General features: G+C 39.5%; 9 protein-coding genes across 15 annotated transcripts; 6 read left to right on the top strand and 3 right to left on the bottom strand.

The window, feature by feature from the left end:
- The first annotated feature begins 273 nt into the window (after nucleotides 1-273).
- LOC134618756 (proteolipid protein 2-like) lies at nucleotides 274-14,663 on the top strand. Its single transcript, XM_063464313.1, has 5 exons — nucleotides 274-674; nucleotides 11,716-11,871; nucleotides 11,968-12,066; nucleotides 13,831-13,927; nucleotides 14,031-14,663. The coding sequence occupies exons 1-5, from the start codon at nucleotides 579-581 to the stop codon at nucleotides 14,042-14,044; spliced, it is 462 nt and encodes a 153-aa protein (XP_063320383.1). The 5' UTR covers nucleotides 274-578; the 3' UTR covers nucleotides 14,045-14,663.
- A 2,670-nt stretch (nucleotides 14,664-17,333) lies between these two features.
- On the top strand, nucleotides 17,334-24,855 carry plp2b (proteolipid protein 2b). The gene is made up of 5 exons (XM_063465310.1): nucleotides 17,334-17,691; nucleotides 21,782-21,937; nucleotides 22,034-22,132; nucleotides 23,325-23,421; nucleotides 23,525-24,855. Exons 1-5 carry the CDS (start codon nucleotides 17,596-17,598, stop codon nucleotides 23,536-23,538), a joined length of 462 nt encoding a protein of 153 aa, XP_063321380.1. The 5' UTR covers nucleotides 17,334-17,595; the 3' UTR covers nucleotides 23,539-24,855.
- A 2,384-nt stretch (nucleotides 24,856-27,239) lies between these two features.
- On the top strand, nucleotides 27,240-52,761 carry prickle3 (prickle homolog 3). Of its 4 annotated transcripts, none has more exons than XM_063463831.1 (11): nucleotides 27,240-27,444; nucleotides 36,270-36,349; nucleotides 44,841-45,024; nucleotides 45,201-45,314; nucleotides 45,873-46,010; nucleotides 46,293-46,496; nucleotides 48,486-48,672; nucleotides 49,417-49,758; nucleotides 49,850-50,155; nucleotides 50,258-50,650; nucleotides 50,737-52,761. In XM_063463831.1, exons 1-11 carry the CDS (start codon nucleotides 27,403-27,405, stop codon nucleotides 51,195-51,197), a joined length of 2,451 nt encoding a protein of 816 aa, XP_063319901.1. In that variant the 5' UTR covers nucleotides 27,240-27,402; the 3' UTR covers nucleotides 51,198-52,761. The 4 variants fall into 4 exon arrangements, with proteins under 4 accessions (XP_063319901.1, XP_063319900.1, XP_063319902.1 ...); XM_063463830.1 differs by having other exon boundaries at nucleotides 36,267-36,349; XM_063463832.1 differs by lacking the exons at nucleotides 27,240-27,444; nucleotides 36,270-36,349 and adding exons at nucleotides 41,028-41,194; nucleotides 41,476-41,580.
- A 375-nt stretch (nucleotides 52,762-53,136) lies between these two features.
- On the top strand, nucleotides 53,137-56,138 carry fam110a (family with sequence similarity 110 member A). Its single transcript, XM_063464645.1, has 2 exons — nucleotides 53,137-53,258; nucleotides 54,304-56,138. The coding sequence occupies exon 2, from the start codon at nucleotides 54,490-54,492 to the stop codon at nucleotides 55,768-55,770; it is 1,281 nt and encodes a 426-aa protein (XP_063320715.1). The 5' UTR covers nucleotides 53,137-53,258; nucleotides 54,304-54,489; the 3' UTR covers nucleotides 55,771-56,138.
- A 100-nt stretch (nucleotides 56,139-56,238) lies between these two features.
- On the top strand, nucleotides 56,239-68,546 carry mfsd2al2 (major facilitator superfamily domain containing 2a-like 2). The gene is made up of 14 exons (XM_063464991.1): nucleotides 56,239-56,244; nucleotides 58,487-58,606; nucleotides 58,688-58,812; nucleotides 58,909-59,041; nucleotides 60,303-60,381; nucleotides 60,472-60,617; nucleotides 62,825-62,915; nucleotides 63,376-63,497; nucleotides 63,619-63,702; nucleotides 63,825-63,908; nucleotides 63,979-64,091; nucleotides 64,330-64,473; nucleotides 64,565-64,732; nucleotides 68,174-68,546. The coding sequence occupies exons 1-14, from the start codon at nucleotides 56,239-56,241 to the stop codon at nucleotides 68,544-68,546; spliced, it is 1,788 nt and encodes a 595-aa protein (XP_063321061.1).
- Nucleotides 68,547-72,471: 3,925 nt separating this feature from the next.
- On the top strand, nucleotides 72,472-76,969 carry fkbp1aa (FKBP prolyl isomerase 1Aa). Its single transcript, XM_063464896.1, has 5 exons — nucleotides 72,472-72,587; nucleotides 72,691-72,738; nucleotides 73,263-73,375; nucleotides 76,085-76,256; nucleotides 76,519-76,969. Exons 1-4 carry the CDS (start codon nucleotides 72,551-72,553, stop codon nucleotides 76,214-76,216), a joined length of 330 nt encoding a protein of 109 aa, XP_063320966.1. The 5' UTR covers nucleotides 72,472-72,550; the 3' UTR covers nucleotides 76,217-76,256; nucleotides 76,519-76,969.
- A 1,558-nt stretch (nucleotides 76,970-78,527) lies between these two features.
- On the bottom strand, nucleotides 78,528-86,273 carry LOC134619045 (syntaphilin). 4 transcript variants are annotated; one of them, XM_063464747.1, is made up of 5 exons: nucleotides 86,135-86,273; nucleotides 82,856-82,972; nucleotides 82,281-82,412; nucleotides 81,651-81,800; nucleotides 78,528-81,494 (listed from the first exon to the last, which is right to left on the bottom strand). In XM_063464747.1, exons 2-5 carry the CDS (start codon nucleotides 82,897-82,899, stop codon nucleotides 80,183-80,185), a joined length of 1,638 nt encoding a protein of 545 aa, XP_063320817.1. In that variant the 5' UTR covers nucleotides 82,900-82,972; nucleotides 86,135-86,273; the 3' UTR covers nucleotides 78,528-80,182. The 4 variants fall into 4 exon arrangements, with proteins under 4 accessions (XP_063320817.1, XP_063320816.1, XP_063320813.1 ...); XM_063464746.1 differs by having other exon boundaries at nucleotides 86,153-86,273; XM_063464743.1 differs by lacking the exon at nucleotides 82,856-82,972.
- A 1,175-nt stretch (nucleotides 86,274-87,448) lies between these two features.
- Nucleotides 87,449-95,448, bottom strand: rad21l1 (RAD21 cohesin complex component like 1). Its single transcript, XM_063464990.1, has 13 exons — nucleotides 95,302-95,448; nucleotides 94,521-94,650; nucleotides 93,405-93,504; nucleotides 93,038-93,141; nucleotides 92,809-92,916; nucleotides 91,385-91,499; nucleotides 91,118-91,212; nucleotides 90,785-91,014; nucleotides 89,866-89,947; nucleotides 89,351-89,493; nucleotides 89,137-89,247; nucleotides 88,810-88,884; nucleotides 87,449-87,634 (listed from the first exon to the last, which is right to left on the bottom strand). Exons 1-13 carry the CDS (start codon nucleotides 95,446-95,448, stop codon nucleotides 87,449-87,451), a joined length of 1,626 nt encoding a protein of 541 aa, XP_063321060.1.
- Nucleotides 95,449-101,093: 5,645 nt separating this feature from the next.
- Nucleotides 101,094-115,572, bottom strand: opn7d (opsin 7, group member d). Its single transcript, XM_063465084.1, has 6 exons — nucleotides 115,211-115,572; nucleotides 107,807-107,897; nucleotides 107,550-107,712; nucleotides 105,275-105,402; nucleotides 104,820-105,154; nucleotides 101,094-104,505 (listed from the first exon to the last, which is right to left on the bottom strand). The coding sequence occupies exons 2-6, from the start codon at nucleotides 107,895-107,897 to the stop codon at nucleotides 104,026-104,028; spliced, it is 1,197 nt and encodes a 398-aa protein (XP_063321154.1). The 5' UTR covers nucleotides 115,211-115,572; the 3' UTR covers nucleotides 101,094-104,025.
- Nucleotides 115,573-121,313: the final 5,741 nt, after the last annotated feature.

The raw sequence follows: 121,313 nt of genomic DNA, 5'->3' as shown, positions 1-121,313 counted from the left end.
GTTGAACTGAAGCTCTAGTCTTTTGTTTAGCTTCCTGTCAGCGTTCTTGTTTTCACTTTTTAAGGGAGACGGGGAAAGTATGTAATAAAGCAACATATTTGTAAGTAAACGTGTAACTTGCATGGCTTCTTTTGCTCTCTAGCAACCCATTCTCTTCGTCCTACATACACTTTTTAAGGATTTGAGCGCTCTGTGCAAATATTAATAAAGCACAAGCACCATCACAACAATCTAGTTGTTTATTTGCAGTTAAATAATCCCCGGCAGCGCCACGGTATAAAGCAAATTTTAACAACCTAAAATGACATAACAAAACATTAAAATAACTTCGGGTAATTGCAGAGAAACAGCTCCCCTTGAGGAAAGCGGTAGCGAGCCAACGCCCGCCGCTGGTTCCTTGTCCCTCCTTCTTTTAGAGTTTCCGCAGAGCTTCTGTGGTCGTGTTGGAGTCCAATCACTGCATTTCATCTAGACCTCTTCTCGGAGAAGTTGATTCATCCGCCTGAGGGGAAAATAACGACTCGCCAGTTTATATACGCAGCACACTGTCTGTTTAGTGAACTTCGGTAAAGTACAGAATGGCCGATACAACTGCTTCCGGCTCTCCCAGCTGCGTGGAGAGGCTGAAAAGCTACGTGAAGACCCCGAAAGGGCTCACCCTGGCAGCAGAAATAGTAAGTTTGTTCTCACTGTGATATTTGTGTGCAGCTCTGCTGTGATGATTCATGGTTAACGGCTCACAGATATGGCTTTAATATACTAAGTGTAAAGCTCAATGCAGTTTAACATATGGTAATTCCGGTGGGGAAACTCCTGTAGGGCGCTTCGTTTCCGGTGTGATATTCGCTCCTTGTTTACTGTCGCTTTTTCCAAAACAAGTCAACCAAATGGATGAATCAAGGGGCGATTTACATTTCTCGAGATGTCTTGGGCATTTACGGAATATATATGATTGTAAGCATTCTGCCGAAGAGTCAGAATGCTTACAATCTTTACAAAATCAACTAGATGAGGTGTACTTGATTAAGGCTAAAGGAGCATATGTAAGGTCTAAAGCCAAGTGGATTAAACATGGGGAAAAAATTTCATCTTATTTCTATAGTCTAGAGAAGCGTAGACAAACAAAGAAAAAAAATAACTAAACTGAGTAAGGATGGCACTATGATAGAGGAACCAAACCAAATTAGTGAGGAAATTAACATATTCTATAGTAATCTGTATAAACCAAGAACCGAAAAAGAGAATGCAGACATCTTTTTTGATATGATTAAAGACCAGGTAAAAAAATTGGAAGAGGAAGATAAAATATGGTTAGAAGAAGATTTGAATATATCCGAATTAAAAACAGCTCTAAAACAAATGAAAAATGGAAAATCGCCTGGAATTGACGGCCTAACGATTGAATTTTATAAAACCTTTTGGCAAGACATTAAAGATTTGTTGTTTAATGCCTTTTTGGATTGTTTAAAAAATGAAGAACTATCCCCAGCAGTGAAAACAAGATTAATAACCTTATTGCCCAAACCTAACAAAAATTTACAAGTGCTAGACAATTGGAGACCCATAACACTTTTATGTAATGATTACAAATTATTAGCCTTAGCATATGCAAATAGGATTAAGAGCGTCTTAACCAAACTAATTCATGAGTGTCAATCAGCGTTTATTAAAGGAAGGCAGATTCATAATAACAGAAGATTAATATTAAATATGATTGACTACCGATCCTTTATTAATTCAGAAAGTTTAATATTATTTATTGACTTTTTTAAAGCATTTGATTCAATAGACCATAATTTTTTATTTAGATCTTTAGAACTTTTTGGATTTGGAAACAAATTTTGCAAAGTGATAAAACTGTTCTACAAGCAGATTTATAGTTATGTTTCGCTCAATCCAGGCATAACTCCTAGGATAGACGTATTCCGTGGAATTCGACAGGGTTGCCCAATTTCTCCAAAATTATTTATTCTTTGCACTCAATTAATGGCCTACCTCATTGTGAACCATTCAGACATCGAAGGAATAAATATTTTTGATACTGAACTGAAAATAAGTCAGTTTGCAGATGACACAGTAATATTTTTAAAGGATAAATTAATACTTGAGAAAGCATTGAATGTAATTTCAATTTTTTCTAAAGCTTAAGGCTTGTGTCTGAATCTACAGAAATATGAACTTTTGCCACTTTATGATTGTTTGGAAAATAACATGAGGACGATTCCAGTGAAAAATGAAGTCAAATATCTAGGCGTTTATTTAAATAAAGACATCAAGACTAGAGAGTCAAAAAACCTAAAAGACAAAATTGATGGTATGTCCAAAACATTAAATCATTGGTTAACGAGAGATATCACAATTTTTGGACGCAATCTATTATCCAAATCAGAGGGCGTCTCAAAGATGGTTTATCCAGCTTACTCATTATACATTACCCCGAAAAGTATTAAAAAGATTAACTCCATAATCTATCAATTCATTTGGCGCAATAAAACACATTACATTAAAAAATCACAACTCGTCAAAGATTACACCAAAGGTGGTATAAAGACAATTGATTTTCAATCAATGGTTGGAGTATTTAAAGTAAACTGGATAAAAGCCTTCCTCTTGAAACCTGACTGCATATGGTTCCATATCCCTAAAAATATTTTCAAAAAGGTGAAATGTGACTTTGATATATTGAAGTTGCCTGTGAAACTATCAGAATATCATAAGCAGGTCTTGTCTTATTGGAGGATGGTTTTTGCCCATAACTTTACGCCACATTGCTCCACCTTGTGGAATAACAGGACCATTACAATTAATAGGAAGTCGTTCATTAAAGAGTGGTATGAAAAAAACATCATCTTTATAACAGACTTACTTGATGAAAAGGGGCAGTTTCTCCCAGTGGGTGTTTTCAATGCAAAGTTTAACATTCAGTGTTCCCTTAGAGAATATGACAAGGTTTGTAAGGCGATCCCCTTACCTCTGTTAAGTTTGATACAAGGCTATTTAAATTACTCTAAGGGGCAAATTAGTTTACCTTCTTTACAGCTAAATCAGATTCCTTTAACTAATAGAAAGTGTAATAATAAAATCATAAATAAAATATTTAAAACTGAATTATTTCACAATTTTAACAGTAACACAAAATTAAAAGGGAGTAACGTTAAAATAACGAACAAATATACACAATTTTTAAAATGGCCTATCCCCCCCAAAGTCAAAGAAATGCAATTTAAAATAATTAATGGATATTACCCAGCAGCTGAAATGCTTAAAAAAAGGTTTGGGTTTGAGGTGGAGCCATGTGGATTTTGTTTACAAAATGAAGAAAGTATTGATCATTTGTTTTTTTCCTGCCCAGTAACGACTGACTTTTGGCAAGATTTGGTAGACTGGTTGAGTGTAAGAATAGATGGGATGACCCCACTGACTCTAACACAGGTCTTATACAATAATGGTGATCCATCTAAGGAACTTTCCATGTTCCACAATATGGTAATAGTTATGGGCAAGTACCACATCCATAAGTGTAAATGGCAAAACAAAAGACCTTCCCTAAGTGCATTGAAGATTGAATTGAAGTCTTTTTGTCATCTTTAGAATTACTGAAGGATTCATGTAAAGATGCTGCTTTGATATGTGAAAATGGGACCCAGTTTCTATCCTTTTAATGAATGTGTTTCGTTTGGTGTACCAAGTAAGCCGCACGTATGTTAACGTGTTCACAGAAAGGAAATTGTTAAATGTCATAAGAATGGCCTTCACATATTTATATTGTTTTTGTTTTTTTCTGTTAGTTTTCTCCTATTTCGTTTGTTTTCTTACTCAACATTTCAAGATGTTGTTGCACCAATGTTGTCTCCCAATGAGAGATTGTAAATGTGTGCAAAAAATAAATAAATTAAAAAATATATATATTACGAAAGCCAAAGGGTTGTCACATGATTTGGAAGGCATTGTGGGCATTGTAGGCTCAGCCAATCAGAGCCAGCGGAAGTTCCGTTACACGGGCATTTTGTCGTAACACGGGCAGAAATATTGCCGTTCAGTGCCTTCGTAACTCGAATTTTTCGTTAAATGGGGTATTCGTAAGTCGGGGTTCCACTGTATGTGCTTTCTCGGAGGTTAAGGGATTCCACCTGTCACTGCTGCTCCACTGTTCTTGCTTTTGGCATCAAGGAGCTGAGATGCTGATAATTAAAGATCACATAGGTTAACTCAGCCCACCGTCTCATGTGCTCACTTATAGGCTGGATATTGTCTGTAGCCAGAATAGCAAAATGCAAAGTATATCACATTATTGGTAGTATAAAGGCTCATAAAAGGATTTTCCATCCCACATTAAAGGTTTGCTTATCTGGCTCTGATTAACAGGACTGCATGCACCCCGCAACGGCAGGAATAAAAGTATAAATGCAAACAACCTACAGATCATAATAATAAACTGTCGTAGTGGCAAAGTAAAATGACTTCCTATCTGGGAATACTGTCGTACTTTACTGTCCTTGACCACAGATTGACAGACCACGTGACTTTCGCGCATTGCATTGTGGGTACAAGTGGCAACAAAATCAAAACACTGCATCAAGCGCTAGCATTTCCAGCACCGGTAATCATTAATTCTGCGGTTTTAATCCCTACTTGCATTTTATTTGCCCCAAAAACAGTTACGTACAAAACGACGGAGAACACGGCACGTCCGTACGAAGACAGACTTGACGAAAAGGCCAAAAAAAAAAAAAGTCCAAGGAAAAAATCAAAGGAGTGAAAGGGTTAGACCCATACGAGCATACAGAGTGGAGTAAGGACGTTAGCGTGCTGCCCAACTTTCATCACGCACATATTTATTATTATATGGTCCTAAGTGTGAGTGCATACACTCACAAAATGTTCAGTAACTTCAGATCCCTGCAACAAGCCCAGGTCCAGTTTACTTTGGTGATTTGGACTATTCCATTTCACAGCTGTTGTTACATTTTTTTTTCCTTTATTTATTGTACAGACCAACGCAATCTATTTGTCATTTCAGGTTGTAGTATTACACAACATTTTCAGATCTAATAGAAATAAAATAAGTGTTTCGTAATTCATTCAATTTATTGTTTTTATTTATAACTGGCATTATTAGTTCATTCTATTATAGAATCTTACAAGAAAGAGGCAAAATTGTATTCCATCATGCTTTATTAGCTGCTTCGGTGAAAAACAAATCAACAATGCAAAAAAAAAAACCGCACTGCAAAACAACATACTGGCAAACAGTTATTCACCATTTGGGCACATATATGCGTGACTTTTCGTGGCTGTTTGATATCGCTTTCTCTCTTAACCGATCAAATCTCACTGTGGTAGCAGCTTTAAACTCGGTATGACCCAGGTTGATAGAGGGCGCCCAGTCTGGATCGCATTCCTGCATTTTGTAGGCTGGTTTTCCTACAAAACACAACAAACATTAGCCCGCAAAGCCACAGTGAACAAAGCAGCAAAGCGCATCGAATTCAATTCAAATCAATATAAGACTTATTTGTAACCTACATCAACAATTATGTTATGATAAATTACGTAATAACTACAACAGAAGACTTACTGCACCTTTGTGGAAATGCTTGGAGCAGACTAACATGTGAGCTGGAGTGTTCTGGAAAGTTATATTTGGTCTTCGAATGGCTGCAATCCAGGCCATCCGTCGGCTCTTTGTTACTTCGGAAACATGGCTTGAACAATTTCTCTTCCACAACGTAATCCGATAAAAAACGATCTCTTTACCCGTCGGCTTCCTGTGGCTGTCGTGCGACCGGTTTTACCCCGGAAATGACGTCACATTTTCAATCTCTATTTTCACATTAACGCCTTTGTTTGCATTTCACAGCGGTGTGATCTCTTAACACATGAGTCACGTTAAGCTTAAATACTTTGCATAAGTTCTGTATTGTCAGTGGATCAGTATCTAAGTAAATTTACTTAAGTACTGTACTTAATGTCATTGCACTTCCACTGCTTTTCTTCTATATGTTGCAATTTACAAACTAAGATTTTTGTTATATAATCTAGTCAGATGGTGAAATATAACGCAATGTATGAGAATGCAAAACAATCAGCACCACTTCGAAACGCATAATAACTTCCATATGCATAGTAATAAGACAACAGTACGAATTGAGTAATATGATTACAGAAGCTTAGGAATATAGGACTTTTACTTGTAGTTGATTTATGTTTCCTTCAGGCAGAGACTGAATACCTTTTAAAGTGTTTGTCAGCTTCACATTAAGCTCATGCGTCGAGGTTTTATCAGATCACCCTACATGACTCGAGGGAAATGACTTGTGTTAAAACAACCAAACATTAAACTGTACAAATTGCCAGATATTTGTCTATTGTCTTGTGTAGTCTGGAAGATAAGTGGATCTACTTGAGGCGACTTTTGTTGTGATTTTGCGCTATATAAATAAAATTGAATTGAATTGGATGATAGGGTGCAGGTTTAAAAATCTAGCCCCGCCCTTCAGCGGGGCTGAGATAGATTTTGGTCGATTTTGGTCGCCCGACCGAAGATATCGCTAGCCCCGGGACGTCGGGCTAGCGATTTTGCGAGCCCTGGGGTGGGTGCAGTTTTCTCTGTGGTGAGGTCGGGTGGGCTGTCCCGGGCTCTGTGGGGCCGGGTGGCGCTGCTGAACTGGGCCCCGGTCCGGATGGGCCTGGATATTGAGGGCTATCAGGAGGGGCTATGCGCTTACCTGCTGCTCTCTGGCAGGTAGCTCCATGCCCTCCTGGGTTTTAAATGCACCTTAGTACACACATGCATCAACACTACATATGAGCAGGCGGAGGGAGGTTTGGAGTCTTCACACACCCCCGTTCTCTGTTGCCTGTTGGGGCGGGGGGGCTGGGAGGAGGAGTTGGCCGTCCGATTGGGGCCTGGAATGTGGGGCCTCCCTGCTGCTGCGGAGTCGGGGCGGTCTGCTTCTCTCCACCCCAGAGAAAAGGGTAACACTACCTGGGTCTGGGTGCAGTTTCCCCCTCCAGGGGCAAGGGTACCTAGACCTGGGGTGTAGAGTACGCTTGGGGAGTGTGATTGTGTGTACAGTGTCTATTTATGTCTGTCTCCACGTTGGGTGAGTGCTGAGTAATTGCATATGAAAGCATGAGGGTGGGAATGGATGTTTGTATCTGTGTGTGCCCTCTAGCAGATCATTACATGAAGGAACCTGTTAAATACAAGCGCGCTCATGCTCACAGGCGTACACGCGGGTGCTCACACACACAAACCACCCTTTTTGGCTCCTACCTCAAAGCACACTGTGCGCTGTCGATCTTACGTGCTGCACAATAATATTCAGTATTTAGTATTTACTGTTATATTCACATAGATCATCACGATGATGTTGTTTATTATATTGCTCTCTTTTTTTCTTGTTTTCTCTTTTTTCTTTCTCAACAGGTGATCCAGGTGATTGATATCTGTATTTTTTTTGTCTGTTTGTTTTGTCAGTTTTTGTTTTTTGCCCTTTATCACTGTTCCTCTTCCCCGCTGTTTTTCTTTCCCTCTTTCTTTCTCCCTTTCTTTTCCCCAGTGAAGTCTGTCCCGTATTTAGCAAGTGAAAATAAAATAAAAATAAACAATAAAAGCAAAGGTGAATCAAATAGACCAATACGGCAAGGCTGGGATGGTCCATTTGGTAAAGTAAATCCGTTGGGCATCTTTCTTTGCCTTTAGACAATAATTCTGATGGCAAAAGAACCAAACGCGACAGGCAAAAAGAAAAAAAAAACAACTAATTGCCAGATATTTCCTGTGTGTTTTTGCTTTAATAGGTTCACTGTTAACATAGATCCCAAATTTTGATATCACTTATCCACCCGATAAAGGATAAATTGAACATGAATGTATTAATGTGTTCCCGCTGAGTAAAACGGAGAATGCGCTTTTTTTCGCCGATCAAACTTTTTGCTCTCATAGCTCAACAAGCTCATTATAAAGCAGCCCCTCAGATGTTGGTGGTCAGTAGTCTGCCTGCTGTAAAAAAACAAAAAAACCCGCTTTGCCAGGTAATGGAAATTCCAAGCTGGTGTGAAGTTTTACCCTGGGAACAAAGAATGCGTGGAATGTTTAACACACACGTCTGCTCTCAGAGCAGCCGCCTTGAGCCCGAATAGAGCTTTTTTTGTGTAGGGCAGGGGTCAGCAACCTTTAACACCCAAAGAGCCACTTGGACCCAGTTTGAAAACGATGCGTTTTCAAACGAAAACGCATTACTGTGGACGTAGCCTAAAATGAAGATAACACTTTATATATTGGTTTTTTACCTTCATGCTTTGTGTGAACAACTAAAGTGTGTTGCTTATAAAATCCATGAAGTGCTACAGAGAAAATTACATTTTATTTATGTAATTAACACATTTTGAACTCTTAAAGAAATATAACAAAAGGAAAGACACCCAGCTGAACTAAAATGATCCATGTAGCAAACAAAAACTGTTGTGAGCCGCCACCCTTATATCGCCTTTGGAGCCTTGACCTGACTTTTAAAAAATATTTGGAAAAAAAGCACTATGCTGCTAAAAAATGAAAAATAGATATTTGCAAAATTCTGCCTAAATATGTATTTTATCTGGTTAATGTGTGGCGGGGTCTGCAGTGCTGCTGCATGGGAGTCAGACGCACCTGAGCGACACCCGCAATCACGCCTCGCCGCCTTAAAGTCTGTGCTCTCTCTGCTGTTGTGTTGCGGGCTGTGAGCTGAAAAGCTACAGCCGGCTGTATGCGTACAGCAACCGTGTGTGAAAAGTGGTCTTTATAAAGACATGCTGAAAAGCATGTTCATGGAAACATCGCCGGGTCTGCCGTGGTGTTTACTATGGATCTTCTGCTCCTGAACCTCTGCGCACAGCGTCTGCAAATCAGGGCTGTACGAAGACACTTTCATCTTTACACAGGACTGTAAGCTGTCGTCTGTGAGGCGTGAGCGGTGTTTGTTTTTAACATTGTTCACGGTAGAGAATAGCTGCTGACGTGGATCCGAGGATCCATAATTGGCCTATCTGGGGTTGAAAGTCTCGATAAATGCACGGCGTTTTGTGGGTATACCGGCTTCTGCGAGTGTGACGCTTATTTTGAGCAATGAAAAATAATAAAATATAATTTTATTTTTATATTTCAATATCACAATAATCTTCCAATTTAGAACTACATGTTAAAAAAGAACTAAACACAAATAAAATACACTTCAGCTAAATACTTCGAATTTATTTTCCCAAACCACCCGGAGCCGCAGTACAAGGACAAAAGAGCCGCATGCGGCTCTGTAGCCGCAGGTTGCCGACCCCTGGTGTAGGGCCTTGGCCTCAGCCTCCTGACTGCACTACAGAGGCAGCCTGTGCCAGTCTCAGGAACACACGAACTGGCCCAACCGGCTCTTCAGCTTGTTTTGTTGCTTTAATTAATTTATTATGAACAACAATATAAAATTATGCACAAAACACTGTGGTTTTATTTATATATGTTTATATATAAATATATCCGATGGCCCCCAGAGACAAAGCACGTATAACTGAACTTCCAAAACAGAGCTACCTAGATCACTTAAATTACACAATTGAAAGCATATGTGTATTGTTTGTGTATTTATACACAAGCACTCATATATATTCAAATAATTCAAAAAAATGTCCATTTACCTGTTACTACCACACACCAAATCCGGTCGTTGGTACTTCCTGGCTTGTGTAGCCACTAGGTAACAAAAGCTCAACACTGCGCGTTTTGGAGTTTGTATGTGCTTTGTCTCTAGCGGGCACCGTAAATATACTTTTATTTATTCACTCCACATAAAATGTAATAAATAAATCATATAATACAAAAACCAACTATTTACATTTCAACTTTTAACTATTTACATTTTCAGCTTTTTCCTTTTAAAAAATTTTAAAGTGAAACAATACAAAACACCTCAAACCACAACACAATTAAATATAAATTACAATATGAAAACAAAAAGAAGATGCACGTTCTCTGTCATATGGGCCTGCGTGAATAAACTTTCTGAATCCTTTATTATCCGCAACTGAAAATAGTTGTGGATGAGCAGTTGCGGATGAGCACTATACCTTTCTAATGTGACGTTGTTGTCCCTGGCTCTCTTTCTCTCTCTTTCCCTCCGGCTCTGTTCCTGTGCTACTGAGAGTGTAACTACCGCCCCTCCCCCCTCTTCCCAGCGCAAAGCAAAAGGCTCGCGTGTGTAGTGAAGCGGAAAAAAAGTTGTCTCACTCTAATAGTATTTTGTCTAGAAAATAATTTGTTAGCATGAATAGTTGTTGTCATGTGAATGTTGACTTGGAAGTAGTCAAGTGGCTGCTGTAAACAGAATAATGATGGCATACACTCAGAAAAATAAAGGTGCCAACTGGAACCAAAAGTGGTTCTTTAGAGTGATGCCATAGAAGAACCTTTTTTGGTGCCACAAAGAACCTTTCAAACAATGGTTCTTTGAAGAAGCATTTCTTTCAGTGGTTCATTGAAGAACCTTTAAAGGTATCATATCAAATATATGTCATATCAAAACAACCCCACACCTGCAGTTGTTTCAGTTTTTCACAGATGTTTCCTGTCAGCTGGTCAACCTCACTCAGGGGACATCCATATCAGCCAACCAAACGACAAGCTCCTCCCTTTGTGCTTCAAATCCCTCCCACTCTGAGACAAGGATCTGAGAGAGAGAGAAAAGAGTCAATTATAAAGAAGAGAGAAAAGTGAAACCCTTCTCAGAAGGTCTGACTCGCATACCTGCAGTCGACCTGCGATGGACTCCAGTTTGCCGTTCACGTCATCCCAGCAGCCGCCGCACTCCCTCGCCAATGTCAGCAGCAGAGTCTTCAGGGTGCCCTGGAAGAGCAGAGTTAATGTTCGATTCCTCCTGGTCAGGCTGTCCAGCTTAGATTATTGTAACAGTCTTTTTCTTTGTTTGAGCAAAATGAATCTTGACTGTCTCCAGTTAGTCCAGAATGCTGCTGCAAGTCTTTTATCTAAGACACGAAAAAGAGAGCACATTACACCAGTGTTACATTCATTACACTGGCTTCCAGTACATTTTAGAATTCATTTTAAAATCTTGGTACTGACTTTTAAAGCTTTGAATTGTGATGCCCCTGCCTACATTTCTGATCTTTTAGAACCCCACGCTCCCTCTCGCAGCCTGAGATCATCTAATCAAAGGCTGTTGGTAGTCCCACAAACTTGTTTTAAGACCAGAGGTGATAGATCTTTTAGAGCGGTGGCCCCCAGGTTGTAGAATGCTCTCCCTCCATCATTGCGTTGCCTTGATTGTATTTATTCTTTTAAAAAGCAGCTTAAGACTCATTTATTTAGATTGGCTTTTAATTAGATTTGTGCTGTATGTTTGATTATTAATGTATTTTATGTATTTCTGTTTTATATTACTGTGAAGCACTTTGTGGTTTTTATCCTGTGAAAAGTGCTATATAAATAAATTGATTTGATTCATTTACTGTCCAGCTGGACGTGACAGCTCTATAGACACAGATTATTTTCTGTTGCTGTGTGACGCTACAAAAATGTGCAGTCCTATCTCAGAGAAATTGCAGCTGATTTTTATACCTGGAAATTCTAACAGGGTAGAGGAATTTACGCAGTGTGGGTGTTAGTTTCCTGTGAAATTTACACTGATATCAAGTCTTATCTTCTATTTTCTCTCATCACTGTCTTAGCTTGTCAGTTTTATCATCATCATCTGCTATGCTTCTTCCTGGTGTGGAGGCTACACTACGTTGCCCATATGTGAGATGACCTTCTCCACGATCTTCTTCGTCATCTTCATGATGGACTTGGACAAGCAGTTCTTAGGGATCAACTGGGTCTGGACTGTGAGTCCACACACACATAACTACATGCACACACTCTGACACATTTCTGTGCTAAATTGCATAATACTTCATCTTTTGCTTCCCTCTTTTGTGCAGGATCTGTTCCGTGCTGCGGTTGGTGCCGTCCTCTACATCATCACCTCTCTGATCAGTCTCATTAGAGGATCTGGGGATGGAGCTTGTATCGCAGGCGCGGTTAGTTAAGCCAGAATGACTCAGCCTGAGTTCTTAGCTGCATACTGAATCTGCTCATATTTATTTCTCTGTTTATTTTGACAACTGATGGCTGTTACCCCTGACTAGTTTCGGTGCTGCCAGTTATACATGTGAAAACTGAATGCCTGGTGGGTTTTTTTTGTCACTTTTTTTGTGTTGAATATGAAACACCCAGACTTTCTGAAAAAGCAGGCACTCAACATTGAGTAATGTTCATACTGCAATACTTCCTTTTTGACTACAACTGTAGACTGTGACTTATTACCTTACTTTACATTCAAAAATTTCTAAGACAAAAAAAAAAATCCCGATATAACACTGAATCCACATTTCATTTAGTTTGAATGTTAGTTTATTGTTGCCAAAAAGAGGACACGGTGATGACTGGAAATCAGTCTGAAACAGCTAACGAGCAGCATTAGAGTGCGTTGGGAGTCAGAGGAGGAAAGGCGTAGCTGCACACAAAATTGGTGCCTACAGCCACTAATTATATTAACAATGTAACGGCGTTATTAAAAGGCTTCGCAATGAACAGAGAACAGAGTACACCAGTTGCCAGTCTGGGTTCAAAAACTCATTTGATATCGGACTCTGTGGTGTCATAACTGTATACACACTGTAGAGAAACATATTTTTACAAAAATGTAAAAAAGAAACAATAACCCCATTTTAAAGTTGCTTTATCATTAGTTTTTGCCTTTGAGCAGGATACACCTGTAACCTTTAAAAACTTTGCATGCAAGTTGCAGATATGTGGTGTCCTGTCCAGTATGATGTCATGCTTATATCATATGTCACAAGCATGATAGGGACCCAGGGAATTTGATAAACCTTTAAGAAGATGGGAGTTAATGTAGTTTTTTGCCATATACTACTGGATGTACTGACAACTGTCACTGTATTACTTTGGTCATGAGGTCTGGCTGAACATACTGCTGCTCTCACTGAAAACACTCAGTGCAGATTCACAAATCCTCAGATGAACAATGAGCAATTTTGACAAGTCCCTTTGAGTGAGAGAAGTTGATCATTCACTTATATAAAAGATGGACACAGCTTGTGGGTCGGAAAAGTGAAGCCAAAGCAGAAGTGTCTCAAACCTGCATTCTTTGTAATGACCAGCAGGTGGCAGTTCTTTTTGGTTATAGAGATATCAGGCTATATGGATGATCTCAGTAAACACTTTGATGAGATGGAAAGGGCAGTGCAGCTTATAGTATGTGGAAGTGTTAATACAGTTAATTTCTTACTGGAAAACTGAAAATAATGCATGAACAAAATGGTAAGAGTGAGCCTATAACTGCATCACAATCTCTGTTTCCTTTACACTGAATCAGAGGACATTAAATATTATTTTGTCGGTTTTTGAAAGATTTTGTTTACTATTTATCAGTTTACTTTTTAAAAAATGAACTAAGTGGGCTTGTTATGCTCCTAATGACAGTAGATTTTATGTATTTTAAAGATACATTTCACATCTCATTTCCCCACCACAACCATCCTCGTGGTATGCTATGTCTACACGTAGTCTTTTGTATTAATCACATGTTTAGTCCCAAACGTGCTGTGCAGCTATATATCAGGCACAAGCCTGTCCCCACATTGGCTTTTTCATGAACCAAAATGTCTAATGGTGTGAAGAGCACAAAGTCTTCTGGCACTTAACTTTAACAAAATACTGCTAATTTATTTAGATTGTATTTGTGTTAGTTGTGATTCTGATTGTCAGTTCTTGCTTCTTAGGTGTTTGGCTTGATCGCTGGGCTGATATTTGCATACGACACCTACACAATCTACCTCCAAATCCAAAGTAAAAGACAGAACTCAGCTGCTCCAACTGGTGAGAAAAACACAGTTTTTATTAATGCATTCAAAACGTGTTCTTGGCTTTATTTGATATGTGCAATTTTCTCTAATGTCTTGACTGTTTTTGTTTTTAACAGATGACAGAGTTTAAATGTTCTCAGACAGAAATACTTCTGTCAAGAACACAGAAGAACCAAAAGCAGTCATTTGGGCAAAGGTTAACAGAGGAGCGGGTCAGAGAGGAGGATGGACAGTAAAATGAGCAAGTCACAGTTTAATAAATGCTGCTGCATGGCCTGAACAGATGAAATGTATCTTAAAGAATGAAGCCAGAGAAGAAGATGGCATAGCCTTAATGAGGGGTGCTGGCATCTGTCTGTATGTCTCCTCCATGAGGGATTCCCCTCTCAAACTTTTATTCCAACCAGAGTAAAACGGGAAAGATTATGAAAGAGCGACCTAGCACTCACAGAATCCTCAACCGATGCTTCTGAGATAATTCCATAACAGCAAAGATGCTGGTAAAGTATAACCTCCTGGGTGATAAAAAGCTTTTTAAAACATTATTTTGGGGGCAGCAAACTCATAAAGCACTCTTTTTTCCAGGTGTCCCCTACATCACAAGTTTTACAGTGCCTTAAAAGTCTCATTCAGAGTAACCAGTTCCCTCACCTTCTTCCGTTTCATCTTTTGTTTCTAAGTACTAAAACATTTGATTTCATTTTTATTAATCAGCAATCTTTGGCCGTTTTTCTTCTAGAGGTTTGGAATTTAGGACCCATAGATAGCTCATTAACTAAACAAACACACTTTTATTATTTAAAATTACATCATCATCCTCAAGTTTTGCCTACAGCTCGTGGATTCTTGCTCAGGTTATGCATTTTTCTTACATTTGTAACACATTTTTAAGGTGCTACAATATTTTTCTGTAGACTGTATACTGCTCAGTAGCACAGTGCATTGTTTATTTTTTAACATGCTATGTTAACATTAGGATATGTACTGCGAGTGTTTCTTCAACCCCTTTGGTGTTTTGTTTTGTTTTTTTTCTTCATTTTAATATGCTTTACAAGAGTCTGTAATTCAAAAGTTCAGAGGGAAACAAAAGCCATTTTACCACAAAGAAAAACAGTTTTCTGGCTTGCTCTGTACACTCATGTGTCCTGCTAAATTATCTTAAAGTGCTTCATTTACAAGTGTATACAGTCATGATAAAAAGTACACTATCTATTCCAAGGTATTACATATCAGGACACCTGGTCCTTGTCAGGTCTATAAAAATTGGGTAAATACAGCACGAGATAAACAAAAAGACAACGTGAAATTATTCGAGAGCTAAATTTTTAAAGGATAAAATACAGTTTCAAAGCAAAGGAATTCAATTTCAAAATATAAAATTCAATTTCAATTTAGTGATGATCATTTTCAAACCAATAAATTGAATTTCAAATTAGACTAATTCAAATTCAGTTTTTAAAAGCATTTATTCAAGTTACAATTCAGATTCAATCCGAGCAATTCAAATTCGAATTTAACTTATTCAAATTCAGTTTCTGATGGCACAGATTTCTGCCCATAACAAGGTCCCAAATCGATTCGATCCACGATTCGATTCGATTTGAATCAGGGGAATTTTGCCTCAGACAGTCAGAAATATTATAATTCAGATCATGCATCAGTACATTTCCATATTTTTATATCTACAAAAAGAAAGGTGACACTTGCGAGACTTTATCAAAGGTGTAAGCATCACAGCAGATGCCTTTGTGTCAAAGTAACTGAGAATAAAACACAGAAAAACACGAAGGAGATTTTCCGGCCCTGGGATTTTATAAAAATATTCTGCAGTAGATCAAAAAAGAAAGAAAACCATTAATCAACATATGAACATTACCTGATGCTGCTGAAGTGAATCAGAGCAAAGTTACAGAGGTTTTATTAGAGACACAGCTAAGCGTTTTGCAATTTTGCATAATTTTAAAAGGGTTAAATTTGTTCAGAAGCCTATTCAACAGCAGAAATGAGGTTTTATTTTCGGAAGTAAGTAAAAGGAAAAGACAGCGGCCGACAGCGCTGTAAAAAACGGTAGACTTGTGCGTAACAAGCAAGCGAATAATGCAGAGAACAGATTTTTAGACGGGAAACTTTTCTTGAAGTATACTGAGAGACAGAGAGAGAGAGAGAGCTGTCCATGAAGTGTGATTTTATCGTGGTGGAAGCAAAACAGCAAAAGTCAGAGGTATTTCACGACAATGTTTATGTGAAGCTTAGTTTGGATCTTCTTTTGCTGCTGGTTCAGTCAGTATTGTTTGGCGAGAGATAAAAGCTGCAGCTCAGAATCTAGCGCAAAAAAGGCGTAAACACAAAGCAGGGACCCGCCGAAACATCAGAATCAGCGAGCTGTCGGCTTTCAGCCCCGACCGTGTCCGTGCCGTCGGGTGAGAAAGGCGACATGTCACTGATTCTGATCGGTTGGCGGTCCGCGCTTTGTTTTTATGTCTTTGTGCAGAATCCGTGCACCTGCTCTAATTTACTGTTTTAGCTGTTTGGTGGTTGTTGAAATTTTGTGAGGTTTAACCTGAGATTCTGGTATTTGGGGCAAAATAAATTTATATAAAAAAATCGATTCAGGATTTTAATGAATCGATATCACGTTATCCAAGCTAGAATCGATTTTAATCGATAAATCGATAATCAAAACCCACCCCTACTACTAACCACAAAACAAGTTTTCCCATTTCTCATAATACAATCTGCATCAAGACTCCACACAAGGGTGAAAATGTTTTACACACCAGTTTTCTACATTGGGTTTATTTCTGATCAAATATCCTGCACTCCTCATGCCTCGTGCTCGTCATCGCTCCATGCCATTTGCCACCCCATTAGAAAAAAACCTGGAAACGCCCCTGTACACGTGCAAGCTGGCATGTCGCACTTTTTTTTTCTTTTTTTGCTCTGCGTGTGCACAAAGTCAGCGAATATGTTGCAAGGAAAACAATGAAAAGAAAAAAGCTACCGTTGTACTGAAGCTCTAGTCTTTTGTTTAGCTTCCTGTCAGCCTTCTTGTTTTCACTTTTTAAGGGAGACGGGGAAAGTATGTAATAAAGCAACATATTTGTAAACGTGTAACTTGCATGGTTTCTTTTGCTCTCTAGCAGCCCATTCTCTTCGTCCTACATACACTTTTTAAGGATTTGAGCGCTCTGTGCAAATATTAATAAAGCACAAGCACCATCACAACAATCTAGTTGTTTATTTGCAGTTAAATAATCCCCGGCAGCGCCACGGTATAAAGCAAATTTTAACAACCTAACATTAAAACATAACTTCGGGTAATTGCAGAGAAACAGCTCCCCTTGAGGAAAGCGGTAGCGAGCCAACGCCCGGCAGTGAACTCCTCCGCTGGTTCCTTGTCCCTCCCTCTTTTAGAGTTTCCGCAGAGCTTCTGTGGTCGTGTTGGAGTCCAATCACCGCATTTCATCTAGACCTCTGCTCGGAGAAGTTGATTCATCCGCCTGAGGGGAAAATAACGACTCGCCAGTTTAAGGAAGAGCAACGATAAACCGCACCAGGGCAGCACTCTCTAAACTTTCCTCCACTAAAGAAAGAAAGAAGAACATTTGTTTAACCTGCTCGTAGTTAGGGGTCGAATACACGCAGCACACTGTCTGTTTAGTGAACTTTGGTAAGTACAGAATGGCCGATACAACTGCGTCCGGCTCTCCCAGCTGCGTGGAGAGGCTGAAAAGCTACGTGAAGACCCAGAAAGGGTTCATCCTGGCAGCAGAAATAGTAAGTTTGTTCTCACTGTGATATTTGTGTGCAGCTCTGCTGTGATGATCCACGGTTAACGGCTCACAGATATGGCTTTAATATGATGCGTGTAAAGCTCACTTGTAACTAATCAATAATTTATAGATGGCTAAGTGGATTTATGTTCTGTATCTATTGATTTTTTAATCACTAATGTGTCATTTCCCCTTTGCTCGGTTTTTCTTCTATTTTGTTATTCACATTTCTCACTCTAGTCTGTATAAGGAATGAAAAGTATGTGCTTTCTCAGGGATTCCACCTGTCACTGCTGCTCCACTGTTTTTGCTTTTGGCACCAAGGAGCTGAGAAGCTGATCATTAAAGGTCACATAGGTTAACTCAGCCCACCGTCTCACGTTCTCACTTACAGGCTGGATATTGTCTGTAGCCAGAGTAGCAAAATGCAAAGTATATCACATTATTGGTAGTATAAAGGCTCATAAAAGGATTTTCCATCTCGCATTATAGGTTTGCACATCTGGCTCTGGTTAACAGGACTGCATGCACCCGCAACGGCAGGAATAGAAGTATAAATGCAAACAACCTACAGCTCCTAATAATAAACTGTCGTAGTGGCAAAGTAAAATGACTTCCTGTCTGGGAATACTGTTGTACTTTACTGTCCTTGACCACTATTTTCACATGAACGCCTTTGTTTGCATTTCACAGCGGTGTGATCTCTTAACACATGAGTCACTTTAAGCTTAAATACTTTGCATAAGTTCTGTATTGTCAGTGGATCACAGTATCTAAGTAAATTTACTTTAGTACTGTACTTAATGTCATTGCACTTCCACTGCTTTTCTTCTATGTGTTGCAATTTACAAACTAAGATTTTTGTTATAGAATCTTGTCAGCTGGTGAAATATAACACAATGTATGAGAATGCAAAACAATCAGCACCACTTGGAAACGCACAATAACTTCCATATGCATAGTAATAAGACAACAGTACGGATTGAGTAATATGATTACAGAAGCTTTGGAATATAGGACTTTTACTTGTAGTTGATTTATGTTTCCTTCAGGCAGAGACTGAATACCTTTTAAAGTGTTTGTCAGCTTCACATTAAGCTCATGCGTCCAAGTTTTATCAGATCACCCTACATGACTCGAGGGAAATGACTTGTGTTAAAACAACCAAACATTAAACTGTACAAATTGCCAGATATTTCCTGTATGTTTCTGCTTTAATAGGTTCACTGTTAACATAGATCCCAAATATTTAATAGCATTTATCCACCCGATAAAAGATAAACTGTAGTAAATTGCAAAGACAAAAGGAAAAACAAATAAAACTGGTCAGCATTAATATCCAAAACAAAACGTATTAATGCGTTCCACTGAGTAAAACGGAGAATGCGCCTTTTTTTTTCGCTGATCAAACTTTTTGCTCTCATAGCTCGACAAGCTCATTATAAAGCAGCCCCTCAGATGTTGGTGGTCAGTAGTCTGCCCACTGTAAACCCCCCCCCCCCAAAAAAAAAAAAAAAAATCCGCTTTGCCAGATAATGGAAATTCCAAGCTGGTGTAAAGTTTTACCCTGGGAACAAAGAATGCGTGAAATGTTTAACACACACATCTCTGGTCTGCCATTCAAGGATAGGTTTGCTTTATGCTTCACTGAACACCCTTCATAGTTTGTTTCCTCTCCTACTCATTACTTTACTGGAAACTGATAAACTCAGACGGAAGTCATCTGATGGTGGATATCTGAAATGCTTTGGAGTGTAGGGAGAATGACTGTGGGAGCAAACAGGAAGGCGAATGTGATTACTGCTTATTATGGGTATTTCCAGTTTAATAGGAAAAGGAGTATCTCATCCCAGCAGGCAGGGATGCAGAAGCATGCCAGTTGTTAAACCAAAAATTTGAAGGAATAAACTTCCTGACTTCACGCACAGTATTTTAGCCTCAAGGTTTCAGTGCATCACCAAATTAGGTTTAGACCTATTTTTTTTATTCTGCCTGTGAGAAGCATGACCATGCATGAACGTGTTTATAGTTGCAGAGGAACTCGCAGGTCACAGTCACACCCATGTAGCGCACGTTTCACATGGTACAGTTAAGCCTGTGGCAATGAGTTGTGATGAGCTAATTAATGACCTTGTGTATAATATTAAGAATGTGAACTAGTTCCAATGACTGAAGAGTGGAAATCCGTTTTTAGTGATTCAGGTTTTTTTTGGGGTGGGTGGGGAATGCAACGTGTATAATGGATACAAAAGAGTAGTTTTAAGTAAGAAGAGAGATGAAATAAGACAGGACTTTCCCTTCTTGCTCTCTGCACACATGCTATCCACTTTAGCGAGCTGAAAACCTAAGTGACTTCCCTAGCAACTGTTGCTGTTTGGAATGGCTCTGCACTGTGTACTACGTCGTTGCCCTCATGTTGCTGCTGACTATAAATAGCCAGCCGTTCACAACAGTTTCCCTCCAGTCAATTCAACGAGAGCAGCTTATTATTCTGATTTGAAAAGATCCTGCCTGGGATCTTTTAAAGCTGCCCGGTGCAAACAGATCTACTGCTGTGTGCAAAACATAAAGGTGTCAACAACTCAGGGACTTTCTTGTTCAGAGGGACTCTTGTGTAGTGGGTGTTTCTCTGTGCGACGGCCTCCTCAGTAGCCACTGCTCTCAGAGCAGCCGCCTCGAGCCCGAATAGAGCTTCTTTTGTGTAGGGCCTTGGCCTCAGCCTCCTGACTGCACTACAGAGGCAGCCTGTGCCAGTCTCAGGAACACACAAACTACTGATGCATCAGAGTTGCTGGCTGGCTGTTCGTGTGTGGGGAGGGGAGGCTGTAGTGACAGATGTAGGGGCTGGTGTCAAGTCAGTTAAATCATGCGTGGATCATATAGACTGCTGTGATTTGACACTGTCTCCTGAGTCGTCTGTGTCTGAGAATAAAACATTGCAGAGTGCAACTGCCTTTTTTAGATGCATGTCAGAGTTAAGAGTGTGATTTTATTTAGTAAGTATTACAAGAATAGGTTGTTTGAACTATGATGAATGTAACCATAGATTATGATGTGATGTGCTTTCTTTAAAAGGCTCTGGGTCAAAAAAGAATCATACCTAATATAAGATTTAGGGTAAAAAATAAGTATATATATTTTTTTTAAGTGTTAGGATGCTTACGTGTTTAAGACCTGCAGTGATTAATTAGTAAATTCATTAGTTAAAAGAAGGAATATCATTTTTCATTCCTATGCACCATGAATTTAATGTTTTCAGTGGGTTTTAATGTAATTTCCCCTTGTCCTATATATGCAGTCTTGTTTGTTGGCACGTGTGTAAGTGGCATAAACCCTGCCGTGAGGTTTAAACACAATGTGCAGGAAAAGGATTCACTGAATGTTGTCACAAATCAAATAAAATGAATGCCAGTTAGTGTGTTTTAGCAAATATAGTTGTTATACTTTTGAACCTTTGAAGTTTGCTCTCCTTCACGGCTGTCATATAACTTTGTGTGAAAGCATCTGCCCACACAGTTTGACAGCGGCAACAATAGCGATATTGAAAAACAGACTGATAGTGAGCTGTAGGCTGCCTGAGTTTATGGTTTCTCCACACTGGCCGCATTTCATTGGAGCGAGAGGAATGCATGCTGACTTTTTTTTCCCTCATATGGAAAAATATGATGAAACAATCACTGGCTGTAAATCTAAGATGAAAGCAGCGTGTGATAGGCAGACACTGTGCATTATACTGTTCAGTTGTCTCACTCTAATAGTATTTTGTCTAGAAAATAATTTGTTAGCATGAATAGCTGTTGTCATGTGAATGTTGACTTGGAAGTAGTCAAGTGGCTGCTGTAAACAGAATAATGATGGCTTTGTTGGAGTCATTTACTGTCCAGCTGGACGTGACAGCTCTATAGACACAGATTATTTTCTGTTGCTGTGTGACGCTACAAAAATGTGCAGTCCTATCTCAGAGAAATTGCAGCTGATTTTTATACCTGGAAATTCTAACAGGGTAGAGGAATTTACGCAGTGTGGTTTAGTTTCCTGTGAAATTTACCCTGCTATCAAGTCTTATCTCCTCTTTTCTCTCATCTCTGTCTTAGCTTGTCAGTTTTATCGTCATCATCTGCTATGCTGCTTCCGTGTATGGAGGCTACTCTGCGTTGGCCATATGTGAGATGATCTTCTCCATGATCTTCTTCGGCATCTTCATGATGGACCTGGACAAGCAGATCCTAGTGATCAACTGGGTCTGGACTGTGAGTCCGCACACACATAACTGCATGCACACACTCTGACACATTTCTGTGCTAAATTGCATAATGCTTCATCTTTTGCTTCCCTCTTTTGTGCAGGATCTGTTCCGTGCTGGGATTGGTGCCGTCCTCTACATCATCACCTCTCTGGTCAATTTCATTGGAGGATCTGGGGATGGAGCTCGTATCGCAGGCGCGGTTCGTTAAGCCAGAATGACTCAGCCTGAGTTCTTAGCTGCATACTGAATCTGCTCATATTTATTTCTCTGTTTATTTTGACAACTGATGGCTGTTACCACTGACTAATTTCCGTGCTGCCAGTTATACATGTGAAAACTGAATGCCTGGTGTAACAAAGGTTTTTTTTTAAGCAGAAAAAACCAACAACCCCATTTTAAAGTTGCTTTATTATTAGCTTTTGCCTTTGCTTATATCATATGTCACAAGCATGATAGGGACCCAGGGACCCTGAATTTGATAAACCTTTAAGAAGATGAGTTATTGTAGTTTTTTGCCATATACTACTGGATGTACTGACAGTTGTCACTGTATTACTTTGGTCATGAGGTCTGGCTGAACATACTGCTGCTCTCACTGAAAACACTCAGTTCAGATTCACAAATCCTCAGATGAACAATGAGCAATTTTGACAAGTCCCTTTGAGTGAGAGAAGTTGATCATTCACTTATATAAAAGATGGACACAGCTTGTGGGCCTGAAAAGTGAAGCCAAAGCAGAAGTGTCTCAAACCTGCATTCTTTGTAATGACCAGCAGGTGGCAATTCTTTTTGGTTATAGAGATATCAGGCTATATGGATGATCTCAGTAAACACTTTGATGAGATGGAAAGGGCAGTGCAGCTTATAGTATGTGGAAGTGTTAATACAGTTAATTTCTTACTGGAAAACTGAAAATAATGCATGAACAAAATGGTAAGAGTGAGCCTATAACTGCATCACAATCTCTGTTTCCTTTACACTGAATCAGAGGACATTAAATATTATTTTGTCGGTTTTTGAAAGATTTTGTTTACTATTTATCAGTTTACTTTTTAAAAAATGAACTAAGTGGGCTTGTTATGCTCCTAATGACAGTAAATTTTCTGTATGTTAAAGATAAATTTCACATCTCATTTCCCCACCACAACCATCCTCGTGGTATGCTATGTCTACACGTAGTCTTTTGTATTAATCACGTGTTTAGTCCCAAACGTGCTGTGCAGCTGTATATCAGGCACAAGCCTGTCCCCACATTGGCTTCTTTGGGAGTCTGAACCAAAATGTCTAATGGTGTGAAGAGTACTAGCACTTAACTTTAACAAAATACTGCTAATTTATTTAGATTGTATTTGTGTTAGTTGTGATTCTGATTGTCATTTCTTGCTTCTTAGGTGTTTGGCTTGATCGCTGGGCTGATATTTGCGTACGACACCTACACAATCTTCCTCCAAGTCAAAAGTAACAGACAGCACTCAGCAGCTCCAACTGGTGAGAAAAACACAGTTTTTATTAATGCATTCAAAACGTGTTCTTGGCTTTATTTGATATGTGCAACTTTCTCTAATGTCTTGACTGTTTTTGTTTTTAACAGATGACAGAGTTTAAATGTTCTCAGACAGAAATACTTCTGTCAAGAACACAGAAGAACCAAAAGCAGTCATTTGGGCAAAGGTTAACAGAGGAGCGGGTCAGAGAGGAGGATGGACAGTAAAATGAGCAAGTCACAGTTTAATAAATGCTGCTGCATGGCCTGAACAGATGAAATGTATCTTAAAGAATGAAGCCAGAGAAGAAGATGGCATAGCCTTAATGAGGGGTGCTGGCATCTGTCTGTATGTCTACTCCATGAGGGATTCCCCTCTCAAACTTTTATTCCAACCAGAGTAAAACGGGAAAGCTGCCAATAATAGGGAACACTTTGATTAATGCAGAGAGATTATGAAAGAGCGACCTAGCACTCAAAGAATCCTCAACCGATGCTTCTGAGATAATTCCATAACAGCAAAGACGCTGGTAAAGTATAACCTCTTGGGGGATAAAAAGCTTTTTAAAACATTATTTTGGGGGCAGCAAACTCATAAAGCACTCTTTTTTCCAGGTGTCCCCTAAATCACTGAAATAAGAGTTCATTTTCATAATCCTTTAAATATCTCCCCATATAAGTGCCCAATGGTCTTATCAAGATGCCAAATGGCCAGACTTGCTTCTAGGAGGACTTTGGATGATGTCATCATGCAACTTGTCTAATACACTTGTCTACTGTTAATGGACTGCTGTAGTAAATAGTAACTGTGTTATTTGGGCTTCAGAAGCAACTGACACAGAGGTGGTGCTTTTTGAATCGTTTAATATTATAAATGTCTTCTTGAGGGACTTTTTTTGTACTTTCTCAGCTGGTTAAACCTTTGCTTTTCTGTTATTTAATAGTGTTCTGTGTGTTTTACAGTGCCTTAAAAGTCTCATTCAGAGTAACCAGTTCCCTCACCTTCTTCCGTTTCATCTTTTGTTTCTAAGTACTAAAACATTTGATTTCATTTTTATTAATCAGCAATCTTTGGCCGTTTATCTTCTAGAGTTTTGGAATTTAGGAACCATAGATAGCCCATTAACTAAACAACCACACTTTTATTATTTAAAATTACATCATCATCCTCAAGTTTTGCCTACAGCTCTTGGATTCTTGCTCAGGTTATGCATTTTTCTTACATTTGTAACACATTTTTAAGGTGCTACAGTATTTTTCTGTAGACTGTATACTGCTCAGTAGCACAGTCCATTTTTTGAACATGCTATGTTAACATTAGGATATGTACTGCGAGTGTTTCTTCAACCCCTTTGGTGTTTTTTTTTTTCATTTTAATATGCTTTACAAGAGTCTGTAATTTAAAAGTTCGAAGGGAAATAAAAGCCATTTTACCACAAAGAAAATCAGTTTTCTGGCTTGCTCTGTACACTCATGTGTCCTGCTAAATTATCTTAAAGTGCTTCATTTACAAGTGTATACAGTCATGATAAAAAGTACACTATCTATTCCAAGGTATTGCATATCAGGACATCTGGTCCTTGTCAGGTCTATAAAAATTGGGTAAATACAGCACGAGATAAACAAAAAGACGACGTGACACATACAGAAGCAATCCTGAGAAACACTAAATACACTCCCATGATTCAGTCATGGAATGACCTTTACTAGCAATAACTTGACGTAATCATTTTCCGCATGACTTTATGAGTCTCCTTCGTTGCTGTGGAGGAATTCTGTCCCGCCCTTCTTTACACTATTGCTTCAGTTCATCGAGGTTTGCCGGTATTCGTTGATGAGCGGCTCTCTTAAGGTCCCACCACAGCATTTCAGTCAGGTTGACATCTGGACTTTGACTGGGCCATTGCGACACCTTCATTCTTTTCTATTTTCTTGTAGATTTGCTGGTGTACTTCAGGTAATTTTTCTGTTGCATGACCTAATTTGAGCAAAGCCTTAGCTGTTGGACAGATGGCCTCAAATTTAACTCTAGATATTACTTATACAGCAGAGTTCATAGTCAAGTCATTGACTGCAATGTGTCCAGGTTTTGTAGCCAACAAGCTGATCAAGACCAGCTCAAATCAACACCTCTACACCACAGTTGGTATGAGGTGTTTGTGTTCAAATGATTTTGTGCTGTGTTTACTTTTTGCATATTGTGGCACTGTGTATTATGGCCAAACATCTCCACCCTGGACACATCTGTTCAAATGACTTCTAGAAGTCATGTGGTTTGTTCAGCTGCAACTTTGCAAATCTAAGTCATGCTGTCATGTTCTCTTTTTTGACAGAAGAGGCTTTCTCCCTGCAACCCTTCCAAACAAGCCACATTTATTTAATCTTTTTCCTAATTGCACCGTCATGAACGTCAACATTTAACTGAGACTAACTGAGTCTGAGATGTAGAAGTTGGGCATCCACTCCTGGAAAGACTGGCAACTGTCTTGAATATTTTCCACTTGTAAATAATCGTTTTCACTTCAGAATGATAGATTTCAAATTGTTTTGAAATGGTCTTATAATTCTTTTCAAACTGTTGGCAATCAAGGAAAGGTCATCAGAGATCAACCCATCAAAATTGATGGGCTTCTTGTCTTGTATTCATTTAATTTTAAGACCTACAAAGGACCAGATTCTTCTCATTATGACATGAAATGTAAAATCTTGAACGAGGAGGAGGATGCACTTTCTTTTTACCATGACTACATTTTAGGTACTGTGTATTTGTACTCTAAACTGTTTTATATTTCACTGCCACTAGATGGAAGCAGTCTGCAACTCTTCTATTGTGAACTGTTTTTCCTTATAAGCCACTAGGAAAGCCAATAGTGTAAAACCATCTAATATCAACAAAGTTATGCTGGTGCCCCTCATCAGCAGGGCGATATTCAGATACGACCAGAAATTACTATGATTTGACACAATTCCTGCTAGGATCTGAATGACCTTGTACAGCAAACATCTGTGATCTGTAATCTCGTCTGAGTTTTTTTTTCTCTCCCCTAAATATTATTATTTTTGCAGTTTGTACATGCTGCCCCTACTCTTCGTTCTGAGATTACAGTGTGTTTATGTAAATCCTTTCCTACTTTGTTTTGAGCTTTGATGCTGCTGCCTTCGAATTGCAATAACCATTTTATGACCCGTGTTATTTTAAAGACCTGCAGTGGAATGATAATCCCTTGTTTGGGGTCATGATGGATGTTATCAAACTATTTCCCACTGGAACTCGAGAGTAATATTAACCCCCCACCCTAACCCCATCTGTGTGCATATTTTGTCGCCCCATTAGGAATATTTAATTTGAAGCTAAAGCCAACGTGGCTGACTTCTCTTGTGCTCTGAATGTGCGTATTTTATAAAACAAAATGTCTTGGTAGACTTTACAAAACTTTGCATATATCCACGTCAACTTCCTTGTAGCCAAGGTGAAGTACGGGCCAAAACTTTGGGACAGTCGGCTATTGAGGTCTCTGTGGAGCAGGACAGGTAAAGTTGGAGGTTCACCAAGGTTACAGGTTGCGGCAGATCCGTGTCCACACAGTCAAAATAAAAAAGGGCACGGCATCAATTTGATTGAACAATGGGTTTCAATGTGAAAAATTGAATAAGTAAAATTTTTAATGAATATTTAGTTAAGGTTTATTTGTTAACGTTGCTTAAATTTTGACTCTGCTCAAGAATTGACAAGAATATACTTCAGTGCGTCTTTTATTTTGAAGTCTCCGCCGGAGGTTGTATTTTACACTTAAGCTAGCTTATCAGTTCGAATGCCAAAACTCCTTCCTTAGTTCCTTAGCAAAGACGGAAAGAAGAATCCGGGGGTAGTCTGGAAGAAACGGCATGTAGTTTACACAAAGCGTGTTACTTACAGTTTTTCTCGCTCGCCGTTGCTTTGCTCTGCTTCTTCACCGGAAAACTGCTTTTAACGTCCAGCCAGCATCATGTTCCTGCGCGGATCTAAAAAGCGACGGTCCAACCGCTCGGTAGGTGCCTGTTTTGTTTTTTGTTTTTTCCCGTACATTTATACCTTAATAACTTTCAAGGTCATTTTGAATATCATCATCTTTCAGCACAAGGTAGAGTTTGGAGTGATTTAAAGCTTCCGAAGCATTTTCATTGTAAAAGCAGGCGTGAAATGAACTTTTAGTACATTGAAATCCAGCGCAGAAAGCAGCCCAAGCGGAACTTCGTCCCACCTTCACCTGGCTTTTGTTTCCCTCCAACATTTTTTTCCTACGCTCGAATAGGAGAATAAAAAATAGAATCATCTATCTGCCACACAGACCCACATTCTTTGTTTCTTGGATCACGTCGGGTGCCTCAGGTGTAGTCAGAAGGGTGAATGTGCGTCATCTTTGTACCTGTGCAGGTTAGGATGGGGTAGCTGTTACCTGGACGTGTTTATTACCTTTGTCAAGCTTTCATGCTGTGTATTCAATTATGTTGTGGTTGGAATGCTGCTATAAAAAGCAGCCTAAATAGTCAGGAGTTTAGTGACGATGGGAGAACACCTACGTCTGTTTTGACATGGAACATCTGGCTCCGCAGCTCACCTGGACTACGTCAACGTCCAGGTGAGTTCAGTGACTTTAGATCCAGCTACTATTATAACTAACCTATACATTGAAATTAACATAGAATAGGTGCCTGTCTTACCGACTGAATGACTTTGAGGGTAAAAAAAAAGTATTTCATGTTAATTTGTATAAATACTCCATCGTAACACAAAGCACACACCTGTTCCTACCTGTGCATGTAATAACAGTCCTTAAGAATTAATGAATATCATGAATATTTAATGCAACACTCTCATTACACCAGCATTAGAAAAGTGAGGTTTAACTCATCTTACAGCACCAGTGTTCAACACCTATGTATATATCTTTGGGGTTTTTCCTGCATCTACAGGAAACAGTGTTGGTGACCAAAGAGATTTTGGTCTTCCACTAAAGGACAACCAGCAAGCCCAATATAATTATTTTAACCGTTTTTCAAAAAGGGGTTCAGTTTACTCTTACTAAAGTACAATTTGTTTGCAAAATGACTACAAATAACAGAAGAAGACATACTTCTGTTAAATAAGGTATCAAAGACTTTTCTTTAACTACATGTAGAACAGTCATGGTTATGCACGTAGTCACTGGCCCAAAGACCCGTTAAGCCATGAAAAACCCTTATCGTCTAACTTAAACAATTTTTAGACCTATGTGAGGCTCAGTAGGGATGAACTGGCTTTGTAATTCATGCCAGGATGTGAGATTAGAAATGATCTGCAGTTTAATTAAATGTCGTTAAATGGTTATTCATATTCCCCCTTTAGTGGCATGGGTTTCCTCTGGGTTAACTGGTAATTCTAAATTGGTTGCATTAACCCTCTGATGGATCAAGGCATACCCCATTCCCAACCTGTTTCAGCTGGGTCAGCAGCCTTTACGATATTGAGCTGGTTAAGCGGTTAAGAAAATTGATGGAAAATTAAACGTCTTCCTTTTCTTGGCAATTGAAATACATTTTAGTCATAAATTGTCATGTAATTTAACAGCACTACACAAACATCTTAATTTATGTTCTGTTGTTTTTCTTGTAAATATTCTTCAAGAAATCCTCTGCGTAAATGTGGTGTAATCGACATTGAAATGTGATAAATAAGCCATAGACTGTAGACTTTGCTCTCCCACAGTGCAGCTTTGAACACATATTTGAACAAAAGCCTTTTGATTTAGGCTGGATTACAAATTTAATTAGTGTACATGATTTGAGAATAGAGACTATGTACACAGTAAGTAAACAAGGCCCTCAGCAGCAATTTGAAACTCATGATTTCCTTGCCACAGTGTCTCAAATAATATATTTACCGAAGCACTCAAGTGCTGAAGTGATAGACTAGCCTCATTAGATTCAAATATTTCCCATATGGCTCTCAAGTAGATGTAAATATGTAAAGAAAAAAAACCCTACTCTGTCATTCAAGATGGCGATCTCTTAATTTCCCTATTATTGATATAATGATTAAGAATTTATTCTTCTTCCTGCTCCTTTTCATGCATGGAAACAGTGTTACTTTAATTGAAAGGAAGGTTGTGTATGGGAAATGAATTATTGCTGTACCATGTGTGAAATAAATAAATAAATAAATGAATCTGCAATTTTTTCTGCTAAGATATAACCAATTTAATTGTGCTCTCAACTCCTTCCCAGATGACAGCTTGACAAATTTGACTGTATGCTTTCTTATGCTACAATTATTTGGGATCTGAGAAGCTGCTGTCATAAGATAATGTGTACTGAACTTGCCTACTTTTTCTAGCAATAAAGATGTAGATGTGGCTATAGCTGAATTTCATTTTACTAAAAAAATAATGAAACATAACAGAGGGAAAAGGGGAAGTGTCACAACTAGAAATCCCTTTAGCTGCCTTGGTTTGAGTCTTGGTGCAGTCCCTTAATTCATGGTATTAGTAACACATGTGCTTTTTCTACTGTGACTGCAAAATCAGGGTTCAACATAACCCAGCTTGGGCCAAGTAAAATAGTATGCCAGGCAATTTCAGTGGCCTGTTCTGGCCAGTGACTGTGTTTTCACCAATTATAGTTGTACCTGTGAAGCAATGCCTTGATTTGCTAAAAGTTTATCATCAAAGTAAATGTAAGAGGGAAGGAAAGCAGGGTTTGTTACTGTCACAGGTAGACAGGTGGTTAGCTTGCTAGGTGGAAACTAGCGAGCTAACTTCCTGCTAACTTCTAACTCCGTTAAATTAAATAAATTCTGTTTTCATGGATGCCTGGATGTTAAACTTAATTGTTACACCTGGTAAAGCAGCAACACTGATCATTTTATTAAAGATGAAAGAATTTAGCCAGTTTTTATCTCTCAGTGATGCCGTGGTGTTCGTTTGACTTTGGGACCTGAAGGGGAGGGAGTTTTGGACCCAGATTACTCCACGAGGCTCCTGACTACGGTAGCCGTAATGCTCAGACAATCCATCAAGCGGTGTGGCTTGGTAGCGTACCAAAGTCATACTAGAACATTTTTTGACAGAATTTTGAGCGCCGTGTACCACATAAAATCAGTTCGAGGTCGGCAAGCACAACCAGAATTCATATATAAGGCGCACCGGATTATAAGGCGCACTGTCGATTTTTTAAAGAACATTAAAGGATTTTAAGTGTGCCTTATAGTGCGGAAAATACGGTAAACGTAGCAGAAAAGTGACAATGGTGCTGCAGGACTTACACACTCACTCACATTTACAACTATAAGTATATTCATGCAATTGTAAAATGTAATTAGCATGAGTGCAAAGAAAACATTTAATTTCTCAATAAAAAGGTTTATGACACAACAATGATTATAATGCAGGTTTAATTCTTATTTGAGCTATATCTTCTACCCATTCAGAGAGCAACAAAGCAAATGCTCAAGTACATTTATTTTATATTTTTTAAATTATTTTGCAGATTAAGATACATCTACTCATAAAGTCTGTTAGATTAGATCAGGCCAATCAGCAGTTTATAAATAAGTTAATAGTACCCCTGGGCCTGTAAAAATACATGAGGGACCAGTAAAACTCAGATCTGAAGGTCCCAGGGGACCAATGTGGGAAGGTGTTATGTTGGACACTGAAAATGTAGAATGTTTGAAGAGAGGTGCGTCCACTTAGCGTGCCAAGACCACAAAGGCCCCCGACCTGTGACCTTTCCTGTTAATGCTTAATCCATCCAACACCTCAGCGTCGAGGTCCAAAACCAACACTTAGTCATTCTCTCTTATGTGGGGAGCCATTTTTTTTCCACTACCTCACTCAGCCTCAGTATGGGCCACATGATATCATTCAGATTTATTATTTATCCTTTCCTTTAAATTATTGCATGTAACCCCTGGCTTAGCCAGTGCTGTTGCATGCTGATGCCAGATAACAAAGCTGGCAGCCTTTCAGTTTGTCCATTACCTGGTTACATGCCACGTGATTAAACTTTATACCTACTTAGTGAAAACAAAGGACCTGATATGAAAAGTCTTGACGCCGCTCAAAGTGTGAACACATGATCCGCGCCCCCCTGGACTTGTGAATGTATTATTTACTTTACCCACACTCGGTTTAGAAGAAACTTCCTATCACCACTCCCATCACATCCTTCACTCACAGCACAAAAGGAAAACCTCTTTGTCAGGATGCAAACTTGACACTTTATCTGTGGTGGAAGCCTGAAAGAAAACACACACAAAACCTTCAGGTCTGTGTAGCCTTGATAAGACAATATAGAACTGACAGAGGCATATTCAAGGCTGTGGGATAAAACTGTCAAACTGCAATAAATGCTATTACCTGCTTCATTTAACTGTTGGGGTATCCAATAAGATGTTGGTGCTTTTTTTCATCTTTTAATTTAGTTTGAATTTGCAACCATGGCTAATGGCATGGCTAATTTTAACCCTACTGGCATGGTTGAATGCATGTTTGGATATGATTCCATGTTCTCCTTTTGGCTCATTTTTAGGTAATTTTAAGCTTTTCTCAGGATTCCTAATCTTTCTTTCTTTATTACGTCACCATTGAAGCAATGCTTAGCTCTTAATTACTGTCTGCCCTTAAGTGAGTGAATACTTATGCTATAATGTTGAACCTCTAATCTGTTTTGTACAGTTCCAGTAAATCAGTTAATAAATTTCACTGCCTACGGTGGCCACTTTGATATGTTTCAGTTAGTTTCTAGAGTGGATATGATCACCTAATTTGTATTGGTTGAAATCTTTAGTTGTAGTTTTCATTTGTTTGAATGTTAGTTTGAGCTTTGAAAAAGAAAGTTCCAATTTGTATAATGTGTGTATTACAGAACTTTGTGAAGGCAGTTCACAAACAGTCATGTCAACATCCCAAGTCTCAATAATGTTTAAATCATGTGTAATGGGTCTTGAGTCAAACACTCACAAAGCATGTGAGTGTTTGAATCAAGCAATCTGCAATTAGTTGTGGCAGATTGCTGTGCCCTCCTGGAGACTAGTTCTGCCACAACTGATTGGGGAGTAAGTTGAAATAGAAGAAAGGAAAGAGTGTGTAGAGAGACAAGGACAAAACATAAACTATCGGAGAAAGAAGACAAAAGTTCATGACATGAAAATTGAAAGTTGAGAGACATGAAAGTTGAGAGAGAAGAAGAAATGTTCATTGGTTCGTGGAACGTTTCCCAGCAACCTACAGCATAACTAAGAGATGGGGCAGGGTTATCAAAACTTTTGATAAAACAAAACCCCCCAAATATTTTGTTTGTAAACAATAAAAGACAAATTTTCACACTCTGTGATTTTATATAAACAATCCATAAACTGATTGAAGGATGTAATCACGTTGGTATCATCCATTAGCAGGTTATGGAGCTGACCGACTTAACCATTTTTTTTAGTGTTATTAAACTGGGCACGACGCTATAGGATAGCAACTCTTCAATCATAAGCCAGACCCTTCCTAAAGCATATTCTGATTAATCTTTTTGTTGTCGTTGTTTGTTTTTTTTACTCCAGTGGGGATCACAATTTCTCAGTAAGACTTAAAACTGAATATTTAGGACATGAGGTCATCGGAAAAGTGTTTACTGAGGTCACAGATCAAAGTTGGAGAGGCACGCTTTTTTATACACATTCATGCAACTGGACATGTTTTTGCAACCAGATGAGTCACCTAGTGCTGCCCAGTAAACAGACTATGGGTTTCATTCACATCTCCATTGTTCTTGAAAGTTACGTAGACTTAGCGTACAACATCTCTGTCCAACTTTGTAGTGTTGGCTCTCCATGTCTGTTGTTATTGGGGCTGAGAGACTATAATGTTTGTCAAATTACTTGTGTTACACCTTCAGACAAGTGCAACAAACTTTAAGCATCGGTTTCACTGGTTTCTCTTACCAAAAGTGAAATCCAGTAAGGAGCAAGAAAACATTTCTAAATCTGTTTTCTATTCCTCTGTGATGTTGATGTCACTTCTTAAAATTGGCCAGCTAAGCAGTTTTTTTGTGCACTGGCACAAGAAACTTTGTTAATCAACTTCTGCTTTGCTTAAAATATCAAAAGGGTGTCTGAATGGAGAGAAATTACAGCGAAAGCATAAACATATAAAGTGTCATTTAATTTCTTAACTCTTTGAATTGAAAAGCAGTAACACCCTGTAGTATCCTGAAGTGTAATCATATCAGGTCAGCTACAATTTCCAAAAGCATTTTTATCCTGCAGCTATTCACTTTCATTCGCTGAAACCTTAATAAATGCAATATGTAGGGCTGCATTTGTACAACAGTGTTAGATGTACAGACTTTTTTTTTAGTGTGTGCCTCCAGGGCTCGGTCTGTCACTTTGTCAGTGCGACATCTCAGCCGTTCCTTCCAAAGGAAATAACAACTGAAAGGTTCAGTCACCCAGAAATCATCTGAACGCTTCATTTAACCCGTCTTGTCACCTTTCATACCTGGCTTTGCTAACAGCAGTCCAAGCCAAATTAAAGAGGAGATTAGCAAGGCAGTGTGGAGTAAAACTGATCCCAGTGTGTGTCATCGTGTTCTTTTTAAATGGCAAAGCTTTAAAAAAGGCATGCAAATTATAACTCATACAGTAGTTCTGGATTAACTAGTTCCCACGAAACTCTCTGCTGTCATTATTGAAAATACCTCAATATATCAACCCTAAAAACAGCTACATAACTCCTCAAACCACCTAATTTTTTAAAATTGAAACAACTTTTTTTTTTTAGTTTATGCCTCTGTGGTTTCTCACTCCACTAATAATATACTTTCAGCCCTCAGATGTCTGTTAGATAAGCGAAGTAAACTGATTACTAGTCAAAGTAATGTGCTGCAGTTTCTGAGATGGCTCATAAATATCTCAGCTTGGGAAAACAGGCTTAACGTGAATAACAATGATTATGTGGTTAGTGTGGCCTGAAAAATAAAGACAGGTGAACAGGCACGCACAGGTACCGTGTTGTATCACATATCTGCATTTTATTACTTCGCTTGTTAAACTCAGTGGTGTTGTTTTTTTAATGTAGAATTTCAAACCAGTTGTGGCCAAAAAAAGTAAGAATCTCAGCAGAGGGAAAAACACTTAGGTAGCTTCCTTTTTGTTTACCAACCTGGGAAGAACTGTAAGCTTCCCCCTCTGTCAACAGTAAGTTCTTCTCAAATAAGATAGAGGTTGTGTATATTAAAGGACTAGAGAAAAAAAGGTAGAGACAGAGTAACTATACTGAGAGGGAAAGGGTGCAGCTCTCATCCTGTGTCTGCTTCCTTCCTCCCATCTCTAAAAAGAGCTTTGTGTATGCAGTAAAGCTGCAGCAATAGAACTGAGATATGAAGCGGCTGATTTAGTGCTAAGCTGCGGAGTTGCCTTCAGCAATGCTCAGTCAGCATATTTGGCAAGAGGAATATTTGGGATTTAACTACCTGTCATGTATTCCTCCATATATTTCTGCAAAACAAAGAGCTTTGCTTGAACTCACTGTTGAGTTTAATATGTAACTGTGTGGCTGAGCTGAGCTCAAGTAAACAGGTTTTGTAAGGGGATTGTTATGCCAAATTATGGGTATCGCTTACCGTTTTGTGTGTATTTTGTAACCTAGAAAATTAAACACCCACTGCTGCATTGATTAAAAACACAAACAGCTATAAGAATACTTTATTATGTACAGGCATGGCGTACCGGAGCACACAGTATCTACTCAAACTATCAGTGATGTTAGGTTTATGTGCCTTAAGTACAGTGTTAGTAAAAATACAGTGTTAAGTACACATCACTGACTGTATATAAAAGATAGATGGGCTGGAGAATAGTGACCATATTTAGGCGAGTGGGTAGAATGCAGTTGTTGGGTAAAGGAAGCAAGCTCATTTAGCAAGCTGAATCCACAGAGCCCAAGACAGTTCTTTAACCATGCTCTAAACCTGCTTTTTATTGCTTTTAAGTTGGAAGTATTAACATGTAAGTCATAGATGGTATAAATGTAGCCAGTAGGATGTGGCCCAGTGATTTTTTTTGACCAAACATTTCAAAATCTCAGTATTAACACTTTTGCTGCTGCCATGTTGGTTTCTTTGAGTCAGAAATGACTATATTTTGGTGAAAGGGTGGCGTGTTAGCTAATGCTAACTAGAATAGAACATAGGCTATTCAAGGGCAACACAGACATCAGTATCTGCTAATTAGTCTGAAATACCTTCTACAAACATGGTTGAAAGGTCTGGTTTATGGCTCATTTACCTGACACAGCCATAGCAAAATCAACATTTTCACCTAAACTTTGAAAATGAAAACTGTCCATATTAGGGATTAATAATATAAAAAGCAGTCTTGAAACTCACCCCTAATTCATAGTGCCCAAACCATTTTTATACCTGGCTGTAAACCTCAAATAGTCACTAGAGGAACTGTAGTTTTTGTCACTTCACAGTTTGCTGTTTTATCTGCACTGACATAACACATGGATATTATGTCTATCTCTGCGACTTCAAGCTTGCAGTATTAGGTAAGGTTTTGGTATAATGGGGTGGGGGGTATTAATAAACTGGTTAACACGAGTAATGAAAGCCCGCGCTCCCCCCACAAACATGCTAAACTAAAGGCTGAAGTGATTGAATTTAAGAACATTCTGCTTGAGGCTTAGGTGGTTCATTAGCTCACTCCGGTGTTGATGCTTTTCCTTCATGTCTAGCAAACACTCTATATCCTTATTCTTTTGTGTCTTTTGCCAAAAGACACAATTGAATCATGTTCCAGTCAGAAATTATGTGAGCTAAAGTGATTTGTGTTTTTATTCAGCAGGAGGAAGAGGATCCAGACAGAGGCCAGCCCTGTATGCGCTGCGGAGACCAGTGCCCCGGCTTCCGTGTCCATGGCTGGAGGTATGAACTGTAGGACTCTTAAACACTGACAGCGGTGCCTGTGAGCTTTGCAGGAAATGTTTGTTTCATACCGTAGAGTCATTTTGCCCTGCTGGACTTCAGAAGCAAAACAAAGTATAAAAGCAATGATTTTATGGCTGTTTTTTTTTTTATGCCACTTTAGCTGGAAACGTGATTTATAGAAACATGACCCCTTAGCTATTTAATCGTTTTGCAAACAAAAAACATGTATGCATTAAAAAGAAAAAGGTTTCATCTGAGTGTCAAACTGATGTATTTGTGTTTGTGTTCTTTACACATGTATTAAGAAGGACAGCATCATGTCAGCCAATGTAAAGGAGCTTAGCTGTAATCTATGTATGCAATGAGCACAGATCAGATATACATTAGAAAACAACAAACATGACCCAGTCAGGCAGCACATGATATTCACAGATCAACGCAGATCACCGCTACTGATTCTGAGATACAGAAGAATCAGGGTTACAGACACATGTGTTATTAAGCTCTTATATTCATAACAGCAGCTTTAGTTTAACATTATTTCTTCATGGGGAAAAACAGAAGCATTACAAATAAGTGGGATTAGCGGTAGGCCTCCTGTAACATGTGCATTATGTCCAATCTGCAGTGATTTATACTTAAAGCATCATTAGGCAGAAAATTAAAAAAGACAAGCCTCTCCTGCAGCGCTCCCCTCTGTTTTAAGCTCCTTCCACCAGATGAACGTATGGACATATGCATGTGCTTCTTGCAGACTAAAAATGGATCTAGTTAACCCTTGGTGCTTTGTAATTCTTTGATTGGTCAAACTGTCCCAGCATAGGCTAGAGTTTTTTAAACCTGAAAATGAGCATCGGGGCTGCTGGCATTCTAACTCTGACCTGTTACCATCCAGTCTTAAGTATATCTTTATATATTGAGTATATATTGATTCACTCAGGGGCAGGTGCCACCGTGCCAGTCAGTTTGGTGGATCTGGGTCAGTTTGATGGAGAGGCTTGATTGTTATCAACTTAGACTGCTTAAAGATCAGGGATTTGTGCTCACTGTACGGTTCTTATTTTTATCTTTCAGTTTCAGAAAATAGACCTTTTTTATTGTTGTTGCTGTTTGTTTGTTTTTTTATCCTGCATACTTTCTGCAAATAACAAATTAGCAAAATGCCATATGCTGCAAAGTATTGGCTGCAGTCACATGTGCCTTTTGCATGAGTGTACAAGTACATCAGTTAGTGGTGCAACGGATCACTGTTGATCTATGATCTGAACCGATCCCACTCCACGGTTTGGCACGCACGTGATCCGAAGATTCGATAAAGGAAAAAAAAAGTATGTGTGTGGTGCGCGTGGTCAGTTTGTCAAGCGATTGTTATGGCCAGCGCTAGTGGTCCAAGTGGAGGAGCAGAGGAGTTTGCGGCATTTAAGCAGCCCTTTGCTGCCCAATCCAACCGGGCTAAAGCTATTACAAAAGCTATTGGGGTGTTATAGCTGCTGACATGAGGCCGTATTACGTTGTGCAAAACAAGCAGTTTATACATATGATGAACATGCTTGAGCCACGCTATTATATCCTGTTGCACATCCACTTTAGTGACAAGATGTATGTGTCCAAGCATGTATGAGCAGGAAAAGTGTAAAGTTATGGCTGAACTGTCCCAGGCATCTTCTGTTGCCCTAGCTACAGATGGGTGGACCTCCAGGGCAACCGAAAGCTACGTGACCATGACCGCTCATTATATCACAGCAGAGTGGTAGATACAAAGCCCTGCACTGCCCTATATTGCACCTTAATTTGTTTTTTTATATAATTGCGTGGAATGAGTCTTGAGTTGAATGTTTTTTAATAGGCAAAAAATACTTAAATTAATAAATAGCGAATTAAATTTTTCTTATCTTTTTTTGCTGACCCAAAAATTTATCTAATCCGTGACTTAAAACCGTGGTCCGATCCGAACCATGAGTTTTTTGATCCGTCGCACCACTAACATCAGTACTATCAGCATCAATACATTGCCTACCACACCTCATTTTAGCATTACAGGGCAGATACTGGTTGACCTTCGAGGCGAGTTAATGAAATAGACTTTTGGGGTAAAAACTAATTTTCTGTTGTATAAATCCTCTGAGAGGTAACATTTTATAGACACAAGCGAAGCTGTACTCAGCAGGGGGATAAATGTTTTCATACCATGTTCACATTGTGTTCAGAGGGTTTAATTTGTCTTATTCGTACTTGCCGTATACCTCTTTTACTTATTTGTTCAGAGTTGTTAAACACTACCAAAGTCCCTCCTGATGAACAATTCAACCTCCTCTGTCAGGTCTGTTTTTGTGTGCTTTCTTTTGAGCCCCTCTTTCCTTGTCCTCTCTCTTTTAGTCCTTTAGTGTATATCCAGCTGGTAGGGTCTCTGGTTAGTCTAATCCTGTCAATCTTGCTAATAAGATTAGGCCTTACTGCTGTGATAGCAACCCTCTCAACCACTTCAAACCCCCCTCTGTCTCTCCAGTTTCTGCTTTTCAGTGCACTTTTCCTTTTTCAGATGGGACTTTTGTGTTTCATTAGGCTTTAATGTATGGAATAAAAACAGAGGCTGCTCCAGCTCGACAAACACTGCAAATCTAAGGGTTACTGCTTGTTGTTCACATTATTTCAGAAGTTAAAGATTAAAGAATGAGTCACTTAGAAGGAAACTAGGTGATTCAACTACATTGTGCTGTGTTTGGTGCTTACAGACCCAGAAACTCTTGAGGATGATCACAGGGTTTGACACTGACACACAAGATTTATTCCTGATAATGAAGGCTGCATTTATAACCCCTAATGTGTACTGCATGGTTGAGGCAAACTGGCCTCGTGATGAGAGAGTAAAACAAAAGGCAGGAATGTGTACTTCATAAAGCCAAAAGCCTGTAATTTTATCTTTTTCCTTTTTCAGTTTTCTCTCTATTCGGGTCAAGACAAAAGCTTAGAAGTTAAGATGTAATCTGAAACATGTGTGCCGCACTCTACCATGCACGTTGATCTGTTTACAGTGCATTTAATCTGTGCAGCATTAACAAAATGCTGTAGTTCATTGTTTACGTTTTGTCATTACTCGCTTGGCTGATGGGCAGATCCGAAATGACATTGGGTGAGCTGACAAGGATAAATGTCTTGTTTAGACGTTGTAAGTCTCTTAGGCGATCCAGGAGACTGAAAACATGAAAGTGATTAAATGATTGAGATTTATAGGGGTCAGATTTTAAGACCTCGGAGTCTGGCACTAATTGCATCTGTCTAAATAACCAATTTAAACTCACACCTTTGCTGATGGAGAAGATCTTCCAAGTGACCACAGGCTCAGCTGCTGATGCTCGGTGAGAGGGAAGTGATCCATCTTCATCCTGAGCTTTATCAGGCACAGCTTAAACTGAGGTGGGGGCAGATGGTGCTTCCGCTGCCCAGCAGCAAGTGAATTGAGTTACTTTTGACCCACAGGTCCCCAACACGCTTCAGAAGTGTTCAAAGTCGCCATTGCTATTAGTCTGGGTGGCCATGCGGCAATTACTCTGTCACTAATTAGTGTCAGGGAGTTATGGGAGGAGGCCCATCTGCTTCTTGGAACCAGATCTGTGGAGGGTTCACAGTTCCCTGCTGCAGGTATAGATTATCACACCAGCAGCAGCATTTTAAAGAGTTATCATATGGCTGCTATACTCGACACCTCACCAGTTTTAATAATATATGCTGACCTATAATAGACCTGTAGGGTCAGTCACAGTCTGGATTAGAATTATTTATTTTTTCACCAGTTTTTATCTTTTTGTTTACAACTGTTTTAAGTTAGTTTCCAGTAGGTTTGCTCATTTCATTTCATTGTTTTTATCTTCAAAAATGTTCAGTTTTACTTTACTTTTGTTATTATGATATGGTTGTTACTTTTTGGATTGTTGTTAACTACTGAAAAATAATATAATACAAAAATACAAACACGTTGACAAATCGTACCTCTCAGCCGTAAAAGGCTGATGGGGTATTGTTTTTCAGTTTAATAAAATGCGTTTTTCCACACATGGTTTTTTAAATTTATTTTAGTTAACTATAATTTCCTAGATAGGCTGCTTGAAGTTAGTTGTAGTGGGGCAAATTTGTCAGTATTGATTAGTCTTCTGATTATCTTCCTGATCAATCATATTGCCATTAAAGTGCAAAAGAAATAGGTAAAGCAGTAGTAAAGCAAATTTTTGTTTTCATTTCTTTATCTGTGTAACCATCAAAATGAAAACATAATCTCTGGACTATAATATGAGCACCAAGTGTTTAAGAAGCAACAGTGAGGTCAAAAATAGCTGCAGATTGATTTGTTGTCAGTAGACTAAAGGGATAATCTACTGTTTGTTGAAGCACCTCCGATGACTTGGATGAAAAAAAAGAGAGAGGAAAAAGAGAAAACAGATCATTCTATTAAAAGATTGTAATCACGCTGCATCTTTTTGAGCAATCATGTCTTTCCTGGTATTCATCGTCATCGAGTGACCAAAGTCGGATGAGCCGCTATGACTTCGGAGATGTGTCGTGACTTCACAGAGACCATGAGCCATGCTGTCGATTTGATATATCACTAGAGACACTTTGTACTCGTGCATGGCCATCTTGATCACATAACATTATAAATACTCCACTCTACAGCACAGCATTGCTCACAGGATCAAAATCTGCTCCGCTTATGATTAATAACTGCATCCAAGCTACAGATCGTCCATCTGTTATGAATCGGTTACAGCAGTCTGGTCAGGGGAGGAAAGACGCAGTGACTTTATGCATCGTGATTGTCACTTGATGTTTCATATCTTCAAAGGCAGCGTGAGTAAATTGAGAGGCTTAATTGAAACGTTCATGGCATGTGCACTTTAGCTTATCTTTGTGGGCAGATTTAAAAGTCACATGGCTTGTGTGTACTTTGAGATCTGTGTTTGCATTTTGTGTAGTGTATGGTTCCGTTCAGAGCCTTTTGTTTGCGCCTACTATCGGGGCGGAGGAGGGTGGGAGTGGGGGCTCTAGGGGGACATTGAAAAGAGCTGCTCAGACAGAGAAATTATCAGATGGAAAGGACCTGCCATAGAATATCCTGCTCTCACTGACAGACAGACGGCAAGGCAGTAGGAACCTACCGGATGCAAGAACAGCACAAGTCTGCATGGGACTCCATCAACAGGCCAAGTCGGACTAATTTGTCATGGTCACAACAGGTAATGAAGAAACCAGATTTTACTGTTAGGATTAGACAGAAAAGAAACTCAAATAATAATTAAGTTGGGAGATGTGAAGGAAAATGCTTTTAGATGATTATTGTTCCTTAGTCTGACTTTATGTTGTTTTGTACACTTTGTAAAATTATCTGTATAGTGTGCAATATGAGGTCATGTACAGATACTGCTGTTACTCAATCCCTCCTTGTACACAACTGGCTTATTATATATCGCACATTAGCTTTTGAGGACATGGTAACATAATAGAAGGGCGGCTTTATTTAAAGACTTAGAAATCAGTGATAGTGCAGGGTAAAGTTTTACTGGCTAACCCAGTAACCAAAGGGAAGAAATTTTAAATCATTATTTTCGTTTGTTTATCTTTCCATTTAATCATTCTGTCGGTGGAAAAACACACACTTCTTATCTGTATGTTTTCAGTCAGACTATTAAGTTCATTTAGTATTATTCAGTTGCTATAGCCAGTAATACAAACAAAAGATACACCATTAACAATAACAGAATCAGTTTTACCAGACGTATCGGTGATTGTGGTTTGGCTGGCTAAAGCAACTTTAGAGGCAGAGTGTGAAAGCGTCATCTGCCATGTCTTAATAAAAACAAACTAACTTTGTATTCATACATGTAAGAAAAACCCACCAAAAAACTGCACATTGGCTTCTTTTGTTACAAACTGTTGAGTGGTATGTTTCTTGTGTGCATGCAGTAGTTGCACTTGGATTAGTGCTGCATTTTTCTTGCATTTAAAAAGTTTGGGCACAGCATTACATTTTTTTTAAATCACCAGGATTTTTAACCAGTTATTTTAAGTGGTATCATTGACTCAATCTTAAAATTCATTTAAGCGGCAGACTTCCGTTAAGTAAGGCACCACTCACAATATGTAACCCAATCAAAAACCCTCAGTGCTTTTTGCCATTTGCAAACTAGCAACCGACAGGGACCACTGCAACTCTCAGCAAGGGACATTGCAGAACCTGCTCTAAAAATGTCAGGCAAGTATTTTTGACTGGATGTTGTCTCTTTTGGTCGTTCTTGGTAGAATTTTTGACTCATCAGTGCTCAACGTGGCGCTGCACATATCCAGAGGGGACAGAGCGTAGTTGTGTTACATCAGAGGCTTGTGACTCAAGTAATTGAACAGGACAAGGCTCAGCACCGCACATCTTGGTAAATGGCACTGCTGAAATAGCCCTCTGTTTGTATGTTTCTAAAGTCATGATCAAACAACTACTTGCAAAAGAGCCATAAAATGGGAATGTTTTAGAAAAGCTTCCTGAGTTTCTGTACCATAACTGCAGATAATCGTATACTGGGGTTACTGCCTTTAGATTTATGGTTGTATATTTACAGGGCATTTGGAACATGTGCATGTACCCCATCTTTGTATAAAAGAAGAAAGGCACTACTAGACACTACTATCACATTTCTGTCTTGATTTCAGTCATACAGTTTCATCCACCAGAACAGAAATCTTGCTAAAAAAAACAAAACAAATCACCCTTTAAATGAGTTTATAAATGTAAACAAATGGATATTTCAATGATCTGTGAAAAAGATAAATAAAAGACAAAACAATGGGCTAATATCAGACAGAATGTGTTTTCATATCAAAGTGTAGCATATGTCAATAATTTGGCATGTGCATCTGTTCAAACAGGGACCCTAATTTGGTGAAATACCTGCAGAGGCATTTGCACAGAGAGGCATAATTTGAGACTTTCCTGTAATACCTTTATACCCCACATTCTTCCAAATTGGCTCTTGTCTCGGTAACTGTAGGTTGCATGTGAGAGTTGGCACCTGCTTGTAATTAAAGCACTTGCTAATGCTTTCGTGGTGCGCAGACTGCTGGTGGTACTGGTGGGGTGAGAGGGTGGAGAATCTACCATCTGTGTCCCATAGTGCCAGGTCACCTGCTGAGCATCTTCATTCCCCTAACCTTTTATTTGTGTAGGAATCCACATAAATACAGCTGGGAAACAGATTTGTGCCACCGTAGCTTAACTTAAGCTCTCTTGCTGTGTTTATAATTATTTATATTGGTGCTAACTGCTTGGCAGCCATGTGCACAGAACATGCCAATGCAAGACAGCTGCATATACTGAATGTGCAGTTCTGGGCCTGAGAAAAGGAACTGGAATCCCATAGAAGTACTTCTCATCTCTGTTTTGTCAACTATTCAAGAATTACCTTGTGTTGGGTAAAGACAGAGGAGCGCATTCACAATGACATGCAGTGATTACTGGCTGTCACCTGGATAATTTTTATGAGGCAATTGATTAGAGGTGGAGTCTTCATGCATTTTACGAGCAGTTGTGTGATGGTGTGTGCGGGCTTTTTGGTCGTGTGGGGGTTGGGCGCTGATATAAAGCAGCTTTGTGCCTTGTGAACTTGAGCCACAAGTGCCAGCTGGCAGACTGTTATGCAATCGCAGCGGAGATGTACACATGCAATACATGCTGCTTATGGACATATTGTTCAAGCTCCAGAAAACAACAACAAAAAACGTGACACCCACGCCTCACTGTTAGCCCTGGGCATTTTATTCTGACTCTACTGGTCCCACACACAGGCACACCCACCACCAGATTGATTGTAACAGTCTGAGGATAAGATAGGTTGTAATACGAGGCTGAGGGAGATTATTGCTCCCATCTTCACCTCCCAGTCCTAACTGCCCCGGATTGACAGCTAAGCTTATGCCAATGACCTGATTTCCTGCTTGTTTGGTAGAAAAATACTCTGGGTGTGCTGGCGCTGATGCAGATCCTGTAAGATCTTGGTGTAATGAGGGCATGAACTGGTCTGAGATAGTTTTAAGTGATCTGTAGATTGCGTAGCCCCTAATCAGATTGTGACAACTGTTGTATTAGTAATTTGTGACGGCAGGGAGTCTCGCTGAGTGTGTGGGCCGGTTTGTGACGTAATGTTTCCAACGCAGCGTGTGTTCATAAATAATATGGTTATGCACAGTGAGAGTGTTTGCATTAATGTGGCCTAATCCTAATAAAAGTCTGGCTTAATTAAATGTTTAATATGTTTTAATGGTCACAGTGAAAAAAATCTAACGGATACATCTGAAATCAGGTCAAAAACATTGTATTTTTCACACCTGGCCACTCGAAGATCCAGGAGAACGCTTGGAGTTGTGTTTACCAAGATTTTTGACAGTAGTTCAGTTTTGCCTGGGTTATAAATCAGTTGTAAAGTCCTCGGGAACACCTCTGTCTCCACAGGAAGATCTGTGTGCACTGCAAGTGTGTACGAGAAGAGCATGCTGTGCGCCCGGTGCCGGGGCAGCTGGAAAAGATGATGACAAAGCTAGTATCTGACTTCCAGAGACACTCCATCTCTGATGACGACTCAGGCTGCGCCTCCGAGGAGTATGCATGGGTTCCACCTGGGCTCAAGCCCGAACAGGTAACAATCAGGGTGCACAAGAGAAGTCGAGACATAAATTAATGCTGTGCAGGCCTACGTGATGCTCATTTACTTGGACATGTTCGTGCATAGACTGGTTGTAAATTAAATTGCTCTGTATTTGGATAAGTGGGTGTTTATATTCTCTATATGACCATAATTGTCTTGTCATTCAGGTTTACCAATATTTTAGCTGCTTACCAGAGGACAGGGTGCCTTATGTGAACAGTCCAGGAGAGAGATACCGAATCAAACAGCTGCTGCACCAGCTTCCAGCCCACGACAGTGAGGTAACATCTCTGCGACTCTGACTTTGGATGCTTTAGACTTTAATATAGGGGTGACATGCCTTTTTTAGTTTAAAAAAGCAACAAAGAAAATCAACTAACCTTATTTCTTTTTATTAAGCTTCTTTCTTTTAATTTTTCTTTTTTGGGTGATTGGTAGGTAAAGAGGAAATTCGCAACTTTTGGAAAAAATAAAGTATATTTTAATCTCTTCCTATAGTAATTTTTAAAGCCAGTTTTACAATAAAATAGTCTGTTAATCCTTAATAATGGTCCTTTCTGCTTCAATTATACAATAAATATATTAAAGAAAAGAATGAAAGGGTTTCAAAGCTGCAACAAATGAATGTCAGCTTTAACAGAGAAATGTATTTCTTGAAAATAAATACAGGGGACATGCATAACGCAGACTCTTACTTGCTATCTTTTGGTTTGGGATGAGAGTTTTACACTTTATTGTCATTAAAATAATTAACAGATAAATTGTTTATGACAGTCATCATACATACATACTTTAGGTCTAGTTGTTTGAATGCTGATGTGAGTTTCTGTCTTTTTCAGCCCCAGTACTGTAACTCTCTGGACGAGGAGGAGAAAAAGGAGCTGCGTCTGTTCAGTCAGCAGAGAAAAAGAGAAAACCTGGGGCGGGGCGTTGTAAGACTTTTCCCAGTAACTATGACTGGAGCAATCTGCCAGCAGGTAGAGATTTTTTTTTCCTGTTGAGGCCGACATAAAGTTATAAACAGGAGCACCTCACATATGAAAGCATAAAAAAAGCACGTCCGAGTCATGTAGACTGAAGTCAGTGTAGGTGCAAGTAGATACAGGCACAGCTCAGGGGCCACATCACACTGAGATTTAATGATTACAGGGCTGTGGAAGTAAATTGCTGTGCAACCTGGAGCATTTACCATTTTGTCAAAGGATATACCACCTAACTTGCTTCCCTCTGCACCACCCCCCACCCATCTATTTTTCCAGTGTGGCAGACAGATCTGCGGGGGCGATATAGCCGTGTTTGCGAGTCGGGCAGGACACGGCAGCTGTTGGCATCCTCAATGTTTCCAGTGTGCCTCCTGCAGCGAACTGCTGGTCGATTTGATCTACTTCTACCAGGATGGACAGATATACTGTGGTCGGCACCACGCTGAGAGGCTCAAGCCCCGCTGCCAGGCCTGCGATGAGGTGATTGTCTCCCCAAAATCCTCTTGCTTTTTTTTTTGTTTTAATATAAAATCTCAGCAACAACAGTATTAAATGTTTTTAAATGTTTCCCACAGTAATGTGTTTTATTTGTATACGTGAGTGTATGCAAAAGGGGGAGTGTGCACACTTGTGTTATTAAAGAATTCTATATATGAGGTGTACAAGGAAGAGTAGACTTACTTTAACAAACAATAACTGCCTCTCCACGGCCACACGCCAGCTCTATCATCCTGGAGAGAAGTTGGTGATGATAGTCTTTGTTCGTGTCCACAGCCTGCGTGAGCTCAGTGTCGGTGCACCACCTGCTGCTACTTCTGGTTAGAGTGGCCCGCTAGCTAGCAGCGAATCTATAGAGGAGAACAAGAGCTACAGTAACAGCTGCAGCCCAAGATGGTGGAGTTTGAGTCCATCCCCAGGCAGCTGAATGAGAATGAGCCAGCAAGTCAGCATAACGTCATAAAACATGACGTGAATGGGTGAAACATTAGTGAGTTAGCAGTGACTGGATTTTCATAGTGAGGGCATTAGTAAATTAGTAAATTAGTCACAGGTGGCATTGTTCTCCAACACAAATAAAAAATGCCAAGTTGCTAAATGCACTTGAGAGCATTTAGCAAAACTGGGAAGTTACACAAAATAGTGTGTGGTGGTTTTTTTGAAGTAAACTACAGTAGGAGAGAAAAACGTACAGTTATGTCCTTAATTTTTTTGGGACAAAACACAATTTTTTTTATTTTTTTCTCATCTGTACACCACCACAGTGGATTGTAAATCAAACAGGTAATATGTAAATGAAGTGGAGACATTCAGCTTTATTTAAAGGGGTTTAACAAAGAAATTTATGTTAACTTTTTTGGAATCACACACATTTTTTTACATACTCCTCACTTTCGGAGGCTCAACATTCATTTTAATTTTAAATATGAAGATTTGTTTCTATACTTGTATAAAGTGTAAAAAAATGACTGCCTCAGGGGAATCAATGGACATACCAAATTCTGTTCCCTGCTTTTAGATTCACTGGCAGGCCTTTACTGCTGCTGCCTTCAGTTGCTGCTTATTTGTGAGTCTCTGAATTTAGTTTTGTATTTAATAACTGAAAATCATGGTCTGTTGGGTTGGAGTCAGGTGACTTGATTTCATGTGTCCATTTTTTTTCCAGAATCTTTTTTAATGCTTTCTTGCAACATGTAATCTGGCCTTCTTGTTCTTGATGGTTACCATTGTTTTGTAAACTCTCTGTATTTCCATTCATAAAGGTTTCTCTTAATTGTAGACTTTGATGTACCCATGTCCTTGATGTCTGGGCTTGGCTGGATGTTATGCAGCTGTTTTTCTTAACCATGGAAATAATTCTGTCATCATGCAGTTTAGTTGTCTTCTGTGGTCTTTTGAGCCTTTTGGTGGAACAGGATGGACCAGGTTGTTGATTTGGCCACTCATTATGATGGCCTTCCTCACTTGCATTGACATCTCTTTGGGCCTCATAAGTAAATTTATAGTGAAAAGCTAAAGTACAAATTCAAGACTTTGAATCAGCTTCAGATATTATGTCTGCTTCATTTGTCATTAAATAATAAGGGACATAAGTGTGCATGACTTCAGAATATCCAGTTCAAATATCTTTGCTTTCTCATGTAGCCATTCCCAGATTAGCTATTGTTGTATTTTAGCGTTTCCCAGAACCAGTGCATGCTATTTGTAGAATTTTCTGTTGATGTCTTTGGGTTTTGAATAGCTCATCGCTGTGACTTAAGGGATTAGTTGAGATAGTTGACAAATGGATCTACCACAACTGACCTACAACTGGCGGTTAGACCCAGGGAGTGGCTAAGCCTACAAACAGAACGGCACTGATTGGATATTTTGTACTCTGTTTTGTTAACCTAGTTCTTCAGTGTTCTGAAGTTTACTTACTTCTGTACCTGTGAAATTACCTCTCTGTCTCTCACTTTCTTTTAATCCTAGATTATTCTAGCAGATGAGTGTACGGAGGCTGAAGGAAGATATTGGCACATGAAGCACTTCTGCTGTTTTGAATGTGAGGCTGCTCTGGGCGGCCAGCGTTACATCATGAGAGAGAGTCGACCGTACTGCTGCTCCTGCTACGAGTCGCTGTACGCAGAGTACTGTGATACCTGTGGAGAACACATAGGTACTGAACTAAGTTTAATGAATTAAGTTTTTAGTGAAGCCATGTTTTCACATTACCAGCCTAATTTGTATATACCCGCAATGTAAGTGTTTATTTGTCTTTAATCATTCCATCTTCTTTGACGTCACTATTTAATAATATTGCATAGTTTTAGCATGTTGTTATTCATCATCAGAGCCTACAAAAGGACATATAATAATTTACTAATATATCAAGAAGAGCAGCTAGAGACTGCACACCTCCACCATGCCTGAAAATTAAAAAATCAGCATGCATGAATTAATTAAAAAAATCTGGATCTGGATTAGTTTGCAATACTTGCCTGAGAGCATGAAGATGATGTCTGCCTTTTTTAAATTGTGAATCATTTTAATAACAGCTCTGCATTATTGTAATGTGATCTCCTGTATGCTAAAGAGACCCTTTGTCTTTTTCATGTAGGATGTAGTGCTGAGTGAGAAAGGTGTTAGCTGCGATGAAGCAAAGACACGTCGTGATACTTTAGGCAAACGTTTACGTGTATCCTCTGAGCAGATATTCTGATGATGGTATATTCTTTCAAAGAAGCTTGTAATACACCATATTCGTTCTCTAAGGGCACATCACACGCATCACTAATGTCAGAGTTCTAAAAAGTAACTACTGACCGATAGTATAACGTGTTATGCATTGCTTTTAAATGTGCTCTGAGGTAATAAAGATTGATTTTTAAATTCCACAGCTGACACACAAATATTTCCTCAGGTATCGACCAGGGTCAGATGACATACGACGGTCAGCACTGGCACGCTGTGGACTCGTGTTTCTGCTGCGCCCGCTGTCAGCTACCTCTCCTGGGGCGTCCCTTCCTCCCTCGCAGGGGCCTTATTTTCTGTTCCAGGTCCTGCTCTCTGGGAGAAGACCCCAATAACTCGGATTCTTGCGACTCTGCCCTGCAGAGCAGATCGCCTCACCATAACAGACGGTATGGGACAGCAGAGAAACACCACAAGCTACAGTGTGGTTCTCCACTGCAGCCACTAGAGGGCATCAACCCCATTTTAGCTCCTGCAAAAGACTGCATTCATACTGCAGTGGAAACCAGAGGTGAATAACAGTGGAACTGTTGTGCAGTGAGTTCACATGGATTATGTTTTTGTGCTTATTGTAACACATTTATTTTCTCTGCTTCTCTCAGGTATCCACTGTACTGCTCCAGTTCAGAATGGAGTTCCTTCACCCAGTCATCATCCTCGTCAAAGAGGCTCGTACTCACCTCTTCCACACATTCATTTAGGGAATGGCTTAGGTCCTTCTTGGCCCAGTGACATTCCACATTACAGTTTACTTCCAGGGAACTGTGCTATCAAACTTCCAGGCAGTAGTCCCCAGCCTGAAGGAGAGCTAAATGGAAGTACTGGACTAAGTGGTCTTAATTCAAGAGGAACCTCTACTGAAAATGACTGTAGGACTTGGGTGGAAAAGACAAATAAAGTTATGCAAGGTATCAGAAACCACTGATACTGGCATGGCTATTATATGCTTCTTATAACCCTTTTTTCATTGTCTCTTAACTACAATATGTCTTCTATTTTTCTCTCTTCAGCAAATCCTCCTCAAAAAAACTCTCATGTGAACAAACTCATTTCACCTGACTCGCCTCCGCTTCCTCTGGACAACCCCTCGGTCCTCCCACCTCCCCTGCCCATGAAGTCTCGTGACTTGTTGCCCCGGGATTCACCTTCGCCAAAACTCCAGCAACCAGAGGACAGACCCTGTGACTCTCCACCCCCGCTGACTCGCAGCAACACAGCCAGAGTCAGCTTCAGAGAGCCAATCAGCAGCAGCTACTCTATGGACGAGGATGAGGATGAAGATGAGAATGAGGAGGGGCTGCAAGAGGGTGAGGAAAACCAGGAGGATGAAGATGAGGGGGAGGGAGGTTTCGGAAGCAGGTTACATCTGAAGAAAGGCGTCCCCCCAGACATGGATCTGCTGGGTATGTCTTCAGGCACTTTGAAATAACTCATTCATGTGAAGTTTTTTTTGTGTGTGTGTGTTTCTCATAGTTTCTTTTTATTCCAGATGGATCCTCGTACCAGCAACGCCATTTAAGGCGAGGTTGGGGTCGTTCCCGCATCCCTTCAGACCCTGCTCTACACCAGGGGTCAGAGAGGCGATCTCGACGCTCGCGATCCGACAGGCCCAGGCTGGACTCCCTGGACTGGAGAGGCGAGAAAGACAGAGACAGCCGAGGCTGCTCCAATGGCTCCTCTCTGACTCTCCATCCGGGACAGTACAAACACGAAGACTCCTGTTCTACCTGCTCTTCATCCTCAGACTCAGAGGAAGAGGGCTACTTCCTGGGACAGCCCATTCCTCTACCCCCGCAACTTCGAAAGCAGCCACCCGAGGAGGGCAAAGACGTAGGCGGAGAGGAGGGGAAGGAGGGGCAGAGGGACTTTGGCCTGAGGGGCAGCATAAGGCGGAGAAGAGCTCACAGCCTGGGTGCAAAGGACAAAGATAAAAACTGTGCTATTTCCTAACCGCAAACAGCTAACCACGTTAAAAACACAGCATGTTATTTTTTTAGATTATGGTGCACAAGAAAAAACGAATGACCATCATCATTCTGGTGTTTATCGGCTTTGTGACAGCGATGTAATGTCAGATCGAGATGACATGTTTAGACTTATCCAAGGGTGAACCACAGCCAAAGTTCCTGGCTTAGCAAAGGGAAGCAAAATAAACCTGAGAGAAGTCACTGCCTCCCACTGACGTCTCATTTTGAGGTGAATGAGTCATGCAGGCAGTGATGAATGGAGCAATGTGGAGTCATTATTTGTTATGAAGACTCACACCTTTGTAAGTTTGCTCATACTTGTTTGAACTGAACTTTTAAACACTACCATAACACACAGTAACACATATAACCTGGGGCCAGTTTTACACAGACAAGCTTTCACTGTTGTTTAAATGTGCCTAAATGATACAGTGTAAATTAAAGTCAGGTTAATGTATAAAGCTGAGGGGCCATCTCAAACTGCACAGCTACCTGCAGAAAGGGTTTTCTCTTCTGGAAAAAATGGAAGATACAAAGGATGATTACTTTAAATACAACACACAAGTCAAGCTCAGGATGCAACCATAAACTCACTGTGTTTTCTGTTTTGAAGAACCCACAATATTAGAGTGAGTCCAAGGTTCCCATATGAGCAGGCACTTGGCAACAGTGAGGAGGAAGAAATCATAACCAGGATCAGGGTGGAGCAGTTGTGTGGTGTAACCAGTTTGAGGTGTGAGATGAAAGAGAAGAGGGAAAAGAGGGTTGTAGAGAGGTGAAGACCAACAAACAATAGAAAACACAAACAGAGCGCAGTTAAAAGTTAATGACATGCAACAATGGCTTATAAACATGAGGGGAGTGGAGAAGAATTGGGGATTCTCATGTAAAGTCCCTGAGGGAAGTCCTGATGTATGGTTCTGGATTAACCAGTTCAGCCTTAATTACAAATGTAGAGAGGGTGTCTGTTTCCTGAACCCTCTCACTCCTGGAGGCTGCAGGGCTAAAAATCGAAGTTTGAAGCCATCTAAATTATATCCAACTGACTTAAGAGCAAAGTTAAGATGGGACAAAGACTGCAGACCAGGCAAAAATATCTCTGTTAAACTGGCTCCAGCACATTTTGTAAAAAGAATATATTTTTATGTCTGACTTACTGTAACCACTTTCCTGTGCTCTTATGTGCAATCTGTATGTGGCTGTAAAATACTACAGTTATACTTACACTGAATGGCCGAGTAGTTTGGAGGTGAAGTTTAATGACTTCAGCAAACTGTGGTTGTTTCACACTTTGAAAATCAAAAGTGTAATTTGTGTGAATTTTTGGAGGTCACTTATCATTTTTTTTGTATTGTTCAAATGAAACGCTGCAAAATCTGTAAACGTTCTTAAAGTCTGTACTCACTCGTCACTGGAGTGTCATTTATTTTTCTATGCTTGGTGTAGGTCACTGTTGTTGCTGGTTTTATTTGGGGCAAAAGCAAGAGTCTGTAACACCCTTGTGTTTCTCTGACTGTATGCTGCATATATGAGTAAATTTGTTTAACTTGTTTGCCTAAATGTGTGTACAGTCTCAGCACCGACCTTTGAACAGCAGAAACTGTCTGGATATAATGTAGAGGAATCATGGAGGGATTGGAAAAGTACATGTTTTGTGTTTTTCAACTACTAGTGAGAAATACTTAGATTTTTTTATTCATTTTTTTAAGCAACTTTTGACTTAACTTTTGTAACAGTTTCACTACGTATTGGTGCTTCGCTTGCAGTTTCCTTGCTCCACTCTTGGATTCTGGGAAACGGTGCTTATCACTTTGTTGAGAGCAGATGACAATGATAGGGTCACATGACCAAAAAAAAGCAAGCCTGTGTTTTTCCTTGTAAGAGACTGATTGGACAAATCAAAAGAAGGGGGTGGGCTCAGGAGCAGCACACATGAGTTGTCAAACAGGTTTGTCCTGTGTGATTTGAAATACACGGTGTGTTCGCTAGAACACACGAAGGAGAAACCCAGGTGAGACTTAGGAACTCAAGGCAACCTGTGAAGGTGAGTTTCCTCTTGATAGAAAGAAAAGCTTTCTTTACTAACTTATACCTTCAGAAAGGCTGGGTGTGAGCTTGGCAGGGCAAGACTAGTGTGTAGGCCATTTTGTTTACCTGCCCTTCCCGGGTTTGGCTTCCTGCTTCACTCCCTTTGTCAGAAGAACGTGCCAGCACTTGACTCGGAAACATCAAATTAGAGGATCTAATTCTGCTTGTCTGACTCAACTCCTGAAATTCCCATTGTGTTTGTAAGCTACTAGCCGGTTGTTTTAATGAGATACTGTAGATAATTTGAGGATCATTTTTGGGGGAACTGGAGACGTAAAAACAGGTAAGCCTGGAGCTCTACTAAAACTTTCATAACTATGTCAGCAGGAGTTTAGCCCGGCTTAGGCTGGAATGGCAAATATGTAGAGAATTTAACTGTTGGATGCAGACTGTCCAAGCAGCATAGTCCATATGCACGTACAGGATCTTAAGTATGCACAGAAGAAGTCTGACCTTCACTATTTAGGGACTTAAAATAGTAGGCTCCTTCTTTTTTTTCCAACATTAATTACTCCACAGAAGCTTGTAGTTGGCAACAGGCTGCTATATTTAAAGATGAAGAGTCATTGTTCCCCTAGCAGCTGTTGGTGTGTGTGATCTGCTCTGTATTCCCTCCAGACAATAGCTTGTTGACAGCTGTCCTGATCCACCTCCCCATCACCCCTCTCACACACACACACTTGTATCACTCTTTTCACAGCCTTTCTACTGACTGAAAATGAGGTTTTATTGTGTGTTTGTCTGCGGAGAGATGGATGACTGCGAGTAATTGTTTGGATCTGTCTGAGATGGCAGCCAATGAACTTGTTAGAAGCATGGGGCTTCAGGAGAGCGATTGGCTGCAGTCTTAAATAAGTGGGAGGGTTTGTGGTTGTAGAGTCTTTGTGAAGTTTTGTAGCACCACACAAGTTTCTGCTTGTGTTTGAAGGTAAATGTTTTCTATTGACTGGTCTTTTATTTTATTAAGCTGCTTTCCTTCTCAATTGACTGTTTTTTCACAGGAAGTCCAAATGTCAAGGAGCTAGAGTTCAGCTGAGTTGCCGAGGTTGAGTCACTTCAAATATGCCATTAAGGTGATCATGAGCGAACCATACAGCCACATAAACAGAGGATAACAGTGAGGACTAAACAGATTGAATTCCAAGGTGGCTCGGGAAGTGGACAAGGTACGACTGCCTGGCCACAAAATGCCCGTGGAAACGCTTCAACACTCCGTGAGGCAACCAACAAAGACTGCTGTCGCTCCTACACCCCCACGCTTGCGACCCAAGGGGCCAGTGGGGCTAGATTTCTACCAGAAGTACCAAAAAGCAGCGAGCAGACCAAAGCAGAGTGCTGTGGAAAGGCTGGAGGCAGACAAGGCTAAATATGTCAAGAGTCAGGTAGCTCTTACCAAGCAGCAGCCAGTCAGGCCTCCTGAAGTGCGTAAGCCTCTACTCAGCCCCAGCTCTGCCCTGTGGCCCACCAGAAAGACCGCAGACCCAGCAAAGACAAAGCAGGAAGGATTACAGCTGGACATGGAGCACCTGAGTAACCTCATCAGTGGAGTGAATGAAGCGCCACAGTCCGGTGCAACTGCAAAGCCAAACGACAGTAAACCTCCTTACTGTGCTGCAGCTGTACACAATTTTCCCCGTCCCACTCCTGCAGGGGCACAGCAGAAAAAGGAGAAGCCGTGTCCGCCTCCACGTCCTGATAGGTTAGTTGTAGCTAAAGTGAGATTAAAAGCATCTGACCCTGCCAACGTAGAGGGCACGAGCTCTCCTGGGCCTCCAGCTGCAGCGACGGTACGGAGAGTGGATGTCATGCCTCAGGCCAGCCCTGTGAGGACAGCAGGCAGACGACCTCAGTTCATTCGACAACCCCTTCAGCCAATATCTCTGCAGTCTCAGTTTCGACCCGGCCCAACTGCTTCAAACCTGCATCTCTTTCTCCCTAGAACAACACCAGGTCCTTCTCCTCTGAAACCTGTTATTGCTCAGTCAAAACCTGATACCTCTTCCACTTCTCCAGCCAAGACCCCGGTTCCTGCCGCACCTACGCCAAGCTACCCTGTTATACCTCCTCCTTCCCCAGCAATTACCCGTTTGTCTTCCACCAGCTCCAGGAAACGCCCTTCTCTAACCCGGTCTAAGTCGGACATGAGCGACAGGTACTCCCGAGCTGGGACAGAGCTGGAGCGCTTCTTCAACCTGTGCGGCTTGGACCCCGCAGATGTGCAGGAGCTGACTGGATCTAGCTCTGACATTGTTTCCATGGCTCGTTTTCGCAGCGCGAGCGCTCCAGGGTCCGAGTGCGCAGCCTCTGGCAGAGAAGACGAGGATGAAGAGGATGAGGAGGAGGCTGGCAAAGCTGCAAATCGTGTTCCCTACGGTGTTTCTGTCATTGAGAGAAATGCACGAGTGATCAAGTGGCTCTATGGAATCAAGCAGGCAAAGGACAACTCGACAAAGAGCACCAATTTATAGGCTGGTCTCAAGTCATTTATAAGCTTTAAATTAAAAATAAAAATGCCAACTTTAATTTTTAATTTTTTTTTTTTTTAAGAACAAACTTGGATAAGACATTGACTGATGGAGCTCCATTACTAACCTGTTATTACACTGAAGAGTGTTTATTAATGGGAAAGTATAGTGAGTTTGTTATATTTCTTCTTTTTCCCCATACTTAGAAAATATGAGCCACAATCTTTGTTCTGGAGGTTTTTCTTGTGCTATTTTGACTTTTCAATGCTGTATTACTTTTGTGTGTCACAGCCGAGGCTGTCTGGCAAAGATGTGACATCTTCATTAAAAAAATCACTTTGTGCTGTAAATGGCTGCCATTAAAGAGAAAATGCTGCAAGAAAGTTGTTTGGTTCTCCCTGTTATGTAGAGAATGCAATGCATATACACATCTGCACAAACCAGCATTTGTTAGTATCTATTGCTGTATTGATGAAGGTGATGTATGAACAATAATTTAATCATTAAAAATGTAAAAAGAAAAAAAAAGTGAGATTTCACACAATTGGTACACAGTTGACTTCTAATACTAGTCTTGCCCTCCCCTTGGTAGACATAACCATTTAGTAGACCTTTGGCATGGTTGTCCACCTCTGAAGAATTCAGAGTATCCTCTGATGCAAAAGCCCTTCAGTCTTCAGTTTAAAAAGTTTGAATCTTCCATCTCTGATTTCAAAGCAATTCCTTGCTGCTTTTGTCAGGCTCCAAATGTATTTTGATATGCAGAATTCACAGTTGTGTGAATAAACAAAAGGCATCAAAAAATATGTCATTACTCTGCACCAATACATGAGTGGTATTGATTTCTGTCCTGAGATTATTTCACATTTGTGTCTGTTCTGCGGCTAGCTTTGGTTTTGGCTTGAAGCTTGTTTCCACCACTGAAGCCTCTTTTTTTCTGCCATGAATCAAAATTTCAGGTTATTTAAAATTTTGACATCATAATTCATAATTTAAGGGTATTTTCTCAATTTCTACCTATTTTCTCTAAAGTTTAGTGAATCAAAATTGTGACATCATAACCCCAAACTTTGACTTATGGGTGGTAAAAAAAAAAAAATTCTTTCAGTTGCCGAAACAAATTTTCATTAGAAAGATCTGTAGAACTCTGACTAGTACTGGAAGTGGGGAAGGAAAAAATTATATTTGCTGATTTTCCACTGAACTGAAATAAATGTTAGGACTCATCTCTGTGGAGAAATCAATAACAATAACCACATTTGGTGCAGACCAATATAGACGTTTGTTTCCACTATTGTAAAACATATATTTTGACAAGTCAAATTTTGGTGTTGTAATCTCAAAATTTCTGATTATTGTCTCAAAATGTTGGCTTACTAACTCAAACTAATGAAACAATAACTGAAAAATGATGAGAATTAGTTTGAAATTTTGCCTTATTGTGGTAAATTTCTTTTCCAGTGATATAAACCACCTGACCTGACTAAGATTGTAAATATGGGTTTTACGTTGATACCCATATTTACAAACTTACTTGCATTTCACTGAAGCTCCACAAGAGGTCACAACCACCCATACTACCTCACTCCAATACAGCACATCGGTACAGAAGTATTCTGAAGTTACTGACAATGTGGTGAAAGCGGTGGCCTTTTTCCAGAGTCAGAGAAACTCTCACTGCAGCTGTGGAAATACAGTTCTGTCATTTTAATTTTAATATTTTTAAAACATGTTCCACAAGTTTGTTGTTTCAAACAGATCTGCAGCACTGGTAGTTCTTATGCTTTGCTGTTGAGCCACCTTATTTATTAAGTCTGAGCAGGTGGACTGAATAAGAATGCTCCTCTTCCAAACACAAAAGAGTTGTTGAACCAGAATCTGGTTTCAAACGGGTGGCATTCACCTGTGTGTGCAGGGACAGCGTTACACGTCCGGTGATACTCAAGTGTTATTATCCCTCCTCACATCAACAATGAATTGCCTTAAGAGTTTTTCAGAGCACTTCCAGACATTTAAAAGGAATTTATTCAAGCAAAACACAAACAGGAACTTGTGCTGGAAAGATCAGCAGGGGGTAAGGACCATTTCTCTTCATTCCTAGAGTTTACATTCACATTCAAACCCTTCATTTTTAAGTTGGTTAAAAATGCTCTGCTTTAAAAAAAATATATATCCATATTAGTAATAGCATTACAATTTTCCCTTGAATATTATGATTTAATGTTTGCTGCAGAAGCTTGTTCTCAATTAAATACGTTAGTTTTGTCCTCTCAAACAAGTTTCACTTGAAATCAGTGGCAGCTAGCTACTGTATTACTTTCAACACCAGTGTCAAAGTAAACTTTGTGTTTCCTACTCTATTTTTATTTTTTTTCAACAACATTTTTAAGAAATTGAAGAAAAATAAAACAAACACGGATACAAGAAAACACAAAAAAATTACACAAGGCGCTTTTAAATATTCTTGTTTTCATAAAAAAAAAAATGAACCCTTGTATGAGTCAAAAATGTAACAAACTAGCATCCTTGTTAAATAGCGCTTTTATTAGGTTACATGGATTATAATCTAATTAATAACTGAAAATAAGACAACTGATATTTCTGAATTTATTTTAGTTTTGTTTGACACTCCCTCAGTGGATTTTCTCCACTTACAGTGGAGGAGAGACTGTATATGAGCCAGATGAACTATTTGAACTAACATTCAGACATTTCACAGGACTCAGGTGGTATTCCTCTGGCCTGCAAGCTGTGTTATGCTGTGGGTGGGGTCCCACATCTGATCACCTCAGTAGCTATTGGTATTTCCTTGCAAATTTTCCTTCTGGATGTTGTAAAGGTAAAAGTTCAGTACTTTCCACAATATAATGCTCTATACTGCTTCTAATTTTAAGTGGGTAAAATATGTAAAATATCACAGATGGAGGCCTTCTATGTTTCCATGATTTTATTTGTGAGTCGGGCCTGGGATGCTGTGACTGACCCTCTGGTTGGATATCTTGTGAGCCGCAGTAACTGGACGCCCATTGGCAAACTCACTCCATGGTTGGTTGAACCACACATTTAACATGCATTTCACTTTGAATTTAGATTCCTTTTGCAGCACTGTGCTCAGCAGAGCCATCAATCTTTATCTCACAGGATGGTTATTTCCACTCCATTTGGCATCTTGTCCTATCTGCTTCTGTGGTTTGTGCCACGAGGCTCGATGTCTGAGACTGTCTGCGTGTTGTGGTTCCTCACAGCGGCTTGCCTATTCGAGTCCCTCATGACTGTAAGTTGTTGGATGTTCGCAGGCACAATCACTTTCATTTCCAGTACATTTCATAGGTAAAAGTTCAGCTTTTGTTGTTTGAAAATCGAGATGCTACATAAAAAGAACATGATATACTCGTTACCAAGCAACACCTATAGCATAGACTGTATGGTTAGTGAGGTCATGATACCACGCCTTTCCCCCTTCTCATTTTTGATATTGCACATCCTGGATTCCTCTTCTCACATCTTAGTCCCTCCCACCAGATATGTAGGCAAAAGAGGCAAGAAAGACGAGGAGGAAGGTGTCAGGGTAACAGGAATTTAGTCAAATGAGACTTCCTCACCTCAGAATTGTTTTTTGAATGATATTTGTCACAACCTCAACATAAATAGTTTGGTTATCGCTCAGGTATTGTTCTATTTTATGATCACAGGTGTAACAGTATTCATGTTTTTGTTTTTTTAATTTTTATTTAGGCCGACTCAGACAACATGGCACAGTCTGACAAGATACAATACTCTTTTTTAAATCGCACACAGATACGTTGGACGGCATAAAGTTTGAAAAGACATTTGCATAGTAAGGACTAGCTAATTAAAGAGTCCTCTTGTTAGCGCTTAGCAGCTCAAGCAAGATAAACATTAGGTGGGATAACAGGCAGGCAACACAGACGCTCTGATAACGAACACCAGCTAACAGAGGCTTTGAATACACAGAGGAAAGTGGAGACCCCTGGGGGAACTAGAGACAGCTGAACTTACTCAAGGACAGTGACCAAGAGGAAGCAAAACTAGACACCAGGAGACAATGACTAAAAAGCAAAAGAGGAAGTGACTGTCGGTCAAATGTGAAACATGGCACACTGGTGAATTTAACAGCAAAAAAAAAACTGGAGGAACAATTCAACAGAAACAAAATGCAGCTAACACGAACATCCGACAGGAACTGAGAGAAAAGAATACTACTGAATGCGTGACAATAAAACCTAAACCAAGGAACGATAGGAATTAATGAATAAACAGAAATCACACCCTGAGAAATAAAGAGAACTTAAGAACAAGGAATCAGAAACCAGAGGGCCAAAAAAAAAATAAAAGAGAATTCTGAATTTCAGCTCAGAACCCTAGTTAGCTCTTTGGTCATCTTTCTGGTGACTGAAATTCATAGTACTCTGATCCTACTGTTATTTTTGCTCCAAGCCATGTCACCATGGCTACTGAGTTTCACACCAATGGTGAAGTGTCATTTGGCATCACGTTTTTCTTCCTGTCAACAGTGCTACAACGTCCCCTACCTATCACTGAATATGTTTCTGGGAGGAGATCAGAGAGACAGGGACTCTGCCACAGCCTACAGTAAGAATATTGACTCATTTACATTCAGAAACTTCATCAGACGCCAAACTAAATGGAAAGTGTTTTGAGTTTCTTTACTTATTTGGCCAGGAATGAGTGTGGAGATGGTGGCAATGCTGCTGGCATCAGTAATTCAGGGGCAAGTTGTGGCTGTGTACAACACAGAGAAGCAGGAGGCCTGCCGGGAAACACCTCAAAGCACGTCTTCACCACAGACTGCTTCCTTTCAACAGACAGTATGCTACTCTCAAAGGGGGGCAAATACGCTCTTCTTTATTTCCTGTTATATTTGGATTTTCACATTAAACATGGCCAAGCATATATAAAAGCACGTTCAGGCTTCAGATTGATCTAGACACCAAATGTTTTATCTACACCAGTTTTTTCTACTTTTAGCTCTGTATGATGTCACTGAGGAAGCCCCACCCATTTGCTGACCGATCTTTACAAACTAGCCAATCTGGTTATGTCATCATCACACAGCCACATCCTTTCACGATTGCCGTTATGGCGCAGGTAGTATTCTCGGTGCTACAGTATTCCTGAACAATAGGTGTTGGCATAGGAGGAGAAGAAGCTAACCTGGAAGCAAAGAAAGTCTTTTTCACAAAGTCTCATCTTTCCACACTGTTGCATCGTCCTCTTTATTATCTGCAACTCTCTGAGCTTCTGTACTGATTATCACTGAAACACCAGTAAAAACCAAAATAATCGTACACTCGTATCTCCAATCCAGCAGCAGCACAACATGCCAGGTTACAAAGAAAAGGTGGACAACTGTCAGCTTGTGACAGCAGATGCCACTTGCCAGATATAAAAAGTTTGATTTTATAAAACGATGTAAAAAAAAGAAAAAGGAAAAAAGGCAAAGGGATTCTTTAACTGTGACATCAGTAAACTCTTTCCTGGTGAATTTACTTAGGAAAGCTTTAACCCTCTCAGGCTCAAATTAAGTTTTAGTTGCTAATGCACAACCAAGTCCTGCAGTGGTACTTCTGAGTAAAAAAAACTCATAAAATATGTATGTGGGGTAATCAGGTTGTTAGTGTTTTAACTGTTGCAAATCTGCAATGCCTGCCTTGACAGGGTTAAAACTATCTCAGTTGCTAGTTTTAAGGCTTAGCGAATACAATGTGATGCTAATTTTGTAAATGATTGCTTTTGGTAGTGTCCCAAAGAGTCATAAAGCCGTGTGGATGTCAGAACTTTTGATTGATAAGTCGTTAACCTAAAACCCCCCGCAGTGTCAGTTAGATGTGCATCAGCAACAGAAGAAACTCCCAGCTTGAGGCTTCAAAAATGAGACTTAGCAAAACAGCTGATGATGTCATGGTGGCCACACCCATCCATTATATACAGTCTAGCTCTGTAAGTGAATTATGTTTGAGCTCTGAATATTTTTTCTATGACATGAATAAAATATATAGCTGTAAATGAGCAAATTAGGTCCCCTTTAATGTAAAATAAAAATTGTTCACCCTGACACAGGACTCACATTTCATCAGTAGAGCAGAAGCTTTTTTTTTTTTTGTGCTCACATAGTTTCAGGGATATCTTGTTACCCTGTAATTTACTGCTCTTTGCTTGATGTATACACCATTGTTGTGGGTTTTCTGTGTGTCTGAGGTGAACTCACATTACTCATATTATGGAGATATATGGGCACATTGTGGGTGCTCACTTTCATTGCAAATCCTCATAACTAAATCCATTACATGTAGAGTGACATCTTGATTAATGGTTAGAGTAAGTTTTGGAAAATTAATTAAATTAAATTTAAATTTAAGTCTTCTGTTTCATGATTCGACATGCTGTGTGTTCAGAGATGCTATTGCGCATTGGTTGAAACAAGTGGTTTCTTAAATTACCGTTGCCTTCCTGTTAGGTGAAAGCAGTCTGGCCATTTTCCCTGTCCTCTGACATCAACAAGGTTATTTCACCTGGAGAACTGCTGCTAACTGAATATTTTCTCTTTTTGGATAATTCTCCATAAACCCTATAGATGATTGTGTGGAAAAATCCAAATCCGTTTCTGAAATACTCAGACATGCTCAGTCTTAACTTCAGCAGGGTGTCTTGATCGTGTCTACATTCCTTAATATACTGAGTTTCTGCCGTGTAAATGCCAGCTGATTATTTGCATTAATAAGCCGTTGAACAGGTGTACCTAACAAAAGCCAGTGAGTCTATATCTTTACGTAGTTTGCATTTTCTTTTGGATTTTATGCGAATGAGATCGACATCTTCAGCCGCAAGCTGATTTGTGTATTTCACGTGCTCCCTGTAGAAACACCATTGAGCTTTTTGTGTTTATTTATAATGCTATAAAACAATTATTAACAGTGAAAAAACTTCTGTTTTTAAGCCTCTAGACTTAGGTTTGTAGACAGAATAACATGCTTTGTTTAAAAGTTATGATTTCATGTGTGCATTTTGCCCCCAGCAAAGGGCTTTCCTGACCTCAGCTATGGTCATGGGTGCCTTGTTTTTCCTCTGCAGCCTGATTTTGTTCCTCGGGGTGAAGGAGAAGCAGGGTGAGTCATTCAGAGACAGTCAGTGTTCAAACACAATAAATAAAACGTTTTTTGTTCTTGTTGAACAGCTTTGCAGAGGCGATCATGTTATCATGAGGATCTGGTAACAAATATTTCAAACCTTTATTTGTCGAGTAGGACAAAAAAAGTGTTTTCATTTTCTTTTGCCTTGGCACCGTTTGTAAACAGAATAATAAACTTGTCAAAGCTTAAACTATACGTATAGACAAACCTTTGAACCTCTGAAGTGAACATTTTTTAGTTAAATGAAAACATGATTATGCTGAACCACAAAGTAATTTAGTTTGATATATGTATAGCATGCACAGGTATAGCTGAGGACTTAATCAAAATGTAAAATTAGCTCATGATGTTATGACTCATGACTCATGATTTTACAAAAAGAGTAAAATCATGAGTCTGATATTTCACTCTTTTCTCTCATATGTTATATTCCCAGCCTCTCGCTGCTCTGAAGATAAAGTACGACCTTCCTATTTGAGCTCGCTGAAGATGCTCACATGCCACGTTCCTTACCAAAGGCTCGTGCTGGGCTTTGTGTTTAGTGCATTTGCCTTTCAGGTACAACTTGTAATCATTTCTGCATATGGTTTCTCCTTCTTAATTCTGTTTTTATTCACTTCAAAGTCACATGTGAAACAATTTTTCCTTTTTTTTTTCTTACCATCTGTTTTGATCTCAGATGTCCTTGGGTAACTTTGCACTGTTTTGCAGTCATGCTGCTGGGCTGGGAGCCCAGTTCCAGCACCTCCTGCTGGTTTTACTGGTAAGGTGCAGCTAACTTAACAGACTATTTCACACCCTGCTCTGCTGCATGGTTCAGTAGCTTTCTGGCCAGTTTAGATATGATTTCAGTTCAAAATAGAAATTCAGTCAACATTTCCACAGGTTTCTGCCTCTGTAGCAGTTCCTGTGTGGCAAATAATTCTTCTGAGAATTGGGAAAAAGTCCACCGTTTTCATCGGATTGTCGGTAAGACCTCTAAAACTTGATGATAAGAGAAATGTTCCACACCTTGAATCCTCATTTTTGTCTCTCCCAGCTCTTCATCCCAGCAGTGATTATAGTTGCCTGTGTTCCCAGTAACCTGCTGGTCTTCATGAGTATGTGCGTTCTGATGGGATTCAGTGTGGCAACCATATTCCTGCTACCCTGGTGAGTCAGCTCCCAGCCTGAACACAAAGTTTGAGGTCCTTTCCAAGGCCCCCTGTCAGATCTAATCAGTGTCAGAGCTGAATGCGGTGCACATGAATCATTCATAGTCTGTACTCAACCCTGGCCAGTGATGACTATTCCAGAAACGATGTGCTTTGCTGACCAGCCAGAACTCTCCATTAAAACTGACATGTGGTTTTGACATGTGATATGTCAACTTGTTGTGTGTGTGCTGCAGGTCAATGCTTCCAGACGTGGTGGATGACTTTGCTGTGAGACACCCGTCCTGTAAGGACCTAGAGCCCCTGTTTTTTTCCTGCTATGCCTTCTGCAGTAAACTGACAGGAGGGCTGTCTGCTGGACTCTCAACCATGACATTACAGTGAGTCAGACTCCAGTCCACTCACTTCTTATATTTTGTTACGTGGGTACATCACTTGGTCTGTCACATTATGTGCTCTCCTCGTCTGCAGGTTTGTGGGCTATGAAGCAGGTTCTTGTAACCATGGTGACAGAGTGGCGACTGCTCTGATCGTACTGTTCTCGCCAGTTCCCGTCACACTTCTGCTGATAGGGATGGTGTTTTTTCACTTCTACCCAATTAACGAGAGGCAAAGCTTGCAGCTCCGGGAACAAATCCAGTAAGAGGCTCAGACATGTCATCTTTGAAACAGCTACAATGGAGATTTTTATCATTAGAAAAAGCATCAAATTAAGAAGTGAAAACAACAGCATTAAAAGAGTTGCTCACATAGATTGCCTATAAACAGAAGCACTATGCACAAGATACACAGAGAGGAGTGAAACTGAAATCATGGGAGAACCCTACAACAGCAAAGATGGCGGTAGAAATATAAATGACAAAAATCTTTCTAAAATGTAATTTTTGGGCAAAATCACGTTTGACTAGTGATTTGACATTTGATATGTCATATGATACATCTGTCAGGATTAGCCGTGTAGTAGGCAGATTGCAGACCCAGATGCACGGGGTACACAGGGGTTGATCCTAAAGTGAGCCTTTAATGTTGGCTATTCAAAATAACAAAGCACCAACCAGGGAATACGATCAAGATATACAGAAACCATGAGGAACACAGAGCAGGATAACACACAGCACTGAAGGACAATGTAACAAGGGACAAAGGAGACAGACAGGGGGTGAGGAGGAGAGGAAACAGCTGGAAGACACAGCTGAACTAAATCAAAATAACAAGACATGAGGGAATTAAACTAAAACACGACACCAAAGTCAAATGACTATGAAATCATAGCACAAAGTAACTAAACAGAGACAAACTTGACACAATGAGACACAAATGGGCAACTACACAAATAACCGAAGACTAAACAGAATAAACCCTGAAAGGGATAGTGATAGCCAAACGTAGCTGAAACAAGGAACTAAGGCTGAAGAGTTTGGACAATAACAAACTAAGAACCAAATAGAACGTTAAAATAATAAGCAAGCATTCAAAGTTCACAAACTGAAACCTCTGGGTTCAAAACCCAAGATCATGACATTGTTTATGTCGTGATGACCATTAAAATTAAAGTTTATTTAATTAAATTAATTTTAATGCTTCTAAATAACATCCCAAGTGACTGGAGGTGTTTCAAACTGTTTGCAATACTGGAATTTGTTATACAAGATGGACCAAACCACTAAGATATCAACTGCTGGTTTGTGAAGTCCACCACTGTTTAGTTTTTTGTTTTTGGTGTTTTTTAAACCAGATGTGAAGAGTGACTGTTTAAGAAACAAGCAACACCACATCGTACAACTGTGTATGCTTAAGGCACTTCTTCGTTGGCTTTTATATACAGTTCACAGTTGCTCATTTTGATGAACCTTTGAATCTTTAGTTTCAGCTCATTGTTTCACAACATCTTAACTGATTTCATGGCAGAAATTTCAGGAAAAAAAGACACTTTGCACATCTATTTTGTAAGACAGATGCGTAGGAGAAGGACAAACAGATCCAGCATTGCAAACAGACTCCCACACAGTTTAACTTGGAAGGATCCCTTTTTTCTTCATCAGGCAATATTATTTCTGACATATATTTGACAAGTAGAACAATCAACTTAGATACCCAACATAGCTGATAAAATCATAAATGTTTAGCCAGATACACGATCAACCTCATTACATAGATTCATATTTAGATGTAAATAATTTTCAGCCACTTCATGTACAATATAATGAACAAATACATTAAAAAAAAAGTAAAAGTAAAAAATGAAATCCCAGCAAAAAGTTAGAAATGTGAAATAATTTAGCTGCAAAAGAGATATCAAAAAGAAAAGAAAGAAAAATAGACTTATAGCCATTGAGGTTGAGGTAAAACCTTAAATACTGAGTTCATAGTTGTCTGTTATAGCATGTTCACAGCAAGTTCACACTCACAGATTTAAGATCAAGTCAAGTCTTAGTTTTAATAAGTCATAAGTTAAGTTATTTTGCCAAGAGTTTGTTGAGAAGATTTTTAACAGGCTACTCTCTGAGCACGAGATGGTACAGAGGGAGTCGCTGTGCTCAGAATAGCACAAAGACCAGAAACAGGGAAACTGACACGCTAAGCTGCAAACAAATAAAAAAACAAAACAAAAAGTTTGGGATTTATGAAAAACACAAAAAGATAAAATCTCAAAGGATAATTGTAATTTTAAAAAATATAACGCAATAAACTAACTTTGTTGAGTGAAATCACTAAAGAGAGTTATTTTAATATAAAGCATTGAGACTCTGCCCAAATGGATTGGCCAGAAGGATAGGCAAATTCAATATTTAATTCAAGGGATTGTTGAACATGATGGACTGGAGTTGGAGTGTTAATGGCAGCCATCGTTTCTCTATATGTTGCTTAGAGAACTGGAAATAGCTAGAGTGAATTGTTGAAATGTGTGCAAATACAATATGGCATTTGTACAACTCTAACAAGCTCGAAAGACTATGCTTGGTATGACCACCTTTGTCAAGATGGCCTGAACCTTTTTAGGCAAGATTTCTTATTATTTCTTTAAGTAGTCTTTGGTAATAGTAAAGCTAAAGACTTTTGCACAATACTGTAAAAATTATAAAAATACAACTGACCCCAAATATGATCTTTTTAACAGCGTCATCATGCTTGCTATTATTATATGGATGAAGAGTTCAGTAAACTATCAAGACAGATTGTAAAATTTCAGTTATTCACTTCAGCAGCTCAAACCCATATGTCAGCATCTACAATATCAAAGAATGTGTAAGCAAATTTATAAACTCTTTGAATGTAAATAGCATTGTCACAGACTTGGATCAATATGGATTTTGAACATAAAAGAATAAGAGTGGAGGAGGTCTGGTTTTGTTTGTGGATTAAAGCTTAAAACTTGAACTACAAAATAGTGGGAAAAAAAGGTGGCCAACAACATACTAGAATGAATAACGACAGAAATCTGCCATGTGATTGGCTGAGTTGTGTTAACAAACAGTTGAACGGGTGTACGAATTGGCTGGGGAATAGGATTACATTTAGAAAAATGTGAATTGAGATTTTAGTTAAATTGTTGGAGATTATGTGATTAAATTTTAAGAACACATTATGTTCACCCATCTGCAGTATAAGGTGTGTTATTATTATCTTTATTTATCAGATTTGTTTAAATGTTTTTTGTAACGCCAGGGATTACATCGCTCATTAAAATGTAATGCAACTTGTGTTCATTAACTGGTTCCAAAGTAGCCACGGAACACAAAGTAATCTGACCCAAGCATGCCTAACAGCACCTCTAAAGTGTATGGGCATCTTGCTGGAGTCATTATTCCATATTTACTTCCAGTTCTTTTTCCATGAGTATGCCCAGATGTCATTGTTCCAAAAGAGAGCAAAAAAAAAAAGTTTTCCATAAACCTTCAACATAGTGAGCAAAAGTAAATAAAAGGAGATCATTCTCTGCAGCAGAATAGAATCATTTGCTACATAGTTCAACAGATAGCCTTACAAAAGTCCTTGCAGGACTTAAACATACCACTTTTAAAATGAAAGATGAATAGGAATGATAATACATTTATTTTGTATTTTTTATTCTTTATCCAGTTCAGAAGTTACATCATCATCTTCAGAGCGAAGAGAAAACACAGAGCTGCCAACAATCCTGCAGCAGGCCCACGCTGGAGTCACATCAACATCACATTATGACTCAAACACATTAAAATTTGAGAACTTACCACACTGTTACAGTCAGGATAAAATAAATTCAGTCAAGTCTGTTTGTTCAAATGTTTCCAACAGATCTTTTGGAAATGGCAGCAGGCATAAAGCAGATCGGTTAATTGTAAGTCCTCGATGTCATGAACAAAGCCCTCACCAGTGCTCAGGATGGGCCAAACTGGGCATAAATGTTCCTGAGAATCATTGCGAGTCTGCCTCTAACAGGTCGCATGTGAGAGCCAAGGTGTCATGGGTTTGAGGAGTACATCCCACAGCATCTGTTTTAGCCTGATTTAAGCATGCTACAACCTTCATGTCTGTACTTTTTAATTTGATGCTTCAGCAGGGAGTTGGTTCACTTAGCTTAGCATATCGTTGGATCGGCATAATCTAGAAAATGCATAGCTAAGAAACTAATGGAGAGTTACAGAAGGCCCAGCCAATAAATCTTTGCAGAACTAAAGCTTAGTCCCTGCAAACTCTTTGCATACACTGAGTGGAAAAATTGTTTTAACAGGTCATGTCTTTATGTTAGGGTATCAATCTGACCTGTTTTAGCATTATATTTAGCATAGACAAATAACATTAGATTAGATAACGCTTTATTAATCCCTCGGTTGGGTTCCTCCAGGAAATTCTGTTTCCAGTAGCACAGCACCAACAGAAGCTGGAAAAGAATGTAAGCAGCAATAGAAATATACCATATATACACATATACACATATATAAATACAGAGACATATATAAATACAGAGTATATAACAGCGATAAATAGGATAAATAAGAATAGGAATAGGAATACCAGGGAATTGCACATTTCAACTATTGTGAGACAATAGTTAGTCTCCGTTGGCAGCAGATGTTCTTTAGCAGCAGTGTGTCACACAAATCAGGTTATGGCATTAGTGTTATGGTGCCAGCACTCCTAACTAAACTATTTGCTGGTGTGTATGGGTCTACTTTAACCTAAACCACATTTTTTTCTTCCAGTTCTAACCAAGTAGACTTTCTAAAGCAAAGTATGGTCACCTGGAATTTAAGCCTGCAAATCATGCAGCTGCCACCAATTCAGCCTCTAGAGGTGGATTTTAAAACAAGGGAAATTTCTCAGTAGACTTTACTGCTGCTTCAAGACATAAAGCCATCAATGTCAAAAGACACACTGCGCATAATAAGGACAGAGCAGCATTATACGATTCAGTGGGATGAGGTTTTCACTTGTATCAAAGGCTAAGGTCACACAAAGTAACCCAAAAAGCCAGATGATGTAATCCTCTCCGCTCTTTTAATGCTGCCAAGTACTTCCACCTTTGAATTATCTATTTAACACTGCATTAGAGACGGGTGCTGGTTTAACTCAGTGGTGTGATTAGAGCTAAAAATGATTACACATAACTTACGTAAAGGAAAAGTACAGGCAAAGGTCATATATAGGTTTCTTTAATTTTCTACTTTGTGCCACCTCATTTCATCTCCCCTCTGTCCTCCTGCCTGTGACCCAAAAGTCATTCCCAGTGAAGCATCGTGAAAGATTTCTCATCTCCAAAAATAAATATTCAGTAGAGAGTACGAGAATAGAAAAGGGTCAGCAGACGTGCAAGGATGCACAGGTATAACCTTAGAGGAAGTTCTTTCAGCAACTGTGATGTGATGTATATAAGAAGCATGACACTTGGTTAATTGAATTCAAAGTATATATAGTGTTAAGCTGTAATGTATGTGAAATATTCTGCAGGACACTGCTGTGATGAGCAGAGAGAAGGTGAGAGTTAGAGCTTTTTTATGTCTTATACACAGTTTTCAACACTTTATGAAGCGCAATAAAAAAACAAACAAACCCCAGTGCAGTAATAGACAACAGTTCACAATTTAAAACTAAATAAAAACATTTCTACAGGTCATAATATAAATCTGTAAAGTTGTGATAGCATACTCATGTTGTCAGTGTCTGTTCTTTAAGTTGTACCAAGGTCAGCAGATTTCCTGTTCCTGAATTTCATATAAATACATTATGTCCATAATCACTTATTTGTGCCATCATTTATTAAATTTAAATTTTAGGCTGTTGCCAAACAGAGATGTGGTTGATTAAAACATGGTGGGATGAATAATCCAGGTATGGATATTAATAGTAATATTAATTAATAGTATGAATGGAATGGACTGATATTTAGGGAGTGCTTTTGTAGTCTTACTGACCACTCAAAGCACTTTAGACTACAAGGCACATTTGACCATAAATTACGTAGAGATTTATTCTTTACTCTTTAAGCACTTATAATCCTAACTAATACAATTTAATCAAACATGCATATCTTTGAACTGTGGGAGAAGGCTGCAGTAGTCAGAGGAAACCCACACAGGCATAGTGAGAACATGCAAACTCTGCATAGAAATGGCCTGGCCTATGATAACTTTGACATTAGTGTGTGTGTGTGTGTGTGTGTGTGTGTGTGTGTGTGTGTGTGTGTGTGTGTGTGTGTGTGTGTGTGTGTGTGTGTGTGTGTGTGTCAAATTACACTTTTCACAATTCCAGTAGCACTCAGATATTTGTTGACGAGTGTTTGCAGTCAAGTCAGAGTGTTCTGTGCAAACTGTGGCCGACCACAGCAATCTGCTAGTGATCAAAGCAGTTGCGAGGAGGTTTTCATTAACTGTGGAACACACCTTTTTCCCTAGAAACATGACTTTCAGATACTGTTCATCTGTTGTGGATAGTTTCTTAGACCTGCCACTTCTTTTTTTATCCTCCACTTTGAGGACACTGTACATGATGTCCAGATATGCCAAGTTGCTAGTAAACAAAGTCCCTAAATATACAATTTAATGTTGCCTGTTATGTGTAGACAAAAGAATGTTTCATCCCTTGACTTAGGTGTATTTTTTATGTTTATATGATTCATAGGTCAGTGTTAATAGGCTTAACAAAACAAAACAAAACAAACAAACAAAAAATGCTCAGGACTGGATTGAAAATGAGTGACATGGCAGCCAAAAAACCTTTTGAAAGCCTGGAGAACCAGTTCTCTTACTTCCACATAGTAAAAAAAAACAAAAACAATACTGCAAATCCTCAGCCATCACAGATAAAAGTCACATCAGTTCATTTTCCATCCTCATCTGAAATAACAGGATGTTACAGTGCTAATGTCAGCAGGTTCATGTGTTGAACATGTACCAGTGTTGTGTTCACTTTGTTTCGAAACATGGTGCATACGTGCAGGCATGCTGTAGCTCATCCCATCACGATAAAGAAACAACAAAGAAGTCAGGTGGGGTGCGGAACATGGGAAATGAAACAGTCATTCAAGTTTTTAACAATGTTCCAGATTACAAACAGTGTCATGCAGGCTGTAAACACCTATCCCAACTACAGATTTACAGTTTCAATGCTGAACCTAGTTGTTTTTGACTTTGCTGCTCTGTGTATGATAATCGTTCCCAAATTTGTAGGAACACAATAGATATAAAAATAGATGTGAAATAGATGTAAAAGCTGAAAAAAAGGTTCAGAGTTGCAATAAGTGACAGCAGTTACTTAGATAGGTGGATATTAACAAGAGTTTTTGATACCAGTGCCAGTATCAGTTCCCCCTTGTGCCTTTATCATTTCCCTTATTGTAGAAAACGTAGAGGTATGCAAGTTTCAACTGCAATATGTCTGATTAATTTCATCTGAGTTTTGATTAGCTGTTATAAAATACAATGCAGGAAGGGGCCTGAAATGCAAAAATCCACTCTTAAAAGTGATTTGATTTTTTCACTGTGTCATTTCTTGTAATGCATTTCCTCCAAGATCTGATCTCTGCACAAGCCTATACATTTATACCTAAAAGTGTTCAAGTAACATGACTCCTCCAAGATAACCTAATACTACTTTAGATTGATTTTTTAAATAATCCAAATCCCGCATGGTCATGGTCATCTCAAATGAGACCTTTCCTAATTGGGATATCTCCCGATGGGGTAAGACCTTAAAACTTAAATCATACAGAAAAAAAACCCCCAAAACTATATCCATATATATGGATGATAACCCCTATCTGACTTAAATGCTCGTCTTAGTATCACGCAATCGTAAAACGTAAAACGCTTACTTGGGCCTTGTTTCCAAGTAAGATATTCTTATAAAATTGTTATAATATTACTTCATTGGTGGATTTTTCCTCCATCCGTGCCCACTCGCTCATCAGGAGGCCGCCCATGCCTCCAGCTTCCGCTCGCATTGTAGGGTGGTCCAGAAGAAGGATACAGCGGAGCGAAAATGGGAGTAGAAATTCAGACTATAACTCCGGGTGACGGTGAGAATTGTGTGACTTGTTAAACAGCCTAATACTTGTTTTTATCCTGAGAGTGTGCGCTTCATTATTCTGCCACTTTTCTCTCTGTTTTTCCTGTTTTCAGGGCGGACTTTTCCGAAGAAGGGGCAGCGCGTCGTGGTGCACTATGTCGGTGAGTGCGGAGGCTGGAGCTCCGAGATTTGGACGCTGATTTGGATGCTCTTTAACGTTTTGAATGTTTCCTTTAGCCCCTACCTGGGTGAAAGGTGTCTGATTGGGTGAAATGTGAGCCAAGTTAGTTTCATCTAACAGTACCCGAGTGCCCATTGCTTCTTCTGCTGGTTAGCATTGTAGCTAGCTTCTGTTAACAGACTGACTATTTTGACTGTTGGGCTATCATCAGCTATTCTGATGCTCGCATACTTTTATTATACCCCCCGGTCTTTTAAACCGGCCAGAATTGTCTTTATTTGAGGGACCGAAGAGTAGTTAAGTTCGTTGAGCTGAAGCCTCCTAACGTAAACTATCCGGGAACCCGTTATGCTAACGCTAGCATCACGGCTAAGCAGTTAGCTCATGTTGGAGAAGACAGCCGGGTGCAGAAAAGTGGGATTAGTTATCAACAAGCCGAGCTCTGTGTCGAGTTAGATATTCAGACATGTCTAACCAGCCTTCGGACTCTTATTTCATCTCCAGGCACACTGGCAGACGGGAAAGAGTTTGACTCTTCGAGGTCCCGGGGCAAGCCGTTCAAATTTAAGATCGGACACCAGGAGGTGATTCGGGGATGGGAAGAAGGAGTAGCCCAGGTGAGCAAGAGTTCCGCAATGAATACCTTTATGCAGGTATTACTTAAGTAGCTATGTTTTCCTTACAACGGCTAAAAGTAACGATTGTAATCTTTCTCTCTTGGGGGGCATGACATGCTTTTATAGTTACGTTTAACTGCGTTGCTTATATTGGGAGGTATTTAGCCCAATCTCAGCTGTAACATCTGTCAGTAGTGACGAGTATGGAAATAAATTTGTGTTACTCCAGATTTATGGTATTATTTTTGCATAAGTGGGCCTTTTTTTTTTAGCCTCTTTTATTAGAACTGAATGCATCCAAATAGCACGCACAGCTCTTTTAGTGGTCTCAAGTGATGCTGGAGCATCTCTGCTCTCTTTTCTTCATCCTCTATCTGCCTTTCCTGTTGCTTAAAGTGGCACAGAGCCTGTTCCAGCTGTTAACACGCTGTTATGATACTTTGCCACCATTAACCCAGTGTAATTTTGGAATTGTGCAATTATTACTGTTAAAAATGATTTATCTTTAATGATATAATGCTGTGATGTTTGTTCTGTTGTTTCCAGCTTGTGTTTTATTGAACCATGTAAGATTTTGGGGGATTACATGCATGATCAGATGGGTGAACAAAAGACCTATTATGCCCAATTTAGTCTCTATATTTTTATTCATGGGTTCTACTAAAGTAGCTATTATAGGATTAGAAGGGGTGGGTGATATAGCCTTAAAATTATATTACAGTTTTTCACGAAAACTTGCAATAACAAGAACTGCGATGCGGGAAAAATGTTTTATTGATGCTTGCAGGCAGCAGTTTTTATAAGTGAAAGTAAATGAAGGGAATTTTCCACGTTTGTTCTCTAGTAAGTTACTGTCGTTGATGGCACACTTCCTAATTTGAAGTGTGAATGTACTGAAACAAGGTGCCAGCAGCAGCATTATGTCCAGTGACACAGCATAAATCAAATGCAAGCACAAAAGTAGCCTAGGCACTTGTTCTTCCCTAGAAAATTTAAGTAAAAGTATAAAAGAACTGCTCAGTATTTTAGTTTAACAATAACTAAATTAGCTCAGTCTCATAACTGTTCTGAAGCTGCACAGGATTGTCTTTGGTCTTTGTGTCTTTGGTCAAGGTTTTTATCCATCTGCTTAAAGTCCTGGTTTTCCACCATGTAACTGTGTCAGTAATTTCTATCCACTGCTTGTGCTTCCCCTCGTGTGGTGTGAGGCTAGGCAGCGGTGCTTGTTGAAGTGATCTGTGGACATTTGGGTTGCACATCATGAGCTGTTAGTATCTGCTTCTTTGTAGCACTTCTTTGTTGTACTTGGTTGTCTGTTTTTGCCACAAGTGTTAAAACAAATTTGTTGTTTTCACCCGCAGCATGAATAGTTTTCTTGCATATTTTGTAAAACACTGTGTTCTGTTGGAGGTTATTAAAGTTTTTAGGTGCTAAATCGTTATTGGAGGATGACCCACGGCTGTCGTTCCCAGACGTGCCCGTAAACGCATGGTGTTACTATAGCGATGATATAGCTATATGACATTTTTATATCATATAAAAATTATCTCTGTTATTGCAGATTCTCCATTCGAGATAACCCTTATTTATCATATACTGGCCCTTGGTGCAGCCACTCAGTTCATCCTCCATCTGAAACAAGCTGTTTTATGTCCTCTCACTTTAAAGCAGTGATTTTCATAATGTGAGGTGCAATCATCTCAAAACATGAAGTGAAATAGATCTTTGTAATTTAATTAATTAAATAATTAATTTGTATATTTAAACATGCTACTGTGATTAATTTCAATTAGCTTCTGAATAGGGATGTACCAGAAAAAGTTTGAAAACCACACCTTCAAGCTATCCTTCTTCTGATTGGTTGCCCTTCATAAACATACGATTTGAATTGTAGTTGGTTTGAGTTTCTGGGGTCCTGGCCTGAGGTGACTATATTAGGGATATTTTTAGGGATTTTTGATGTCATTTAAAGGCAAGAATAGGGGGGGGGGGTCGGATCTGAAGTCGGAGCTTTTGCCTCACATTGTTTGTTTGTGCGCTGACCTCATAATAAACATTATCCACCACTGTAACTGTACATATCTGACAGAAAATTAGAGGAAACATGATCACTGCACACTACATTAAACTGCTCTCTTATGATTGTGACATGCTAGCTTTCCCTGGCCAAGCTAACGCTGAGCCTTGTTTTCATTTCCTTACTCAAAGAAGGGCCAAACATGGCTTATTTAAAGCTTTGCTAATCTGTGGATTTGCAGGTTACTCCTGTTTGTGCGCCATCTACTCTCAGCGTCTTAAATGTCGCTCCCATAACTGGTGGTTCCTATTGTGTTCTTTGTCTAATTTTGTTTTTCAATGGTGGTTGGAAAACGGCTCGTAAGTACTGCCACCTTCTGGCAGTAGTAAAGCACAACATCCTCCCAGTTGCTGGTAAATCTGAAAGAAAATATATACTCCAGACACACATGGTTACATAATTAAGTTTTGTTTCTTCCTGCGCGCTTGCCCATCCTTACAAACAATGCCTTTGAAAAACGCAGTTCAGCTTGACCACAGACTAACATTGTGAAGACGGGTTTATTGGATTGCCGTTGCATTTAACTGCATTAGTTTAAGCTAAACAGAGCCTGCTCTATTAAGAGGCCTTTAAATAAATCTATTACTTAGTTCGATTGCAGCAGTAGTGTTTCATTTCCATCTTCTCCACAGATGAGTGTGGGTCAGCGGGCAAAGCTTATTTGCTCACCAGACTACGCCTATGGCAGCAAAGGTCACCCAGGGATCATCCCACCAAATGCCACTCTCACCTTTGATGTGGAGCTGATTGGTCTGGAGGCCTGAAACTTGTGCACTCAACTTTAATTCCACTCAGATTTTCAGGGTGAGACGTGTTTAATAATGTGAATAATCAACATGATTAGATTTGTAACACCCGGCGCAATTAGGGAAACATATGTATTAATAATCCTAAACAGTACTATCGCTCCCCACATGCTTACAGTGACTATACAGTTATCTTTTATTGCTTATGTCCAGAGATTAAATAGTATGGATATAACAAGCTTTAGTGTCAGTAATCCACTCTTCCTCTCCTTAATCACAGCTCTGAGCTTTTTTTTTTTTCCTCTTCCCCCTCACTGCAGGTTGACTCCTATCTCGGGAACATGGAGGAAAAAGGTTAACAGATGATTCCTGCTCTTGATTCCTGCATAGGACCTATGTCTGTTGTTACACTATTTCACTCTCCTTTACATTTATATACAAGTCCTGTTTTGTCACTTGCTTTAAAACTTTATCCCTTATATTATACTTTAGATTCCAGACAGTAATAAGTCATAGGCCATCTTATCACATGTATTTTGTCATATACTGCTTTGTATTTTTATGGTCATATTTTTTTTTTTGACTTAAAATTGACTTTATTGCCGCTGTTTGACTGACTAAATGCATCTGCCACCAGGACCATGTTTTAAGTGTCATAAATACTGAATCAGTCTCATTCCTGTGGCTTTGTGGCCTTTACAATAAAATCGTATTGATTGCGGGTAATGAATTGTCTTGATTCAAAATAAGAATAAATTGTTTGACACAATATTTTTATGAATTACTTTTGTTATGTACTCTAAAATACAAAAATGCCCAGAGCATGTCATAATCAGGGGATCAAAAATCAAATGTTTTCCTGAAGAGCGTTAGAGGACCTGGAAGATGGTCTTAGTTTATGAGCCAAAAATACCTGCTTGCTTTAATATCCACAGCTAAAGGAGAAAAATTTTCCTCTAGGAATGGCTTATTCGAATACATTAAAGAGTGATTTTTAAATAAAATGATGTTTATTTCTCCTCAGAGTTATTCTGTGTCACTTCATAGCCCTTTTTTTTGTCATTTTAAGCCACAGTCAAACAGGCCCAGTGACCCTGGCAACCAGGAGTTGTTAGGGAAAAATGTGCATTCTCTGATGCAACCACGTAGGGTATAAAAATGTTAAATTCAGCTGTTCAATGGATGCTGCAGGATTCTTTAATTTGTCAACTGGCTTCTAGGCCTGTTACTGGGGCTTTGCACTGATGCATGAATAAGGCGAGACTCTACAGGTGAACAGGGTATAAAATACCACCGTGTTATTTCCCCCAATTAATCTTAAGTAAGGAATATTGAGTGTAATACTTTTTAAGTCTTAGTTTTATTAAAATTTTCACTTTGTTTTTTTTTTTTTTTTGAGCAAAAATTGGACAAAGCTCAGTTTTGATGGCTGCTTTTTACAGAGCTATATTTGTGTTTGTTTGTTTTTGTAATGGTTTAAAAAAAATAAAATTATTGGTTTTTCTGTATTCCAAACTTTGAGTTAGATTCATTTTCTTTCTAATGTGGCATCAATTTTTTTTGTTTCCATTGTTTTTGTGGTTGTTGGAATATTCTTGTTACATTTTTATTAACAAATTAATCAAAAGATTCTTTACACAGCATATTTTGATATATTTTCTTGTTTCTCCAGACAGAAAAATCGACCTTTTCACCATGTTTTCAGGAATCAGATTGATATATTTATAAATCTTTAGAAACTTCAACAATATAACACAGAATCGAGCTGGGGAATATATTATATATAATATATATTTTTAAAAATTTTAAAGAATGTAAGTGCTACTTAAATGGAGATTTCTAGGCTCAGAATACAGAAGCTACTTTGGGCTGTTCCCTTATTCACAAGGGGTCGCCACAGCAGGTAGCTCCACATGTTTGGTTTGGCAGTTTTTATGCCGGGTGCCCTTTAATGCTGCAACTACAAAGGGATTTGTGTGTCCTCCCAGGACTGAACTGGGGATTTTTTTCACCTGTTAGGTGAATGCATCAGGCTCAGAATATGTGAGAAAAAAAATTCAAAGCAACCTTTAAAGATATACATTGTAAAAATGTTCTTGTAAAACTTTAAGAGGTAAGTTACTATGAAATTTCCCCTAATAATTATTGACATAGAAAACGTTTGGCATTGCACATTTCCTGAAATTATATATTTAAATATGCAGATGAGCTGATGTATTATCTAATATGCATTCATTTGCATAGATAATGCAGGAGAAAAAAGTGTTTCTGCCTGTAACGTCTCGCCTTAATAATTCATGTTATGTCTCACTAACAAAAGAAAATAGAAAACAGAAGCATATTTTATTTCCAAGAACAAAGGAAACACAGTATTTTTGCAATATTTGGCTGTTTCTAATGACTGAAGTGACACTGAGCAAATACAAATACATAAAGGAAATACTGTTGCTTTGGAACAAAAGTCAAACAAAAATGAATAGCGTGAAATTTGAAGACAACATTGTGTGCTGCTCCAACAGACTTTATTATACAGTAAAATTGTCTGCTTCTTCCTCACGCTGAACCTCTGATTAAACTTCTCATAATTCCTCACTGGAAGGATCCCTGAAAGCCAAACCCTTGTTCTTTTTGCATAATAAGGCTGAAATCGGTAACTACATTTACAGCACGTCATAGTTTGTGATTACAATTGAGTCACATCAAAGGGCCACTTGAAATAGATACATTATAATATTAATGCTCAAACACTGATACACTGCATTAGGCTTGACTGCAGTACAGTGAAAGAAGCCACAATTGATGCCAAAAATAATTATGTTAATTCTTTCTAGCAGCTGTGCAGACATCTTTTTTTTTCATGTAAAATCAGAAAATATATACCTGTGTCAAACTGTTATCTCTTTACAAATTCACTAAAGTGCTCTCGCAACTCACGTCATTCATCTGTGTGGATCACAGGTTACTAAATCTCCAACTTTCCCTCTTTATCTCCTTAAGATACAATGTAGATAAATGATCTGAGTGTGCGTTAAAGGATGGAGCAAATCAGACTCTCTCTCTTTCACATACACACACGCACACACACTACGCTAGTTTGCTTTAAGATCCAAAATGTAATAAATGTTGTCCTTATAAAAGTATTTTTCACAATTTAGACCTTTACATTATCTCCATTATGTAAAATAACCTTGTATTAAGCTGCAGATTTCTGCTTCTCTATTCTTGGTCACGGATGCACTTCCTTATTCATGTGTCCCAGCAGGATTGAAATGGAGTCTATACAGTTTTCCTTATGTTGTAGGAATTAAAAAAAAAAAATCATCCATCTGTCTGTTTCACTCTCACTAGAGTCAGTTCACATCTTTGCTTCTCAGAAAGTCCAAAACCTTTTTTCCTTGTTTGTGATACAGACACGAATGCTTTTCCACTCTTTTGCACCCACACCCTGTGTGCTCTGTTTATTAACTGCTTCTGAACACGTCACAAAAAGTGCTGACTCTAACGTACTTTTCTGCTTAGGTGAGGCATCAATGATGCCAAAGGAATTTCATGACTGTGACTCTCACATTCTCTGTGAACAATTTAGAAAAGTGATGATGAAATTAGAGAAGCATTCAGTCACACACTATTTCTCTTATTTTCATAATGTGTACATTGTTGCTCTGAAGGCATCGCATACTGAAGGGGCTTTTTAATGCAAGCAAGAGAGTCCAAACAAACTGTGGGTTACATGCAAACCGCAATAAAGAGAAAACCACTTAAAGTGCAGGCAGTAGCAGTAAATACAGACTATATCAGTAAGGAAAGTATTTGATGTACAACTAATCTTTTGTTCTCTAAGGCAAAGCATGATCACAGACTCTAAAAATCTTATAACTTTTGATATCCAATGCGAGGTTGAGACTGAAATGTTATAAAGTAAAGTCAGTGTTGTGCCTGGAGAGGTTTGGAGTCTTTTCTTAATGCCAAACGTGGCTGAAAGTTTCAGATTGATGTTGTTCCGTTCATGCTGGCGGGTCTGCGGCCCCTGCCTGCACCCTGACGTCGAAGTGAATGGAGAGCCACAGCACAGCAACCTCTCAGCAAGGACCCGATGTGGTACACCGGCATGACCTCCTGTGGTGCTCCTCGGCACAGCCATGCCATGGTTGGAACCACCGGCACTGCCAAAGCCAAGAGATCTACTAGGAAGTACCGGCTCCAGTGGCACCGCTGAGGGGAATGACCTTCTTCACCAGCTCCTCCATTTTCATCCTTATTGTCTTCTTCTATCTCCACTACTGTAGCTTCCTGCTTAACTGGTAGTGGAGCTATAGGGTGGGGCTGGCAGGTCTGAGGCCCCGCTGGTGCCTTCATCACCTCCGCAGGTTTGTCCGGTTCTGATGGCTCTGCATTGTAAATATACTGAGGAGGGGAGAGAGGAGGTAAAGATGATTGAAATCGTTGTGGTTCTGATGGGGTTATGTCTGCTGAGACTAAAGAAATTACACTTGGGCCTTCTGCACTGCTTTCTTCACACAGCCAGGTCATGGTGGGGCTGCAGGCCTGGGAGCGGACCTCTGGTTTCTTCTCTGCTGCAGGAACAGGAATGGGGTTAGACTCAGTAGCAGAGACTGCAGCAGCCGTAACCGGGACTGCAGCAGCTGTAACCGGGACTGCAGCAGCTGTAACCGGGACTGCAGCAGCTGTAACCGGGGCCTCCTCCTGAGGTAAGTGCAGAAACAAGTGATGGTGGGGGAGGTAGGTGTGTCCACTGCACCTGCAGCTGCTACTGAGAGTGTGGCAGGAGTGTGAGATTGGCAACACAGCCCCACCGCTGCACAACCTTTCATAGGTGGAAGAGCGTGGCACAGCTGGGGGGCCTCGGATGTGGCCCTGTGCCGGCAGCTGCTCTGACAGCAGGGCCGCCTCCAGGAGCAGGTGAGTTTGTCCTGCTGTTTGCGATGCTCCACTCGGCTCGGGAGCACTTGAGCCGCGCTCCAGCTGCAGAGCCTCGCTGCTCAGTCTGGAGTGGGCGGCGCTGCGGCTTAAAGTGCTGGCTGGGGAACATCCACAGGAGCGAGACTTCCCACCTGGCCGACCTCCCTGCAACCCTGAGAATGGCTTGTGGTCATGGGAGTCTTGTTGCCGTACACCCAGGTTGGACCTTACTGACTCAACCACCTCCTGGAGATGCTGGATCTCCTTGCGGGCCTCTTTTAGGGCTAACTGGGCCTCGACACGGTGGCATTCCTCTTCTATCCAGTCTTCCTGCATCCTGTACAGCTGTGCCCTTAACTCATCTATTTCACAGTCCCTGATGAGGAAGTAAAGATTTTTGAATAGCAGTTATTTTTGCAGAGTCACTCATACACAGACACAGTGTAGGGAAGTGCAAAAAATGAAATAGTATTCATACAACAACAACTGCAACCACAACAAGGAAAGTAGGCGTATAGAGAAAAAGACTAACCTGTGCTGTAGCCTTTCCACATTTTCCCTCAGTCTGGCTCGCAGGTGTCGTATACACACCTCCTTCTGTTGAAGGGGTGTAAGGTACTGCTCTGGGGTCGGGGGCCTGATCCCATGGTTGTCGCTGCAAGCTGTGTGCTTCACCTGACGTCTGAATCACACGTGAATGAAAAAGGTTGGATTTAATCACATATGATGAGTATAAATTGATAGCTGACTGACAGTGAGTAGTAAAGTATAGTAGCGTTAAACAGAAATCTGGTGATATAAAATAAAACACAAACCAATCCAACACCCTTTCAATAAACCCTTACTCTAGATTAATATCAGCCAGTTTTTGCTGACATTGTGTCAGCACTGGTAATTCAGTTCAACAGTTATTGCAGAAGCCAAGGGGCGCTGAAGTCTCAGCTGGCAAATCCCCTGTAAGAACGTGCCAGTCCGACACAAGACTAACACATTCAGACAGTCAGTTACATCCATGGCTTTGGGCAATTCCGTGTGCAGTCCATTGAACTTGAATGTTTTATGAGAAGATGACTGAGTATAAAAAGATCTGGGGTAATTTTGGTAACATTTTGGTGCCTTATTTTCCGACTGTTAGACTACAAGAGTGTAAGTTGCATGTTACCTGGGGGTACTGGGATAAGTCCGGGCTGTAGGACTGCCCTCTGGTGGCCTAACTCGACCAGGGTAGGTGTGAGTACTGGATGTGTCGCTGTGGGAATATCGCCCGCTGCCGCCACTAGTTCCCACCGAGCGCCTTGTTGGGAGATCAAATTATTACTTAATAATATTATTATTAATAATTACAAAAATCAGATTTCAATCAGCACAACTATAATCATAAGAGGATTTTTATTTCGATGTGCAAAAATTTATAACTGGAGAAAATAAAAATAAAAAAGCAAACATCAGTGGCAACAGATACAAGACAGAGTCGAGACGCACATTCTAGGAAGAGCTGGGGTGGAAGTGGGTCGCAAAGCAGCTTGCAGATACGCAGCAACTGTAAGCAGGCTGAAGCAGCTTAAATAGCATGCCCTATATGAGCCAATTTGATGTGTAGAAAGATAGCTGCTGAGCTGGTAGGTGCTGATTTGCTGGGGTGACAGCTGAGCTTGAACTAATGCTACACTCAATACGTAATATTTTTTGCCATTTGGCTGAGAAAAAAAAAGATAGAAAAATGAGAAGAAACAGTACCTGCGCTGACCTGAGGAGGGCTTTCGACTCGGAGTTAGAGACATCGATGTGCAAAGGAATGTCCAACGTCTCCACGGCTCTCTCTAGAGAGGGACACTAGGAGCCCTCAGAGCTGCGCTGTAATCACCGTTACAGACACAAACATATCACAGGTAAAACCAGCATGAAGAAAACTGAATCCCAAAACCTGACAAGGAGCGTGTTTTGCTTCTAAAACACTGTGTCTTGTGTATGGCAATTATGTGGCTCTAGGCTGGAAGGCAGTGACAAAAGTCTAATGCTAACCCTTGTAAAAGAAATAGTCTAGGCAGCAGCAGATAAAGCCTCCTTTCTTTGCTGACACAAAGGGGACACAGTAAGTCTACAATCAGCGCAGCTGCCTCTCTCTACGTTGTGTCCTCCCTGTCTGCAGAGCTGCAGGCAAACATGATGAAACTTCACATTAACTGCTATAAAAAGCTATAAAACAGAGACAAAGCCTCACTTTTGGTGGCTGGCAGAGTCAACAGTCACTGGGGTTATCAACTGTTCACAAATACTTAAATAGTGGAACAGAGATGGTTCCTGCATGTGTTTGTACTATTGTAATTTCAACTGTGTTAATTTCTATATTTAATTTAATATATTTCATTTCTGTCTTTGGAACTATACAGGCACTCCTGATTGTTTCCCCAACATGAAGGTTTGAATCAGTTTGAACCCCTTCTCAAAACAACCTGACTGCTAACTGAAATACTGGGCTGGCCCACCTTTTGCCCTCAGAACTGACTTATTTCTTGCTTTCCTTCCATCTTTCAGTAAGGTGCTGGAAACACTTCTTGGAGATGCAGCTGCTGGGAAGTGCAGATTTGTTAGCTGGACATTCCTGATGAGAATCTACTGTTCCACCCTAACATCCAAAAGGCGTTCTATTGGACTGAGATCTGATGAATGTGGAGGGCACTTGAGTACAGTGAACTCACTGCCATGTTCAAGAAACCAGTTTGAGATTATTTCACATGGCGTGCTATCCTGCAGCAAGTAGCCATCAGAAAATCAATACACTGTGGTCATAAAGGGATGGATGTAGTCAGCAACAGTAAGTGTTCCAAGAAAATATCACCCACATCATTGCACATACACCAGCATGAACCATTAATAAAAGACAGAATTATTTAAATCCGCTAATATCCGATTTTAGTGAGTTTGTGTGAATACTAGCCTCAGTTACCTCTCCTTGGCTAATAATAATAATAATGATAATAATAATAATAATAAGAAGAAGAACTTTGATGTGTATAGTACTTTCAAGATACCCAAGGACACTTTACAAAAGAGTAGAAAGCGAAAAGGCTGACAGGAGTGGCACTTGCTGTGGTCTTCTGCTGCCCTAGCCTGTCTGCTTCAAGGTTCAACATTTTGTGTTTTCAGAGCTGCTCTTCTGTAAACCTTGATTATAATGAGTGGTTATTTGAGTTACAGTTGCCTTCCTCTCAGCTTGAAGCAGTCTGGCCATTCTCCTCCGATCTGATTCTCCTCTGATCAACAAGAAATTTCCACCCAGAGAACTCCTGCTCACTAAATATTTTCTCTTTTTTCGTCAATTCTCTGTAAACCATAGAGATGATCATGTGGGAAAATCCCAGTAGATCCTCAGTTTTAAAAACCAACAACTTGTGTTTAAAATCACTTAAATTGGCCTTCCCTCCTCATTCTAATGCTCAGTTTAAACTTCAGTAAGTTGTTTTGGCCATGCCTGCATTCCTAAATGCACCGAGATCCTGGCTTGTGGTTTGGTGATGAGATATTTCAGTTCAAGAGTAGATGAACAGGTTACCTAACAAAGTAGCCGGTGAGTGTATATTGGATTGAAAGCAAGTATTGCGTATTGACTTTTTCAGAATTTAGACTTGTTCGGTTTATTATTATCAGATATTTCATAACTGCATCTTCCCTAACTTTGATACTTGTTTTTAAGACATTTAAATGTTTCTTTTTTTCTTCCTATTGTGTATCTATTGGTTATGGTTTTGCAGACTTCTTGTTCATTTTTAAGTCTTCATTTGTCATTGCATGCATGGCATCTTTTGGTACAAATATGACTTCATTTGCAATTTCGACCCAAAATATAATAAAAATGGAAACCATTGCTCTGCTGTTTATTTACTTCTACAGCCAAAAATGTTGCAGTTTGTGCTTGTAGAGTGTTACTAAGCCCATAAATCACAAAATATTGTATGGTACACTTGAGAGCCTTATATCTGCTTTTTATTTAAAGTTTATATTTAGATATTATAATAACTGTGATTGTAAATCAGGCTAAGTATTTACTAATTTAAGCAGTTTGATACATGTTGATAATGAAAAAGAATCTAAATACATATACATTCCCTGAATTTAATTATCCCATAGGTAAAAATATTGTTTTTTCGCAGATAAATCACTTGTATAATCAAGGTGATCTAATGGTAGCTACAGCCCATTTCTGTTCAGCCCAACCAGCAAAAAAATCCAAGATGAGGACAAAATGTTCTCATCTGTCTTCAGAAGTCTCACAGCTCTGCGTAAAGCTTAAGGAAACCTGCTGATCCACGCTCAAAATGTACAGGTAGCTGCAGACACAACAGACCTGTAACTCTGCTGCTAATGAAAAGCGCACCCAGCGAGCCGGAAGCGTCTCATTGTGCCCTATATTTAATTTCTAGGACGACGAGGCAGGAAATCTCACCTCCCTCTCCTCCGTCTGCGCAACAAGTGCTAAGAGCTGGCGAGAAATACGCAATCATCTTACGTAAGTGTGAGTTTCGGTGTTCACTGTGGAGGCGAGCAGCATCAAACAGCCGGTGCATAAAACTGTACTCAAAGCAGCATTTAGGCACTCTGCAGAGGATCCAGGAGGTGGGGGATGCCGGGAATGTTTCCGGATAAATATCACAAGGAGAGATGGGGACGGTGCGCTTTGTCCTTGAGTCATCATTACGGTATTAAATCACATGATTTTCAACGTCTGTCGCCTAAAATAAGACGCTGTTAGATAAGCAGTTAAAGAAGTCTCATCACTTTCGCATGGCCAACTGACTGCAAGCGAGTCCCTAAACAGGACACCCAACACCCCAGCAGGTACTTTCTACCGAAGACAACGCTTCTAATCGAAACCGCTGACAAGCACATTTCGCCCCAGCTGTGTCCTACATACGATCATGTTGAATAACCGTATGATACGGTTACTAAACAAGGGTATATCACCATGTCTCTGAAGCTCAAAACAAACGTTCCCTGCAGACACAAAAAACAAACAACCTGCATGTGAAGCGGTACCATTTGGGCAGGTGGAAGCTGTGCATCGCGGAAAAGCCTCGGTTTCTGCCTGACTTAACGGTCCCCGGTGGCAGCAAGAAGAAAAGATGCTGGTGGTGCTGATGAGGGTCCATCCTGCAGCCATGAAGCCCGCAGATTAATGAGGCGACTGCGTCTGCTGCATCGCTGCTTCTTAAAGTGACAGCAGGGAATCATAAAGCCTCATCCGGCAGGATTTACCTGCTTGTCTCTGTTTTCTGACAGGTGAATCCTTTATTCTAATAAAGACAGGCAGGCTGCTGAGCACCCTGTTCAACAACCCAGGTGACGGATGGACTTGCAGAAAGAAAATCATGCTCCAATTTACAGATAAAGCAAAGTTTGTTTGCATAGAACAGAAATAAATACAAGTCTGTGCTTCGATATATGCATTTACTTTAATGCAATCCACAATGCATCAGCCAATACAAGACAAAGCACGAATAGAGAAACTTCAAACTCTAAAATTTTCACTACTTAAATAATTAACTTTAACAACAAACGGACAAAGGTACTACCTTTAAAGGTCTTTATCAACAGTCAGCTCTCACTGTCCTATAAAGTTTAGATAATTTTAGTGTCCCTACCTGAGTGGATGACACAGAAACCTTCGGAAAAGCATTCACAAATAAACATAGCTTTGTGAGTCAATCATTACCGTTTTAGTAACCAGTACACAAAGAATCTGTTTCACAAAATACTCCTCAGTGCTGTTAAAAAAGAGATTGAATTTAAGGTGAAGGGGCAGAAATTTTTTAAAAATGTGAAACAGATTGCTGACAATGCAATCTCAATCTCAGTAACATAAAGTCATATTTCCACCTGCTAAAGAGTCACGTTAAATACCTTGTTAAAGAAAGTTTTGAAGAATGAAGAACAGCAACATTTCAGATAAAACAACAAAGAGCTATGCGACATTTTTTTTGTGTAACTGGTCACAGAAATAACTTCTGAGATCTTGTGTCTGGAATAAATATACACGACAGAAAAAGCAGAAAGCAGACTAAAACATATAGAGAATTGAATATGTAAAATCAGAGACCTGATAAAACAGTCTGGCAAAGCATTTTAGGAAACGTGTTCCTTCACTGAAACCCAGAACAAGCAAACATATAAACAGAGTAATATGTGTTCATTTCATGCAGTTTATACTATTTATTCCAGAAGCTTATTTCAGTAACTTTAATATAATCTTATCAGAGTTAAACAGACACACGGTGATTCTGCGTCATTTACAAACCCAAGCTGGCATGTTAGAAGACTGACTTCTGCTTTTTACTAATTGTAGAATTTGGGTCCAGGTGTGGCAGAGATGTCCTCATAGGGAGCGGTCTGACACAGGCGGAGGACTTCTTGTTTTTTCAGGACGAGGAAACAGAAGAAGGTGGTTGCAGCTTGCCAGCGATTGCTTCCTTCACAAATTCCCTGCAGGCTGAACGTGGGGTCTTTGCTGTCATGCTGGCTCTGCTGCAAACACAAACACACCCAGACAAGAGTTTAATTTCCTGTACATCATCCCTAATCCTCTCCCATCCCTCTCATTGTTAAATTCCTGTCCACGCTGACTACAGTTTCTGATATTCAGGGTTAAGTAGGGCACGGTGCAGAAAAACACAGGGTGTCCACATTTAAAATAAACTTCAATATATTATTAAGTAAAATTTGATTGTCAACTAATTTTGTTACTAAATGGCTGCGATCAGATGTGCTAACCAACAGACCAGCAGGTCTTTTCTTTTTGGTAAGTATAAACAAAACTTAATCCCTTTACATTTATGTATATGTTAATTCTCTCTTTTTTATGCATGGTGAAGTTGCATTTCTGGATAGTAACAATTCAAATGAGTTTCAGAAAGAGAAACAGAGGCGACCCCGGTATGCTAAGCTTTTTCTGGACTTTGCTACTCTCCTTTAGGTCAAGAACATTTGTTCAGTTTTATTCTAATTAGTAAAAGGATACCATTAAACAATTCTTGAATACATCATCTCCCTAAGGCCAACAATGATGTCCAGAAGGTGGTGAGGTTATGTCACTGACATTGGGACAACTTTCATCTTGGAACCAGTATTCAAAAAAACAAACCCCCCAAAAAACAAACCCTTTCCTAAACCTGGACACTGGTTAGTGATTTCCTGGCGACCAAAGGTTGCTAGGGAAAAATGTGTTTTCTTCACATAGTTTCAAGTGGTTGTGGGAGGCTGCTCACACTCGCTAGATAAAATTGATCGCAAAGAGGACGCCACACTCAAAACCTCCACGTGACTGATTTTGAACAATCAGATGTGCCCTATTTAAACCCTCAGTAGCAGGATCGCAGATGTCAAGCCAAGACTGTTAGCTGTCATTTACTCAACACTGAAATGTTTGCAGAGTAATCAGGATGTTGTTATCATATCTATACCATAACAGTCAGGTCAGAATTTTGTCTCGATCATGTGTTTTTCAGGAACCAAGTACTAATGTTAAGATGGCTTATGTAACATCCAAACTGAAATTAAGTAGACCCCATAGGACAAACAACACTCCTGTGTCCTGAACATGTATTCTTCCCATCTATTTTAATTCCAGTTACATCCAAGATGGAGTAGCTGGTGCGACTTTAATTCTAATGTCCAACCATTTATTTTTAGAGTCTTACTTTTAGAGCGTTCAGAAGCTTCTGTGCTCGCCTGGTTATCCTCCTCTCCTCAAAGTCCTGGCTATTCAGCATAGACTGGAGGTAAGAAAGGCACCATATTTCAGTCAGTGATGCTGGGTACATTGCCAAGGCAGGGTGGGAAATGAACACCCGCCATCTGTCAAGTGCTAATAGATTGGAGCTCGTCTACTGTATTAGCTATTTTCACACACAATCATCCATTATTAGTTCACTTTCATTCCACAGTTAAGGTCGGTGAGAAGCAGAGGTTGGCAGAGGACAGTTTCCTGCCCTGCTTCTATTTGTAACTGTTTGTGTCCTAAGCACCTGAGTGTGGAGGGAAGTTGACTGCGTGCTGTGCTCCAAGTAAGGCGGGTGGACAAACATGGAGTCTTCAGATGGCAGTGATGGATGAGTAAGCTCTGACCTGTTTTCATCCTGGTAGAAAGAGCACAGATTATGAGCTATGGACAATGAAAAACAGTGAAAGCAGGAGAACTATAATATTTATTTCTTTTTTACATAACATGTTAATACTTACTTGTGTGAGCTGTGAGTAGTTCTCACGCTGGCTGTCGTTGACGTGATCGTGTTCAGTCAGCTCAGTGTTGTGTGTTTTTTCAGGATCAGCTGATAAATCCATGACACTGACTTCTGTAGTGAGGGCACTTCGTTCCCTCTGAGCTAAGGAGCAGGACAAAGCACATACATTAAAAACAATATAGCACCAAATCACAACAACTGTCACCTCAAGGTGCTTTATACTGTAAGGTAAAGACCCTACAATAATACAGAAACAACAACAACAACAACAACAAAAAATCTATGAGCAAGCACTTGGAAGCAGTGGGAAGGAAAAACTCAATTTCAACAGGAAGAAGCCTCTGGCAGAAACAAGCTCAGGAGAAAGATCATTTCATTATAATCTTTCCTACTTTCTCCACCTTTCTTTTGTCTTTTTTCCCCCTCCTGCCTCTCAGCTTTAACTTTGTTATATTACACATGTACTGTAATAACAGAAATAACACCTTAGAAATGAATAAACAAACAAAATACCTTTATGCTCTTCGTGGCGCATCTCCTCAACATCCTCACGTATACCACGGCGTTTCACTTGGAAAAAACTCCTAGCAAAAAGCTGGAAATGTAAAATGTGATATAACATTAATAGCAGGGATTCACCTTTCCCTATTTTTGTGTCTATGCGCCAAAATGTAAAGTTTAATCAAAATCACCTCATAAAATCAAAAAGCCTTTACTTGATTTAAACTGGCTTATCTATTATCTTCCCATGCACCTCCAGAACGCCTTGAGCACGGCTGCTATTTTAAGATCACTCGGTGGATGTCTCATTGTGTCCTCTTGCACTATATACATCAGCAATGAATGCTGGATCTCCTGCAGCGTGTCAAAATGAGAATCCTTTAACCGATTCTACATTTTGAGCAAGTGAAGGAACTCACAGGGAAGCAACTTTGGCAAGTGACGAGTTATGATTGTTTCAGTGTGGCCAGAAGTCTCTTGCGTTTGGATCAAACCGTGCATTTGCAGTAATCATTACAGTGTTTCCACTGTATGCCCTCCCTCAGATAATTCAGCAATTTTCAGATGAAGACAATCACCAGAAAACCCAACACAAGCTAAAACAACAAGCATGTTGCCGGTCCCACTCGTGATGCTTTTGGTCTTTCGGACTTTACCTGAAAAATAGTTTTAGCAATCGAATTCACTATCATTACCAAAAGGTCTATTAGTTTAAAAGACAAATGAATGATTCCTCTGTAAATAGGTTTAAAGCTTGTCATGAAATTGCAGAGCACTCAGCTTAAATATCAGCGCTGGAAGGTGTCCGGACGTGGACCAGAAAAGGTTTTTGAAGGAGAAAATCATTAATGTGACAACTCCCAGAAAAAACAGACAATAGTGGTGATATTATTGTGGGATTAATATTGTTGAGAATGTAGCAGGGTTTCACCTCGTTTATCTGGAGCGATAAAACAGTGGAACACGGCTGTGCAAAGAGTTTATCTGCACCTCCGCTCTCTTTCCACTGCATTAGCTGCACAGTGGGCGGGGCCATGTCCAAAGGAGTGACCAGATCTGAAAAGTCAGAAAGCTGTTTTCTGATGCATTCGTTGCTCAGCTCTTTAGTCTGATCCACCACCAACTTGCGTTTCCTCTTCCCCTTCTTCCTCTCGGAGTTTGCTGAAGAAAAACAGTTAATCACACAAGAGTTTATGTGAGAAAAAGAGTGGCATTTCAGCTGTTCTGATGTGAGTGGCTTTTGACTGGCATGCTTGGTGCTTACGAGTGATGGGCACAGGTTCGAGAGCAAAGGCCTCCTCATTAGCGAGCAGGGTGGTCTGATTCGCCATCGGGGTCTCTACTTCCATGGAATCTGTTCTGTTAGCATCTGCCAAACATATGGGCTCTGTTCAGAGCAAACACAGCTCTTTACTCTCTTAATGAACAACACAATTCCCTGGCGCTGCTGTACAATCAAGCGCATATCACTTGCAGCTGTTTAAATTAAATTGAAAATGTGATTTAAATAGCTAATGTAAAATACAGTCACGATGAAATATCACCTTGCTGATCATATAAAGGTGAGCTCGGTAGGTTTTCATTTTGTGGATTCTCCTGGATGAATTCTGCGATCTCAGCATTATCACTGGATTGCGTCAGAAAATCTACAAAGTCAGTGGAGGAAAAAATAAAATAAAAGCATAATTCAATTTTAATTCTGATAAGCGAAAAAGCAAAACAAGAGACCATCTGCAACCATACTAGCAGTAAAGGTTTTCAGACTTAGTATTTGTAGAGAGGTGGGATTTTACAGGACTGATAATGGGTACAACAAGAACATTGTGCTCTTGGTGGGGTTGCATTCATTTGTTATTAAAAACTAAAAAGCAGATAGGAGCCATGCTGTGTCTCAAAGGCTATTTATTCTTTGTGTTACAGTTCAGATGTTGGATCCCTGAGAGAATGCATGAACATGAGTCCTGTCAAGGACCTGAAGGCCCAGACAGTCTCCTCTCACAAACACCAAAGCTAATGGCAGATGTGAGCAATCCAGGTCAAACATTTCAGTTTATAACCAGGACAAGGATTGCAAACAACACTGGAAAAAGGATAGGCAAGTCAAGGAGAGCTTTGATTGAGTTTATAGCATATCCTGTGACATTTTACTGGATCACCTACTGCAAGAATGGTTTATACTCCTTTTTTGATCTGTATGCATTTGGTGACAAAACACCAATTTTTAATGGCCTGCTGAATACTGGTATATTTGAATGAATATTTTCTGGCATCACAACTTTACAGTAAAGGTAACACTAAAGCCAGTCAGTATCCCAGACGAGACCCTGCCCCAAGTGGAGGAGTTGAAGTATCTCGGGGTCTTGTTCACGAGTGATGGGAGAAGGGAGCGGGAGATTGACAGACGGACTGGTGCAGCGGCTGCAGTGATGCGGATGCTGTACTGGTCTGTTGTGGTGAAGAGAGAGCTGAGCGTAAAAGCGAAGCTCTCAATTTACCGGTCGATCTACGACCCTACCCTCACCTATGGTCACGAGTTGTGGGTAGTGACCGAAAGAACGAGATCGCGAATACAATCGGCGGAAATGGGCTTCCTCCGAAGGGTGGCCGGCCTCTCCCTTAGAGATAGGGTGAGAAGTTCAGCCATCCGGGAGGGGCTCAGAGTAGAGCCGCTGCTCCTCCACATCGAAAGGAGCCAGTTGAGGTGGTTCAGGCATCTGACAAGGATGCCCCCTGGGCGAGGTTTTCCGGGCATGTCCCACCGGGAGGAGGCCCCGGGGCAGACCCAGGACACGCTGGAGAGATTATATCTCTCGGCTGGCCTGGGAACGCCTTGGTGTTCCCCCGGATAAGCTGGAGGAGGTGGCTGGGGAGAGGGAGGTCTGGGCTTCTCTGCTTGGGCTGCTGCCCCCGCGACCTGGCCCCAGATAAGCAGAAGAAGATGGATGGATGGACTACCGAGTAAGTCAAATCCTTGGTCCTCATCCCCGAATGCATCTCCATGTTGAGCCAAGCTCTGAAAGCTCACATCCATCAATGCATTATGATAACTTTGGCGCTCATCTCCTACAATCAACGACAAGTAAGGGAAGAAATTAATAATATTCTATGACAGAATGAAATCAGGCTCAACATAAACAAAGACAATAACAACTCAACTTAAGCAAGAAAACAACTCAGCTCTTACCAATGTCTGCAAAGTTTAGAAAGTTATTTCCAAAATCCTCTTTCAGAGTTATTTCCTCTGATCGACACTGGTTCAGTGAAAAGTGGTCCACAACATCTATGTCACTGGTGTGTGGACACAAACAGAATACTTATTCATCAGGTTTAAATAAATAACAAGTAATTAAATTATGTATGATTGCAGGGCAGCCTTACTTTAGGAAGTCAACACAGAATTATAACTTAGAAAATAGGTAAGTCCACAATCAGCCTTATATTTCATATGAGCAATTCTTCTACTCATATCCTTTTATATTGACAAGCGTGTCATAAAAATCAATTCTATAAATGACAGTTTAGACGTGTTGGAGAAGTGAGGAAAACAGTGCCTGGGGTCTGGAAGCTGGGGATCAAAGGTAGTGAAATCTTCGACCAAGGTAATCGCTTTTATTGTGGCCTCAAGCCCCTCCACCGGCAGATCTGTCTGACCTGGTGTATTATGAGAGAAAGAGCATGCAGGTAAATTAAGTTTTCACACCTTAGGTTTGATGAAAGACTGTTTGCTGTGATCGTGTACATGAGAAAACCACAGATCAGCTCAAGTTCTTGGGGTTGAAAACGTTCCTTCTTAAAATAAGTTGGTTAAGCAATTATGTCATAAATGGGATACCGTCTGTTACCACTTTAGATACATATAAGTGAAACTAATGCATTCTAACACATAGAGCATGTTTTCATAAATACTCCCTTCATGAATATTGCAATGTGCCATTTTTGTTGAAGCTTTTTGCTGCATTACAAATAAATGGCTAATATAAAATAAATGATTACATGGTTGGTTCAAAAACAAACAAAACAAACAAACACACAGTCTTATGTACCATACACTGTAACTTTAATAAACCCAGGATTAATTGTAGGATTGTTAGACTGGATTAATCGTATTAAAATCTGAATGGAAAATCTTTTACATGGCAGTTAATCAATTTCTGAAAACCATCCTTTCCTTATTATCAGCCGATAAGACCATTTCCCACACCCATAAACATAAACTACTCTACACTCTTTTTATATTGCCAACACTTTACTCACTTTTAGTCACTTACAGTTATTTATTTACCTTTCAGTCACTTTAATTTTAAAACTGTGTAATTTTAAAACTGTGTATATACTGTATATTCTGTGTATTTATTGTCTCACTCTTATTGCCTGTTATGCCCTGTCCTCATCTTCAACATCATGCTGCTCTGTTGTATCTTTATTGCCCCTTGGGGATAAATAAAGTCTTTCTGATTCTGATCAGATTGTGAAATAAGCTGTGGTTCCGCTAAAATTCAGGTTTTAGCTTTATTTATTTACGAGGAACTGTCACATAAACTGTACAACAATAGCTGCTCTGATTAAAAATATTTTACAATGTTATTCTGAAAGAATTTAAATTATTTAACGCACACACAGACACACACACACACACACACACAAAAACTTCAACAAGGCGGGGTTACCTGGCCTAAAAGCTGTTTTAATCTTAATCAGGGCATCGCTGCAGTCTGCAAGGAGATACTTTGCTTTTCTGGAGTAGATTCGAACCACACCAAGGAGCAGATGACCAGATGTCCGCAAACCAATTCTCACCTACAAAGAACACACACAAACTCACGTCTCAGACTCACTCTTTTAATATAGTTAATATAAAAGATTAATTAAAACTAGCCGTTAAAAAGCATTTTAGTTATTTCAGGGATAAAATCATGATTATTTAACTCAAAGACCAAAAAAGTGCGTTTATTTAAACTTTAAAAAGTAGACACCTGACACTCATCTCCACCCTGCCTGCGCTCTGTATAAACCCAGAAAAGGGAAAGAAATAGTCTTTATCACTGTGGTTAAATTTGTTAAGAAAACTATCTGTTTAATAAGACTGGGATGTCTGATTGTGCTGTGTGTCCGCTGCCTTCACTGTAAAGTTTCACATTTATATTGTGCTATCTATTCTGAAAGTTTATGGAAAAAATACCTCCTATACTCTAATAATTAAAAAAAAAACAAAAACAAACAAACCCCAAACTAAAAATAACATAAAAACTGAAATGAACCAAGCAAATCCACTTTAGGAACTGACTGAAACTAAACGGAAATGAAAACAGATAAAATAGAATGGTCCTTTATTTTCATTGCTCAAATACAACGAAAAATGATAAAGCTAATGTCAACATAAAACTATAATAACTGGCTTAAGTTATCCCATAATATGTGGTTATGGATATGCGCTTTGAAAACGTTTACCTTTGGTGAAATTATTTCTCTGATAGTTGTTTCCAGGTTGCATTCAAAAACATGGGCCTTTGTTAGCTTCTTTTCCCAGTGGGCTGCTAGCCAGATTTTGGCTAGTGATCCGCGCTTAGAAGTGAAGAGTTGTGTGTAGAACATCATGTTGGTAAGTTAGCTGTCACCTGTGAGGGAAATATCAATGTTTGTTTAATTATGTTTCATGTCTCGGCTGAATTTTCTCATGCCGATTTAGCTAAGTTTAGAAAATAGGTGTTTCCTTGACCGCTAACTAAGCCTGACTTCTACTGTCAATGTCCTCTAACGAAGTTAGCTAAGCTGTAAGCCTATCAGAATTTTTTCACGTGAGTTTAACTTTTACTGTTATCAGTGAAGGTAAAAGCATAAAGGGGTTATAATAATTAATTTTACACAAGCACAGTAAAGGCCTGACACAAACACAGCCGCCTACCTTAACTCTGAAAGTGCCGCCTTTTGACATTGAACAGCATAACACCGCCAGGGGTTATTCTGGCGCCATTTACTTCAATTAAAAAACAAACAAACAAACAACAACAGCCAGTTGATATAAATGGCCAAAAATATTTTTTTTTTGTTAAAACTACTAACATTATAAAAGTACCTGTGGTATTAAAAAAAAATCAAGAAATCACACATTTCACTATTCAAGCTTAAGTTGAAAAGAAATTCACATATTTAAATAATTTTTAATCAATTATTCATAAGAAAACTTATTAGAACAGCAAAAGAGTTCTTTCCATTAGTTATGTTCATTGTCATTAAAGTTAGTCTTCCTCTAACAATACTGGTCTCTAGCTGTCTAAGTAGTGCTCAAGGACTTTTGCAAAGTGCAATAGCATCCATCTATCGAGAAAATATGGCCTATTTTCTTTTTCCTTTTTCGCCCATCTCACCCTAACCTAACATCCTTCTCTCTCAGGTAAACTAATCTACCTTAACTACCTCTACTCCTTGCAGCTTCACTCTGACACATCTCTCCCCGTCATTTGCACACATTATTTGCACACAGTATTTTGTCTTATGTCTACTGACATTAATTCTTCTTCCCTCCAGGCTGTCTTCCGGTTGCTCCCTACTCTCACCACAGATCACATTGTCATCTGCAAATGTCATACTCCATGGAGATCCCATATGTTAAGTACCTAAAGTACTGTAATGCCCCAATCACCACTACAATAAAGTTACCAGGACATACATATATGCAAGTACTCCATAAAACTGCCCACCCAATTCTCAACTTTTCCACCAGTCCCAGTTGAGAGTACTATTTAATATACAATATAATGTTTGATAATGTATGATAACAGCATGGAAACAACTCTTAATTTGTTATATGTAAGTACTTTCCTCAAGGAGAGCTTTAATCTATATAGAATAGAATAGAATAGAATAGAATAGTCCTTTATTGTCACTGTACATGTACAACAAAATTGTGGGTACTGCACACCAACTGTGCCAGAATAAAATATAAATAGTAGACAACAGGAATAAATAGAAAACAGGAATCAATCAAGAGGGATATATATACAAAACAAGGGAAATATATACATAAATAATAGAAAGCCACACACTGAAGAACAAAATAGTCACAGAGTGCTTGGAGGTAGTGCAAAGAAAAGACTTGGTCTGAATAGAGTCCGTGTGTGAGTGGCCTGAGTGATAAGGTTACTCAAACATTGGCTCAGATTGGTGAGGTGCGTGTGCGTGGGGGGATAGTGTTTATTGACAGTCCGAATGGCCCAGGGGAAGAAGCTGTTTGTGAGTCTGGAGGTGTGGGACCAGATTGACCTGAGGTGCCAACCAGAGGGCAGCAGGTCAAACAGGTGGTGGGCAGGGGTGCAAGGGGTCACCTGTGATGGCCCTGGTTTTACTTAGACTTTGGGTAATGCTATGTTATACTGCTTCCAACTTCTACACTAAAATCTAAACTATTCTATTTTATGCTTAATTTATTTGCTAATGATTGAGGGGGCACAGTTTATGGATGCAGTTAAGATAAGCTACTTCATATTTTGTGCATATCTGAGCAACATCTGCTTAAGATGAAGACCTTATACATTTACATCTGAAGAAAGAGATATTAATGGGAGAAAATCACAAGTAAAAAAAAATGCAATTGTATTGATACAATAAAAGATATAATTGGCCTACTGTTTTTACACATTTGACAGCACGACTCCTTTTTGGTTTTAGGTTGTCCATTTGTGCAAGAGAAGCACTAAATAACTGTTTTATGTTTCTGTTAAACTGATGTTTCTTAAAACTAAAGCACACTCAGTCTCATGTAACAATTCACAAGAAGGAACATTTGGTCTTTTCTTTTTCTTTTCTTTTCTTTTTTTTTCTTTTTTTTTTTTTTTTTACAAATTAGCTAATGTTTTATGTTTTGAAAAAAACCAGCTCACAAGCAATGCTTTTCAGAGGCTTCATGCCCCAGTGGGCTTCAGTTCAGTGAGTCAAACTGGTTTGACCTCAGACTCTTAACTTATTCGTGTGAAAAAAGGAAAGTCATTTAAAAACCTATGTGATTATATAATTTCTCTCACTGACAGATGTTGTATTGAAAGAAAAGGTAACAAATTACAGCGATTACTGCTGTAAAGTCTGACAAGTTTCATTTCACACATGATCAGGTGTGGATTCTTAAAGCAGTCCATCATAAATGCTTCTCATGTGGTAATCTGATGTTTGGTGTTTCTACTTCTTCTACTTGTGTTTAAATCCTCAAAATGATTTAATATATTTTTGGTCCTAATGACCAGTGGACATGTGAAGGAAAAGCACGAGGGTACAGCACGAGACTGTCATACTGTATCTTATTTAGGAGTGCACAGACACACACAGGTGTTTTTAATTATCTGGGCTGCATCCCAAACTGAATATTTTTTCCCTTTAATGCATACCACAGCTGCTCTTACAAAATACGTATTGGTGCATGCAGAATGCGTACAAGTGGGATATACTCCATCATAACAGCACTTTGTACTTTGACAGTCATGCATTATGTGTAGCTGACACAGACAAAAAACCCCTCAAAAACATGCTGGCTTGCATTCTGCAAAAAGCGCCAGTATGCAGAAGCACATCTTAAGATGTAAACCTAAATACCAGTTTTACATCTTAACTGGAACGTACTGACTCTTTTGTCACAGTAACATTGTGCCTCAGTTTTTAGTGCTCACAGTGATCACCTGTTTCAGTTGGAGCTCATCCCCAGGCAATGGATAGTGTCTGCAGACATCCAGTGTCTCCTTGGGATGTGTTAATGCAGTAATAAGTTTAAAAGTAATTTTATCCACCACTTATTTACAGCTGCAGGATACATAAAGATGAATTTTATGGTATTATGGGTATTGGAATAAAGGTTATGCAGCTTAATGTTATTCCAATATATAGGAGGTTGAAGGAGGTGTTAGTCTTTATTTGCCACTTTGTCCTTAAGGTTTCCTGTTCCCTTGTTCTGTTTGACAAATTCAAGCATGAACTGCCTGTTTCAGATGTCCATCAGCATCAGCATTGACCTGATATGTTTATCTCCGACCGGGCGTTGGTCAGAGATAAAGATATAACACAGATAACACAAATATCTAGTCAGCCAATCACATGGCAGTAAATCACTGCATTTAGGCATGTAAGCATAGTGAAGACAGCCTGCTAAAGTTCAGAGTGAGCATCAGAATGAGGAAGAAAGATACTAGACTGTTGGAGCCAGATGGGGGGCTGAGCATTTTAAAAATTGCTGATCTATTGGCATTTTCCGCACAACCACTTTGAAGTCAAACAACTGCTCATTACAAGCAATGTATACTAAAGAGCTTCTCTGAACCCACAGCATGTCAAACTTTGAAACAGATGGGATTGGCTGCAGATGACCACACTGGGTGCCCCTCCTGTCAACTAAAAACAGGAAACGAAGATTACACTTTGCAAAAGTTGACCAAATTTGGACAACAGAAGACTGGAAAAGTGTGGCCATGTATGATGAGTCTCAGTTTCACTACAAAATGGACAGAATTTGATGTAAACAACATGAAAGCTTGAAAGACGTGATTCAAACTGGTGGTGGTAGTTTAATGGTGTACCAGCTGAGCATCATTTAAATGTCACAGCCTTCCTGAGTGTTGTTGCTGACCATGTCCATCACTTTATGAACAGTGTACAGATCATCTGATGGCTGCTTCCAGCAGGATAACATGCCAGTTTCAATCCACTTTTGGGATGTGGTGGAAGGGGAGATTAGCATCATGGACGTGCAGCTGACAAACCTGCAGCAACTGATGCTATCATCTCAATATGGACCAGAATCGGTGAGGAATCTTCCCAGCATTTCTATACCATGAAGAATTAGGGCAGGTTTGAAATAAGGCAAAATAAGGTCCAACCAGGTACTATCAATGTGCATCTAATGAAGTGGCCAGTAAGTGTTTATATTTCATTAATCAACAGACAGCACAGTTGTTCCTCTGCTCTTTGTGGTTTTTCTGTTCTTCCTTGTTTTTTTTCCCCTTTGATATGTGAAAATGTATTATTTCCTCCCAAAATGTATAATAATATTCATACACCTTTCTACAATATCTGTTTATATATAACTAAATGAAGGCTTATTGTCTTTCCACTGTCTTTCTGTTTGTATGCACTAGAGGGCACCAGCATGCTGGGAAAAACCAAGCAGAGCCATGGTGTCAAAGTTTGGGTTAGAATGTAACTTTCACCCTCAGTTGAAGATGAAATATAGTGAAACCTTACAAGAAGTGCACAGTAATTACTCACAGTCTATTGCAGACCTTAGTTGTAATGTTAAATCTTGCTGAGATGTAGTGTTGCACCTAACACTTACTTTCATGTCTGTTTTTTCTGCTGAATAATCATTTTTTGGTCATTTGTTTTCTTTATATTTCTTTTCATTATTCTAATAATAACATACTGTGTTTAATAAACGTATTTTATGTCAGCTTTTTAACATCACGTCCTGGATCTTAAACACTAATTTACTTAGAGAGTTACCGTAAATACTTTGTATGTGTATTATAGAGTGTTAAATTTTGACCCCATTTTCCAGGATTTTAACTGATTTAAAATTCCACTTAAAAATTTAAAAAATAAATAAATAAAATAAAATGGACCTTTTCTGCTCATTTCCAGCACCAAATCTTTAGTCACTGCGCATGTGTTACAGTTCAAAATAATGAGTATTTATCTAAGTTCATCCTTGGTTTGCATGAAGCAATTTTAGCTCACTCCCTTCTCCTCCAAATTAAATTATCATCTGATTGGATGCTGCTCATAAAGAGGAAGTGTGAATAACAGCTGGGTGGAACCGCTGCAGTCATAGTCAGAGATATGTTCCTGGATGACCATGTTATGGATATCTGCTCTCCCTAACATCATATAGAGCCAAGAAAGAAAATAAGCTCCATATTAAGCAATTCATTGATTCAACAGAAATCTTAGCTGATAGACTGATTAATCAACTAATTGATTGAAAAATTAGTTCAGTGTTAGTAAAATATGTGATTCAGTGCACTATAATAACCAGATACATTTTAATTTACACAGGAGGTCACAGCCTGACATCAGGGTGATTCTGCCAGGTATGACTGTGGTCTTCCTCGACCAGAGGTAAGGTGAAAAAGCCTAAACCCATAGAGGAGTTTTTAATCTCTCTCCTCTGTCTCTCATAGACCTGCCTTTCTCTCACATATGCATGTTTAAGAACAAAAATCTGTCTTATAGTGACCTTCAAGGCAGTGAGGACTAGCAGAGAATTAAACCCGCCAAAATAAATTTGTGTTTTGCACTAAATTGATGTCTGGAGTTGTCTGGGTGCACAAGAACAGTTGGTATGGGAAGTCATAGTCTGGGCTTTTAAGAGGAACAGACAAACTGAGGATAAGAGAGTTGGTGATGGAGATTGGGACTGAAAAGAGGAAATTCACATGAAGATAAGAGAAGTCTGCAGCGATTATTTCTGAAGTGGCTGTTGAAGTGAGGCTTTATTTCATATTTGAGTGCTGTGCTGGGTAAACTCAGTCTTTAATGGTAAAACTGTGTACTCAGTAATAATCTTAATCATGTTTACCGATCAATTTCCATCTGGCTCTACAAACAGACTGCACGGACCAGAATGAAGAATCTCACATGATTAGTCTCAGTAATCAAAAAGGTAAATAATTGTTTTTATACACAGTTTCAAAAATGCACCCAGCTACAGTATGCACCCAAGTAGGACTATACTGCCAGTTTCTCTTAATGCGATGTGCCATATCAGTTATTTTTCTTTTAATTCCTCCTCTGGCTGTATCTCATTGCTTCCCTATATTGGTTGCCAGTGAAAGCTTATCCTACAGGCGCTTTTTTTTTCAAACTGGGGGAAAATAAATTACTTTGCATCTAAGTCGATCCTTCATGCATATTTGCTTGTGCTCCCTGTTGGGATTGCAGTTAAGATTTTCATTTCAGCTCAGTTTAGCAAAAAATACAAGTACATCACTTTAGGTCATATGCCTTATAGATTTTACTGTTTATTACACAGATGGGGCTTCCTATATGTTTTAAAATGCACATGCATGTAATCGTCATAGGAAAGGCAACCTTACAGTTGCAGCTTTGCTATCAACATGAATTTTGATTTTTGATTAGCCTTCTCAGAAAGATTTCTCCTGAAATGTTGTGTGTGGCAGACAAAGATGGTTATTTCTCAAGTCCTAAAACCAAAGCTGTCCAAGGTTATCCTCATTCAGACCAATATTTATTCATTTATTTATGCATTTTTTTCCTTCCAGAAATGCCATATCCACTGCAGGACAAGCAGGACATTTGGATGATTTGGCTTCATTTTTCAAATCCAGCTTCTTCACAAAAACGCTAATGCAGTTCTCTAAAAACTGAGAGCAAATTAGTTTCAGGCTCAACATGTAGAGCACACCATCCGAGGAATTTTAAACAGAGGCGCCTCCTATAATGTCAATAAACTGCTTTATGGAAAATTGCATTGGCAGTAAATTTGAACCTGCTGTGCTCCCAAGTTAATGAACACCCAGCAAAGCAGCTTCCTCACAGATAATTAAAGTGCTTGGAAAAAACATATTAAAGATTGCCTTATTCACAGAAAATAAGAGCTGATCTTAAACATTCGATTATAATCTCTGTTCTACGATCGTTTTCAGTAAAATTTGTGATTACAATTTCCCCTCATGCTTTACAGTGTTTTTATGAATAATTTGAAATTATTTCAATCTTTCTGAAATCTCACTTTCTGTCAGATGATGCAACTTTCTGTGCCCCCCAAAACAGTGCAATGATCCGTTTGTTTTTGTGTTTTTAGTAAATAATACTAAACAAGAACTTTTTTATAATGAAATAAATACATACATGATGCGCTTTAAAAATATATACATACACATGATGTCACACAGAACAGGACCACATTATAAAAGAAAACAGATGTATTTTTGCACTGACATGGATGAAAAGACATCATCGTTGCTATAAAGGAATAGTTTTTTTTAACTGATGGATGTAAATGCATATTTTTAGCAGAAAATAAACTGCAAGACAAAGTCTCTGTAAAGCAAAATAATTCTCAAGGACCTTCAGTCTTTACCATGGACTACTTTGGAAATCTTTCTCTTTGTACTGATGTAAAATACTGCAGAAACTGATTTTCCTTGATTCCTAATCAGTCGACTGTTTAAATAGAATGATTTGAAATGACAGGTTATTAAGTTTTCTTAATAGCGTGGGTTCCCTTTAATATTACTTTGCCAAGATCTAAATAAGAAGAGAAGCGAGGCCCCACAACTGAAATGGGAGTTTCTGTAAACCAAAGGGAGTCACATGCAGTGCTTTTTATGAAATAAAAATCTAAACTTATGTACAAATTAATGTGGAACTATTTTGTTCAACAGTCTGTGTTTAGAAAATGACTGCAGGTTACATGCTGCACTGGAGCCCTGCAAGTACAGGCCTCTTGACTGAAGTGATCTTCTGCTTACAGCACTCTCTCTAACATTAAACCTCTCAAAGACCCTGTAGGCTGGACGAAGTGGGGGAATTTGGTTGTGTTGTTCATCCCAGAAAACTGCAGCTGCCAGTTTGATTTTATGTCTCAGTTACAGTACATCCCACTATTGACAAGGACAAAACATTAGATCAGACATTCACTCCTACAGGCGGTGAATACTTGATCATTTTAGGTTGAATACCCCTTTACGTACAGTATCACGGTCCTCAATGTAAAGAAACCTAAACAATCTTTTTCACAGTCCTTGACTGCAATACGCTCTTATAATATACTCAGTTGGCGCTGGTGGAATATTAAACGTAGTTTATCCTCATGATGCACACTGAGGTACACATTTTCCTAATTAACCTTTAAGCTGGAGGGGGTTCTGCTGTCTCATTTTCTGCTCTCTTGGAATCCTGTTAAATTACTGCACATTTAAATGAAACAGGAAACAAGCTGACACAGAAGTAGACGTCAAGACATTGCAAGTATACTTTTCTGTGGCAAATCTTCTGAGAAGAAGTTTTTGTATCATGTTTTCATTTCACAATGAAAGAGTCACTCAGAAAGGATGACACGAAAGGTCCTTGCAAAGGTGGTGAAGTCTCAGTGAGACTTTATTGTTCAGTAACCTCTTTGTCTTTTTGATCATGTGTCATCCTTTGTTTGCTTTATGAAAGAATCAGGCTGTTCCACTAGAGGAACTCGGCCTGTGGTTTGGCTGATAGTTGACCGACTGTCACCTCCGTGTAGGTGGATCCAGTCAGGATGCAGGCAGTCCTTTGGGGTGTCACATGACACAGAGCTGCATTGTCAGTGCAGTGCAGACACGCCCCGTAGCTCTCCTGCTGTCCATTTGAAAAGCGTGTGGAGACGCTCATGTCCTTGTTGCGCTGTGATGTGGATCCGAATCGTTCTTTCGGCTCGGACTGCGGACTGCCCCTGTAGATCATCTGTCGTAACATCGAAGTGTCTCTGTATAAACACTCGCGGAAGTTGGGCTTACACAGGAGGTAGACCATAGGGTTGTAGATGGTAGAAGACTTGGCAAACACTGCAGCAAGGGCAAAAGCAGCAGGAGGAACTTGCGTGGCATCCCCGAAAGCAGCCCACATGGCCACGGCAGCATATGGAGACCAAGCAGCCAGGAAGCCTATGCACACTGCTACAGACAGCTGTGGAGAAGGAGCATTCACACATATGCATGCAGATATTCAAACAACATTGAACAAAAAACATAACATGCAGAATTTAGTTTCATGTTAGTGGCAAATTTGTATGAAAACATATCTTAAGTATTATAACTTTAGTTTTAAATCTATCCATGCAGAAGTCTACATATGCATCAGAAGACTGTACAGAGATAAAGAAAGTAATCAATTTAATTTATAACCTTCTAATTATTTATGTTTTCATATCCTACTCAGATCCTGTTAGCTATAAAAGCTATAGTCAGTGGTGCTGAAGCGACACAGCCATAACCTCTGACCTTGACAATGAGAGTGTGTGCATTGGTGCTCTTGGTCTGTGGTGACACATGCTGCTGGACGGCCTGACGTGAGCCCCGCACGGTCAGCAGAATGAAAGTGTAGGAGAGGAAGATGATAGTGCAGGGGACTACATAGCAAAAGAAGAAAAGGCAGATAATATAAGACAAAGCTGAAAGCTCATAGTTGGGTGCATGCCAGTCAATGCAGCACGCTGTCCCATAAGGCTCAAGACTGTAATGTCCCCAGTGTGCCAGTGGCCCCACAGCAAACACAGATGCGTAACACCACACTCCAGCCACCAGGAGGCGGGCATGTGACGAGGAGAAGTTGTTACCTGATAAGAGAGGAGATGGAAAAAGGCGCCTTGAAGTTATTATGGTCGTTTTACTCCTGCTGCTGGTAAACTTTCTGTAGCTTTGACAACATCATGCTTATCAATTTATTCCACCCTCACCGTGGTTGGGGACACAGACTTTAAGGCAGCACACTAAGGAAAGCACTGTGAGGTTTGTCAAGCTGCAGAGACCAAACAGCACTCCACACATAGCATACACCTGGCAGATGGTTTCTCCAAACAGCCACCTGTACACACAGACAATGAGTAAAAAAATGTAATGGAGGCTAGGGCCCAGAAAACTGCTCTCTGTTTGAGTGTAACTGTAGCGTCTCAGTCACAGCTTTGGAGGGTCTTTTTATTGAGGGTTAGGATAGAAGTATAACAACAAGCTTTGGGAAGCCCTCTCCATCCCGAACATAGATTTCCAATATAATTTGTTTATATTTATTCTGCAATCTGATACAGTATTAAGAGCACCTGCTGGAACATGATCCATTTCAGTTGCATTCAGGCATTTAGAAAGAAACAGTTTCCAAAATGTTCCCACTTTTCCTCATTTTCATTCTTTCTTGGTTATATTAACCTCTGTTAACAACAATAAGCCCCTGTTCAAAAACAGAGGTTCAGTTAAGTTAATTTAGAACAATACATTTTAAATCAGGTGCATTATTATTACTGGAGGCCATCATGTATCTTGTGTCTGCAAAAAGTGTTCGCATTATTTTGTTTTTAAAAAGTATATTTTTGGTTGGTAGACGGCTATTTTCTGACTGTTTGCTAAGCTAAATGCACCAAAGGACCTCTGGATATATAACATGGAAGACTTTGTCTATAAAAAACAAGGACAGAGACCTCACTGCCTTATTGTTTCTTTGTGAGCACTGAAGCTCTCCTGCAGTGCTGGAATTGCTCTTTGCAAGTCAGATTATGATCACTTTTACACGTATGAAATGCATACTAGATCTCCTCCACCTTGTAACAGCAGAGACCCTCGATTTGAATTTGAGTTTCTGGGAAGAGCAACTCACAGGCAGCTAAATCTGGCAACTAAGAGTGGTGGTGAGTGACAGAGACCACAGATTTATTTTTGTTTACCCAAATGGTGACATTTTCATGACATGTACCGCAGTTTTGCCAGATGCCCTCTCTTGGGATGTAGCTGTTGAACTCAGGGCAAACTGACAGTGCAAAACTCTGTGAGTGTGAAGACAAAAACAAAAAACAAAGCCGAAAGCAAACACCTGGTAATGCTCGTGATGTAACACGTCTTCGTCAGGCTTGGAAACTGCAGTGTCCTCCACTGAAAACGGTTTCATTCAGAGTTTTGCATTATTGATTTTCCCAGAAGGAGTTGGAGTTTGAGGTCAATGACGAAAATGTAAATAGGTATTTAGACAGAGTGACAGAAAAAAAGGAAGTTCGCAAAGATGCAAACTTTAACAATCTGTTAAAACCATTTTTTATAGATTTTTAGGTTAGACATGTTGTAACATACACTCACTGGGCATTTCATTTGGTATAACTGTTTAAACTGCTCATTAAAGCAAATATCTAATTAGCCAAATACATGGCAATATGCTGGTGCATTTAGGCATGTAGGCATGATGAAGACAACCTGTTGAAATTTAAAGTAAGCATCAAAATGCCGAAGAATGCGGAATTACTTTTGTTGGATTGCTGAATAGACTTGTCTGAGTATTTCATAAATTGCTGATCTACTGGGATTTTCCCACACAACCATCTCTAGGGTTTACGAAGCGTGAGCTGAAACGAAAATATCCAGCAAGCAGCAGTTCTTTGAGTGAAGCCAGATGTCTGAGGAGAATGGTGATGTCAAATAACCACTTGTTACAACCAAGGTAAGAGCGTCTCTAAAAACACAGCACATTGAACCTTGAAGTAGAAGGGCTAAAGCAGCAGAAGACCCCCCCTGGGTGACAATTCTGTCTGCTGACAACAGGAAACTGAGGCTGCAGTTCACACCGGTTTACCAAATTTAGATAATAGGAAAATTGGAAAAATGTTGATGAGTCTCAGTTTCTGCTGTGACATATGAAAGCATGGATCCATCTTGGCTTATATCAGTGGTTCTATTTCATGACAACGAGTTCACTGTAAAAGGCCTCCACAGTCTGGTCCTGATGGAGAAGGAAATTGGTGAATTCACATCAGTTTGTTAGGAATGGCACTAAATGTGGAGGCCCTTCAACATGGCGCTAGATTGAAAATCAAGGTAAGGCCCACAACTACACAAAATGTTTCTCTATCAATCTCCATTTTTTGCTATAACATGTAGCTATTTATAGTGAATAGAGAAAAAAATTAAATGATTACTGATAAATGAATTTGAAGTTGAAATGAAATGAAAATATAGAGGGAGCTTTTACGATACCTGTGTGAAAACGCCGATGGTATGGCCAGTGGAAGTAAAGTGAGTGTCATCCCAAGGTCACTGATGGAGAGATTGATGATAAAGAACTCTGCTGGCTTCAAGGTTGACCGCTTGTGATAAGCAACTAATAGCAGTGTGGAGTTGCCTATGAGGGACAGTATACCTGTGAAAGAAAAGAAGATTAAGTTGTGCTAAAGATGGATAAAGCATAAAAAAACAGAAACAGAAAAATCAACACAAATGTTGCGTGGACTCACAGAATAAGCTGTAGAGTGAACCCATGAAGATGTCATGCTCCTTGGAGATGGTGGAGGTAAACACAGCAGACGTGTCTGAAGCATTTCCCATCTGAAATGTCACCACTCGAATTAATTCATGGTCAATAAAGCTGAAAATAATCCAGGAATTTACAAAAAGTCAATACTCAACTCAGGATCCTAAAGAAATTAAAACATGCAAAAAGGAAGTATATGTATTGTTGAAAGAGTGTTAAATAACAGCAGCAGTCACTATGTAAAATCAAATCAATGCATACAGTTTTGTTTCTGAAGCATTTCAAACACTGCACACTGTCTGTAGTGCACTGCAAGCTGTCCTACTGCTGTTATTGCAAGAAATATCTACAGCCTACAGGATCAGATGTAGAAATAAATTAAAAAAGCCGTTTTGAAGAAAAATAATCCTCTGCAAAAGCTGAGGACTGTTCATATTAAACACAAATATCTAAAAAGCAGGATTGACAGATGGAAAGAATTAGAAACACGGTGCCATTTTTAGGATTTACAACAGGGGTACAAGAGATTGAGGGAACAAAACAGTTATGATTAAGACCAAATGTGCTCAGATTTTCTGGGAATAAAAAGCTCGTGAAATTGCAGTCTAAACATGATTCAGCAAGCACACATGCAATTGCAATCCAGACACTGAAGTGATCGAAGAGATACATAATGGGCCGAGGTGAGAGTGTGATTCTTTTTTTCCCTGCCATGGAACAGAGTTGACAGGCTCTCCAGGATTTCTAACACATTGTTGGAAGATTCTTAATGGAGTCTTCTCGCCATCACTTGAAAACTGTCAGAGGCATTCATGCTTCTCATATTCTTTAACCAGTCGGCTTCTTCTTACCCAGCTATTTGCAAACAAGATGATGATTGCTATTCAGTGTATCACTTTGGTTGATAGAAAATGAAAAATACAATGGAAATTGGGAATGAAAGGATGGTGCAGGGACGAAATGTGGAGCAAAACTTGGATAGCTACCAGAGATGATGTAGAGGCAATATTGATGTTCAAGGACTTAGGCAATCACAGGGATGAAGCTTCATTACTATGCAAGTCAGCACGCCAGTCAATGACGAAATGTCCAGTCAGTCTGAGTGGAGGAGACTCAGCAGAGTACAAAGCTGTGACCCATTTTAGTACCACTCAACTCCATGAACTTCATTGTTGTGTCAGCACAATAATGGATTCTCAATCAAGTAAATTTCCCCTCAAGGTTTTTAGGAATCAGTGATGGAACTGGCTTAGCACACGTTTACTATCATTCCAAAGCCTTTTCTTCCCCAAACGAATTACCTTAAAGAAACAATCAAAAAGCAGTCTCTGTATTTCTTAATACTGGTATTTCTTTCAGCATCTAATCTCCAGTATTGATTAAAAGCAGCACTGTTACCACATTAATGATCAGCCCTGTTATTGCTGTGATAGATAGTTTGTGAGAGCATGTGTTCTGATAAAATGTGTGTTCACTCAGATCTGTGCAAAACATGTTTTCATCTCATGAGATCTCTTGGGAGGGGAAACTGTCAGGTTTTGGAAGATTTAAAGCTGATATTAATCATAAACATCCTTTGCACAGATCTGAATGTGCACATGCTTCTCTCTCAAGTGTGCTGGTTTTTAAGCTCAAGCACTCTCACCAAGCACTGACTGAGTTTTTTCTTTTTTTATAAAAAAATTGGCTCTGTAACTGAGAAAGCGTGCATCTTCCTTTTAATTGGATCATAATATGCTTATTTTTGTATTAGCTCCATAATAAAACAAAAGGAGCTTTGCACAGTTCAAATTTCAAAATATAATCCTTATTTATGTTATAATGGGTTTATGTGTAGCTCCTCTGTTCGACACTAAAAGACATTTAAGCTCCTGTCCCTTTATGCCAACTTTTGTCTGATGGGTTGCCCTTCATAAATAAGTTTTCAGGTGGGTACAACTTCTTTAAACTGTGTCTGAGATATATTAGAGACATCCATTCTTAATTATATTAAAAGCAGCGGAGCATAGAAAAAATGTGTCATTGTTTTCAAAAAAGGCTCTGGGTTCGCTGTCCAAACGACGTTTTCAAATGTATCTTTGGAGAGCGTTTCTTTGGAGAGCGTTTCTTTGGAGAGCGTTTTCAAAACGCTGCGTTTTCCTTGACCGAAAACGCCGTCTTAGTGTGGACGGAAGGCCAAAATGGAGAGAAAAAGATGCGATTTCAAATGAAAACGTATTAGTGTGGATATGGCCTTATATCCAAAAAGGTGCTGAAAACATTCTTCAGAGATTTTGGCCCATTTTGACATCATAGCGTCACATAGTTGTTGCAGATTTGTTGACGAGTCTTCTGCTGCTTCAAGGTTTAACAGGTTTTGCATTCAGAGGTGCTCTTTGAGTTACTATTGCCTTCATATCAGCTCAAGGCAGTCTGGTCATTATCCACTGACATCTAGCATCAACGAGGTGCTTTCACCCAGAGGGCTGCCATGTACTGGAGGTTTTCTCTGTAAACACTAGACATGGCTGTGTGGGAAAAATCCCAGCAGATCAGCAGTTTATGAAATATTCGGATCAGCACGTCTGGCACCAACAATCATTCCAATTCCAATGCTTAGTTTAAACTTCAGCAGGTCATCGTAACCACGTCTACATGCCAAAATGAGTTGCTGCCATGTGATCGGCTGATTAGATATTTGCAACAATGCGCAGTTGAACAGGTGACCATAGTTAAGTAATCAATGCATGTCTGACAGAAAATAAATAAAAGAAAACCTCTTAATGAGTATCGAGAGTACTGAGTTCCAGCATTGTTTGACTAATGAATGAGCTAAACTTTGCAGCACATAAACGCAGGGTATACTGTATGTAGCTGAAGCTTTTCTCTTTATGTGAGCATATTAATCTAACCAGGGAAACCAAACCAACACAACCTTTAGCATAGCGAGTGTGGAAATGAAAGGGAGCTGTTATGGAAAGATAAACTCTGTCATTGGTCTGCTGTGATAGATTGAGTATTTTGAAGCTGAGTGGGCTATGACACAACTGTCATGTCTCTAAGCTTGCCTGAATAACTCAGATTAATTGGACGCCTTTGATACAGGGACACGAGGACTTTGACCTCCAGATGATGACGTGTGAAGTGCGCCTTATATCACCTGCTTACCTGACTTATTATTTCATTTTTCAAGCACATGTGCACTCTATCCTTTCCTTCTCTGACCCTGTAGAATCATGTGGTTTACAGAGGAAAATATTTAAAATAATCTTTCTGCAGTTTTACTGCTGTTGTCAGCATGACAAGTTATCTATTAAGTTTGCAACAAGTTTCCCTGAGGCAAGCTATCAAACTGTGAGATTTGCGGTGCCACTGAAAGTAGGACTGTCACTCATAACCATTAAATGTCTGTAGTCAGCGGAGATGAGCAGCCATTTAAAGGCTGACAGGCACGTCAGCGAGTGAAACAGCAAAGAGACCACATGCTCAAGAGCAATGGCTGTGTATCTGCATGGTTTCCAGCCAGTCTCAATTTTTGATTTGTGTTTAAATGTTAATCTGTTACCCAGCATTTTCTTTCCTTCAGAAAATGTTACCAACAGGATTCATATTTTTATCTAAAGTAAATTACCCTCTTTTCCATTATAATGGCTCTCAGTGTATGTACATTGACATTATGAATTAGAAAATGTTTGTGATCGAATGTGAACTGAATGCAAAGTGTCACATTTAATTTTGCATGCTTGGCTTGATTTACCAGCCCTGTACCTTGAGCATTTACACTGTTTATATATGTACATTTCAAAGCAGTATTGGGCAGTTTTTAATTATTTATGCCTTTTTGTGTTACAAATATGCTTGAAAAAAAAAAACTGAAAAGTGAAGTGTGGAAGTGCCTTAAGTCTGAATTCCCTCTAATAGCCAGCAGGCACGTCTCCTCTGAATGGAAAAAAATGCCTGGTTGTATAGACGTCTATGGAGAAATGACCTCTGTAAATGAATTCCTGGGGGGTTTATAGTGTCACTCACTAATTTCAGGTTTAACATTACGTTTAGTTTATAAATTATCATCCTTATTAGAGTGAAACAGAAGCGTACAGTGCCATAAAAAGTATTTGATCCTTTCCTTTCCCTTTCTTTTTTTAATATTTCTAAAAGTGGGATGCTTCCGAACATCAAACTAATTTTAATACTAGACAAATGTAACCAGAGTAAATAAAAAAAGTAGCTTTTTTATTTTATTTATTTTATTTTTTTTTACCTGGCAGACCTGCTGAATCAATACGTCATCTAAATAGGACCTGCCTGACAAAGTGAAGTAGGCTAAAAGGGCCTTGAGGCAACTGTTTGGCACTGTATAACTAAATTTGAATTGAATTGAATAGAATTAAAAGATCTCTAAAAGCAACCCATCATACCACGATCTACAGTGAAAGATTTCTAATTCTTTTGGACTCCAGTGAACTACGATGAGAACCATTATCCACAAATGGAGATAAGTTGAACACTAGCGAACCTTCCAGGAGTGGACGTTCTACCAAAATCACTCCAAGCACACGTCATCAAGTCATCCAGGAGGTCACAAAAGAACCCAGAAAAACATCTAAAGAACTTCAGGCCTCCCTTGTCTCCTTTTATGAGGAGTGTTCATGATACAACAGTACTAAACAAACTGGGTAAAAATGGCATGGGGGAAAAAACAATGCCGACCAAAAAGAACCCAAAGGCTCGTCTACCCAAGACTTTGGGAAAATATTCTGTGGCTGAACAAACAAAAGTTACATTTTCAGATAGCTGGTGTAAAACTAATACACTAAAACCTTGAATTCTACTCTCCACCAGAAAATCCTGAAGGATAATGTCCAGCTATCAGTTTGTACCGTAAAGCTAAAGAGGACTTGGGTTATGGACAATGATCTGAAACAAAACAACAATTCAACCAAAAAACTTAAATCATATTGAAATCCTTTTCATGCCTTCAATTTGACTGAATTACTAAAGCAATTCTGGAAAGAAGAGTGGGCCAACATTCCTCCCCAGCGATGTGAAACACTTATTGCCAGGTATCACAAATGTGTGATTCACAGCTTTTTTCACTGAAGTCAAATAGACAGTTAGCATAGCACTAGACAGTTTCACTACCATTATGCGAGTGTTTACAGGCAAGTCAGCGTCTTCCATATAAACTATGGCAACTGTACCAACTGACTAGTGACCAAAGCAATTGCAAGGAAGTTTTTTTGTGCAGCACCATATGTCTGTTTGTGACCACTTTCAGCCTCCAGCACCTTCCAGACGAGGAATTGATATATTTTCCCTACTGACTGGTGGGTGCCTGGGCGTCTCCTACTGGTGTCTAGCCCTCTGTGACGGTGGCTCTAGCAGCTAGTTTCACAGATGGCCCATAGCCTCCAGCAACCACTTGCCAATTGGTTGACGAATACACATTTTTTCCCTAGCAACTGGTGGTTGTCAAGGACCGCTGACCAGTCTTTAGGCCTGTTTGACTGGTGCCTAACCAGCCGACAGAAAAAAAAAAGAAAAAAGAAAGAAAGCAAGATTTAGTGCATACAACTCAAACTCTTGTGTTCTAATTCAGCGCAACATAATTATACCACCGACAGCCTCACCCAGCAGCACTCTACCACACTAGATGCTGGAAATCGGTGGTAAAGCCCTTTGAGTTGAACAGTATTTAAAATCAAAGCAGCAAATATGATGTCCAGTGTGTTGTGTGGCAGGTCCCACGAGGACCTAGTGAAACCTTTGTGAGACTAAAGTCAACTGTCACCCTCGCTGTGTGGAACTGCCACCTCATCTGAGAGTGACTGACAGTGACAAGCGAGTGCCATCACAGTACAATATTTACAGCAAGTTTTAGCAGCATGACAGCATGGTTGGAGGCAACTCCTTCAAACATTGCTGGGCATACGACATATCTTATGTAACCTGGAGAATTGACATATGATGCAATGTTCGTTCAACATGATGTGTTTAACACGCCAAGCACTGCATCATATTAATGTGACTGTGATTCAGTTGTCAGCTGACGGTTGTCATGAGTTTGCAAAAATATTCTTACACATTTGGCACAAGGGAAATTGAAATACAGTTATTACAGTCAATAAGTATGAAAATGTCTGCAAATTAACAATTTACAGTTTTGTATTTGTAGCGTTACTTTTAGGCCAGAATTATACGGGGGATGATTTGATTGTAGCATAGAGCTTCTGCAGTTGTGGTAACATAGAGGACAGATTGCCATTTAGCTGATTGCTACTGAGGCAATTAATCATAAATGGTCTGATGCAAGCATTACAAACTTTTGGTCATTTGATGTGTCGTTCATCCTAATTGGATTAACTTGGCATACATATTTTTTAATATAAAATGCTATAAAATAGCTTTATAATGTTAAGTTGTTTTATAATATTCAGATGGATCTCTGTGGCTATGTGCCCATCATCATCTTCATCAGTCTATATCACACAAACTATTGTGAGATTAATCTCTGATTAGTATAGAAAAAGAAACGTTTGATTAGGTCAGTGTCATGCCCTCAAACAGCTGTTTTCATTTCCTATTTGCCTTTGATTCTCATCTGCAGTTGGAGGTCAGTCACTTTGTTAAATTATGTTGTATCCAACAGAAGGACTTCACACTCGGGCAACAAAATCCGTCTTTGTCCACACTTATTGATTTTCTGCGAAGAGAGCTTTGAGTGAGCCACAATCAAATGACTTGTCACTCACATATGTCTGCACAAGCAACAACGAAAACAACAGCAAACAGTTCATGCATGCAGGCAAACCCATCCAGATAAACAACGTGCAGCAAGCGGCTCAGGATCAAGGCAGGCTGTCTTGCAAATGGTCAGTGTTGTGACGGCTTCAACTGGGACCACCAGATAAAGAAAAGCACTCGTTTGTTACAGAGTGGGATAATCAGAGGATCTCGTCACTAATCCTGCCGGAGATCCCATGAGTCGGCTGTGAGGTCTGAGCCTTCATCTTCATCATTATTACAGCTGGCACAATTCATTTTCCCTCCCTTGATTTAGTATCTGAACCTTAAATGAATGCCCTTCACTAAATAACCTTTTAACATATCTAGATGTTGTCATGTTAGAGGGAGGATTGCAAGTCAGGAAAAACTACCAGACCTTTTCACAGGAAAAAAAGCGGATCTAAAAGAATAAAAGAAAACAAAACATAAATATATATATTTTGATCTATGTCAGCGCCTATATCTCGCTGTTCACTGGTAGTAAACACTAAAAAAAAACAAGCAAAATTTGGGGAGTCACATAAATGCGTCATCATTGTTGATCTCCCCCTCTTTTCTTCTGTTATTGTCTAATCTCTTTGTATTGCTCTGGAAATGGACACCCCGCGGCTGCGCTGCTTACCTTCCAGGGAGGAATGGTTTGTCCTCAGTTAAACTCATGGAGGCCAGGTGGAGAGCAGGACACAGAGGAGAGGAGCTTGGCCAGCCACCGAGAAGGAGACAGAGAGTGGAGGAAAAAGAGAGAGGGGGGGAAAAGGGTAGAGAGAGGGAGAGAGGGGAGCACTGGTTCTATTTCAGCCTCACACTGAAGAGTCCGGTTAAGGTATCCTCCTCCCCTTCAGTGACATACACTTGCACGCAGCTGGCCAGGTGGACACATGCTCGCCGCATCTTACAGCATGTGCACTGATCATTGTTGTGGGCATTCAACTGATGGAGAACGAAAAGCCCACAGTGACGGCAGGCCAGAGACAGAATAAAGAGAGAGAGAGAGAGAGAGACGGATCAGCATAATACTGGTAAGATCCGAGTGTCACTGATGACTCAAAGTACCGCTCCCCTCCCCATTTCCTCTGCCCACTCTTACTACCACTACTTTTTCCCCACGTACCCTACACTTTGGATTATCCTCCCACTTTGCATATGAATGAATCGTGCATGCGATTCAAGTGTGTAAGGTGGGTTTTCCCAAATCAGTCTCCACAGCTGACTCACATGCTGCTGTGAGCTGCTGGTATCAAATCGCTTAATGAATGAATCTTGAGGTTGGTAGCCAGCAGGAGAGAAAAACAGCAATTGATTATAAATTTATAGGAATGAGAGCAATGGTGTTTTAATGTATTTTCATTCAATTTTGAATTCAATCACGGTTTCATAATTTTGGCTTATAATGGTCTCATGTCATGGTCCCAGTTCAAAGCAAAGAATGGAAGTAGCAACAAAGGCTTATGGTGCTGATCAATGTATGTCTGCTGCTGTGCTACTGGCATCTGGAATTTGATGTGTAATTTGTGACTAAAATTGGATTTTGTAGGTGACTCTCTTTAATTTAAGTCTAAAATGAATGTGACAGCCACTTTAGAAAATAAAGTGTCATCCTCGGTCACACAGTAAATCCAGTCCTGGTAGGGAGCAGCTGAACTCCACCTGAAGCGCTGTGTCATCCCACTTTATCATACCCACCCATGCAGTTTGCTTGTAGCAGCACCACTCCCAGACTGACAGTCATGGAAAGCTGCTTAAGGGAGCGTGGGCTCACTCGCTGAGCTGTGCCGAGGCTGCAGGGCTGTCAAAGCTGTAAAGAGCTGTGCTGTCATATTAATACCTCAGCACAGGGTTCTGGTCCTTCTCAGGCCGCTCGCTCAGACACGTTTAGATGAACTTAGTGTCACAGCCAGTGGCTGCACTAGCATGATGTCCCTTTAGTGTATTATTGGACATGGCAGTAGGCAGGAAGTGATCAGAACAAGTGGAAATTATTAGAGATCATGTTGAAAGTGAGCACAGTCACTTTCCTTCTGGACCTGAAGACAGCACGAATGTCAAGTCAGTTAGTTTTAAACAATGCTAGATCATGTTTTCATAATGTTAGGTGGTCCAAAGCTGAGATCAGAAGAGAAATATCAGCATGATAAAATAATATAATACTCAAATACAAAGATAAAACCCCAAATCTATATATGCACTCAACAGACACTTTACCTTATACAATTTTTGAATTCAATTTAATTTATTTAATTTAACAAAAGATGGAAAAAAAAACCCAACCTTGACTATAATTATTTCATTGTAATTTGTTATTGATCAAAGTAATAGTATCAAATATTAAATGGTCATAATGACTGAGTGGGGTCCACTCAGTCATTTCAGTTGCTAAAATATCTTGGTCACTTGAGACTTAAAAGCTATTGGATGGATTGCCACTGAGGTGTTGTGCAGAGGTTCATGTTGCCCAAAGGATGAATCCTATTGACTTTCATTAGTTTTCATTTGGCTTCTGAAACAGAGCTAAAAGGAGAATTAATATTGCATTTACAGTGCATCCATTTTGTGGTCAGAAGCATGTCTTCGAATAATAATATTAGTCTGGTAAGAGCACAACATGCACAAAAAATATTCACCAACATGTTTACTGTAATGTGCCAGAACTGTGTTCACAACTTATTTCTTTACTGTTCCAAAGTGCTAAAAAAACAGTCAACGATAAGGGACGTAGCAATAGCACTTTAATTTAATGAATTATACTTCAGCAAACTGAAAGGCTTCACAGGACTGTTAACAGAGTTTTGGAGTCTCTCACATATATTCTGAAATTGTTCTTCTGAACAACATGAATACTGAGAATTTATTCTATTAAATTCTCACTAAATCCTCCTGAATAGTACTACTGGGAAAGCAAAATGGGTACTCGTTATTTGGAATCTCAGAATTACATCTGTGCTTTTTGCAGATGATGAGGTTTGTTTGGGTCCATCGGAACATGACTTTCAGCACGCTCTGAGTGGGTTCTCAGGCGAATGTGTGGGGTGAGAGTCTGAGTCAATGGTCATCTGCTGAAAAAAGGTGGATTACTCCACCCTGCATTGTCGCCTGTAAGGTGTTGTACCAGAATGTAAAAAGATACCTGAGCTAGAAAGTGAGCCATAGGTAAGGGTTGGAATGGCAGAAAAAAATGAGGTTGTTTTACAAATAGTTAAAATTAGTTTCCAATGTAGGGTGGCTGGCCTCTCCTTTAGAGATAGATTGAGGAGCACTGACATCAAGAAGTAGAACTTCTGCTCCTTTGCATCAAAAGGAGGTAGTTTTGGTGTCTCATCAGGATTTGTCAGCAGCTCCCCTTGGAGGTTTAATTGTACACTATCAGCTGGGAGGAGACTCCAGGATAGGCTGAGAATGTGTTGGAGGCATCAGGTCTGGAAATACCTCAGAATCCCTCAAGAAAAACTGGAAAAGCTGGAGGAAAGGAGTCCTGGAATATCCTTCCCCGACTGCTGCCAGCATGACCAGACTTTGGATAATAGGAAGAAAATAGTTGGTTGGGCGCACATAGCAGACCATAACTGAAATTGACAGACCTTTCTTGGACAGAGTTAATCTCAGTTACTAGATTTCTGTATATGATTAGGAATATAGATAAGAAACAAATTTTTTGGTACTGGAAAGCCTACGCGGTCTCAGTTTGTACTCCGTGTTCTTTTAACCTGAGATGTTTGAGTCGGCTTTGTTTACGCCTAGTAAACAGTTTGCATGAAGAGAAAATGAGGAACTCTGTTTGTCAAACTGCAGTCTCCAAAACATGCAATATTCTCTGATGATGAGTTTGCTTTTTATTTGATTTAGCCAAAACAGAAAGTTTTGGCCAGGACATCCACTTCCTACACTGACAGCTAAAAAAAAAGAAAAAAGAAAATTGGTGATTGTTCCCTGAGGCTGAGTCTGCAGACGATAGCCGATGGCTTCCTAGATTGACTCTGACTTATCCTCCAAGGAGACACGTCGGTATTGCTTCAGGAAAGTCAACATTAAGCCTATTAAAATGACCTTGACCGCTGAAATGAAATGTATTGCTGTGATGTGGGAAAGTGATACTTCACCATTTATTTCCATGTAGGTCAGAGAAATATCCTTTTATATGACATCTGAACTCACTTAAAAAAAACCCCACTTTTTTAATGAAACGGTTTTTTTTGAAGGTTGTTGTTTATTACATAAGAAGATAGGTGTTAAATTGAACTTTGTCTTTGGCGAACGGCTCAAGCTCCAACTGTATTTCATCACATATTTAGCAGTGTGGTGGCTCAGTGGTTATGTGTGGCATTTTCATGATATGTTTGTGCTTGTGTTTCCTTCCAGCATCAGAGCATGCTGAGTAAATACTCACATCACTGTGCCCTTGAACAAGGCACTGCCTTACAGCTGGAGTTGCTCCCCAGGCCCCACTCCTCCTAATGCCTAGGATCGGTTAACGCAGGGAATGAGCTTTCCTACAGCGATCAACAAAGGAATTCCTATTTCCATTTGTTTTTTTAAAAGTAAAAGTTACCCACCAAAGTCAGAAAAGATGTAACCAACATTAAATCTGACACATGAAATAAATATCTGTTAACTACTCTGACAATATTGCTTAAAAGTGGCTACAAATCATTCTCATATGTTTCTCTTCCTGGAAAATGTGTAAATCTTCCAGCTCTTGTTAGCAGTGGCAGTTGACTGAGAGCAGAGGCCAACCCTCAGCCTTTTTAAGAGCATGGATTAGAAAGCTTCAGGATACAGAATTATCTGATAAGGCCCTACAATGTGATTAATTGGTGCTGCTAGAAATTGGTCTGCTTTTTACCAATAAATAATTTGAACGAAGGGAAGCAAACAGCTTTTACATATATATTATATATATATTTTTTCTTCCTTTTCACATAGCTGTCAGTCTGATTATTGGATGCTTCATTCTAGACTGAGATGTTCTCGAAAAAGAGAAAATAATAAGAGTATCAAATGATTTCATTTTATTGCCAGAAAAAAAGAAATGAAAGAATAAATTACATAACAGATGATTCCCCAATATCTACTAGAGGACTGCTTTTCCTTTCCAAAGCAACGACCTTGGAAAGAGATAAAAACAAAAAAGCAAATAAGTATGTTTAATACCCATTCAAAGCCATGTTGGATCCTACTCTATTACTAACAATGCCATAAGCATAAGCTGGTGCTTTAGTTGATTTTCAATCATGTGTCTGTTTTCGTGTTGAGGATTAAATTGCAGCTTTAGGGTCATTCCTACCTGCCTGAGGGACAGCAAGACAGAGAATGCTGAGACCACATTGTCCTGGTCACAGCAGCCTGAGTCAGAAGAGAACATTTGATGCACTCTGAGGCATTTATTTTGAGCTGCAAAACAGCACTGACATGTTAAATAACTTCAACCTGACAGGAAGAAGTAAAGGATAAGATGAAACGGTCTGTAATCGATACCAGAATACAAGCAAACATGCAATGTTTATTTGTTTATCACTTTTCAGGTGTCACTTTGAGACTGCAGCATGATGATGATGATGATGATTTACTGTGAAGAGATGTTGATGCAAGTGGTGGAGGCCATGACTAGGCTGAAGAAACAAAACAAAACTATCAGATAGACGACAAAACCAGGAGTGGCCAAATCGACAATGAGGTATACTGTTGATAAAGAAGCACTGCTCAGCTCTGCTCAGCTCAACAACACTAAAAGCTCCAAAAAGACCAGATATGACAACTAAAGGGAATGATTGCAGAATTGTTTCTATTGTTAAGAAAAAAAAAAACAACCTTTGTAACATCTAAGTTAAGAACAGTCTTGTTAAGGTAGGAGTATCATTATTAAGGTCTGCAATCAAGTGGATTTACAACAAACTACAAACCACTGGTTACACTTAAGAATAAGAAGGTTCTAAAAAAAATCTTTGGACCAATTAATTCAAGATTTTCTTGTATCAGCTGGAAAGAGAAAAGTATGAAGAAGAGGAGAAACAGCTCATGTTCCGAAGCATACCATGCTATCTGTCACATTATCTGTCAAACACGCTGGAGGCAATGTTATGGTATGGGCATGTATGCCTGCCAGTGGAACCGGGTCACTGGTGTTTATTGATGATGTGACTGCCGCTAGAAATAGCAGGAAGGACTCTGAGGTGCACAGGGCTGTAGTCTCTGCTCAGATTCAGCCAAATGCTGCAAAACTGAGTGGACACTGCTGTATAGTGCAAATGGATTAAGACCCGAAGTATACTGCAAAAGAAACTCGAGTTTCGTTATACAAAGAGATCAGATAGTAATAAGTGACCAAGTTAGTGAGTTTTCAAGTATTAAATAAAAAACTAAAATGCAGAAATACCAAAAAATACCAAATAAACAAATGAGTGTAACTGCAGTAAAGTCTTGGCAGAGCATCTCAAGAGAGGAAACAGCATTTAGTGATGAATGAGGAACTGTGCATAAAAGACAGACCACGGGTGTGCAGGCACAGCATTCACCAGAATAGGTGGGCTACCATTGGTACAAATGCTTCAGTCTTTAGGTGGGTGCATGAATGACACAATTCATTTAACTAATACAAACTTTCATCAGTTTTGTTTCATTATTTTTTTACATGTTTGTTTAAAAAAAAGTTTCACTTGATATTATGTTTCTGTTAAATAAGCCTATTATGAAATACAACTAGAAAGCGAAAATTTCAGAAGAAATTTTAAGTG

The sequence above is a fragment of the Pelmatolapia mariae genome, linkage group LG20 (assembly GCF_036321145.2).
Source record: "Pelmatolapia mariae isolate MD_Pm_ZW linkage group LG20, Pm_UMD_F_2, whole genome shotgun sequence".
NCBI classification, from domain to species: Eukaryota; Metazoa; Chordata; class Actinopteri; order Cichliformes; family Cichlidae; genus Pelmatolapia; species Pelmatolapia mariae.
The sequence above is the reverse complement of the archived record's forward strand: the minus strand, read 5'-3'. Positions and strand labels throughout refer to the sequence as shown.

Excerpts from the sequence above, each read along its gene's own strand:
- LOC134618756 (XM_063464313.1), top strand. The coding sequence starts at position 579 with ATGGCCGATACAACTGCTTCCGGCTCTCCCAGCTGCGTGGAGAGGCTG. Across the intron at positions 11,872-11,967 it reads GGATCAACTGGGTCTGGACT|GATCTGTTCCGTGCTGCGGT; the intron begins GTGAGTCCACAC and ends TCTTTTGTGCAG. Across the intron at positions 12,067-13,830 it reads GAGCTTGTATCGCAGGCGCG|GTGTTTGGCTTGATCGCTGG; the intron begins GTTAGTTAAGCC and ends CTTGCTTCTTAG.
- plp2b (XM_063465310.1), top strand. The coding sequence starts at position 17,596 with ATGGCCGATACAACTGCGTCCGGCTCTCCCAGCTGCGTGGAGAGGCTG. Across the intron at positions 17,692-21,781 it reads TCATCCTGGCAGCAGAAATA|CTTGTCAGTTTTATCGTCAT; the intron begins GTAAGTTTGTTC and ends TCTCTGTCTTAG. Across the intron at positions 21,938-22,033 it reads TGATCAACTGGGTCTGGACT|GATCTGTTCCGTGCTGGGAT; the intron begins GTGAGTCCGCAC and ends TCTTTTGTGCAG.
- prickle3 (XM_063463830.1), top strand. The coding sequence starts at position 27,403 with ATGTTCCTGCGCGGATCTAAAAAGCGACGGTCCAACCGCTCG. Across the intron at positions 45,025-45,200 it reads CTGGGCTCAAGCCCGAACAG|GTTTACCAATATTTTAGCTG; the intron begins GTAACAATCAGG and ends CTTGTCATTCAG. Across the intron at positions 46,497-48,485 it reads GCTGCCAGGCCTGCGATGAG|ATTATTCTAGCAGATGAGTG; the intron begins GTGATTGTCTCC and ends TTTTAATCCTAG.
- fam110a (XM_063464645.1), top strand. The coding sequence starts at position 54,490 with ATGCCCGTGGAAACGCTTCAACACTCCGTGAGGCAACCAACAAAGACT.
- mfsd2al2 (XM_063464991.1), top strand. Across the intron at positions 60,382-60,471 it reads GGACTCTGCCACAGCCTACA|GAATGAGTGTGGAGATGGTG; the intron begins GTAAGAATATTG and ends TTATTTGGCCAG. Across the intron at positions 64,092-64,329 it reads ACCATATTCCTGCTACCCTG|GTCAATGCTTCCAGACGTGG; the intron begins GTGAGTCAGCTC and ends TGTGTGCTGCAG.
- fkbp1aa (XM_063464896.1), top strand. The coding sequence starts at position 72,551 with ATGGGAGTAGAAATTCAGACTATAACTCCGGGTGACG. Across the intron at positions 72,588-72,690 it reads GACTATAACTCCGGGTGACG|GGCGGACTTTTCCGAAGAAG; the intron begins GTGAGAATTGTG and ends TCCTGTTTTCAG. Across the intron at positions 72,739-73,262 it reads CGTCGTGGTGCACTATGTCG|GCACACTGGCAGACGGGAAA; the intron begins GTGAGTGCGGAG and ends TTTCATCTCCAG.
- LOC134619045 (XM_063464743.1), bottom strand. The coding sequence starts at position 86,265 with ATGGACCCTCATCAGCACCACCAGCATCTTTTCTTCTTGCTGCCACCG. Across the intron at positions 82,413-86,134 it reads TGGTACCGCTTCACATGCAG|GCGCTCGGTGGGAACTAGTG; the intron begins GTTGTTTGTTTT and ends TCTCCCAACAAG. Across the intron at positions 81,495-81,650 it reads GTGGAAAGGCTACAGCACAG|GGACTGTGAAATAGATGAGT; the intron begins GTTAGTCTTTTT and ends CTTCCTCATCAG.
- rad21l1 (XM_063464990.1), bottom strand. The coding sequence starts at position 95,448 with ATGATGTTCTACACACAACTCTTCACTTCTAAGCGCGGATCACTAGCC. Across the intron at positions 92,917-93,037 it reads TCTAAACTTTGCAGACATTG|GAGATGAGCGCCAAAGTTAT; the intron begins GTAAGAGCTGAG and ends CGTTGATTGTAG. Across the intron at positions 87,635-88,809 it reads AGCTTCTGAACGCTCTAAAA|AGCCAGCATGACAGCAAAGA; the intron begins GTAAGACTCTAA and ends TGTTTGCAGCAG.
- opn7d (XM_063465084.1), bottom strand. The coding sequence starts at position 107,897 with ATGGGAAATGCTTCAGACACGTCTGCTGTGTTTACCTCCACCATCTCC. Across the intron at positions 107,713-107,806 it reads TTCACTCTACAGCTTATTCT|GTATACTGTCCCTCATAGGC; the intron begins GTGAGTCCACGC and ends TTTCTTTCACAG. Across the intron at positions 105,403-107,549 it reads CCATCGGCGTTTTCACACAG|GTGGCTGTTTGGAGAAACCA; the intron begins GTATCGTAAAAG and ends CTGTGTGTACAG.